General features: G+C 44.4%; 2 protein-coding genes across 3 annotated transcripts; both read left to right on the forward strand.

Annotated features, from left to right (window-relative positions):
• The first annotated feature begins 5,140 nt into the window (after positions 1 to 5,140).
• casc3 (CASC3 exon junction complex subunit) lies at positions 5,141 to 25,789 on the forward strand. Of its 2 annotated transcripts, none has more exons than XM_033035060.1 (13): positions 5,141 to 5,322; positions 9,224 to 9,251; positions 9,854 to 9,906; positions 11,059 to 11,211; positions 12,313 to 12,464; positions 13,961 to 14,137; positions 16,174 to 16,880; positions 17,103 to 17,164; positions 17,972 to 18,173; positions 18,350 to 18,448; positions 19,024 to 19,229; positions 20,783 to 20,905; positions 23,850 to 25,789. In XM_033035060.1, the coding sequence occupies exons 1-13, from the start codon at positions 5,176 to 5,178 to the stop codon at positions 23,889 to 23,891; spliced, it is 2,151 nt and encodes a 716-aa protein (XP_032890951.1). In that variant the 5' UTR covers positions 5,141 to 5,175; the 3' UTR covers positions 23,892 to 25,789. The 2 variants fall into 2 exon arrangements, with proteins under 2 accessions (XP_032890951.1, XP_032890950.1); XM_033035059.1 differs by having other exon boundaries at positions 20,783 to 20,945; positions 23,850 to 25,769.
• Positions 25,790 to 43,149: 17,360 nt separating this feature from the next.
• On the forward strand, positions 43,150 to 119,638 carry LOC116981724 (collagen alpha-1(XVIII) chain-like). The gene is made up of 26 exons (XM_033034778.1): positions 43,150 to 45,142; positions 64,781 to 65,331; positions 74,298 to 74,411; positions 75,602 to 75,658; positions 78,330 to 78,417; positions 80,484 to 80,545; positions 81,593 to 81,646; positions 82,437 to 82,616; positions 85,771 to 85,830; positions 88,844 to 88,888; positions 90,600 to 90,635; positions 91,399 to 91,449; positions 92,689 to 92,724; positions 95,009 to 95,062; positions 97,127 to 97,234; positions 100,614 to 100,661; positions 103,256 to 103,336; positions 103,427 to 103,468; positions 106,040 to 106,085; positions 107,565 to 107,614; positions 109,234 to 109,362; positions 111,205 to 111,246; positions 112,885 to 112,947; positions 115,661 to 115,858; positions 117,483 to 117,598; positions 119,082 to 119,638. The coding sequence occupies exons 1-26, from the start codon at positions 43,471 to 43,473 to the stop codon at positions 119,305 to 119,307; spliced, it is 4,209 nt and encodes a 1,402-aa protein (XP_032890669.1). The 5' UTR covers positions 43,150 to 43,470; the 3' UTR covers positions 119,308 to 119,638.
• The last annotated feature ends 7,198 nt before the right edge of the window (positions 119,639 to 126,836 follow it).

Raw genomic sequence — 126,836 nt, forward strand, 5'->3', positions numbered from 1 at the left:
AACCCTCCCTTCATTATCCAGCCAAGCTGTTCATCATGGCCGGGGAAGGAAAGAGGCGACGACTAACATCTCCCGAGGACGCTCAGGATTTCATCTCATCTTACCGTTGACGCAGACCGGGACCCACAGCCGACTGACTTAGCTCGGTACGTCTATATCCGAGTGGCACAGGGGTCCGGTTAATCTACGGTTACACTATGGACTAACTTTAGCTTGACTGCTCTTAGCAACTAGCCATTGCTAGCGCTTGGCCTTGCTGATTATACTAGACCCCTGTCTTGAAATGCATGAGGCTGGTAAGAATTCACCACGATTCGTGACTATCTTATACCAACTTTTCCTTATAATGTTTATGTGTAATCATACTTGAAAGGTTCTTCACCTGCACATGCTACAAAATTGGGCTTAAGGGGCCCACTTTGTGGTTCGTGATCTGGTCTCTGCCTTCTTGTTTTTAGCAGCTGGCTGCTAACGCTGCCAGCATTCGGCTAGTTTGTTTACACTAGTCTTCCTAGCGGACTGTCTGGGCTGATAAGAGCTCATTACAGCCAAGGCTGTGTTATACCAATCTGCTCCTACAGCGTTTTTGTTTAACAATACTTAATTGATGTTCTTTTGCCCTGCGCTTTAATCCAAGAGCCCAGTTTGCAACTTGCTAACTTCTCTAACGCTAACTCTTTCTTTATACCTTGTCGATTTTAAGATATACTATGTAATACCAAAGGAAGCTATTCTTGCTCCACTTATACTTTGGCTTGCTTGTTCAGTATCAACATTTTGCTTTGTCTTATTATTACTATCATCATTACTATCATTACCATTAGTGTTAGCAATTAGGGAGATAGTAGCCCACGACAAGGTGGGCGGTAGGCGACGATGTAAAGTTAGCAATGACATTGGCAGTGCAACTATTATGGCAATAATTTCAACTTTGTATTTATTTATTTATGTTTATTTTACTTTATTTCTACTTTCTATTTTTCAAATTATTATTATCATTGTTATTATTATTATTACTACACTTATTTCATTTTATGTTACTTTACTGACATTGAGCGATTTTGTTGCTTTGGGAGGTGGAAATATTGGGAGTTAAGATCGGATATCTCCATGCGGGTGCGAGGACAACGCACCTTGGTGCAATGGGCACTCAAGGTTCAGTTGGGACATGGGGGATCTCAGGTCCGGGGACTCAGGTTTGAAAGATGGTTAAGTGATATGTGTCCCACTTGTTTGTTGTGTGTATACGTGTGTATGTATCTTCTTTTTTTTTTTTTAATCACTCCTTCTCCCCCCCCCACCCCACATCCCCACTCTCGGCAGCTGGCTTCGATGCGCTCTTCCGTCTCGACTTGCAGTACTACAGCGCTCTGCCCACTCGCTTGGATATAGCTAAGTATGGCCAACACAAACGACACTCTTAGATTTGTCTCGTGGAACGTGAGTGGGGTGGGAAGTCCTACCAAGACTGACAGGATCTTGGCCCACTTGCAACAGCTCAAAGGCGATATATTTTTTATTCAAGAGACCCACCTTCGCAACAGAGAGGTAACACGGCTTAAGAGAGGCTGGATTAGCCACTTATTTCACTCGAAATTTAATGATAGGGCTAGGGGTACTGCTATCCTCATTCGTAAGAACGTCATATTCGAACCACAGAAAACTGTGGAGGATCCTGCTGGCCGCTTTGTCATGGTGTCTGGCAAACTGCAAGACACACCTGTCATATTGGCCAGCATTTACGGTCCCAACTGGGATGACAGCTCATTTGTAACCAAATTTTTTACATCTCTCCCAAATATTGAAAATCACCACGTCATTGTGGGTGGAGATTTTAATCTGGTCCAAGACCCTATACTGGACAGATCTTCGAACAAAGCCTCTACTTTAACTAAATCAGGTAAGACTCTGCATGCTTTTGCCAAACAACTTGGGCTCACTGACCCATGGAGATTTACATTCCCCACGACTAAATTATTTTCATTTTTTTCCCACGTGCACCGTACCTATACCCGTATAGACTTCTTTCTCTTAGATAACAGACTGCTCTCCAAAATCAAATCCAGCGAGTATCATAGCATCGTAATATCAGATCACGCTGCAACCTCCCTCGAACTCCACTTTCCTAAACAAACTAACCCCTTTAAACAGTGGAGGTTCAACTCCTCATTATTAGCAGAGGCTCACTACATGCAATTCTTGCACTCCCAAATCACCTTGTATTTTGAGCTGAATGACTCGCCGGATATAGAAAGAGGTATACTCTGGGAAGCTTCAAAAGCCTATATTAGGGGCCAACTTATCTCTTTTGTCTCCAATCTGAAAAGAACCGAGACGTCCCAAACGGCAGACCTGTTACAAAAAATAAAGTACATTGATGACAAATATGCATCTGACCCAGACACTAACCTTTATAGAGAACGCCTTAGGTTACAAACAGACTTTGACCTCACGTCTACTAATAAAGCCAAGCTACGACTGCTTAAATCTAGGCAACACTTTTTTGAATCTGGGGATAAAGCTGGGAAGCTTTTGGCCCATCAGGCCAGAACTGAGGCGACTTCACGGCTAATTCCAGCCATTAGATCCAGCTTAGGGGGGATTCATACTGATCCTCTTAGAATTAATGAAGCATTTGCTAAATTCTACGCTGAACTATACGCTTCCGATTGTCCTCCCACTGCAGGTGACATGCTCAGTAGTATGACGTTTCCCCGAATTGACGATGAAGCCACGAGAGACTTGGGTGGTCTCATAACTGTTGCTGAGGTCCAAGCAGCCATCACAACGCTGCAAAGCGGAAAGTCACCCGGCCCTGACGGCTTCACTGTAGAATATTACAAAGCTTTCTCTGCTCTCCTCGCACCAGTCCTGAGAGATATGTACAATGAGGCGTTTTTACATCGTCGCCTACCGCCCACCTTGTCGTGGGCTACTATCTCCCTAATTCTTAAAAAAGAGAAAGATCCCCTGCTTTGTAGTAGCTATAGACCAATTTCACTCCTGAATGTGGACCTCAAAATCCTCTCTAAAGCCCTTGCGCTCCGTCTTCAACGAGTGATGCCCTCTATTATTTCACTTCTGAGCCTCAGTAAGGCACAGGTTGCCAATTTCTGCCATTCTCAATGAAAACCTCTTATCTTTGCTATCTGGTTTAAGGTCTTTAGGCAGCTAACTGTCCAATCTGCATTTCTTTGTGTAGGAAAGAACTTCAGATGCTGGTTTAAATCAAAGATAGACACAAAATGCTTGGGTAACAGGCAGCATCTCTGAAGAGAAGGAATGGGTGACGTTTCGGGCCGAGACCCCTCTCCAGGCTGCAATTCTTTCATGTCTTGCAAGCTCTAACCTTAGTCAATAATCCATTGTATGTAGAAGGCTTTTGGGGTATCGGGTATATTATATAATCCACATTCCACTCTCTCTGCAGAACTCAATGAGACTGTTCAGGCAACACTTTCCCTTTTGAAATCCTCATTGGCTCTTCTGTACTATGTTTTTTGGTTTCTAAATGTAGTCTCCACTGTAGGATCGGTCCACGAGTTAATTAAAAAAAATGTTAAATGTCGAGTACTACATTCATTTAGAAGAATCTATATGGGTTCCTATAAATTATGCACATACAAATTATCAATGTCCTCGAGCAGAAGATGTGCTAAAATTATGAACTAAATTGGCACTGAAAATACAGAAGAGAATTGGCTTGTATAAAGATCAAATAAAATATAAACAATCACTGAGATCTATACTTAATAGAAAGCAATGGGAATGTTGTGAAAGAAATGCACGTATTTTTCCATTAAATAGCAGATGTAATATTGAAAATAAAGTTTGTAACATGAAAAAATCCAAAATGTACTAAAGTTACACACTAACTATTAAGTTGTTTATACAATGACATCCAATGTCCAACATTTCTTCAGCTGTGTGTTATTTCAGAAACTTAAGTACTTTAGGAAGCCTGGAGCTGAGTTGACACAGGACTCTGCTGGTCATTTCTTCAAGATTGTGCTCCAGGAATTATAGAATTAATATATGACTGTAAGCAAAACTGGAGAAAAACGAATAGATTTTTGCCTTATCATTGTCTTTGTGGAGTTTGCAGGTTCTCCCTGCGACTGAGTGGGGTTTCTCCAGGAGCTCGTTTCCTCCCACATCCCAAAGTCGTGCGTGTTTGGAGGTTGATTGGCCTCTGTAAAATTGCCTCAAATGTGTAGGGAGTGGATGAGAAGGTGGGATAACATGGAACTAATGTGAACAGGTGATTGATGGTTTACCCACTCTCCACCCTCTTTGTTCTTTATTATTACTTATACTCTCTGATGATTTAGGTTTATTATTGTCCTATGTACCGCTGAGTTGCAGTGAAACATTTTATTTTGCATGTAATCAAATCAGATAATATACTGGCGAAACTCAGCGGGTGCAGCAGCATCTATGGAGCGAAGGAAATGGGCAACGTTTCGGGCCGAAACCCTTCTTCAGGCCCGAAATGTTGCCTATTTCCTTCGCTCCATAGATGCTGCTGCACCTGCCGAGTTTCTCCAGCATTTTTGTGTACCTTCGATTTTCCAGCATCTGCAGTTCCTTCTTAAACAATATTATTCTGGTGTTACATTGCACTAAACATTATTCCCGTATCATGGGCCAATACACTGTAAATGACTCGATTGTAATCATATATTGTCTTTCTGCTGACTGGATAGCACGCAACAAAAGCTTTTCACTGTACCTCGGTACACGTGACAATAATAAACTAAACATATACAATCAAGCCAAACTCAAGTACAATAGATGCAAGAGAGTACAATTTTGTTCGAAAAAATTGAAGAACGACCTCATGTCAGCAATCAAGAACAGGTCTCATTTGAAGTAAAAGCCTTGCAGTTTGATTGCCAGTTGTATCCAAGATCTTTGGTTGTATCCACAACCAAAGATCATAGAGGAGCTCCTCTATGATCTTTGTCCACAACCAGAAGAGCCCCTGGCTGAGGATTGTGGGAGTTGTAGTCTCCCTGGCTCCCGGGCTCGTATTCCGATGACTCCCATTGTGCTTTGCGACATGACGTTCGGCCGCTCGTTGTCTGCCGGGAAATGCAGTTCCCTTTACTCGCTCTTGGGTATTGTGCCTACAGCTCCCAGCGTGCATCGCTCTGGTTGCCTCAGCGGGCCAAGATGGCGGACAGGCGGCGGAGACGTGCTTCTCAAGACACCGACGAGGAGGACGAGGAAGCGCCCCGCAGGGAGGTGGAAGTCGTTCCCACCGTCCCTTGCATCTTAGACTTGTCCGGGGTCCAGGCTCGCGGAGCGGAATCGGAATGTGTGAGTGTGGCCGGTGGGGGAGAGGGAAGGGAACGGGGCCTGTGGATCCTAACAGGGCCTGGCGGCACCGGGATGTACAACCGGCCACCTGTCTGTACAACCTCCCCGGCTGGGCATTCCATGGACTAGTGCGAATCTTTCTGCTCATTTATCATTATTATTTGGTTTCGAGTGTTTGGAAGCCTAATCCAGAGCGTGGTCTGCAGTGTAAAGCAGAAATAATAATAATAATAATAATATCTTCTATTGTCATTGCACATCAGTGCAACGAGATTTAGTATGCAGCTTCCAACCGATGTAAAGAAAAGTAAAATAAATAAATAATCTGTGTGACGTGACCATCCGAGGGAGACAGTCCAGGGGGGATGGGGGGCACTCAGCAGGGCCGGTTCAGAGCCACTGGGAATAAAGCTGTTTCTGAGTCTGGAGGTTCGGGCGTAGAAGGCCTTGTAACGTCTGCCGGAGGGAAGTAGTTCGAACAGTCCGTTACAAGGGTGTGAGGAGTCTCTATGGATGCTGACGGCCTTCCTGAGGCACCGTGTGTGGTAGGTATCCTTGTTTCCTGTGATCATGGTGCAATAGGTGCAGGAGTAGGCTATTCGGCCCTTCGAGCCATTCAATGTGATCATGGCTGATCATCCACAATCAGTCCCCCGTTCCTGCCTTCTCTCCATGTCCCTTAACTCCGCTATCCCTAAGAGCCATATCTAACTCTCTTGAAAGCATCCAGAGAACCAACCTCCACCACCCTCCGAGGCAGAGAATTCCACACACTCACAACTCTGTTTGAAAATGATATAGATCAAATCTGATTTCATTCAGGCTGCATCTCTGAGGCTCACCTGGTAGACTGCAATCTGCTACATGAGCCTCAGCAAAATAGGGCTGGGATGCACTTATGTTAATATATGACCTATAATATATAAATCAAATCTGATCTCATGAAGGCTGCATCGTTGCTGAGGCGAACTGGGTGATTGCAATCTACTACATTAGCCTCAGCAACGATGCAGTCCTAGGGAAGTAGCCATGTTCATTACTTCCTAAGCGAACTAGAAAATAGATTTTTAGATCAAATTGTTGCCTGATGTACGCAAGCCTTTTCCCCATATTGTAATTTGCTGATTTCTTTTTTGATAAGTCATTTTTTCAAGTCTTGTGGGCAAGGAATCTGAAATGTCGCCTATAGGGGGGTTGCACGAAAGGTCGCTGGGTCATAGGGCTCGACGCACGGAGCCGCTAAATCCAACTGGAAGACACCCGTCACTTCCGGTATATGTTATTAATGCTAGAAACGCGTACTTTCCTACCTGTTAAAAAACGCCAAAATGTTGAATTTTTGCGTTGAAAAAAATTGTGGGAGTCGGGGTAAGTGTGAGAGACATGTACCCAACTTCAGAATTCCAAACGTGAAGCGAAATGAAGGTATAGAGAAGCGAGAACTGAAGGGACTACAGCAGCTAAAGTGCTTGGTAAACATTGAAAATATTGGGAATTATCGCGTTTGCTCACTGCATTTCATCAAGTAAGGCATTATTTGTGTTTTTTCTTGATTCCTTTGGTATCTAAAAATTCTCAGAAGTGATAAATCTGGCTGTAAATTTTTCTTCAGATGCGTTTTCATTTTGTATGTAAAAACCCACGAGAACCATGGGCGATTTAAAAAATTACAGCCAGATTTATCACTTCTGAAACTTTTTAGATGCCAAAGGAATCAAGAAAAAACACAAATAATGTCTTACTGTTGATGAAATGCAGTGTGCAAACGGCCAATGTTCGCCAAGCACTCTGGCTGTTGTTGTCCCTTCAGCTCTTGTTTTTATCTACCGTCATTTCTCCTCACTTTTGGAATTCTGAAGTATGCTAAATGTCTCACACGCTTATCCCGATTTCCATAATTATTTACAGCGCAAAAATTGACAATTTCAGCGGGTTTTAACGGGCCCGCTACGCTGGAAACAATGGTAAATGCCTACCTACAGTTCATCGCATTTGGAGTAGCGTAGCAACAGTACGGGTCATGGGTCGTGACCTGACTGCCGTGAAACCTCCCTATTCCTTCTCTCCATAGTTGTTGCCTCACCCGCTGAGTTTCTCCAGTATTTTTTGTCTACATTAGAAATGTCAAACTCTCTTAGTTCACAACTGCAACATCAAGTTCAAGTAAGAGAATTGAAACTTTGCAAAATCAATGGGTTTATGTTAATATATGTCGATGACAATACTTATTACTGACTAACTAAAGTTGCTGGAATGCACGTATTAAAATTGTGAAAAGCATGTATTTTAGAGGTGGTAAAAGTTTGAAATAAAATTACTGATGTCCAGTGTGTTTTGCTTATCTGGGTTGGTTTAATTGTTTGATAATGTTATTAAAAAATTGGATATAAATAAATTCTAGATCACCTCAGACTTGCTTATTTCTGGTAATCTTACTGGACATTTTTTAGATTTGGATGAGGGATCCATAAACTTTATTTTTATCAATAGTAAAAGGCTTAGTTTCTATTTCCAAAACATGTTATTTCAACATTTAGCTCCATGGGTTGATTTAGTAGATGGGCTGTAGGCTCAATAAAGCAGGAGTCTTCAAAAGTTATGACGTTACCAAAATAGCTTAAGTTGTCACTATGCAACCTCCTAGTTTTGATTGACAGAAGCTTTCCTTAGACTTAACTAATTCACTGTAATATATTATAATAGCAACTGATTCTCTATCTCTGAAGTCCTTTGAAACAAGTCTTTACTTTTTCAGCAATTTCCAAATACCATATAGCGATAATTTAAAAAAAACTGTTATCCTGGCTTTGATGCCACTTTCTATGTTTTGGGCTGAACTAGTTCATTTTTGTTTTTTGGGCTTTCTGGTCATTTTTATAACACTTAAAATTTATCTTAGAATCATTAATGGACAACGCATGATTGTACTGAGGTGACACAGCTGGTTGAGCTGTTACCTCACAACTCCAGCAACCTGGCTCAATCCTGATCTCTGGTATTCTTGTGTGGAGTTTGCATGTTCTCCCTGTGACCATTAGAGTTTCCTTCCATATCCCAAAAATGTGCTGGTTGGTAGGTAATTGGCCTCTGTAAATAGAACCTCCCTCCATCTATTATATAAATGAAGGGCAGAATCTGGGGCTGGGGTAGTTGATTGCAGCATGGGATGATAAAATATAGGTTAGGATTGGATTTGTATAAGAATGGGTGTTTGAAGGTTAGTGTTGACTCGATGGGCCAAAGGGCCTATTTCCATGCTGAATTACTCTGACTCCATGAGTGAAGCATTTTGTAACTTAAACTCATCAGCCAATTCTTGATTAGAAAAAAGGTTATTAATTGTTTCACGTTTTCAATTGAGATTAGTCTGGTTTTGTCTAGGTTTCTACCCACTCAATTCATACCTTATAGTGGACTGCAGACAGTATAATCACATTGAAAGGCATTTGTTCTGATGGTGTTCCATATTGTTGGAACCTTTAACTACTCTAAACTCTGATAATCTGCCATGCGATTGTTTTGAAATCCATATAATTCAGCGTCTAGTTCATTCATTAGTTTAGAATATGATCTGAGTTCCCAGAACGTGGCCATGGCTGGGGTCCAGATTGTGGGCTGAGACTGTGGCTGCGATCAGGGTCTGGAACACCAGGGTTGTCAGGAACGGGTACGTTTGGAGCTGGGCACAATTGTACTTATATATTTCCCTCTCCCTTTCAATTCACCTGGTTCACTGGAAAACACAGTGCCCTCCATAATGTTTGGGACAAAGATCCATCATTTATTTATTTGCCTCTGTATTCCGCAATTTGAGCAAGAGTAGAATATATTACATCTGATGTTAAATATCAGCTGCACTAAAAAGACAAAACCAATATTAAGAAAATTATTTCTTTTTCAGGAGAGCGAGGATGGCATAGAAGGTGATGGTAAGTACATGACTACACACAAGCTTTATGTGAGAAAACATTAAGATGTAATATTAATATGTTTTTAACACTCCTGTTTGTTTGACCTTTATTGAATTTGAACAATGAATGTAAGTGAGCTCAGATTGTGTGTAATATATGAGGAAAGGAATGATTTATTCTTCCTGCCCAAATGTGCTAACATAGACTTTGTGATGTTCATAACACTTTGCAGGAGGAATCATTGCACAGTTATCAGCAGTGCCTACCTGTTCCACACATCGTAACCTATACGTGTACACCAACATATGCTGCATCATAAAATTCAATGCTGCTGTGTTGTACCCACTCCTTCCCTAAGCCATAACACATTGCTGAGACTGCAGTATAGCTAGGGATTAAATCAAACATTGTTATTGCCACATCGGATGGAGCATTTATACATTGAGCCATGTAAATTTATCACAATCTCTCCAATTATGTTTTCGTGGCAACTTGAAGTTGATAAATACTCTGGTTTGAAATAAACTTGTTCCATGTTCATTTGGTGGGTTCAGTTGGGATATTTTGCAGTGATTTTACTTCCTTTCAGCATTTGCTAATCTTTTATTCTTTATTTTCAGCTGTTGTACTTTCAGACTATGAAAGTGCTGAAGAGAATGGTTCTCAAAAATCTGTAAGTGCAGAAATGAAGTTATGTGATGAGGATAACTTTATTACATCCTTGTCGTAGGCAGATGATAAACCATGAATACTGTACTTGGACTGCTGCTGGTATTATTATTATGATGAGGAAGGTACAGTTCTGTATCTTTACACCTGACAAGTAATCAATTTTGCTTTGGTTCTCGGAGTGATACCAAGTAATGCTGGTTTACTGTTGGTTCTTACTATTTTTGCATGTGTAAAAGGTTAGGGAATCCTGTGGTAGATTTTTTTCTTTATAGCCTCCCACCACTTAGTTGCTCCTTTCTGGCTGTACCCTGTGCTCCTTGGGGATTCTGGAGGAATTAACCTGAGTAACATGGCAGCCTGATCTTTCTAATTGTGGGACATGATCTAGGATGTTGCCTCTGAAAATTTCACACCAGATTCTGTATTTAAAATCAACTTGCATCTTGCCCAGTCCAAGTTCTATGGACTCAATTTATCTAGTTGAGTTTCTTGTCATTTGCTTAAGTACAGTGAGGTACAGGTACAATATCAATCTTGCTTGCAGCACGCCAAATATTCAGAATTGGGAGCAGGAAGGAAAAGTGCTGATTTTCTGTAATGCAAAGTAATAAAACAATGAGCTGTGTCTTAATTGAGAATTTTACAACTATATGTAGATGTTTGGTGCTATTGTTTATTAATATCTATAACTTTTAAAATCTTAAATTCTGACGTACCATGCAATTCATGTTTGCCTTAATATGAATCTGTTTGTGTTGATGTTTCCAAATGAACTAATTCCAGATTGAGTTGTAACACAGTTCTCGCATAAGGTGACTTTTTTTTTATCCACTGTCACGACAATGATTTTTTGTAGCAAATGTGTGGCTTGTACTCTGCTTCAAAAAGTGGTTATCCTCGCTTTTATTGTTCACCCACAAACAATGGGCTGGTGCCAGGGAGCTGATAACATTGGTAGAATACAGTTGAAGTCACTGTACTGCAAAGATTGTGCATGTTTTCTCTCTTAGTGCTTGAGAGAAGCTGCAGGGACATTTTGATCATCGTGTGGAAGAGAAAGAGCTTGTTAAATATAGTGCTTTGAATTAAAAAAATCTGTTTATAATCATTACAAGATCTTTTTACAAATACTAAATCAAATGTTTGTCTGCAGGAAGAAAATGGTGGAGAATACAGTGAAGAGGAAACCCCAAAACTGGAAACAAAAAAAACAAGCAATGAAGGGAATGATGATGGAGCAGCAAAGGAAGTAAAGCCTGAAGAGAAAGGGGAGATTACTGGGGAGAGACAGAGTGGGGATGGACAGGTAACATAACATTAGACTTGTTTAGCTTTGGCATGAAGGGGAGACTTTATTTTTCCCATAAGCCTAACAGAGTAATTTACTATTGGTAACATGTACAGGATAATTCATTGATTGCAGGTGTCCAGAGAGAAGAGTAATAAAACACATGGATTTTTTTCCTTTTGTAGCATTCCATTACTTTAGGAAACATCTCAAAATATGTCATGATCGGTGAATGATGCACAATGTGGCATCGATTTAAGCATTTTTATAACGTTGGTTAACGTTTTGGGAGATCTCCATTTTAAATAGAGACACGCAGTCTTTGCTCATTCGCAACAAATAGAGTCATAGAGTGATACAGTTTGGAAACAGGCCCTTCGACTCAACTTGCCCACACCGGCCAACATGTCCCAGCTACATTAGTCCCACCTGCCTGCGTTTGGTCCATATCCCTCCAAACCTGTCCTATCCATGTATCTGTCTAACTGCTTCTTAAACGTTGTGATAGTCGCAACCTCAACAACCTCCTCTGGCAGGTTGTTCCATACACCCACCACCCTTTGTGTGAAAAAGTTAATCCTCAAATTCCCATTAAATCCTTTCCCCTTCACCTTAAACCTATGTCATCTAGTCCTCGATTCAGAAGAGATTCTGGGCATCTACCTGATATATTCCTCTCATGATTTTATACACATCTATAAGATCACCCCTCATTGTCCTGCACTCCAGGGAATCCCAGCCTACTCAACCTCTCCTTATAGCTCATACCCTCTAGTCCTGGCAGCATCCTCATAAATCTTCTATATACCCTTTCCAGCTTGACAACATCTTTCCTATAACATGGTGCCAAGAACTGAACACAATACTCTAAATGGAGTCTCACCAAGGTCTTATACGACTGCAACATGACCTCCCAACCTCTACACTCAATACTCTTGACTGATGAAGAGTCAGACTAGGTTCTCAGACTAGAATACTCTGACTAGATTCTTCCAAAAGAGCAACTCTCCACATCCATCCTGTCAAGACCCCAGGCTATTAAGTGTATTCAGAGTTATAATGTGGCAAAGTGACAGATGTGAAAGATTGTTGGTTTTGTACAACTTTTTCTCCCTGTAGGAAAGCATAGAACCTGTTGAAAATAAAATAGGTACAAAGAGCAGGCGGCAATTGGACGATGATGAGGATCGGAAAAACCCTGCCTATATTCCACGGAAGGGACTCTTCTTTGAACATGATCTCAGAGGACACACGGAACCTGAGGAAGTGAGGTTTGTGAGTGACCCATTCTATTGTATTAAATTTAATCCCATGCTCCAAAAAGGACGGGGAAAAATATGAAATCTTAAACTGTTATGACATAGATGTCAACCTTTTATTGTTATAATATCAGGAGCTAAGATCTACCCTCAATGTTGGATAACATAACGTCCATTGGAGGGAAATTCATACCCCTTGTAATTAATATATAATCATTCTTGTTTGAAGAAAGGATGTATATAAGACTGAATTTTGTTAAATACCCATCTAATTCAAAGGTTGGCAAAAAGATTAAGCCACTTCCAATAAAGTTTTAGATTATACAAATAGCAACAATTACTTGAATCTATAAGGTGTAATAATATTGAAAGTTAATTGAAGATGCTTCATAAGGAATATTTTGAGAAAAACAAGGGATGTTACAGTTCCGTCCAAAATCCAATTGTTAAGGTTGGATTATAGATTTTTTTTATGGGGAAGAGAAACATTGGAGAGGACCAGTGTGAGAATTGTAGGGCATGAACCCAACTAGTTGAAGCACAACCCCCAGATGATAGATCTAAAGTAAGAGTGATACACAAGAAACAGCGCAGTAGAGTTGCAGGATGCGCAGCTGGATGAGATTGTGAACTTTGGCGCTGTCTGTGTGGAATTTTCACAGTTCTCCCTTTGACTATGTGGATTCCATCAAGGTGCATTGGTTTTCTCCCATATCCCAAAGATGTGGTAGTTGGGTTATTTGGCAATTGTAGATTGGCCCTAGTATGGGTGCATAGTAGAACAATCAAAGAGGGAGTCAATGGGCATGTGTAAGATAATAAATTACAGAGAATGGATCGCTCTGTGAATTGGTATGGACCTCATAGACCAATTAGTATCTTACTATGACATTAGGAAACATGGTAGTCATTCGGGTGGCTGGGTTGCTGAAAGCAAGTGATGTTCAGAAATGAAGTGGTGTTTGTGCTGAGGATACAGATGGGAAACTTATCTCCACAGGGTGCAAATAGATTTGGGGCATGATCTGATTCAATAAGAAACAAAAGGTCAGTGGATGGGATTGGTGATAAGGGCATGAGGTTTGTGGCATTGTCCAAAAGTGATTGCTGTAATTCTCCTCGAACCAACTGAGGCTTAATGAAGAATCTTCAATTAATATTGTTGAAGATGCACGGAATGAGAACTGTTGTGAGAAGTGGCAGATAGAATATTGTTCGAATTAATATTGTTTGCTTTCATGTTTGGATTTTGAGGTTTTATGAGTTTTTACAGATAATGAACCGAGCTGCGGTCTTGTTAGAATGCGACTGGACTAATGCAGAATTAAAAATCAAGTAATGTAGTGTTTTGCCTTCAGATGAAGACCAGAAATACAATATAATTTCTTCCCTTTCGCCCACCCTCCCTGAATATATTCACTCTGGTCTGATCAATCTTCAATGGTGCCGGACAGCTTTTGCAAACCATGAATTGGTCAGTAACACTTTTTCATTTTTTTTCTTTCCAGGCCAAAAGTCCGACAGCGCAAGCTCTGGAAAGATGAAGGTCGATGGGTACATGATAAGTTCCAAGAAGACGAACAAGCCCCGAAATCCCGAGATGAACTTATTTCGATGTATGGTTATGATATTCGATCAGACAGAAACCCTGATGAAATCAGGCCGCGAAGGATGAGGAAGCCAAGGTATGAGGAATTTCAGGAATTTGAGCTTTGAGAACCTTTAGGGAATGTATAGAGAATGTGTAGTTACGGAAATACTCATGAAGTTGTGTAGAATTTTACACTGATGAAGAGGGTTTTTGTTTCATATCATCCCTGCTTGGCCTCCTTTCAAAAGGAATTGAATAAATACCTGGAAAAAAAATAATTTGTAGGTTTATTGGGAAGGAGTGGTATTGCAGTTAGTGAAGATGGTTAATAAAAATTGCAGCAGGATCTTGATCAGTAGGGTGAGTGGGGCTGATGGATGACTAATGGAGTTTATTGCAGATAAGTGTGAGGTGTTGCACTTTGGGAAGCCAAGCCAGCGCAGGAGCTTCACAATGAATGGCAGTGCCCTGGGGAGTGTTGTAGAGCAGAGGGATCTGGGAGTGCAGCTAGATAGTTCCTTGAAAGTCGTGTCACAGGTACCTAGGGTGGTCAAGAAGGCTTTCGGCACATTGGCCTTCATCAGTTACGGTATTGAGTAGAAGTTGGAATGTTATGTGCCAGTTGTACAAGACATTGGTCAGGCTGCATTTGGAGTATTGTGTTATTTTATGGTCACCCTGCTATTTGGAAGATCATAATCATACTTTATTAGGCAAGTATGTTTTGCAACATATACGAGGAATTTGATTTGCCATACAATCGTACCAATAAAAAGCAACAAAACACACAAAATACATTTTAACATAAACAGCTACCACAGTGACTCTTCCACATTCCTCACTGTGATGGAAGGTGAATAAAAAGTTCAATCTCTTCCCTTCTTTGTTCTCTCCTGTGGTTAAAGTGCACATTGTCAGATTTTAATAAAGGCCATTTCTATACATTTTGGTTTCACCATGTAGAAATTACATCAGTGTTTATACAGAGTCCCCCCATTTCAGGGCGCCCTAATGTTTGGGACACAGCAATGTCATGTAAATGAAAGTAGTTACGTTTAGTATTTTGTTGCATATCCTTTGCATGCATTGACTGCTTGAAGTCTTCGATTCATGGACATCACCAGTTGCTGGGTGTCTTCTCTGGTGATGCTCTGACAGGCCTGTATAAGTGAGTTCGGTATTCCGAAAAACGCAAGGAATCATGGGATTTGTCAAAGGTCACAAGTGATAAAAACTCTCGGCAGCCGTGCTGCAGCATGGACACAGTCCAGGCAGGGCTGGTAGGTTAACCCAGCGAGACAGGCATAGTTGAGCTGGATTTATCGCTGCTTCTCCACGCAGGCTGCGGGCCTGGGGATGCCGCCGACGTCTCAGACGAGAGCGGCACCCCCAGGCCTACAGCCAGCATGGAGATGCAGCGCTATCATTATGGTGCCCTGAAATGGGGGGCCTATGTATAAACACAGCTGTAATTTCTACATAGTGATAACAAAATGTATCATAATACCCTTTAATAAAATCTGACAATGTGCACTTTAACCACATGTGATTTGTTTAATTACAAATTTCAAATTGTGGAGTACAGAGGCAAATAAATAAACGATGGGTCTTTGTCCCAAACATTATGGAGGGCACTGTACATGGATAGGAAAGGTTTGGAGGAATGTGGGCTAAACATGGGCAGGTGGGACTAATGTAGATGGGGCATCTTGGTCAGCATGGGCAAGTTGGTCCGAAGGGCCTGTTTCCGTGCTCTGACATTATGAGTGGCAGAAGGGAACTTAAAGCTTGGGTGCAGGCATTGGTTTGATGGCCAAACTCGTGCTCCATCATTCTATGAAGTTGAGACAAGTTTAGATGAGCAAAGCTTGTGTGGCAGAAAGCAAGCATAAAATGTGTACCCAATTTTATATTTGTAGTTGTCACATAAAAACTTTGATATTTTTTGTCAGCTTATTCATTTCACTGCACATCTCGTATGTGTATGTGACGAATAAACTTGTCTTGACTTGACTAATGCGAGTCCTCAGTGATAACTAAAAATTGATATCAATGTTTATATAAAATGTTGATTTGCTGTCGACTTGATGTTTCGGTGTATAATTCCTATTTTTTGAAATTTTATGAAAGGTTTAGAAGTCCTCCAAATCGAGACCCTGATTGGATGGATGAACCGCCACCAAGGCCTTACTTACGCAAAACTACTAATAGCATACCTACTGCAAGAACTTTTAACCGAAGGATGGGTGAACCAGAACGGAGATCTCCAGCAAGGAGCTACTCTAAAAATGTTTGTTATAACGAAGATCGTGAGAATATGAGGCCGGTTGAAATCTATAGCTCAAGAAGATACCACTCTTCGGGGGAACTGTCCAACGGTGAAAATAAAATGGACGGCAGAAACATTGAGCAGAGTTACGCGAGAGAGAGTGTGATTGTAACAGACGGTTTGCAGTCAGTGAAGAGTAATGGTGTGGCAAGAGAAGATGGCTCCAAACAAAATCAGTCCCTCCCTGCTGAGAATGTGCCACAGGTACAGGAAAAAACGATAGAAAAGAAATCCTATTCCCGTATCCGAAGGACCAGGAACAAAGTCATCGAGGTGGAGAAACCACAGCCCGCGGAGGACACCCCTGTCCCAGATTTGGTTGCTCCAGCTCAGCAGACACCTGATCAACCTGTCTCCCCACCAGCATCAAAGGCTGGCTCCTGGGACACCCCACCCGTAGACTCAGCTGTGACTGCGCTAGAACAAGAGATGACCCAAATTAGCTTATCGGGGAAAAACTGGACTCCAAATAGTCAACCGCAATATGTACAACCAAGAGAACTCCGGGGTAAGTGCGAGTACAGCTCCAATCTTTGCCTGAGCACTTTGAGATCACTTATCATAACTATTCATAATAGTTGGAGTGTGCTCCAGTTGTTCTCTAACACAATGTTATGTTGAACGGTGATGTTTTATTTTGCTGTTAATGAAACTATCTGATGACTTGGCTCTGTCAGCACTATCGTTCAATAATTGTTGCATAGGTTATAAACTGCTGTGCTTCTTCCAGGAATTCCTAATTCACCACACATTAATGCTTCAACTGCTCAATATAACAGAGTGGAAGAAATGGTAAGATAAAATTTACTGTTATTATATTTAAACTGATGTGTAGTTCAGTGGAACCGCAGACAATGATTGATCAGATATAATATGGTTGATGGTACTCTATCAATTAATTTTGGAGCATAGTTTTTCCCAAGCATTTGTGTTGGCATTATTTGATTATATTGATAGTGTTTCTGCTGTTCACATTTTATTGGGAAGCGTTTAAAGGAGTCATGTAGCCTTTGACAACTGTTAAGCCTGGCCTTTTGAGTGTGTGTTTATTATGTGGTACGCCATTATGCAGGCAAAGCCAGCAGCTGGTAGTTTGGTTAGATGTTAAACAAAGGAGATAAAATATTCACGGATATTGTGCAGGACACCAGACTATATCTCTTGCCTATAATGCACGAGTGAACACTTCTGGAGAACAAACCCTATATAGTTCTGAGTCAAGTTTATTTTTAAAACACGTTGGTTTGGTAGACTCTGATAGACCATATTTACAAATGGGGTTGTAGAAATTTTTATTTTTATTTAGATTTGGCATCAGTTTGCTAAAAAATAAACACATTTCAAATGTAACTGAGGCACAACGTTAATTGTTGCTACATATGTCCGTTTTAGGCTTTGAGAATCACTTGAACATATGGTTAACTGAGTAAGCAAAGTGACCCGTCTAGTGATAGAGATGCAGGAGGGATAAACACAGAAAGACACAATGAGAAAAAGAGGGAGATTATTTTTTATTTTGTTATATTACAAAGTGGCAATATTGCAAAGCGTCTGTTGGTATGCAGATTAAATAGCATTCCATCGTTGATTGTCTTCCAGGGCAGCCAAACAAGACGGGCAAAGCGTTACTCATCTCAAAGACAACGGCCAGTACCCGAGGCACTCCCGCCACCACCACCTCCACCACCACCACCACCACCACCCCCCCCTCCAGCACCTACACCAGCTCTAGGGCCGGGCCCAGCTCCTGGGCCTGCTCCCATGCACATTGGCCTCATGGAAGGACACTATTATGATACATGTAAGCAGGGTTGTGTGACCTTTTATCCTAGCACATAGCAAGTTGAATTTCAAAGTATGTACTTTGTCAAATAAAATACCAGAGGCAATAGAAAATTATATTAACCAGCTTTAAAATGCTCTGTTTCTGATGCAGTGATCTGTCAGCATAATCAAAGCTATGTTTTCTGTTTGCAGTACAATTTCAAGGACCAATTTATAGCCACAATGAAAGCCCGGCCCCTCTGCCTCCCCAGGGCCTGATTGTCCAGCCAGATATGCACCTTCCTCATCCAGGTATTCGGCTCTTTTGAACCACAAAAGGAAAATTGAATATCACAACAACTGAAACACGATGCTTTATGAACTTCTGTTGGGTGGTGATAGAAGAGTGTAAAAGACTAAAGACAGGGCACCTGGAAACCTGGGCTCAACCTTGTAGCTGAGCAAAGGTGTTCTGTGAAGTGGTCGCCAAATCTACAATTGGTTTATTCTATGTAGAAGCTCGAGACCGCTCACAATTTATTGTGAATGTAGCCAGCAGGGAAAGGAGATTTTAGGTCCTTAAACTTGAGAACACAATGAATAATCATCGTCTCTTCATTTTTGGTGTTTATTTTGGAACCAGGCTGTTGCTCTTGTGTTGATTGAGCACCTGAAAAACTATGCTGATAATTATTTTTCAGAAGCATGCAAGTCAAAAGGAGATGTTATTGCACCTGCTCCATGTTTGTTTGTCAGTCCTTTTTTTTAACTCTCATGGAATCCCATAGCAAGTGTTTGCCTTGTGATGATATTCATCATGGTTCCTTGAAAGCTGTAAATGTTGTTCTGCTTATTCCTCCGCTCACTCAGCCTGTGTTCATTATCAGTTCCAGGTTTTAATCATCACCAGTCACCTGGCCACCTAACCAACACTGGTCTTTATGCTCCACAAGTCCCATTGCCAGCTGGTCAACCACCCCCACCCCAAGTGCTACCGCCTCCTTTCTTCACACCTGGAATGATGAACTATGGAAATCCCAGTTACCCGTACCCAACTGGAGGACTCCCACCTCACATTTATCCAACTGCTCAGGTGAGTTAAGAATGGTTACGAAGCAACAGTTCATAGATACAAATGTAATTTTATTGTGGTTAATATGGAAATATTTACCATAAGAACAAATCATTCCGTATGTGTTTGGTGCTAATGGAAATCTATATTACTAAAAGTCTGATCTTGACCGCTTTTGGCCCACTGTGCTGTGATTTCCGAGAGAACGCCGCCACCTACGGCCGTCATTTTTAGCCACCTCGCTCAGAGCTCCCCTCCCCCTTCCGTGACCGGCGGATTTTTTCCATCGATGAAAAATCAGAGAGATATTAATGTTTTTTAAAAATTCGCCATTCTCTCTGCTGCCCCCGCTGGCGGCGGGGGGAGGGACTATAAAACCCAGAAGTGTCGTCCCTCACTCAATTTCTGCCAGAGAGGGTCACGGCTCTCTGATCTGCGAATAAAACTGAACGCACGTCTACTCCACGACGAGAACCCTCGATGCGGCTGTAAAGTGGCTGCTGCCCAATTGTTTGCCTCGCTTTTTAAAAAAGTTTGTATTCACAAAATTATTTTTGGTTAGGTGGCTGCTGCCCAATTGTTTGCCTCTCCTTTTTTAAAAGTTTGTGTTCACAAAATGTATTTTGGGTGTCGGGTGGCTGCAGCCCAATTGTTTGCCTCGCCTTTTTAAAAAGTTTGTGTTCACAAAATGAATTTTGGTTGTCGGGTGGCTGCAGCCAAATTGTTTGCCTTGGCTTGGCTTTTAAAACAGTTGGCTGCAAGCCCAAGAATCCATTCGGCCCACAATGTCTATACTAGCCCTCTGGAAATCAGCACCTTCAGCCCGCAACACCCATACTAGCGCAACAGAAAGCCCCCCCCCCACACTGGCGAGCAATATTGGAATTGGTGGAGAGGTGGAATATTGCGTTGGTGACCAGCCCTCTCGTGTGATGCTGGGATCCAACGGGTCCCACATAGTCTAGTAATATATATTTTTTCCCTGGTCTTTTGCACTGGAAACCTTTTTTTGAGTGCAAATGTCAGAACTTTTAAGGAAACGGAGAGCAAATCAGATCATGGGGTATGTTATCTTTAGCATCATATATTAACGCCTAATTATTTTTTTTAAAAAGTGGATTTCAGTTATTTCAAGGCATCCTGTAAGAAACAACAATATGCAAGTATTATGCAAAACACAAGGTGCTGCAGAAACTCAGCGGGTCAGGCAACATCTGTGGAGGAAATGGACATTTGGGTCAGGACCGTTATTCAGACTGCAATGTTATAGTTCACAGCAATTCTAGGCCTCCGTGAGCTAAGATGGCATTATTGGCACTGACAAACCTGCCACATGATCATTAATACAAGTATTTAGGGGTTGTGTGAACAAAATGTCAATTTTAAGGTTTTTACAGTAAGTCGTAATTTATTATTAAGCTTTGTTTCACCCACGACAAAAAAAAAAGTGACTCCACTGAGGAATGAGCCGCTGCTTAAAAGTATACGGGTTTTATTGTCTGATCTTGCACATCCTGTTTGTTACTGAAAATAAGAAATTTCTGAGACATTAACCATGTGTTGTGTGTTGTCAGGCCCAGTCTCAGGTCTTTGGCGGAGTCACTTACTACAACACTGTTCAGCAACAGGCTCTGCCAAAGCCATCACCTCCAAGACGACAATCGCAGCCTGTTACTGTTAAACCTCCGCCACCCGAGGTACTTGATACATCCATCATCTGGTTTCCACGCAGCTTAGGTACAACATCATCTGAAGCTGCTAAATATCGTGTACTTATGAAGATTAATGCTATGCCTGGTTAATATTTCCCCCTCCTTTCTTCTCCCCTCCTACTGCTCGTTTCTTTCACCCTCTCCCCTTCATCTCACCCTGCACACCAAAGATTCATTCTGTTTTCTTCACTGTAGCCTCCCAACCTGCCTGCCCTGTACTTGAGCTAAGTGATGGGTCCCTCCCATTAGTTCCTTTCCTCTCCTCATGGCTTGCCCTCCCTCCATCTTTTCTTTTTGTTTTTAATAAATGTGAAATATGTATAATTTGTTTATAAATTCTATTTTTTAATCATTTTGTACTAAGAGCTTATGATGAGAATACCATTTAAAGTGAAGTTTGAGGGATTTTCACGTGACTACTAACTACTGTGATTCTGAAATGTGCAATCTTGAAAGTTAAAAATTTATTTTGATAACCAGTGAGGCCACTGAGGTCAGTGTTTTGAATCTCTCAAATAAGCTACCCTTTTGTGTTGTTTTTCCCTTGCAATGAATGTCTTGTGCACCCTTTTTACCTGAAGATTGGACACTTGCAGAATTCCCTACCTGACAGGACTATAGGCGCTCATTGTCCAGAATATTAATAGCTCTTTGGACAGTAAAGAATTGGAAGATATGAGAATTGACTGGAGAAATCGTCAGCCATCCCAAAATGAGCTTGGGTTTAGTGATTATTTAAATAATTATTTGGTTAATTAACATCAAATCAATACTTTTTTTACCTGACATGAGCAGTTAGCACAAACTTTCAGAAGGCTTTCGACAAGGTCCCTCATAAGAGATTAGTATACAAACTTAAAGCACACGGTATTGGGGGTTCAGTATTGATGTGGATAGAGAACTGGCTGGCAGACAGGAAGCAAAGAGTAGGAGTAAACGGGTCCTTTTCACAATGGCAGGCAGTGACTAGTGGGGTACCGCAAGGCTCAGTTATGGGACCACAGCTATTTACAATATATATTAATGATTTGGACGAGGGAATTGAATGCAACATCTCCAAGTTTGCGGATGACACGAAGCTGGGGGGCAGTGTTAGCTGTGAGGAGGATGCTAGGAGGCTGTAAGGTGACTTGGATACGCTGGGTGAGTGGGCAAATGCATGGCAGATGCAGTATAATGTGGATAAATGTGAGGATATCCACTTTGGTGGCAAAAACAGGAAAGTAGACTATTATCTGAATGGTGGCCGATTAGGAAAAGGGGAGATGCAACGAGACCTGGGTGTCATGGTACACCAGTCATTGAAAGTAGGCAGCAGGTGCAGCAGGCAGTGAAGAAAGCGAATGGTATGTTAGCATTCATAGCAAAAGGATTTGAGTATAGGAACAGGGAGGTTCTACTGCAGTTGTACAGGGTCTTGGTGAGACCACACCTGGAGTATTGCGTACAGTTTTGGTCTCCTAATCTGAGGAAAGACATTCTTGCCATAGGGGGAGTACAGAGAAGGTTCACCAGAATGATTCCTGGGATGTCAGGACTTTCATATGAAGAAAGACTGGATAGACTCGGCTTGTACTCGCTAGAATTTAGAAGATTGAGGGGGGATCTTATAGAAACTTACAAAATTCTTAAGGGGTTGGACAGGCTAGATGCAGGAAGATTGTTCCCGGTATTCGGGAAGTCCAGAACAAGGGGTCACAGTTTAAGGATAAGGGGGAAATCTTTTAGGACCGAGATGAGTAAAACATTTTTCACACAGAGAGTGGTGAATCTCTGGAATTATCTGCCACAGAAGGTAGTTGAGGCCAGTTCATTGGCTATATTTAAGAGGGAGTTAGATGTGGCCCTTGTGGCTAAAGGGATCGGGGTATGGAGAGAAGGCAGGTACAGGATACTGAGTTGGATGATCAGCCATGATCATATTGAATGGCGATGCAGGCTCAAAGGGCCGAATGGCCTACTCCTGCACCTATTTTCTATGTTTCTATGTTTCTAAACTCTGCTGTATATTGCTTTCTTAAGCATTACACAGATAGCCGACTATTAGCAACAGAAGATATAGTGGATGTGGCAAGGATGTTTCTAGTAGTGGGAGAATCTTGGGCCAGATGGCACAACCTCAAAATAAAAGGGTGTACCTTTCGAAGGGAGATGAGAAGGAATTTGTGTAAGAAAGAACTGCAGATGCTGGTTTATATCAAAGGTCGACACGAAATGCTGGAGTAACTCAGCGGGACAGGCAGCATCTCTGGAGAGAAGAAATGGGTGACCTTTCGGATCAAGACCCTTCTTCAGACTCTTCAAGGAAGTTCTTCAAGAGAAGGAATTTCTTATGTCAGAGTGGTTAATTGGCTGTGTCATTGAGTGTTTTTAAAGTGGAGATAGATAGGTTCTTGATTAAGGGTTTCTGAAGTTGCGGGGAGAATTAGTTTGAGAGGGAAAAATAGACCACCCATGATTGAATGGCAGAGCAGACTCGATGGGCCAAATGGCCTAATTCTGCTCCTATGTCTTATGATCGGGCTAATGTCATGTAGTCTGCGAAGCAGGGTTTAAATGGTGAGTTACCACAGAGAGAATTGAGAATTCCATACAACTCGCTAAGGAAAAGGTTTATGACAGCCAGCATATCTGTCTTTTTCTAAACACTTGCTATTTCCCAATTTTTTTTTGTTGCAAAAGTTGCCTTTCTTTCCATAAGGCAGTAGGATCTTTTTTTTAATGTATGCATTTTCCATGATTATTGGTTATTGCTTCCTACCCAAGATATACGATTAAGTTGTGTTGCTCGTGCAGATTGTAATTAATTGGCTTTTATCAGAATTTTAAACGGATGCAATTGCAGCTATTCTTAAAATCATAAGTAGACATTTGTTCCAAATTATTACGATCTGAAATGCTCCCATCTTTTTTTTTTTTGTTCTCCTAGGGCAGCCAAAATGAGAAGCTGAAAGAAAGGAATGAAGCTTAACTACCAGGGAAGTCTGTCTGTGAATTTAAACAGAAATGAATTTGTGTGGATAATCGGTCCTCTGTTCCTGTGTTGGACACCCTGCTGACTTGACGATGCTACTAATGTTGCTAATATTTGCAGCCGTCGTTTAATTCTGGCTGCAGGACTTGCCAGCCGGTCTTTTAACAATGCACAGCAACAAGCAGAATTGACTCCACGCGGTTTGTACTGTGCCACTTGACAAGTTGTGGTTGTTGAGCAGCTTTCCATTACTGTGTGAATGGTAACATTGTGGAAATCCAGCCGTCAAGGTTTGATTTAAAATTTTGAGTCCCATGTGATCAAGTGCAAATGAACAGTTTCAAAATAAATAAAGCAATAACCCCCCCCCCCACGACCACTGAGCCTTCATGTTGAGTGAGACCTGTTGTTTCCTCTGCAGCTTAGTTTGCTCTAGCCTTGTCTTGCCTCAACTTTCAGTATACATTCATTAATATTTAATTCAAAAGTGTCTCAAGATGACTACTTTTGCCTAGTGGACAATCCCGTATGCAATATGGAGACAATATAACGCCATATGTTAACTGGTGCCCTCTATATAGAGCGAGTGAACAGGAATATCAAAATACAGTCTAGTTTAAAGCCTAGCATTTATGTTCTTGCAGGCAGAGTATTGGTTCAAAAATTATCTCCATTGTTTCTCAATTCATTTTACTTAAAAAATTAAAATCCCTCAAGTCAATTGTAAATTCTACTTTACCATATCACACATCTTGATGGAAGTAGAGTATGTCGTATGGCAGTTGCATTCAACAAAAAGAGCAATTAAATCAAAATTTTGATGCCAGCCATTGAAGTAAGGTTTTTTTATATTGCATTAACTTCAGAAATGATAAATTATTCTCCTTGGAAACAAAAAAAAAGGAGGCAGGTGAAAGCTGGTGAAATGCACTTAGCTTGTGCTGTTTAAGTTTGGGTTGTGTGTAATACAGCTGAGGGAAGCAGGACTCAAGGATGTTTTTTTACTCCTGTGGTGATTATAATATCAACTGAAAGTCCTGATCCAAACTGTAATACACTGTATTAAGACGGAGAACAGACAATCCAGTCAAGATGTCTCTGTTCCAGATGGTAGTCTTCATCTTTTATAAGAGCACTTTACTTGGGTACATCCTTGACGTGTTGATTTGTGGCAGTGTGACCATTGATACAATAAATAGATATATATGAGCAAAGTAACATTACGATAGAAGGTCCCGGTGTTGAAAGTTTTGTTGATCAATTATTTTCCAACCTTCTGTTTTAGGTCAAAATTAAAAATTATTGAAATGATTCGTGAATGATTGAGGATTATGAGTAGTGAATTGTTGTGTTACATTATCCATTCTGCCACAGAGCTTGTATGCATTTATATGGCATTGCTTACCAGGGGTTTTTCTTTGGTGGCAACAAATAGGTATTGTCTCACTGCATTTACCAGGCCACAGGCCTGTATGTTTCCTTGTTTACAGACCAGAGCATTGATGCTGTTAACTTGGATTAATGTGTCTACTACTCCTGGGGTCTGTCTAGCCCGTATCTGTTAGGCCGCTTAAGACAGCTTGTTTATATGTTGAATGCTGAATGTGTAATTATTCCTTTGCAAAATACTTTTTCTAGTTTAAAAGAAATGTCAAAATACTGCAGAGTGTAAACTTTTATAAATGTTAAATTTAAATGTAATTACGTTTTTTTTCCCATTATTTTGCCTTAAGATTTAATTGTATTTGTCAATTCCACATATCAGCTGTGTGACTAATCTAGACCCCAGAACACTGTGATGGCTAGTTTTTAAGCATCTTGGAAATGGAGATTTGTAATCAATATTTTTGTTGCCATTTGGTGGACACAATTTAATAAAGTGTGGAAAAAAGAAATCCTTTCACAGAAGCTTCCTTTACCAAAATGAACGTTCTGTCTTTCAGGTTCTTGGGTCGGTTCTCTGGTTTTACTTATTTTCTTTCTTCCTATCTTTTGATTTTCAATACATCGGCTGTTGAGACAGAGAAAGTCTTTGCTCTTGAGCAAGATGCCAGTAGTGGGACTTGTGGGCGAACAGGCGTACAATCGTGCCTGTGAGCATGTGAGGAAACAATGGAACTGGCAAGTCAAGGCGCCATCTCGTGATTGCGTCCGAAGAAGGGTTCCCACCCAACGCACTTCCCTAGAAGAGAGCAGCTCGAAAAGCTCTTCTCAAAAATTAAAAAATGGACACCATCTAGAACAAGGCAGCCCTTGTGATTGGGACCCCATACACCATCCTAAACGATCTCCTCACCCCAGTACAAAGTGCCTGAATTATGTGACATCTATAAAATGACCCGCATTTACTTGACTTGGCTGCTCCAGTATCATCTCCCAAGCATGTAGCCCCTACCATAGAATCATAGAATCATAGAAAGTAGGTGCGAGAGTAGACCACCAGGTCCGTCGAGCCCGCACCGCCATTCACTCATGGCTGAACACCAAACAGACACACTTACCCACAAACAGTAGACACAAGACACAGAACACAAGACACTACCCTCCCCTTTATACCGCTATCACCCCTCTCCACCCCAAGAACCGCGTGATCTCCTGGGGGAGGCAAAAAACCGGATAAAAACCCAGGTCCAATTCGGGGAAAAAATCCGGGAAATTCCTCTCCGACCCCAATCCAGGCGATCGACACTTGTCCAGGAGATCACTCAGGTCTACTATACCAACCATACCTAGGTCCATATCCCTGCCCTCTCCCCGTAGCCCCTTATCCCCTTGGCAGCTAAAAAACCATCTATTTTTGACTTAAATATATTTAACGTTTCTGCTTCCACTGCTCCCTGGGGCAGTGAATTCCACAAACTAACCACTCTCTGGGTGAAGAAGTTCTTCCTCATCTCAGTTTTAAAAGAGCCCCCCCTCACTCTGCAACTATGTCCCCTAGTTCTAGCCTCCCCGATCATTGGGAACATCCTCGGTGCATCCACCCGATCAAGGCCCCTCACGATCTTATACGTTTCAATGAGATCGCCTCTCATTCTTCTAAACTCCAAAGAGTAGAGTCCCAGCTTACTTAACCTTTCCTCATATGTCAATCCCCTCATTGCAGGAATTAATCTTGTAAACCTTCGCTGCACTGCCTCCAGGGCTAGTACATCCTTTCTTAAGTATGGACCCCAGAACTGTACACAGTATTCCAAATGTGGTCTCACCAATACCGTGTACAGCTGCAGCAAGACCTCCGTGTTTTTATACTCAATCCCCCTAGCAATAAAGGCCAAAACTCCATTGGCCTTCCTGATTGCTTGCTGCACCTGCATACTGACTTTTAGTGATTCATGTACTAATACCCCTAGATCCCTTTGCGTTGCATTACAACGCAGCTCCTCCTCATTTAGAAAATAACTTGCCCTATCATTTTTTTCCCCAAAGTGAATGACTTCACATTTATTAGTATTAAATTTCATCTGCCAAGTTGTTGCCCACTCACCTAGCTTATCTATATCCTTTTGCAGACTCTTCCTATCCTCCACATCCCCTACTTTCCCTCCCATTTTCGTATCGTCCGCAAATTTTGATATATTACACTTGGTTCCCTCCTCCAAATCATTTATATAAATTGTGAACAACTGGGGTCCCAGCACCGACCCTTGCGGAACCCCGCTAGTTACCGGTTGCCATCCCGAGTATGAACCATTTATCCCCACTCTCTGCTTCCTATTCGTTAGCCAATCCTCTACCCATGCTAATATATTACCCCCAATCCCATAATTTTTCATTTTTAGCAATAGTCTCTTATGTGGCACCTTGTCAAAAGCCTTTTGGAAGTCCAAGTATACCACATCCACCGGTTCCCCTTTATCCACCCGAGTTGTTACTTCCTCAAAGAATTCGAGCAGATTCGTTAAACACGATTTCCCCTTCACAAAACCATGCTGGTTCTGTCTGATGAAGTCATGTTTATCCAAGTGGCCCGTTAGTGTTTCTTTAATAATTGTCTCCAACATTTTACCCACCACCGATGTTAGACTAACCGGTCTATAGTTACCCGCCTTCTGTTTACTTCCTTTTTTAAATATAGGTGTTACATTGGCTATTTTCCAATCCACTGGGACCGTTCCTGCCTCCAGGGAGTTTTGGAAAATTATCACCAATGCATCCACAATCCCCACTGCTATCTCCCTCAAGACCCTTGGATGTAATCCATCAGGCCCAGGGGATTTATCCTCCTTCAGTCTCATTAATTTCCCTAATACCACCTCCTTGGTGATCTTAATAGTATTTAGCTCCTCCATTCCTACCGCCTCCTGTTTATCCAGCGTTGGAATATTTTTTGTGTCTTCTATGGTGAAGACTGATACAAAATACTCGTTTAATGCCTTTGCCATTTCCATGTTCCCCACCAACAACTCTCCAGTCTCACCCTCCAATGGACCAACGTTCACCTTAGCCACCCTTTTTCTTCTTATATAGCTATAAAAACTCTTACTATTAGTTTTTATGTTGTTCGCTAAATTCCTTTCATAGCCTATTTTCCCCGTCTTAATTAATCTCTTAGTTACTTTTTGCTGACCTTTAAATGCTTCCCAATCCTCTACCCTCCCACTACCTCTGGCTACCTTGTATGCCCTTGCCTTCAGCCGAATACTATCCTTTATAGTTTTACTGAGCCATGGCTGACTGTTCTTACCCTTACCCCTTTTTTTCTTCATAGGAATAAATTTTTCTTGAAGGTTATACAGTAGATCCTTAAACGTACACCACTGCTCATGTACCGTCTTATTCTTGAGTCTGCTATCCCAGTCAACTTTGATCAGCTCAGTCCTCATACCTTCATAATCCCCCTTATTTAGACTAAGCACCCTAGCCTGAGTTTCAACCTGCTCCCCTTCTATTTGAATATGGAATTCGACCATATTGTGGTCACTTGTTCCCAACGAGTCCCTAACTATGACATTTTTAATTAATCCTGCTTCATTACACATCAAGAAGGACAGACTGCAGGCACATGAAATTCCACCACCTGCATGTATGCTTCTTGAGTTGCACACCACCCAAGCTTAGAAGTATTTCCTCAACATTTTGGGTTTAAATCCTGTAACTTGCTCCTTGACAACAGGTGGTGCAGCGGTCGAGTTGCTGCCTTACAGCTCCAGAGTCCCAGGTTCGATCCTGACTACTGGTTCTGTCTGTACAGAGTTTGTAAGTTCTCCCCGTGACCTGCGTGGGTTGGTAAAATTGTAAATTGTTCCCAGTGTTGTAGAATAGGGTTAATGTGCGGGGAACGCTGGTCGGCGCAGACTCGGTGGGCTGAAGGGCCTGTTTCCGCGCTGTATCTCGCAACTAAAATGTACAGGTGTATCTCCAGCAGAGCTCATCAATCAGCTTAGTAACTTTCTCTGTCAGCTACAACCATGTCCTGAAGAAACAAATTCAAAGAAGTTATTAATTCCCTAAACGGTGATTTGCCAGATCATTTCAGGGCACAGTTAATAATAATAATAATATCTTTTATTGTCATTGCACATCAGTGCAACGAGATTTGGTATGCAGCTTCCAACCGATGTCAAAAAAATAAAAAATAAATAAACTGTGCGACGTGACCATCTGAGGGAGACAGTCCAGGTGGGATGGGGGGGACTCAGCAGGGCCGGTTCAGAGCAGCTATAGCTCTGGGAATGAAGCTGTTTCTGAGTCTGGAGGTTCGGGCATAGAAGGCCTTGTAACGTCTGCCGGAGGGAAGTAGTTCGAACAGTCCATTACGAGGAGTCTTTATGGATGCTGACGGCCTTCCTGAGGCACCGTGTGTGGTAGATGCCCTCCAAGGCTGGTAGCTGTGTCCCAATAATCCTCTGCGCTTTGTGGACGACGCGCTGAAGTGCTCTCCTCTCCGCCTCTGTGCAGCTGAGATACCACACAGAGATGCCATAGGTTAATATGCTCTCTGTGGTGCAGCGGTAGAAGGTTGTCAGCAGCTGTTGGGGCAGACCAGTCTTTTTTTAATGTCCTCAGGAAGAACAGTCGTTGCTGTGCCTTCATGACCAGCGCAGCGGTGTTGGTGGACCATGTGAGGTCCTCTGAAATGTGAGTGCACGGAAACCTTCTGCTCTGGATCTGAGGTTGCTGGTAGACATATCCAAATTGATAGACGGTTTCCACAGTGAAGGACTTTTGCGAACCAACGGAATTTTTACAAGAAGCCAGATGTCTATTCACAATTACCAGTGCTAGCTTCCTAAATTCCAGATTTGAACTTGAAGTCTCTGAACCTGCAATCAGCCCTCCGTATTCCTAGTCTGGAAACATAACTGAGGCATTATCTAACCAGGGAGTAGAACTACAGTGCCCTCCATAATGTTTGGGCCAAGGACCCATCATTTATTTATTTGCCTCTCTACTCCACAATTTTGAGATTAGTAATAGAAAAAAATCTCTTAAGATTTTAATAAAGGCCATTTTTGTATATTTTGGTTTCACCATGTAGAAATGACATCAGTGTTTATACATAGTTCCCCCCATTTCAGGGCATCATAATGTTTGGGACACAGCAATGCCATGTAAATGAAAGTAGTCATGTTTAGTATTTTGTTGCATATCCTTTGCATGCAATGACTGCTTGAAGTCAGTGAGTCATGGACATCACCAGTTGCTGGGTGTCTTCTCTGATGATGCTCTGCCAGGCCTGTATTACAGTCATCCTTAGCTTATGCTTGTTTTGGGGGCTAGTCCCCTTCAGTTTCTCTTCAGCATCTGTCGGACAGGTGTTTGGGGATTTTTCTTTATTATAGAGAGAATTCTTCTGTCATCAGCTGTGGAGGTCTTCCTCGGCCTGCCAGTCCCTTTGCGATTAGTAAGCTCACCAGTGTTCTCGTTCTTCTTAATGATGTTCCAAACAGTTGATTTTGGTAAGCCTAAGGTTTGTCTGATGTCTCTAACAGTTTTATTCTTGTTACTCAGTCTCATAATGGCTTCTTTGACTTTCATTGGCACAACTTTGGTCCTCATGTTGGTAAACAGCAATAAAAGTTTCCAACGGTAATGGAAAGACTGGAGGAAAGTCTAGGTGCTGAGAGCTCTCTTATACCTTGCATTAAGGAGGCAATTAAACACAATTTACTGACCAATTACAAATGCCTGTGAAGTCATGTGTCCCAAACATTATGGTGCCCTGAAATGGGTGAAACGAAACATATAATAATGGCCTTTCAAGTTCAAGTTACATTTATTGTCACATGCACCAATTGGCACAGTGAGATTTGAGTTGCAATACAAATAAAAGAACACAATACGGAATTGGATTTAACGTAAAAATACCCCACAGCGGAATCAACATTTCCCACTGTGAGGGAAGGCAATAATGTTCAGTCATCTGACAATGTGCACTTTAACCACATGTGATTCTTTCTATTACAAAACTCAAACTGTGGAGTACAGAGACAAATAAATAAATGGTGGGCCTTTGACCCAAACATTACGGAGGGCACTGTAGTTTAGAAGGTGACCTGCTTTTGGTGGCTCACATTGCCCCCTGCTGGAAGCACATCTAAAAATCAGCATCCACTGGCTTATGGAGCGCTGAATAGCAGACCAGTCTTGGAAGAGGAGCAAGTTTACACCATTCTCTTAAACGGTTGTCACCATTTCACTGCTCACGATCCATATCCCCGATCGTTACCGAATCAAGATCTGTTGATCAAAGCCTTGAATTTAAATTAATTTTGGATCCACAAGATTTCCCTCTATTTGCACAAAGCAATGCGATCTTATTTTACTCCTCAATGGCCAATCTCAAACAATAAAAATATTGTCCCTTGCTCTGTATACTCCGCCAGAAGAAATAACTTCAGTGTTAACCCAAAGTCGACTCGTTGGGCCAAATGGCCTAATACTGCTCCTGTGCCTTATAATCTTTTGGATCTCATTAACATTTCAAACACTTCAATGAATTAATGTATTCTAAAAAGCTAACTGCTGGAGGAACTTATCGGGCCAGACAGCATCCATGGAGGCAAGTGGACAGTTGATATTTTGGCTGGCAGTGAAATCCAAATCTTATCCATCCTTCAGTAGAAACAAGGAACTGCAGGAGCTGGTCTGCACGAAATGGACACAAAATGCTGGAGCAACTCAGTGGGTCAGGCGGCATCTCCGGAGAACATGGATAGATGAAGTTTCCAGTCAGGAAGGGGCCAGATCCGAAACGTGACTCATCCATGTTCTCCAGAGATGCTGCCTGACCAGCTGAGTTACTCCAACATTTTGTGTCCTATCCATTGGCGCTTTTGCCATTCTTTCTTGGGCAGCCTCCGGATCTGAGGAATGACTGGCATCTAATCTATGTTTCTGACTCTTGAATCCCTTGCAGGATCCACTGAATCTGCCACAGGAGGGAGGAGTGTGTGGTGTTTGACAGTGTCAGTGCTAATGGTGTGCCATCCCCTCCTTGCCCTTTCCATGAGATTTTGCCACAGAGACATTCATTGTGCTTGCTTCCTGCATGAATGCTTCTCTACCGATCTGAGCAGCCTTGGAGTAGGGATTCCCACCATTGGTGAGAATGTTGCATTTTTGTCATGGTTTTGAGGATACCCTGAAGTCGTTTCTCTGTCCAAGGAATTGTTTGCGTGACGGAGCTCAGAGTAGGGGGTTTGCTGTGGCACTGTAATGCCAAGCATACCTAGCCATGGGAACTGGTTGAATGTGACCAGCATTTTGACGGGATTGAAGTTGTGCAGGGCACCACTGTGCTGCCTGAACAGGCTGATAAACCACAGTGTTCTTCCCCCCCTCTCCCACTGTCCGTGCTTAAGTTCATGAGATTTTTGATGGACCTCATCTCCAGCATCATTGAACGCTGATGGTATTTCTAATCCACGAATACCTTGCTCTTAGAAGGAATTGGAAGCTGTTACACAACTGCTGAAGCTGTGTGCGGTTACTCAACATGCTTTGATGCAGTTTGCTTCAATTTCTTTGCTTTTCTGCAAATGAATTACCCAATACAAACATCCATCCAGAAAATGGAATGAGACAACACAGCCAATAATCCCTGCTATCAGCCTGTGGGGGAACTGCCTCATACGATACGACTGAAGTTGAAAGCTTATCATAAATGACATGTATACCTCGTGTAGGAAGTCTGAAGAAGGGTCTCGACCTGAAACATCACCTATTCCTTTTCTCCAGAGATGCTGACCTGCTGAGTTACTCCAGCTTTCTGTGTCATTCTATGAAGCACCATGCTGACATTTGACTAGAACTGGTTTCGGGGCCATGAATGTGAACCAAAGATGGTTGAAGGCCATCTCCACATTAAAAAATGCCCGGCTAATGGACATTCCTACGTGTGATTGGGTTCATATAATGTATTACTAAATGCAAAAATCCAGCTTGCATATGTTAGTTCGTTCCTACAAGCAGCAGAACTTGTTTCCTATCTCCAGAGGGAAACGGTTGAGGCATTTCAAAGACATTTGGACAGGTACATGGATTGGTCATAAGTTCTAGGAGCAGAACTAGACCATTCGGCCCATCAAGTCTACGCTACCATTCAATTACGGCTGATCTATCCCTCTCAACCCTGTTCTCCTGCCTTCTTCCATAACCCCTGATACCCTTACCCTTAATTAAGAATCTGTCAATTTCCACATTAAAATATCCATTGACGTGGCCTCCACAACTGTGTGCGACAATGAATTCCACAGATTCACCACCCTCTGACTAAAGAAACTTCTCCTCAACTCCTTTCTAAGGGTAGGTCCTTTTATTCTGAAGCTATGACCTCTGGTCCTTGGAAGGGATATGGGTCAAACCAGGCCAATGGGACTAATATGGATGAGGCCTCTTGCTTGGCATGAATGAGTTGGGCTGAAGGGCCTGTTTCTGAGCTGTATGACTCTCCACTGTTAGTAATTGTTCTTTTTTATTCGGTTTTATAAGCTTTTGATTTCATTCATTACAATATTACGGAGGTGCGGTTCCCATATTGAACAATGTTATTTTTCCATTTTCTGACTTGTGGACAAAACCGACCTGCGGACATCTGTAAAAACAGCAGCAGCTTATTACCCAGGGTCCCACTTTCCCGCATGGGACGTTTGGATCGGCCCTCTAGCTTATTTTTGTTAATTGAGAAAGAAATGTGCGTGTGGAAATTTCAGCGATGATGAGGCTAAACTATTATTACTCCCAGACCTAATGTAAAAAAAAATGTGTCTGGTCGGATCTACACGTGATTCTTATGTGTTCCGTGTAAATATTCAGAGATCTATATTCAGATACCAGCTCCTGAGTCTTGATTTCAGATTTTCTAATCTACTCAAGGAATTCAGGGCGGCACGGTGGCACAGCGGTAGAGCTGCTATCTTACAGTAGCAGAGACCTGGGTTCGATCCTGACTACGGTGCTTGTCTGTACGGAGTTTGTACTTTCTCTCCGTGACCCGCGTGGGTTTTCTCCGAGATCTTCCACACCTTTGTTCCCACACTCCAAAGACGTACAGGTTTAGGTTAATTGGCTGGGTATATTGTCCCTAGTGTGTGTGTGTGTGGGATAGTGTTAAGGGCCTGTCCCACTTTCCCGAGTTATTCACGAATTCTCCCGAGTTTTCAAACTCGCATAATAATGGATGGGATTTATATAGCGCCTTTCTAATACTCAAGGCGCTTTACATCGCATTATTCATTCACTCCTCAGTCACACTCGGTGGTGGTAAGCTACTTCTGTAGCCACAGCTGCCCTGGGGCAGACTGACGGAAGCGTGGCTGCCAATCTGCGCCTACGGCCCCTCCGACCACCACCAATCACTCACACACATTCACACACAGGCAAAGGTGGGTGAAGTGTCTTGCCCAAGGACACAACGACAGTATGCACTCCAAGCGGGATTCGAACCGGCTACCTTCCGGTCGCCAGCCGAACACTTAGCCTATTGTGCCATCTGTCGTCCCTATATGTCGTAACGAGGCCGTAGGAGTCAGTGAATATATCGTAGCGGCTCGTTATGCCAGCCGTAGGTACTCGGGGCACCAGGTAAGTCGGGACGTTTTTTCGGCCTGATGAAAAATGTCCACGAGTTAAAAAATAGCCCCGAGTACCTGCGGCTGGCAGAACGAGCCGCTACGATATATCCACGGACTCCTACGGCCTCCTATGGACTAGTTACGAACATTCTGCGAGTTTGAAAACTCGGGAGAATTCGTGAATAACGCGGGGAAAGTGGGAAAGGCCCTTTATTGTGTGGAGGATCGCTGGTAGGCACGGACTCTGTGGGCCGAAGGGCCTGTTTCCACGCTGTATCTCTAAACTAAACTATTGGTGCCTAGCTCTTCTTAATAGACTTAAATCTTTGGTACAATGGAGAGGAAACATTATTTGGACAAGAACTCTACTCATCTTTTGTGAAAACAATTTTCAGACCAAGCCAATACTGGAAGTGGGCAGAAGGTGGGTCAAACAATGAGTGGGAAGAGAAGAAGAGTCAATATTTCAGGTCAAGAGCCCTTCACATTGTGCTTTGCCTGAAAGCAAAATGCTTTGAAATTAATTCTGTGTTTCTGCCTTTAATGTAGATTGCTTGTGTCTACTTACAAGTATAAATCTTCAAAACAGGTTAATGCAGTGTTGATCCGTCAGTCTGATGAAGAGTCTCGACCTGAAACGTCACCTATGCTTTTTCTCCAGAGATGCTGCCTGACACGCTGAATTACTTCAGCGTTTTGCATCTAGCTAAGTTCTCTTATTTTGGGACACCTCTTACAATTGAAGCCTATTTGGTGAATTATTTGTAGAAAGCCATCTTTTTCACTGTCTCTGGAATCTGGGTTCACTGTTTTGTTGATGTGCTTGGCCTCTATCTGTCCCGCTAGACAATATAATTCACAATTGGTTGTTGCCCCAGTGTGTAGTGTTGTTCTGACCAACATATTCAAAGCATGTTTTGCAGATGTCCTGTTGGTTACTGTAGCTTGTCGTTTGGAAAGCTTGAATGACAATAGACAATAGACAATAGGTGCAGGAGTAGGCCATTTGGCCCTTCGAGCCAGCACCGCCATTCAATGTGATCATGGCTGATCATCCCCAATCAGTATCCCGTTCCTGCCTTTTCCCCATATCCCCTGACTCCGCTATTTATAAGAGCCCTATCTAGCTCTCTCTTGAAAGCATCCAGAGAACCTGCCTCCACCACCCTCTGAGGCAGAGAATTCCACAGACTCACCACTCTCTGTGAGAAAAATTGTTTCCTCGTCTCGTTCTAAATGGCGTACTCCTTATTCTTAAACTGTGGCCCCTGGTTCTGGACTCCCCCAACATCGGGAACATGTTTCCCGCCTCTAGCGTGTCCAAGCCCTTAACAATCTTATGCATGTTCATCTTCTGTCATCTGCACCTCTCTGCCTGGTGATTTGGAGTTTAGACATTACCAGAGCGGAATCAGGCCCGGCGAGTCCGCGCCGACCACCGATCACCACGTACACTAACTTAACTATTGAGTCTGAAGAAGGATCTCGACCCAAAACGTCACACATTCCTCCTCTCCAGGGCGTCTTCATTTGTTTTAATCTATTGCTAATTAATCATTCTGCTTGACAAGTTTGTTTGCCTCAGTAACACTTGCATGGCACTGCAAATAAATATCAGGAGAGAAATGGTGAAATCAAAATGGAACAGACTGTTCCAAAACATTACAAGGCTGTGGTGCCCAAAAGACTGTAAGCAATTCAGTGTCTAGCCAATGCTTAGTGATAAATGCTATCACCTCATGTTGAAAGCTCTCACTTGCGTGGTTCCGCATCGCAGATATCGTGAGATGTTTTACAAAAGGAAGAGACAAGACTTTCCAAGGCGAGGCTAATCCAGCGCATACGTTAGTGCAGGAAGGAACTGCAGATGCTGGTTTAAACCGAAGATAGACACAAAATACCGGAGTAACTCATCGGGACAGGCAGCATCTCTGGAGAGATGGAATGGGTGACGTTTCGGGTCGAGACCCTTCTTCAAAGTAGCCCTTGCAGTATCAAACCATTTGTTGTGTCCCTTCAACAGAGTTAAATGATGCATGGACGGGCACCTCGTAATCAAACCTAATTTAGTCTTTAAACCAACCGAATATGGTGAGGAATAAATACATCTTCTTCAGTGCCTGTAATTATCTCTGTTCTTGGATCACTGGTTTCATGCCTCTCCAAGGCGATGGTCTGATACTGAGCAAACTGTCATGGTGACATCTTTAACCATGAATTGAAGTTTCATGTCACCACAATCACTACTTAGTCACACCTCCATACCTGGAGCTGCCTGATTTCCCAGTTGCCACACACTTTAATTCCCCTTCCCATTCCCACATTGACCTTTCCGCCCTAGGCCTCCCCCACTATCAGAGTGAGGCTAAACGCAAATTGGAAGAACAGCATCTCATATTTTGCTTGGGCAGCTTACAGCCCAGTGGTATTAATATTGATTTCTCCAAATTCAAGTAAGACCTGCATTCCCTCTCTCTCCATCCCTCCCCCACCCAAGTCGCACCAGCTTCTCATTCTCACCCAACAAACAGCTAACAATGGCCTGCTTCCTTTATCATTGTTACGTTTTGGCGTATCTTTCATTCATTGTTCTATATCTCTCTACATCACCGTCTATATCTCTCGTTTCTCTTTCCCGTGACTTTCAGTCTGAAGAAGCATCTCGACCCGAAACATCACCCATTCCTTCTCTCCAGAGATGCTCCCTGTCCCGCTGAGTTACTCCAGCTTTTCATGTCTATCTTCGGTTTAAAACCACCTCCAGTTTAAATTCCATTTGGAATATTTTGGAGGACCAAGAAACCAAGAATCTGCAGTTCCTTCCGACACAACTCCGTAATATCATCTGACTCTGCTCTGCCTTTCACTCGCATGTTGCCAGAACTTGTCTCCATGGTTTTCCACGATGTAGAAATCTAATATACTAACTGATGGAGTAACTCAACAGGTCAACATGGATAGGCAACATTTTGTGTTGGGATCCTTCTTCAGACTGTCTGAAGAAGGGTCCCAACAACAAATGTCACCTATCCATGTTCTCCAAAGATGCTCTCCGTGACTCTGTTAATCCAGCACTTTGTGTCTTTTTTTGGAAGCCAGCATCTGAAGTTCCTTGTGTCTAAATCTAATACTCTTCCATCTCGACCATTTTTTAATCTCTAAGACTGAAGTAATCCAAAACTCTGCCTCTCCCCATTCCTAACATACCATCTTCTTCACCCATCAGCACTGTAGGTTGCCTCCAAATTAAACAGGGCCTTAATTTTTACCATTCTTATCTTTGTTTTCAAATCCTCCTATGGACCCGCCTCTCCCTACCTCTATACGTCTTATAGCCCACTAGATTCTGGCATCTCGTTCTTTCATGAGTTTAATCATTCCTGCTTTGCAACGGTCATATTCAAGAATTTCCTGCCTAAATCCTCCCCACCTCTCCACCTTTCTCTGTTCCTCTAGACTCTCCTTCAGAACTAGTCCCCAACTCAACCTTTGATTGCTATCTGAATGCAAGGTTTGACATCCTGCGACATGTTTGCCAAATAACTGATTCCTTATTAAAGATAGACACAAAATGCTGGAGTAAATCAGCGGGTCAGGCAGCATCTCCGGAGAAAAGGAATAGGTGACCATGCGGGACATAGAATGATGGAAAATAGGTGCAGGAGTAGGCCATTCGGCCCTTTGAGCCAGCATCGCCATTCAATATGATCATGGCTGATCATCCAGAATCTATATCCCATTGCTGTTTTTTCCCCGTGTCCTTTGAATCCCTTAGCCCTAAGTGCTGTATCTAACTCTCTCTTGAATACATCCAGTGAATTGGCTGCCACTGCCCTCTGTGGCATAGTATTCCACAGATTCGCAACTCTCTGGGTGAAATTATTTTTCCTCATTTCAGTCCTAAATGGCCTACCACTTATTCTTAAACTGTTGACCCCTGGTTCTGGACTCTCCCAACATCGGGGGGAAATTTCCTGCATCTAGCCTGTCCAATCCCTTAAGAATTTTATATGTTTCTATAAGATGCCCTCTCATCCTTTCAAAATTCCAGTGAATATGTCGACCTTTCTTCAGACCCGTCACCTATTCTTTTTCTCCAGAGAGGCTGCCTGATCCTCTGAGTGACTTCATCATTTTGTGTCCATCTGCAGTGTAAACCAGCATCTGTAGTTCCCTCCGACACACATCATCCCTTATTAATGCAGTTTTACATCAAAGATCTGCAGATGCCGGGAATCTGAAATAAAAACAAAAAGAGACAACACACTGAAATTGCTCAGCTGGTCAGGCAGCATCTGTTGAGAGAGATATGTGAGTTAACATGTGCAGACATTGGACTGTGTCAATGGAACTGGGAACTATATTATGCACTCCGTATCTTGCTCTTTGCTCTCTGTAATTAACTTGACTATATTCATTAATAGTATATTTGATCTGAAGAGAGACACAAAGTGCTGGAGCAACCCAGCGGGTCAGGCAACATCTCCGGAGAATCGGCACCCTTCTTCATTTGTATATTTGATCTGTTTGGATAGCATGCATAACAAAGTTTTTCACTGCACCTCAGTACACATGACGATAATAAACCTAAACTTAAAGGCCAATTAGTCTTTGTCAGAACGGGAAAATTAAGAAAACAAGTGAGTTTTAAGTTGCATAAAGGAGGAAGAAACCTATTTCAATTTACTCTAACCAATCCTCTCAGCAGTCTCGATCTGAAATGTCACCTATCCATGTTCCCCAGAGATGCTGCTTGACCTGCTGAGCTACTTCAGCATTGTATTCTTTTGTGTATTAACCAACATCTGTAGTTCATTTTTACACAGAGAGTGTACAAAGAGAATCATTTTTTACACAAGAGAGTGGTGAATCTGTAGAATTCTCTGCCACAGAAGGTAGTTGAGGCCAGTTCATTGGCTATATTTAAGAGGGAGTTAGATGTGGCCCTTGTGGCTAAAGGGATCAGGGGGTATGGAGAGAAGGCAGGTATGGGATACTGAGTTGGATGATCAGCCATGATCATATTGAATGGCGGTGCAGGCTCGAAGGGCCGAATGGCCTACTCCTGCACCTATTTTCTATGTTGCTACATAAAGGAGGGTTGGAAGAACAAAGGAATGCCGGCGATCGCCTGCGGACCGCGTTTGTCCAAGTGTTTGTTGGAGCCGATAGAGGAGATGGATAGAGAGAGAATATAAATTAATGTAAGTTGTGGTCAATGTTCTCCAGGGTAACTGATGACCTCGATGATTGTCTCAGCACACAACATCGCTGAATGTTCCACTTATCCACCGGGTATGTGGGTATTTTTAAATGAGCTGAATGTACGATATGCCTCAATGCCAGACCCAGTTGGTGACGTGCACTCTATTCCCACTGCAATCATCAGGAGCAGAAAATTGAGCTGCACAAAGAAAACAAAAAAATCATCGTTAAAGAGGAGATCGGAAACAAAAAATAGAAAATACTGAACACATGAAGCAGTTCTGCCTCTGTTCAAGGAGGGACGAGGGACTGCAGATGCTGGAAGGTGTGGAGCAACAAACTATCTTCTGGAGGTAGACAAAAATGCTGGAGAAACTCAGCGGGTGAGGCAGCGTCTACGGAGCGAAGGAAATAGGCAACGTTTCGACCCGAAACGTTGCCTATTTCCTTCGCTCCGTAGACGCTGCCTCACCCGCTGAGTTTCTCCAGCATTTTTGTCTACCTTCGATTTTCCAGCATCTGCAGTTCCTTCTTAAACAACCTTCTGGAGGAATTCAGCGTGTGCAGCAGCATCTGTTGAGGGGGAGAAGGAACTCTGGGACCCAGGATCGAACCTGACCTCGGCTGCTGTCTGCGCAGAGTTTGTACGTTCTCCCTGTGGCCATGTGGGTTTTCTCAGGGTGCTCTGGTTTCCTCCCACATTCCAAAGGCGTGCAGGTTTGTAGGCTCATTGGCTTCTGTGAATTGCCCTCAGCGTATAGGGTGCGAAAGTGGGATAACATAGAACTGGCTGATGGGTGATTGATGGCTGGCGTGGACTCGGGCCAGGGGGGCCTGCTTCCACGCTGTATCTCCACAAGTAAAATTAAAATCATATCTCAATAGCAATGACAATTCCAATGAGGGGGGATCTTATAGAAACGTACAAAATTCTTAAGGGGTTGGACAGGCTAGATGCAGGAAGATTGTTCCCGATGTTGGGGAAGTCCAGAACAAGGGGTCACAGTTTAAGGATAAGGGGGAAATCTTTTAGGACCGAGATGAGAAAAACATTTTTCACACAGAGAGTGGTGAATCTCTGGAATTCTCTGCCACAGAAGATAGTTGAGGCCAGTTCATTGGCTATATTTAAGAGGGAGTTAGATGTGGTCCTTGTGGCTAAAGGGATCAGGGGGTATGGAGAGAAGGCAGGTACAGGATACTGAGTTGGATGATCAGCCATGATCATATTGAATGGTGGTGCAGGCTCAAAGGGCCGAATGGCCTACTCCTGCACCTATTTTCTATGTTTCTATGTTTAATACCGATACTAATACAGATAGAAAGATAAGAAAGTCGGCATATCCTTTAGCTGATCTCTGCCTTTCTTCTGTTCTTTCCATTCTTGGAGTCGTGCAAGTCCGGTTCCTCTCTATGTTGGAGGGTTCATGTCTTAAACAGTTCATGATTGATGATGATTGAAAAATTGTAGGGAGCACATAGTGAATTCAGAAATCCTGATCAGTTTTTGGATTTGAATTTTATTAGCTGTCAGGTGGTGGGAGAAGTCAAGTTTATTTGTCACATACACATACGAGATGTGCAGTGAAATGAAAGTGGCAATGCTCGCGGACTTTTGTGCAAAAGACAAACAACCCAACAACCAAACAAACTATAAACACAATCATAACACACATATTCTTTTCCATAATAAATAATGGAAGGAAAAATGTTCAGTAGAGTTAGTCCCTGGTGAGATAGGCGTTTACAGTCCGAATGGCCTCTGGGAAGAAACTCCTTCTCAACCTCTCCGTTCTCACCATATGGCAACGGAGGCGTTTGCCTGACCGTAGCAGCTGGAACAGTCCATTGCAGGGGTGGAAGGGGTCTCTCATGATATTGTTGGCTCTGGAGTTGCACCTCCTGATGTATAGTTCCTGCAGGGGGGCAAGCGGAGTTCCCATAGTGCGTTCGGCCGAACGCACTACTCTCTGCAGAACCTTCTTGTCCTTGGCAGAGCAATTCCCAAACCAGATGGTAATGTTCCCGGACAAGATGCTTTCCACCGCCGCTGCGTAGAAGCACTGGAGGATCCTCGGAGACACTCTGAATTTCCTCAATTACCTGAGGTGGTAAAGGCGCTGCCTTGCCTTACGAGTGCTGAGGCGTGTGATGCCCATGTCATATCCTCGGAGATGTGGACTCCCAGATATTTAAAACAGTTCACCCTATCCACAGGATCCCCATTTCTCAATGGAGTGTACGTCCTCGGATGATGTGCCCTCCTAAAGTCCATGATCAGCTCCTTCATATTTTTTGATGTTCAAGAGGAGGCTGTTATCCTGGCACCAGAGTGCTAGACCAGCCACCTCCTCCCGGTAGGCCTTCTCGTCGTTGTCTGAGATCAGGCCCACCAGTAGTAAGAAGGAACTGCAGATGCTGGTTTATCAAAGATAAGACACAAAGTGCTGGAGTAACTCGGCGCGTCTGGCAGCATCCCTGGAGAAGATGGATAGACTGCGAAGATAAGACACAAAAAGCTGGAGCAACTCAGCGGGACAGACAGCAACTGTAGACAGAGGAAATGGGTGGCGTTTCGGGTCGAGACCCATCTTCAGACTTCTTCAGTCCGAAGAAGGGTCTCGACCTGAAACGTCACCCATTCCTTTACTCCAGAGATGCTGCCCGCCCCGCTGAGTTACTCCAGCACTTTGTGCCCATCTCCGGTGTAAACCAGCATCTGCAGTTCCTTCCTATTCATGGATAGGCAGCCCTTCGGGTCGCGATCCTTCTGCAGACATTCTGCAATCTACATTGTAAATATTGTTCTTGTAATATTTCCAGAACCACTAGCACGAACATTTGGTTTAGGTCACGATGAGCAACTTCATGAGTTACTAACAATCGGAGTGTAACAGTTCATTACTGTTATGTTTGTATTTCTGCAGAATGCCCGTACATGTAGGTGGCCAATAAACAAACTCTATGAACCATTTGGTGATGAATGTGAGCCGTGTATGTTCAACCCTAAATTGCAGTCATGGATTTTCCTGTTTGCCACAACCAATTGAAACTGAGATTTCTGTCGACTGAGATTTCTGTCATTGGTGCATGTAAATAACAGCTAATCTGTTTATGGGCACAGAACTGGGTGGGTCGAAATATTTAGTTTTCAGGTACCAAAGGTTAATCTATCTGCAGCCTAAAGACTCGGGCTGAATGAATACTGACAGATCAGAAGTCTCATAAGGTCTCTGGTGATTTTTTTCCTTCTGTAAGTAATGGATATCACTGTATGGATGTGAATTGGAATTTTTTTTTGTTAGCTTGAAACAGTATTTTCTATCTCTTTATCATTGTCTTGCAATTATAAAATGGCTTTGAGGTTCTCGAACACCTTGAGTTTCATCGTGCTGTGTGCCTTGCTGACTCCTGGAGTTTCTCAGTGGTGGCCGTGGGGAAAACCCGCAACTCTTGCCCCACCAGAGATTGTAACAACTCAGCCCCCAGAAACTGCTGCAACCCCTCAAACCCTAGAAATCGCAACAGAGCACCCAATTGCGCCTATGAAACCTCAATCTCCAGGAACTGCGACAAAGCACCCTATTAGGTCTGTGACAACTCGAGCCACAGAAACGGCAACAATGCAACCTACTGCGACTGAGACAACTCGATCCCCATCAACTGCAACAATGCAGCCTATTGCGACTGAGATAACTCAATCACCAGCAATAATGCAACCTACTGAGATGGAGACAACTCAATCCCCATCAACTGCAACAATGCAACCTGCTACGACTGAGACAATTGAGCAGCTACCAACTGCAACAATGCAGCCTATTGCGACAGAGATAACTCAATCCCCAGCAACAATGCAACCTACTGAGATGGAGACAACTCAATCCCCATCAACTGCAACAATGCAACCTGCTACGACTGAGACAATTGAGCAGCTACCAACTGCAACAATGCAGCCTATTGCGACAGAGATAACTCAATCCCCAGCAACAATGCAGCCTACTGAGATGGAGACAACTCAATCCCCACCAACTGCAACAATGCAGCCTATTGCGACTGAGATAACTCAATCCCCAGCAATAATGCAACCTACTGAGATGGAGACAACTCAATCCCCATCAACTGCAACAATGCAACCTGCTACGACTGAGACAATTGAGCACCTACCGACTGCAACAATGCAGCCTATTGCGACAGAGAAAACTCAATCCCCAGCAACAATGCAGCCTACTGAGATGGAGACAACTCAATCCTCACCAACTGCAACAATGCAGCCTACTGAGATGGAGACAACTCAATCCCCACCAACTGCAACAATGCAGCCTATTGCGACAGAGAAAACTCAATCCCCAGCAACAATGCAGCCTACTGAGATGGAGACAGCTCAATCCCCACCAACTGCAACAATGCAGCCTATTGCGACTGAGATAATTCAATCACCAGCAACAATGCAACCTACTGAGATGGAGACAACACAATCCCCACTACCTGCTACAATGCAACCTATTGAGGTTACAACAGATCAACCCACAGCAGATGCATCAACGCAACCTGATGAGGCTACGTTATCTCAACCCACAGAAATTGCAACAATGCAGCCCATCGGAACAACTCAACCTGCAGACATTGCGACAACGCAACCCATCAACGCCATTGCAGCTCCAACTACTGAAATTACGACAATGCAACCCACTGAGTCTGAAGCAACCCAACCTGCAAACATGACAGCAGTGCAAGCTGCAGCAACTCCAGGAACGCAACCCACAGAGGCTGCTGCAACACTGGGAAAAGTTAGCAACGTTACTGAATCTTCTGCACCCTCAACCAGCCTTGTGGCCACAAGCATCCAGCATGTCCCTGGGACCACCGAGACCCCCGTGTACACCACACCCGACCTCAGCAAAGAAGGCACCAGTCATGCATGGGGAACTGAAGGGCAGGATATGTCTCCGTTTCCCAGCTCTGCTTCAACATTAATTGGAAAAGTCACAACTCCAGCACCAGAGGATGAAGCACCAACTACTCCAGGTTAGTGCAAGCACTCCGTTCATTCCCCCTTCGTTCTTGCTCACTCTCCTTATTCCTAGCTTGCAACACTGTTTTGCTTCAGTGCCAGTCTGAACTGAACCAGTCATTGAAGTATTCGCAGGATGGTGCAGAATAGGGACTGTAAAGGCTTGATGTTTGACAGATGCTGACCAATATTCTTCATCTACCACAGTTTCGCTTCTCTCTTTCCTCTACTTTTTCAGAATGCGTTCTCATGGAGAACTCTCATGAAGACACAGGGGTTGTGTTTCTCTTTTTAGTTTGGGTGAGGGAAGAAGCTTGGAAGTTGATCCTTCGGCCCACCGAGTCTATGTTATCCCTCTTTCTCATCCACTGCCCATTCACTGGGGGAAATTTACAGACCAACTGACCCAAAAACCCACCTGGAGAAGGGTCCGACCCGAATCGTCGCCTGCCCGTGTTCCCCAGAGATGCTGCCTGACCTGCTGTAGTTACTCCAGCACTTTGTGTACTTTTGTGTATTAACTATCATCTGTGGTTCCGTGTATCTCCAACCCTCAAACCGGCTTGACTTTGTGATGAGGGGTGGGGGTGGGGGGGGGGGGGGAACTGGGGCAGAAATATGAGGTGCTGCTCCTCCAATTTGCGATGGCACTCACTCTGGCCATGGAGGAGGCCCAGGACAAAAAGGTTGGATGGGAGGGGGAGTTGAAGGGCTGAGCAGCCGGGAGATCAGGTTGGTTATTTCGTCTGATGGTCTCCATCCATGTTTTCAACTGAACCCACACAATCTAATCCTCAGACCTCATGAGGTTAGTGTAGCTACCTATAAGAGCAGTTATGGACATGGTGGGCTGAAGGGACATTTTCTATGCTGTACCCTCTATGGTTCCATGATAGGGGAATCTTCTGGAGAGAAGGAATGGGTGACGTTTCAGGTCAAGACCCTTCTTCTCAACCCGAAACGTCACCCATTCCTTCTCTACAGAGATGCTGCCTGTCCTGCTGAGTTACTCCAACTTTTTGTGTGTATCATCGGTTTAAACCAGCATCTGCAGTTCCTTCCTACACAATCTTCTCTTCTGGTTTACTCTTAACTTCTGGGTCAGTTGGACATCAATGACAGGGAATGATATCCATATCCCGTGGACAAACAATTAACTAGAATTTAGTCTCAACTTCGTCACCCCCCCCCCCCCCCCCCCCCCCCCATCCCAGAGAGAAGGACCTTTCAAGGCACTGAATGTCCCAGAGCAATGCCATGAGATCTTTTACACCACCCAGACATGCACGCTTGTCTCTAACTCAGAATAATTCGAGACAAGCTTGAGTGGCACGGTGGCGTAGCGGTAGAGTTACTGCCTTACAGCGCCAGAAACCCGGTTTCGATCCTGACTACGGGTGCTTGTCTGTATGGAGTTTGCACGTTCTCCCCATGGGATTTCTCCGATCTCTTCGGTTTCCAAAGACCTCCAGGTTTGTAGATTGATCGGTTTGGTAGATATGTAAATTGTCCATAGTGTGCGTAGGGTAGTGTTGATGTGCGGGGATTGCTGGTTGGTGCGGACTCGGTGGGCGAAGGCTATCTCTAAACCAAAAACTGAACACGCTCTTGATTTGACTTCTTATCAAACCCGCTGCGTATCTGACAATGGAACTCCTCCCTCAGATGCAAGTATTCCCCTTGAACTCAAAGGTTTGGCTTCGGAGCAAGAAGTACTCACAACTTAATCACGGACAATAGAGAAGGTGAGGTGGTCATACGTTCAAAGAGAAGAAGGGGTCTCTTTGAGAAGCCATGTTGACATTTGGAATTAGTATGATTCAAGGTGGGAGGCCATGTGGTGACATCAGAATCACTCCCTTCATGAGGTGAGGACAGAGCTGTATGAGTCTGTAAGCATATAATACTGAACTACCTTTGGCAGGCAGTAAGAGTTTCAGGTAAGTGGATCAAATTAATGTCACAGACTAGATTGCATTGTATTCACGCATCCCAAAGATGGTCAATTAGCCTCTATAACTTGCCCCTAATATGTAAGAACGGGAAAGTGGGATAACATAGAACTTGTGTGAATGGGTGGTACACAAAAAAGCTGGAGAAACTCAGCGGGTGCAGCAGCATCTATGGAGCGAAGGAAATAGGCAACGTCTCGGGCCGAAACCCCTTCTTCAGTGTGTAAATGGGTGATGGATGGACTCGGTGGGCCGAAGGGCCCATTTCCATTCTGTGTCCTCAAACTAAACCAAACTGAAGCAAAGGAACTTGCGTGTGTGTGTGTTTGTGTGCGAGCTGGTGACCCACCATTATCTCTGTGTTATTGAACTGTTTCTTGTGTGCACAGTTGCAGCATTGATGGCCAGTGTTTTATTTCAATGGGTTTCTTTGAAGTGTGTTCAAATGAAATGTGCTGCCAGAATAGATGAGAGTTGAACTAACAGAACAGATGCAGATTATACTTTAGCCCCCCCCCCCCCCCCCCCCCCATTGGGACTCACAAACCATCCCACAAACCCACGCATCTCTCTGTGGATTAGAAAGGTGGTAAAACTGCTCGTCTTGGGATATGAAAGCAGAGGGCGGCAAGATGGCGCAGCGGTAAGGTCGCTGCCTTACAGCGCCAGAGACCCAGGTTCGATCCTGACCACGGGTGCTGTCTGTATGGAGTTTGTACGTCCTTCCCCTGTGACTGTGTGGGTTTTTTACGAATACCTTGTACCTTCCGAAGAGTCCACCAGGGACTCTATACTGGAAGTTGGACAATTTTATACATTTATCCCTAAGCCAATCAACCTACAAACCTGTGCGTCTTTGGGATGTGGGAGGAAACCGAAGATCTCGGAAAAACCCACGCAGGTCACGGGGAGAACGTACAAACGCCGTACAGACAGCGCCCGTAGTCGGGATCGAACCCGGGTCTCTGGCGCTGCATTTTGCTGTAAACTCTGGTTTCCTATTAAATTAAATTAAATGTCTTTATTTATATAGCACATTTTTAGTCAACTTGCATTGACCCCAAAGTGCTTCACATAATTACATCCACACACACAGGCAAAGGTGGGTGAAGTGTCTTGCCCAAGGACACACACAGGCAAAGGTGGGTGAAGTGTCTTGCCCAAGGACACAACGACAGTATGCACTCCAAGAGGGATTCGAACCAGCTACCTTCCGGTTGCCAGCCGAACACTTAGCCCATTGTGCCATCTGTCGTTCTAATCCACTAATCTAACGCAGGTTTGTAGGTCAATTGGCCGCTGTAATTTGTCCTAGTGTGTTGGATAAGACCAGTGTACGGGGTGATCATTTGGTCGGCATGGACTCGCTGGGCCGAAGGGCCTGTTTCCACGCTGTATCTCTAAACTAAACTAAACGTGTGAGCATCTGAACCACTCAGCCCCACAATGGGACACCACAACATGAAGAATAGAAGCTGTAGCTGATATTCCATTCCCTTCATCATATCTTTCAGTGCGTTTGCTGAATATTTATTAGTAGGTAAGAGATTGTAGGAACAAGAGTTTGGTTACCTAATCCCACAGTTCTGTTCTATCATTCAACAATTCCAGAGCTCAACTCTGACTTCCAATACTTGAATGCTCTCCCGATTACTTTATGGCTTTTGGCTTACAGAACTCAAAGAATTTTTACTTGCATTATCGGCATTGGTTTATTTTCATTCTTGTCACACAGCCATCCAGACAAAAGAAACATTGAGCAATTCAAACCATCAACTAGGCTTTAGCAAATGAAATTGTAACATTTCTATCCTCTCATGATAACCACCTGACATCAGGAAGATGAGACTGGAGGAGGGTCTCGAAACAAAACGTCACCCGTTCCTTCTCTCCAGAGACGCTGCCTGACCCGTTGAGTTACTCCAGCATTTTGTCTCTATCTTCAGTGTAAACCAGCATCTGCAGTTCCATCCTGCACGTCAGGAAGACGTGGATCGACAGAGAGACTAGATTAGTTTGTCACGTGCAGAGTGGACATTGTGGGCTGAAGAGGCAGTCCATATGCTGTGTCGTTCTGTGATCTATATTCTAACAAACTTTTAACCTTTGGAAAGCAAAATGAATTTAAATGGCCATATACTATTGAAGCATAAATGAACATCTTTTAATAAAGTAGAATTTAGATTTTGTCTTGGAATTAATATAAATTGAGTTCAATGTATATATGGACACAGAGAGAGGGTGAGGGGGAGGCTGAGGGTGAGAGGGAGGGGGAGGCAGTGAGGGGGAAGGGCGAGGCAGAGGGGTGGGGAAGGATGGGAGACAGGGGGGGAGGAGACAGAGGGGAAAAGGGAGAGAGGGAAAGAGAGAGAAAGACAGAGAGGGACAGAGAGAGACAGAGACAGAGAGACAGAGAGAGAAAGAGAGAAACACGCAGAGGGAGAGAGAGACAGAGACAGAGAGAGACAGAGACAGAGAGACAGAGAGAGAGGGGGAGAGAGAGAGAGGCAGAGAGAGAGAGAGAGGGAGAGAGAGAGAGAATGAATAGGACTGACCACAGCCTTGCTTTTTCTACAACGACACATTGGCAACAACCTTGTGAACACACAAACATATGCAATCTTGTTGGGCATGGGCCAGGCAGTCATCCTTGACGAGCTATCAGGACTTGAGGATGATAATGAAACGTTGACGAGGCCAAGTTGTGCTTGGGGCTGACCTCAGAGCACAGTGCCACCTGGAGCTGCAGCCAGCCAGCAGCAGCGCAGTGTGATGAGAACACTGCCGCCCTGCTATCTGTGCAGCCGCAGAGTAGAGTTTGCTTCTGGGTTGTGAGTCCTCCCTCTCTCGGGACCCTGGAAGCTGTGATGCATTCCCCAATCCTCGGCCCCAGGGTCTTGGTGCTGCTCTGTGCCCTCTGCCACCCAGCAAGGTCGTGGCTGTGGAGCGCCTCCGAAGAAGCCCCCGCCTCCACCACTCCATCGGCCGGAGAGCCCACGGTGACAGGAGCTTCCAGGGCCACCAGCGACGATGGCCTGGAGTTAATTGCTGATTCTGAGAACACGGTTGGAAGATTCGACGTACAAGGTACTGAGATTTGAGTATCTCTTTAACGGAGCTGAGAATTAACGTGGTAAATCACACAGAGGTCGGGGAAGCTGGGCGGTGCTGTGAGTAGATGAGGCAACTCTTTTTACTCTCTTCAGCATGGAGGGTGGGATGGTCGTGCTGCAGTTATTTCACAGGTGGTGAATCTTACAAAATGTCCTTTGACAACTTTGACCAATATCGGAATCAATCACCTGGTGACATCTTGACCGCCTGCAGTGGGGACTGGTGAGCTGTTGGTTCCATCAATAGATGCAGTTCGTGATTTACGTAGAAACATAGAAAATAGGTGCAGGAGTAGGCCATTCGGCCCTTCAAGCCTGCACCGCCATTCAATATGATCATGGCTGATCATCCAACTCAGTATCCTGTACCTGCCTTCTCTCCATACCCCCTGATCCCTTTAGCCACAAGGGCCACATCTAACTCCCTCTTAAGTATAGCCAATGAACTGGCCTCAACTATATTATGTGGCAGAGAATTCCAGAGATTCACCACTCTCTGTATGAAAAATGTTTTTCTCATCTCGGTCCTAAAAGATTTCCCCTTTATCCTTAAACGGTGGTCAACGTAGACTCGGTGGGTCGAAGGGCCTGTTTCCACGCTGTATCTCTAAACTACAAAACTCTGAACAATCAAGCTGGCCACTAGAATCACTTTTAGAAACTATTCAGAGCAAACTCTCATTAATTTGGTGCTGTTCAGTGACATCTGCCCTCGTTTGCACATTTGAGGTTGTGTTCAAACAAGGAGCAATGTATTGTTAACATTTAGTCTGGTCAGGTATAAAACTCTGCATAAAGTTATTCACACATGGTCCTTCCAATTATCTAGCTTGTGTTGGATGCAAACCAGAGCCTAAATTTAAAAGATTGAGGGGGGATCTTATAGAAACTTACAAAATTCTTAAGGGGTTGGACAGGTAAGATGCAGGAAGATTGTTCCCGATGTTGGGGAAGTCCAGAACTAGGCGTCGCAGTTCAAGGATAAGGGGGAAATCATTTAGGACCGAGATGAGGAAAACATTTTTCACACAGAGAGTGGTGAATCTGTGGAATTCTCTGCCACAGAAGGTAGTTGAGGCCAGTTGAGGCCAGGCTCGAAGGGCCGAATGGCATACTCCTGCACCTATTTTCTATGTTTCTATGTTTCTATGATCACCCGCACATTAGTTCTACGCTTGGTGTTTAAAAGTGCTGGTCATACAGCTTGAAAACAGGCCCCTTTGGGCCAACTTGCCCAGGCCGACCAACATGCCCCATCTACACCAGTCCCACCTGCCTGCATTTGGCCCATAACCCTCCATGTACCTGTCCGCTCTCTGATTGTTCTTGGGTAGACAAAAGTGCTGGAGAAACTCAGCGGGTGCAGCAGCATCTACGGAGCGAAGGAAAGAGGCAACGTTTCGTGCCGAAACGTTGCCTCTTTCCTTCGCTCCATAGATGCTGCTGCACCCGCTGAGTTTCTCCAGCACTTTTGTCTACCTTCGATTTTCCAGCATCTGCAGTTCCTTCTTAAACATCTGATTGTTCTCGGTTTTTTGTCATCTCGTTTCTTGGTAATTAGTATTAAAAATTGTTGGTTGCTGTCTTCACTCGCGAGCTTTCGTGCGAATTAGCGCGGCCTGTGAGAACTGGTGGAAGCAGGGCCGTGCATTGAACCAGATTTTGCTCCGCTTTAATTCTGATATGAATAGGCCGATACTTTTTGTTGCGTGCTTTTAACAGCGCCTTAGACACTTTGATCCCAGCTGGCATCAACATCCACTCAGACCACTGGTGAATGCAGGTTGAACATAGACCAGGCAGGGGGGGGATGAATAACATCAAAATAACCCCCTGGGACTTCAGGAAATCTGAAACAATAACCGCAATACATTATTAGACATTTAATTGGCCAAACTGTCTGGAGCAGAGGTTGCACACAATTGAGTCTGCAATTTACTCAAATCTTGATCTTTGATGAGGAGTTAAAGTCTGGGGGTTCCCGTGGAGCCTGGTTGGCAGAGGTTGGGTCCCTGTGTTTCTCCAGGTTCTTACAGATGTGCCGGAGTCCATACAAAACTTGTGTTTGCAGTTGGCTGGCCCTGAGTTAGGCCCGACAAGCAAGTGTGGACAGGTGGACGCACAGAGTCTCTTGCCCAGAGCAGGGGAATCGAGGACCAGAGGACATAGGTTTGCGGTGAGGGGGGGAAAGAGGAATCTAAAGGGCGACTTTTTCACACAAAGGTTGGTGGGTGTATGGAACGAGCTGCCAGGGGGGTAGTTGAGGCAGGGACTATTGTTACATTAGACAGGTACATGGATAGGACGGGTTTAGAGGGATAATGGCCAAACGCAGGCAGGTGGGACTAGTGTAGATGGGACATGTTGGTCGGAGTGTGCAAGTTGGGCCGAAGGGCCTGTTTCCACGCTGTATGGCTCTTAGTGAGATGAATGGCCAGTTAACTGCTCTGTACATTGACAAATAAAGACACAATGTGCTGGAGTAACTCAGCGGGTCATGCGGCATCTCTGGAATGACGTGGATTGGTCACACAATGGGTCAGGACCCATTTATAAAACTGCATCTGCACTTTCTAGTTTCCACTATTCTGTAGATTGAGAAGCCAATCTTGGCTAGAACACCAGCAGAAATCTTGACTCTGAGAAATGAATGGGACAGTAAGGAGGACATTCGGCCCATCGTGTCCATGCTGGATGGACACTAGCTGAGCAGCAGTTTGTTTGGTCTACATCACAGAGTTTGCTCATTCAACCACTTGTCCAATATGTCGAGGCTTTTGGCTTCTACCACCTTTTCAGGCAACTTGCTCCTGAACCCCTGCCACCCTCGGTATGAAAACGCTTCCCACACCTCCCCTTTAATTCTTCTGCCAACCTGTTTCAATTTACCCTAACCAAACCTCTCCGTTTTATTTGTGGAGCTCAAAGTGTTGGAGTAACTCAACGGGCTAGGCAGCATCTTTTGGGGACATGGATAAGCGATCTTTTGGGTCAGGACTCTTCTTCAGACAGAAGAAGGGTCCCAACCTGAGACATTGCCTATCCATATCCTCCACAGATGCTGCCTGACCCACCGAGTTACTGCAGCACTTTGATTTCTACGCAAGATCCCAGCATCTGTAGTTCCCTGTGTGTCTCAGCTTTATTTATTTCAGGCGAAAGGACAGGTAAAAGGCCCTTCGGCCCACAAAGCCTGTGCTGAACAGAATGCCAAGACCAACTCTCATCTGCCTGCACATAATCCGCACCCTTCAAATCCCTGCATATCCCTGTATCTTTCCAAAAGTCTCTTAAATGCCATTATCTGCCTCCACCACCACCCCAGCAGCTCATTCCAGGTACTCACCACCCTCTGGATAAAGAATTTGCCCCATACATCTCATTTAAACGTTGCCCCTCTCATCTTAGAGCTATGCCCCCTCTAGTGTTTGATATTTTCATCCTGGGAAATTTTCTGACCATCAACCCCATATATAGAAACATAGAAAATAGGTGCAGGAGTAGGCCATTTGGCCCTTCGAGCCTGCACCGCCATTCAATATGATCATGGCTGATCATCCAACTCAGTATCCTGTACCTGCCTTCTCTCCATACCCCCTGATCCCTTTAGCCACAAGGGCCACATCTAACTCCCTCTTAAATATAGCCAATGAACTGTGGCCTCAACTACCTTCTGTGGCAGAGAGTTCCAGAGATTCACCACTCTCTGTGTGAAAAATGTTTTCCACATCTCGGTTCAAAAGGATTTCCCCTCTATCCTTAAGCTGTGACCCCTTGTTCTGGACTTCCCCAACATCGGGAACAATCTTCCTGCATATAGCCTGTCCAATCCCTTAAGAATTTTGTAAATTTCTATAAGATCCCCCCTCAATCTTCTAAATTCTAGCGAGTACAAGCCGAGTCTATCCAGTCTTTCTTCATTTGAAAGTCCTGACATCCCAGGAATCAGTCTGGTTATATGCCTCTCATAATTGTATATACTACTTATATTATATATTATTATACGCCTCAGTGTACTCCTCAGCCTCCCCTGTTCCAAAAGAAACAGCCCCAGATTCCTGCACAACGTCGTTGTGTATCTCTTCCGGGCTGGCAACGTCTCCACTGATCTCCTCTGCTCCCTCTCTGATGCCGTTGTGTCCTATGCCGTGCAGAGCCAAAATGTAAGCAGTGCTCCCCTTACACTCTCCAACTGAGCGACCGGATCTGACTCAGACAGAGCCACTGTTCAGCAGCCGGAGTCAAAGTTGGCATCAAATTCCCAGTTACAACCTGGATCGTGTGGGATAGACACAAAAAGCTGGAGTAACTCAGCGGGTCAGGCATCATCTCTGGAGAGAAGGAATAGGTGACATAGAAACATAGAAAATAGGTGCAGGAGTAGGCCATTCGGTTCTTCGAGCCTGCACCGCCATTCAATATGATCATGGCTGATCATCCAACTCAGTATCCTGTACCTGCTTTCTCTCCATACCCCCTGATCCCTTTAGCCACAAGGGCCACATCTAACTCCCTCTTAAATATAGCCAATGAACTGTGGCCTCAACTACCTTCTGTGGCAGAGAATTCCAGAGATTCACCACTCTCTGTGTAAAAAATGTTTTTCTCATCTCGGTCCTAAAAGACTTCCCCCTTATCCTTAAACTGTGACCCCCTAGTTCTGGACTTCCCCAACATTGGGAACAATCTTCCTGCATCTAGCCTGTCCAACCCCTTAAGAATGTTGTAAGTTTCTATAAGATCCCCCCCTCAATCTTCTAAATTCTAGCGAGTACAAGCCGAGTCTATCCAGTCTTTCTTCATATGAAAGTCCTGACATCCCAGCAATCAGTCTGGTGAACCTTCTCTGTACTCCCTCTATGTGACGTTTCGGGTCGAGACCCTTTCTTCCGACTGAGAGTCGGGAAAGGGGAAGGAGAGATATAGACGGTTATATAGAGAGATATAGGACTAATGAATGAAAGATATGCAAGAAAGTAACGATGATGAAGGAAACAATCCATTGGTAGCTGTGGTCTAGATGAACAGAGTTACAGACAATGAAACTCACCAGGGTGACAGTGAAACTCACCAGGGTGACAGTGAAACTCACCAAGGGTGACAGTGAAACTCACCAGGGTGACAGTGAAACTCACTAGGGTGACAGTGAAACTCACCAGGGTGACAGTGAAACTCACCAGGGTGACAGTGAAACTCACCAGGGTGACAGTGAAACTCACTAGGGTGATAGTGAAACTCACCAGGGTGACAGTGAAACTCACCAGGGTGACAGTGAAACTCACCAGGGTGACAGTGAAACTCACCAGGGTGACAGTGAAACTCACCAGGGTGACAGTGAAACTCACCAGGGTGACAGTGAAACTAGTAAAACGACTAGGATTATGCGAGGTTGACACAAAATACTGGAGTAACTCCGTGGGACAGGCAGCATCTCTGGAGAGAAGGAATGGGTGACATTTCGGGTCGAGACCCTTCTTCACCTTGATCTGAAACGTCTCCCATTCCTTCTGTCCAGAGATGCTGCCTGTCCCGCTGAGTTACTCCAGCTTTTTTAGTGTCTATCTTCGGTTTAAACCAGCATCTGCAGTTCCTTCCTGCATGCTATTCATTTTATCGTGTATCTGTACACTGCGGGCGGCTCAATTGTAACCACGTATTGTCTTTCCGCTGACTGGTTAGCATGCAACGAAAGCTTTTCGCTGTACCTCGGTACACGTGACAATAAACTCAACTCCAAGACGTTCAAAGGGGTGAGCACTGCAGGGAAGAAGCAAAGATGAACCTTGAAGGAAAATATTATTTTTACCTCATGAGTTGTCATTGCATTGGAAGATCACTGCACAATGGGAGGCTACATCCTGTGTCAGATCACACTGACACTGAAAACTTCCCAGAGCGTTCGAAGGAGGTGTTGTGCCTCTCTCTCAGCTGGAGATATGAGTATGTTTGGTGTCAATCCCTCCTGGCCCAGATGGCCATTCTATATTTGTTAACTACAACAATATGGAAAACTTCATCAGCAGTCTATTCTAAGTCCTCAGCTGATGCTAACCGCGAGTGGTTGACACTACCCAACATGATTAGCATTCAGCAGATCCGCTCCATCCAGCCGTACATGACATTGGCGAGAGCGGACTTGGACTTACTGTGTGCACTTCTAGTTACCCGGCAATAGGTTGGATGTCATCAAACTGGACAGGGTGTGCGGAAAGGATTCACATGAATATCACGGAGACTGGAGGGTTTGAGTTATCATGAGAGAGTGGATAGACTTCTTTTCCTGGAGTACAGGAGGCCGAGGGCTGACCTCATAGACGTATATAAAATCATGAAGGGCAGAGCCAAGGTGATAAGTCGCAGCCCTTTTCTCAGAATAAGGGAGAGTTTAAAACTAGAGGGCGTAGATTTAAAGTGAAAGGGGAAAACCCAAAGGGGACACGAGGGGCAACTTCTTCACAGAGAGGTTGGTGAGTACATGGAACAAGCTGGCACAGGAAGCTGTAGAGGTGGGTATAGTACGATGCATAAAGAACTATTGAACAGATCCATGGATTAAAAAGGTTTAGAGGGATATGAGCCGAATGCAACCAAATGGGACTAGCTCAGGTAGGCAATGGTCAGCATGGGCGAGTCGGGCTGAAGGGCCTGATTCGAGCTGCGGAACTCTTTACCTCTAATCAACAATATGGTCGTACATCAACAATGAATGCAGTTTTTACATCTGTACTATGTTCTGATCAGAATTGTTATACCTACAGATGTGTTATACCTTTAAACAGAATGCAGACACAAGCCTGAAAACTGGTGTACAGAATGATGGCAGACCACCAGACCAGGAGATGTGTTTAGCTCTTTAATGGCGACACCTGATAGAAAACCTTACAACATTGCATTTGTTAATAGTAGCTAAAGTGTCATTTTTTACCTTCCTCTGTTGTAGATTTATTTGACACATTTGATGCATCGAAGACCCATTTCTTCTCTCAACAACCTTATCCTCTCACTAATATAAAAACAGAAAATGCTGGAAGCACTCAGCAGGTCAGGCAGCATCTGCGGAAAGAGAAACAGAATGTTTCAGGTCAAAGACACTTCAGGAAAGATGGTCTCTGATCCGAAATATCATCTCTGTTTCTCCATCTAAATACGCTACCTGACCTGTGAGTGAAGTGGTAGAGTTGCTGCCTGACAGCGCCAGAGACCCGGGTTCGATCCTGTCTACGGAGTTTGTACGTTCTCCCCGTGACCACGTGGGTTTTCTCTGGGTACTCCGGTTTCCTCCCACACTCCAAAGACGTACAGGTTTGTTGGTTAATTTGGCTTCGGTAAAAATTGTAAATTGTCTCTACTATGTAGAATAGTACTAATGTACGGGGATCGCTGGTCAGCGCAGACTTGGCAGGCCGAAGGGCCTGTTTCCATGCTGTATTTCTAAACTCTAAACCCGTTAAAGTGGTTTGTGTCATTTTCTGCTTTTATTTCAGATTTTCTGCTTTTTTCATTTTTAAGCTCCTTTCATTATTTGTGTTTCCAAATCAAGTCCTTTCCTTTGAGGCTCTTCCACATTGTATTGAGGTTTCAAGGTCTTTTACGTGAGCCAGACTGGGTAGCAACATTCTCTCTCTAGTGCATTGGAGTCCAGGCCTCGTTGCCTGATTCAGGGCACGGCTCGGGATATGATACCGAGTTAAGCCAAATAAAATATTTCTTCACCCTCAGACAGTTAGTTTCATGATGATGAAATGTACCGTTTACATAGAAACATAGAAAAAAGGTGCAGGAGTAGGCCATTCGGCCGTTCGAGCCTGCACCGCCATTCAATATGATTATGGCTGATCATCCAACTCAGTATCCTGTACCTGCCTTCTCTCCATACCCCCTGATCCCTTTAGCCACAAGGGCCACATCCAACTCCCTCTTAAATATAGCCAATGAACTGGCCTCAACTACCTTCTGTGGCAGAGAATTCAACAGATTCACCACTCTCTGTGTGAAAAATGTTATTCTCATCTCAGTCCTAAAAGATTTCCCCTTTATCCTTAAACTGTGACCCCTTGTTCTGGACTTCCCCAACATCGGGAACAATCTTCCTGCATCTAGCCTGTCCAACCCCTTAAGAATTTTGTAAATTTCTATAAGTTCCACCCTCAATCTTCTAAATTCTAGCGAGTACTAGCCGTGTCTATCCAGTCTTTCTTCATATGAAAGTCCTGACATCCCAGGAATCAGTCTGGTGAACCTTCTCTGTACTCCCTCTATGGCAAGCATGTCTTTCCTCAGATTAGGAGACCAAAACTGTACGCAATACTCCAGGTGTGGTCTCACCAAGACCCTGTACAACTGCAGTAGAACCTCCCTGCTCCTATACTCAAATCCTTTTGCTATGAATGCTAACATACGATTCGCTTTCTTCACTGCCTAGGTGGTTTAGTTGGTGTTTGCCCAGTGAGTCTACAACCACTGGAGAAAGGTTGTTCAGGGGGTTATTTAAGTTTTGATAAGTTAAGCAGGATTTGAACTTTGTGATGGGAATGCTGCTGTATAATTTATGTAGTCTTACAGCACACAAACAGGCCTCACAACCCACCACTAACCTCTCTGGCCCCGAACCTCCCCCTTACCATAATTATACACTTATCCCATATTTCTATCCCTTTGTATCTTATGATCTTGGATGTTGGTTTTGGTTTCATCTTTCATATTGTATTTTCATTCCATTCCTTATCTCTTTGCTCAAACAAATCACATGGCAAACTTTTATTGCACTTTAAAAACCTGAGTTATTATTGTGACTCTCCCAAGGAATTTATTGTCGACGAATCTATCCTTATCATAATTTTTCCCCTTGAATTTGTCTTTAGTTTGCAATTTTCAGGCACTGTTGGCCCTTAGTAAAGTCTTGGCTGGGAGGCTGAAGAAAAATCATCTTGAACCAGGACATAAACAGCTTTCCGATGGAAGGCCACCTTGCAAATTTTAATACCAATGTCCATATAATCATTTGGGCAGAAAATGCAATGTTCACCTAAACATATATTGAATTCAAGTCATTGCATCTGTAATATTTTTTTTTTTGCTGATTTGATGTACTGTAGTGGCGCCCTGCTAGCGCACGCATATATCGAACCCGGCGTTCGGAAGCCGCGGTCACGTGACTCGGGAGGGGCTGATGTTTTTGCGCGGTTTTTCCCTTGCGGGCATTAGTTCAGCGCTGACCACCATTGTGGGCAGACGTATCTGATAAGCCTGCATGCTGCAACTTGAACTTTCGAATAAAGATCTGTTGAAAACTTCAGTAGTCGTTTCTCACACCACTGAAGTACAATTTAAAAATAACATAGCCAATTTAGCATCCTCCAAATTAAGAAAACCACGTCTCATAATTCTGTACACTACCTCTAGGGCACATGTTATATCTACATAAGATTATAAATTAATACCACATTTATCATGTATGATGTAACACATTACATGTACCTGTACCAGGTAACACAAAACATGTGGTATGGGGGTATTTGAACCAATTGTTTCTGAGGTTAAGTCCCTTCACTGTCTCGAGTTGGCAGTGGAGTTCAATGATTAATTTTCACCTCCAAACCAAGGGGAAAATGAATATTCCTCTGCACTATTGAGGAGCCAGGGAGGAATGAATGTATAACACCAGTGTCAGATAAGTGGCAGCCATTTGGTTAACACATAAAGAATAACCTAGTCTAAAGAGGCTCCCCGACTGGAAACATCACCTATCCATGTTCTCCAGGGATGCTGCCTGACCCGCTGAGTTACTGTAGAGGTTTGTGTCTCTTTTTGAAAAAGAATAACGGCGAGAACAGTGTAGGACACAGATGGAATTGTACTCAAAGCATCAAGAGAAGTGAAAAGAGTTAAAGTGCGAGTCAATGTGGTCCATTGAAACAACCTCACTTGGGGAAGTTGAACGTGATGGGGCAGAAGAACCTCCATGATCTGTGTCCATGTCTGAACAGGTTCGATGTCTGTGTGGTATCCGCCAGCATTCAAAAGATGTGTTTATTAATGCAGACTCACCAAATAAACTTAATTGTGGGCATTAGAATATACTCATTGAAGTAATAGTACTTGCTGCCACAAAGCACCAATAAATGCAATGGTAGATAGACACAAGATGCTGGAGTAACTCAGCGGGTCAGGCAGCATCTCTGGAGAAAAGGAATAGTTGACGTTTCAGGTCGGAACCCTTCTTCAGATTGTATTTACTGAGGCCAATTGACCAACAAACCCATCTGAAGACGGGTCGGACCCAATACGTCACTTATCTCTTTTCTCCAGAGCTGCTGCCTGTCCCTGCTGAGTTACCCCAGCATTTTGTGTCTATCTTCGATATAACCCAACATCTGCAGTTCCTTCCTACACAATAAATTCAATGGTCCTTTAACACTGAGTCGGATGTTCAAGGTGGCCGCTAATGGTAGCATGCGTGAGAGGAGAGGACAGTTTGTATAATATTACAATAAAATATCAAGGGCAAGGGAGGGAAGAGCGGATAAATGGATTGTCTCTAAAACCTGCTGCTCTAAGGGGAACGTGTTGCAACAGCTGGTTAATCCCACTCACGGGAGGAAGATGCATTGGATCATTAAGTCTGGGTACATTAGCAAGTAACTCGCTCAGGATGTTAAATATGCAGTTAGCAGCAAAGATCCTGTAGCGGAGCAAGATAGACCACTCCTTCTAAATGCAATGGGCTGACGTGTAGTACGCAACGGAGCGGAACGTGGGCCTTTTTTTCATCCATTTCCGTAACCCGACCCGACCCGGCCCGACTCGCAGTGTAATCAACGTTGCGGGGGAACAGTTTGTGTTAATAAATTATAATTCTGAAAATGAGGAGAAGATTTTTCCCAAATAACTTTTATTTTTACGAGGATGTTTCCGTAACCGGCTTCCGTCTCCGCACTAGTATCCTGCGGGATACTATATAAAAGTTTGCATGTCCTCCTCATGACCCATTAGCCAATGTACATAGATACATAGATACATTGGCAATAGGTGCAGGAGGAAGCCATTCGGCCCTTCGAGCCAGCATCACCATTCAATGTGATCACGGCTGATCATTCACAATCAGTACCCCGTTCCTTCCTTCTCCCCATATCCCCTGATTCCGCTAGGCCTAAGAGCTCTATCTAACTCTTTTTTGAATGCATCCAGCGAATCGGCCTCCACTGCTTTCTGAAGCAGAGAATTCCACAAATACACAACTCTCTGTGTGAAAAAGATTTTCCTCATCTCAGTTCTAAATGGCCCACGGCTTATTCTTAAACTGTGGCCCCTGGTTCTGGACTCCCCCAACATCGGGAACATGTTTCCTGCATCCAATTCCTGAATAATTTACATGTTTCTATAAGATGCCCTCTCATCCTTCTAAATTCCCTGAATTGTCCAGCAAACCAAGGGCTTGCTGTTTGGTGGATTAGTCGATTATGGCTGCTTGCATGAGTGAGTGTTAAGGGCCTGTCCCACTGTACGAGGTAATTCAAGAGTTCTCCCGAGTTCTCCCCTGATTCGAGCTCGTGTAATGTACGTAGCGGATACGTAGGAGCTCGCACGATTAAAAAGTAACAATTTTTTTCATCACAAGTATTTTTTTACTCGTGGGCATTCTTCACAGTGTTGAAAAAAGTCACGAGTTTACCGGATTTCCCGAGTACCTACCGTTACGCCTACGAGCCGCTACGTGACATCCACGAGCTCCTACGTACCCGCTACGTACATTACACGAGCTCGAATCAGGGGAGAACTCGGGAGAACTCTTGAATTACCTCGTACAGTGGGACAGGCCCTTAAGGAATATCCATGTGGAATTGATGGCCATGTGAGAGGGATGAAGGTACAGGGAGATAAGTGAGGGGATAGGATTGAAGGGAATACTCCGAGAGCTGTCATTAACTTGATGGCTAGATGCCTTAAGACATATAGATGTGTGGCAGGAGATGGAGGGATATGGATCATGTGCAGGAGGATGAGTTTAGATTATAGCATCATGCTTGGCATGGACATAGTGGGCTGAATGGCCTGTCCCTGTTCTGTTATTTGTCCTATGTTCTATGATATAATGATTGTGTTTATATTTATCTTTGTTCGCATTTCTTGCATTTCTCTTTGTATGTCAGAATAATCTTTGAGCGCACGGCGGCGCAGCGGTAGAGTTGATATCTCCCCGTGACCGCGTGGGTTCTCCCCGTGACCGCGTGGGTTTTCCCCGTGACCGCGTGGGTTTTCCCCGTGACCGCGTGGGTTCTCCCCGTGACCGCGTGGGTTTTCCCCGTGACCGCGTGGGTTTTCCCCGTGACCGCGTGGGTTTTCCCCGTGACCGCGTGGGTTTTCCCCGTGACCGCGTGGGTTTTCCCCGTGACCGCGTGGGTTTTCTCCGTGACCGCGTGGGTTTTCCCCGTGACCGCGTGGGTTCTCCCCGTGACCGCGTGGGTTTTCCCCGTGACCGCGTGGGTTTTCCCCGTGACCGCGTGGGTTTTCCCCGTGACCGCGTGGGTTTTCTCCGGGTGCTCCGGTTCCCTCTCACATCCCAATGACGTACAGGTTTGTAGGTTAATTGTCCCCAGTGTGCAGGACCCAACTACGGGTGATCACTAACGTTGGTCGGCGTGGATTCGATGGGCTGAAGGGCCTGTTTCCACACTGTATGATCTCTAAACTAAACTAAACTAAACTAAACTAAACTAAACTAAACTAAACTAAACTAAACTAAACTAAACTAAACTAAACTAAACTAAACTAAACGTTATCCTTAATGGTTAGTCAGACATTTCTGAAATAAAAGCAGCAAATGCTGGAACACTCTTCAAGGATTTGTCAACAGAACTTGGGAATCTTGGTCTGGCATCAGGTTAAATCTGGGATACAGATTAAAGTCATGATGATAGTGCTGGTGCAATGTTAAACCATTTTGTACCAGTGACCTTGTTTCCTACAGATACATGGTAATACGAGCACCACTGTACCTTAATTGGTACATGTGACAATAAAAGACCTTTGAATGTGTGTCATTCTTGCCACGAAAACCGGCAGATGTTCAGGGAATGGATTAGCAGTAAGCTTTCCAATCTGTTTCATCATTATTCTTCTAACTGTAGGGTCACAGGGTCATAATGTTGTCTGTCCGTTTCCTCCACAGATGCTGCCAATGCGACTGATATCTAATGAAGCAGCTTTCTCTTAATTAAGTTGTTGTTGTTGCCTGGTGTATACAACAGAAAGCCAAATATCAGAGTTATTACACCACATTGTTGCGTGTGTGTGTGTGGTGAGTGACATTACGTCCAGTCCACTCCAGAGTGTGTAACCCCTGACTGACTGAGTTTACAATAGAGACCGAGCATTTCACCTCCACTTTAACCGTGTGGGTTTTCGCAACGCACTCTGTATAAAGAAAGGCCCCGACCCGAAACCTCGCCTATCCACTCATTCCACAAATATTGCCAGGCCCCTCTGAGTTCCTCCAGCACTTTGCGTTTTTTGGCTCAGGATCGCAGCACCTCCAGTTTCTCCCTTGTATCTCTGTATTGGGAGAGCTACCTGTAATTACTGGAAGGAACTCAGTGGGTCAAGCAGCATCTGTGGAGGGAAATGGACAGACGACTTTTGGGTTGGGAACCTTCTTCAATCTGAAGCAGGCGCCGTCTGTCCATGGATGCTGCCTGGCCCTTTGAGTTCCTCCAGCACTTTGCTTTTTACGCAAGATTCCAGCATCCGCAGTTCCTTATGCCTTCACTTTATCTGTTCTGGGTCGGGTTCGTGGTCTGATTGCAATCCCACAGTGTAATGATTGGCTCAAGTGTATTCTGAACCAGCCTGGTAGGGGTCATCCATTTTCAGGAAGGGCAAAATATTGAACAGAAAAAAATAATACAGATGTTGGCAGCTGGCAAAGTCAACGCTAAATTGAGATCCTGTTGCCCCAGGACTCAGAGAGTTTGGGCAATGTATTTTCCTGTTGCAGTCAATGACAGCGAACATGTGTGTTTGCGATGCTTTGAAGATTTAATAAAAAATAGAAGAAAGAATCATTAATACAAAACCCACATCTATATAATGGTGGGATATTTATTCACGTAACAAACAGATAGTGTGTCCGAAGGGTCCCGATCTGAAACATCACCTCTCCATGTTCTGCCGAGATGCTGCCTGACCTGCTGAGCTACTCCAGCATTTTGTGTGTGTGTCTTTTTTTAGATGTTCAGCCACTTTCACCGAATATCATGATCGGAGCTAATTCACCTTACTGTGTCACCTTTCTGGCGTTTTGTCTAATACTATGTTGATTTACCAAGGCAGACGCAAACTGCTGGAGTAACTCAATGGGACAGGCAGGCAGCATCTCTGGAGAGAAGTCTGAAGAAGGGTCTCGACCCGAAACGTCACCCATTCCTTCTCTCCAGAGATGCTGCCTGTCCCGCTGAGTTACTCCATCCAGCATTTAGTGTCTACCTTGGATCTAAACCAGCATCTGCAGTTCTTTCCTGTGCATTGCCAAGGCGATGGGTACAAAACCGGCTTCACCGACCTCTCACCAAATGGCATGTTTGTCTTGCAGGCAATGGACTCCACCAGGAGATAAACCTGCTGCAACTCATCTCAGAAAGGACTCCGTACACGTCCAAGGTTGAGGGAGTGGACGGGGGATTTGGGATTGCCTTTGAGCCGGGTTTCACCCCAACGCCGGTCCCGGCCAGGACTCTCTTCCCAGAGCCGTTCTACCGTGACTTTTCCATCGCGGCCACGCTGCAGCAGAACGACAGGAGAGGCGGGGTGGTCTTTGCCGTGGTCGACCCCACCGAGACGGTCATCCACCTGGGGCTGAAGCTGTCGGCGGTGGAGGAAGGCCAGCAGGTCGTGGTGTTGTACTACACGCCGCCCGGCTCGTGGTGGTCCAACAAAGCAGCCTCCTTCGTGGTGTCGGCCCCACGCACTAAGCGGTGGAGCCGCCTCGGCATCAGCGTGGACGGGAACACGGTGACCCTCCACCAACAGTGTCAAAGACCACAGCGGCTGAAGCTCAAAAGGTCATCCGAGCCCCTGGAATTTGACCTAGGTTCCAAAATATTCATCGCTAATGCTAAACCACTGGACCCAGACAAGTACACCGTGAGTTATATTTCCTTCTAGCTTTCACACACACACACACACACACACACACACACACACACACACACACACACACACACACACACACACACACACACACACACACACACACACACACACACACACACATACACACACACACACACACACGCACACACGCACACGCACGCGCACACACACACTCACACACACACGCACACACACACGCACACACACACACACGCACGCACGCGCACACACACACACAGCTGCTGTGGATTGAAGGCAGGGATTAAAGATCCCCTAATCTCTGATTAATCTGTGCAGCCACACAATTCTTCCAAGTAATGCAGCTGGGTTCATAGTCCTGTTATAGACAGAAAGGCCCTGGAACTCAAATGCCTGCCGACTAAAAATCCTAGATTAAAATAATCAGGTCATTGTGATCTCTCAGTCCAGCTGTTAGGAGACACAATTCTACTTACCACAAAGCCTTAGATTTTAGTTAAAACATGATATTTAGGTGGCCTGTAAGGGGTTGAAGTTATAGGTGGAGAATGATCACAATACTTTTTTCTTTTGCCTGTTTGCAAATGTCAAAGATAAGAGGTATAGCTTTAAAGTGAGAGAGGGATAGTTTAAAGAAGGTAGGTGTGGCAAGTGTGTACAATGGAACGTGTTGTCAGGGGTGGTGGTGGAGGCAGGTACTGTATGATAGTGGCATTTAGGAGGCTTTTGGAACGGTACATGGATATGGATCTTGTATAGGCAGAAGAGATGAGTTTATCTTAGCAGCATCTTCAGCACAGACATCGCGAGCCAAAGGGCCTGTTCCTGTACCGATCTGCAGTTCATGTTCTAGCGACAGGATTGCCAACTCTTTCTATCTATAATTAACATCAATATAATATTGATGTCCCACGATACTCGCAAGGGCTTGGCATTGATTGATAAAGGGCCCGTCCCACTTTCACGACTTAATTCAAAACCTCTGTCGAGATTAAAGGACCTAAAAACAAAATCAAGATCATGATAATCTACGAACTCCTTCGACCTACCTACGGACTCGTTACGGACAATCTACCAACTATGTTCACGAACTCCTACGAACGCCTACGAATCTGTCTACAAATTCCCACGACTATTTCGATGCCCTCCTTAGGAGTAAAAAGTTGCAATTTCTTTCATCCCGACCAATTTTTTTAACTTGTGGACATTTTTTATCGGGCTGGAAAAAAACGTCCCGACTTACCTGATGCCACGAGTACCTACGGCTGGCATAACGAGCCGCTACGAAGTCCTACGACCTCCTACGGACTCGTTACGGACATTCTGCGAGTTTGAATCAAGGGGAAAAACTCGGGGGAATTTGTGAATTACCTCGTGAAAGTGGGACAGACCCTTAAAGGACAGATTGGGGCAGACGACTACAGACTAAGAAGGGAGACATAAATGCTGGAGAATTGAGAGATATGTGTATATTGAACTGAAGTGTTCTGTATTTTTGCTTGTGCTGCAGCAAGCAAGAATTTGTCCCCCTATCTGGGACACATGACAATAAACTCTCTTGACTTGATTTGAAACTCAGTGGGTGAGGCAGCATCTATGGAGCGAAGGAAATAAGCAACGTTTCGGGTCTTGACCCGAAACGTTGCCTATTTCCTTCGCTCCATAGATGCTGCCCCACACGCTGAGTTTCTCCAGCATTTTTGTCTACCTTCGATTTTCCAGCATCTGCAGTTCCTTCTTAAACATTTTGTCCACTATAAACTAAGATGTTAGGTGCGACGAAACATCTTCAACAGGAAGGTTTGGTGGGCCAGATTGCATCAGGATGAGGATTCTTGAGTTGAGGACCTTGGCATTAAATCATGGAGGGATTAAACTGAGAGATTGTGTCCATGGCCAGAATTGGAGGAGTTTAGATAATGGAGGATCGATCTTATGGTTGAAGGGGATTACGGTGATACAGGTAAGGGACACCATGGGGGAACGTCAAGGAACTTACTTAATTAGGAACCAATGGGAGAGAGCAAGCAGGAGGATTGCTGGCTAAATGGGACACGAGGCAGTAGGGAGAACATAGAACGTGGAAAGGTTCAGCGCTGGAGCAGGCCCTTTGGCCAACTGCAGAGTTTTGGATAAGGAGAGGTTGGGCAGGCTGGGACTTTATTCCTTGGAGTGCAGGAGGCTGAGAGGTGATCTTATAGAGGTGCCATGTCAGGAGATGACAGCGTGAATGCTCAGAGCCTTTTTCCAAGGGGAATGTAATCAGGAACTAGAGGGCAGAGGTTTAAAATGAGCGGGGAAAGATTTAATGGGAACCTGAGGACAATTTTTTCACACACAGAGTGGTGTGTATGGAACGAGCTTCCAGAGGAAGTAGTTGAGACATGTACTAAAACAACCTTTAAGAGACATTTGGACAGGTACATTGACAGGAAAGGGTTTGAGAGACATTGGCCAGACGTAAGTTAATGAGACTACTTGGATATCTTGGCTAGTGTGGAGGAGTTGGGCCAAAGGGCTTGTTTCAATGACACCATAAGTGCTCATTTAGATGTTTCTTAGTTGTTGTGGGCGCGCTTGCTTCCACCACCCCAGGTGTGTGTTCCGTGAGTAAACTCATTCTACCTGACACCTCATTAATTGTCTCAGCTTGGCAACAACAAAACTCATTACACTCCAGACTGTTGAATTGGCTGCGAAAAGGGCTCGCATCCGGATTCATGATAAGTGGCGGTGTTTATTGCGCCTTGACTGATTTCCGCATGCCCAGAGCGAGCAATGCCAGGAACTGTGGCATTGAATGGCACGGTGGCGCAGCGGTAGAGTTACTGCCTTACAGCACCAGAGACCCCAGTTCTATCGTGACTATGGGTGCTGGCTGTACGGAGTTTTACGTTCTCCCCTTGACCTGTGTGGCTTTAATCCGCGATCTCTGGTTTTCTCCCACACTCCAAAGACATACAGGTTTGTAGGCTAATTGGCTTGGTTAATAGTAAATTGTCCCTAGGGTGTGTTGGACAGTGTCAGTGTGCGGGGATCGCTGGTCGGCGCGGACTCGGTGGGCCGAAGGGCCTGTTTCCGCGCTGTATCTAAACTAAACTAAACTAAAACTAAACAAAACATACAGGTTGAGAACAATCTGATGACATCCAGATCTGTCAAATGGATTGGTTCCGTCCTAATTACAAAGTTTTACGAGGGAGCTTTCACTGTGGTTCATCAACTGCACCAATAGGCGAATGGCTCGCTTGTCCAAGGGATTAGATGTCAACGATGCTGGGATTTGGAATGATTGCATTAAGGGTTGCGGGATGACCAAGTGTCAGGTTATACTAGAACCTGCTTCATAAGTTGCCAGAGCAGAAGTAGGCCATTCGGCCCATCAAGTTTACTCCGCTATTCAATCAAGGTTTATCTATCCATCCCTCTCAATCCCATTCTTCTCATAACCTCTGACACCCATACTGATCAAGAACCTGTCAATCAGCTCCTTAAAAATATCCATTGGCTTGGCCTCCATAACATCCTGTGGCAATGAATTCCACGGATTCACCACCTTCTCACTAAAAAATTCCTCCTCATCTCCTTTCTAAAGCTATGTCCTTTTATTCTGAGGCTATGGCCTCTTGTGGTTCTGCTGGTAGACTGGACATTCGGATAAGAATGTAACGCCTGAAGTTGGTGGAGTGAAATAAGATTTGTAGGAAGGAACTGCAGGTTTAAACTGAGGATAGACACAAAATGCTGAAGTAACTCAACGGGACAGACAGCATGGGTGATGGGAATGGGTGATGTTTCGCGTCGAAAATCGAGCCGAAACGTCACCCATTTCTTCTATCCAGAGATGCTGCCTGGCCCGCTGTGTTACTTCAGCACTTTGTGTCTCTCTTTGGAGTGAAATAAGAGTCTAGCACTCTTCGACCCATTTTACTGTGTTTACTTAGCTCCGTAAACGCGGTTAACTGAGTGACTTTGCTCAATAAACTGTCTCTTCCAGTACATTTCAAAGGTTGACAAAGCAATTCAGTTTGCAACAAGTCCAGCCCACTCCTTTTTTTTGGGTTTGGACATTCTCGCGAACCTTTTGTTCTTTGCACAGCTTTGCAGACGGCATGGAGGCTTGGTTTTTGGAATCTGAAACATAGCCAAGGAGACAAAAACAAAAGTTATATCTCCGTGTTTAGACTTTGAGGAAATATTTAGGACACCTTGTATCTATGGTGTCATGGACTGGAAATGATTCAGGGCTTCAAGGCTGTGCAAAAGCTCGCATTAAATGTTGCATGTCTTTAAAAGACTTTTCCTTAAGTGAGAGGAATAGATCGGGTCGATGCACAAGTGTCTCTTGCCCAGAGTAGGTGAATCGAGGACCAGAGGACATAGGCTTACATTGAGAGAGGAAAAGGTTTAATAGGAATCTGAGGGGTAACTTTTTTTCGCAAAGGGTGGTGGGTGTATGGAACGAGCTGCCGGAGGTGGTAGTTGAGGCAGGGACTATCCCAACGTTTAAGAACATTGACAGATATATGGACAGGACAGGCTTGGAGAGATATGGGCCAAAAGCAGGCAGATGTGACTAGTGTAGCTGGGACATGTTGGCTGGTGTGGGCAAGTTGGGCTGACTCCATTGACTTAAAAAATGGAGAGTATTCAATCTGCTATCTGAATCAATACAGATTTAAATGTTAGCACACTAGTATGTAATTTTGTGGTTTTATGGAACCCAGGTGTCCCCGGCAGAGCTCTGAAGCACACAATATTTGGCAGATATTGGAGCCGTTAATATATAATGTTTTATCAGCTCTAGGAATCTACGTCACTAGCAAACAAGCTCATTACCAATGACATTCCTAATTGCCCTTACAAGGAGCCGCCTGTACATCATTTACACCATAGTACACTATTGAATTGTTTTATATTCATAGTTCAATACATTGTAAAATTAAATAGCATAATGTTACATAGATACATAGAAAATAGGTGCAGGAGTAGGCCATTCGGCCCTTCGAGCCAGCATCACCATTCAATATGATCATGGCTGATCATCGACAGTCAGTACTCCGTTCCTGCAATCTCCCCATATCCCTTGATTCCGCTAGGCCTTAGAGCTCTATCTAACTCTCTTTTGAATGCATTCAGTGAATCAATCTCTGCCTTCTGAGGCAGGGAATTCCACAAATTCACAACTCTCTGGGTTGGCAAAATAAAGCATTATATTTTCATAAAACCAGATATTATTATTTAACAATAAAGTTGGAACATAGAACACACTAAAATACCCAACTATCTATCTTATATCAATAACATTCATCGTGCATTAGGAACATAGAGCAGTACAGCAAATGAGCAGGCCCTTTGGCCCACAATGTCTGTGCTGGACATGATGCCAAGTTGAACTAAACTCATCTGCCTGCACATGATGCATATCTCGCCATTGCCTGCTATTTCTGCAAGGTAATTTCAAGTCAAGTCAGATTTATTCGTCAGGTGCACAATAAAGTGCAATGAAATGAATTTGCCAGCAGCGGTACAATAAAAAAAAGAACACACAATACACAATAAAAATTTAACACAAACATCCACCACAACATTCATCACTGTGGTGGAAGGCACTAAGTTTAGTCAGTACTCCTTCATTTTCCCGCGTGGTCGGGACCACAACCCTCCGCAGTCGCCGCTGCGGGCGGCCAGATGTGCAGACAAGGTAAGTCCTGAATTGGTGCTTCCCTACCGGAGACCGCGGCTTCAAGATGGTGTAGGCCGCAGGCCGGCGGTCAAAGATTTAAAGTCCCCGCCGTGCCACAGTTAGAAGCACCGCGGGCCGTCGGTCAGAGCTCTTCTCCACCAGGGTCCCCAATGAGGGATCCCGCTCCGGTTGGTAAGTCCCCGCCGCGCCCGCGGTTAGAAGTAGGCCGTGGGCCGTTGGTCCGAGCTCTTCTCCACCGGGGTCCCCAACGAGGGATCCCAGGCTCCGGACGCCGCGCCAGCTGGAGCTCCGTAGACCACAGATTCAGACTGCCGCGGACTAGCAAACGGAGCGCTCCCTTCCAGCGAACCCCCGGCGAGGGTGCGCCCGCTCCGCGATGAAAAAGTCTACGCTGCACCCACTGCTGAAGCCCCCCGCACGTCTCCGGGTAAGGCCGCACCGATCCTTTGTGTTAGGCCGCGAGGGAGGCGACATGGAAAAAGTCCTCTCTCCATGGAGGAGGCGACCGAAGCGGTTTCCCCCTTATCCCCCCCCCCCACACCACCCCCCACACAAGACACACCAAGAAACATTAAAAACACACATTGGGACATATTAAAAAAACAAAAAAAAGTTGAAAAAACGAACACGCTGCTGGCAGGGCAGCTGGCTCACAGCGCCCCCACCGACCGAATTCTCACCTTTTTTGTTATTAGAATGCATTCGTAGTCTTGCTTTGATCAGAATGGCATAAGGCCAGCAACCTCATTAGCATTCATTGGTCTGAACCAGTAGCTGGTCATTCATAACACTCAGTGTCCGCTGTCAGGCTTTTCTCCATCAGGGAATAACTAGCTTTCATTGTGGGCTCAGAACAAATAAACGGAAAGAAAGTTAATGGCGAGACGCAGCTCTGATTAGCAAGGTACGTAAGGATGGACACAAAATGCTGGAGTAACTCAGCGGGGCAGGCAACATCTCTGGAGAGAGGGAATGGGTGATGTTTTGAGTACAGTCCCTTCTTCAGACTGAAAGTCACGGGAAAGGGAAACGAGAGATATAGACAATGATGTAGAGAGATAAAGAACAATGAATGAAAGATACGCAAAAAAGTAAAGATGATAAAGGAAACAGGCCACTGTTAGCGGTTTGTTGGGTGACAACGAGAAGCTGGTGCGACTTGGGTGGGGGATGGACGGTGAGAGAGGGAGTGCAGGGGTTACTTGAACTTGGAGAAACCACATTTCGTCTGGATAGAGAAACAAAATTAATGTTTCAGTTAGAGTGGGAGTCGGGAGAGGGAGTTTAGAAATATGGACGGGTAAGGTGTGAAAACGACAGATCAAAGCAGACATCAATAAGGAAATGTAGAATGGTTCATTGTTAGCTGAGGGGGAGGTGACAAGGAGGCATCTCCCCTGACTCTCAGTCTGAAGAAAGGTCTCGACACAAAATGACACCCATTCCCTCTCTCCAGGGATGCTGCCTATCCCGCTGAGTTAATCCAGCATTTTGTGTCTATCTGGTGTATAACCAGCTCTGCAGTTCCTCCTACACAGGGAAGGAGGAACACAAGGCACAGATTTGAAGCAAAAGCAAAGCAAAATGTCGGGGAGATTGTGAGGAGGAAAGTGGCAGTGATGTTGGGCTGGTGAGAGGAGAGGCCATCAAGGTTCATGAGGAACTTGGACCCGTATTGCAAGGATGGAACCAAACAGCGTGCTGCACAAGGAGCTGGCATCCACTCGATGGGCCGAATGGTCCATGTAATGCCATGATCTAAAGACATTATTTGCTGTATTGCTTGATTTCTGCTGCCTCATTTCACAATCTATTTCATGTATTAAAAATTCCCCCACAGATCTGTTCCCTTTTCTCCAAGGGAATGATAAAATCTCTCCTCTAAATCCAGTTTAAAGGATCACAAATGCAAATCCCCTAAAGCCAAAAATAATAGTGCTAAACAACTGATTTGAACAACTGGATGGTAAACAGTGGTCATCTGCAGGAGACATTGATGGAGGTTTAATGGTCATCAAGGAATCAACGGGCCAAAGGACCTACTTCCGCGCAGTAGAGCTTCATACTTCACACCTGGAGTATTGCGTACAGTTTTGGTCTCCTAATCTGAGGAAAGACATTCTTGCCATAGAGGGAGTACAGAGAAGGTTCACCAGACTGATTCCTGGGATGTCAGGACTTTCATATGAAGAAAGACTGGATAGACTCGGTTTGTACTCGCTAGAATTTAGAAGATTGAGGGGGGGATCTTATAGAAACGTACAAAATTCTTAAGGGGTCGGACAGGCTAGAAGCAGGAAGATTGTTCCCGATGTTGGGGAAGTCCAGAACAAGGGGTCACAGTTTAAGGATAAAGGGGAAATCTTTTAGGACCGAGATGAGGAAAACATTTTTCACACAGAGAGTGGTGAATCTGTGGAATTCTCTCCCGCAGAAGGTAGTTGAGGCCAGTTCATTGGCTATATTTAAGAGGGAGTTAGATGTGGCCCTTGTGGCTAAAGGGATCAGGGGGTATGGAGAGAAGGCAGGTACAGGATACTGAGTTGGATGATCAGCCATGATCATATTGAATGGCGGTGCAGGCTCGAAGGGCCGAATGGCCTACTCCTGCACCTATTTTCTATGTTTCTATGTTTCTATACTCTTTGACTCTTTGAGAGAGTTACGATACGATACGATAGAACTTTATTTATCCCGGGAGGGAAATTAATTTGCCATTAGTCATCATAAAAAACACTAAGTACATGAAACATGAAATTAAAGTGACGAGTGGAAAGGCTTTGGGTATGTGAAAAGATTGAGGAGGTGGGGGGGGGGGGGGGAGTCAGTCTCAGTCTACCCCACGACAGAAGTGTGTGGGGGGGAGGGGAAGTGTTTCCTCCCACACTCCAAACCTTTCTACAAATAGAAATTGTCATTAGTGTGCGTTGGGTAGTGCTAATGTACGGGGATCGCCGGTCTTGTTCCTCCTTCTTGGTTTCTTGGTCCTCCAAAATATTCCAAATGGAATTTAAATTGGAGGTGGTGAAGGGAGGTGGTGAAGGTCGGCGCGGACTCAGTGGGCCGAAGGGCCTGTTACCGGGCTGTATCTCTCAACTAAACTAATCAGAGAGCTGTGGGGGATGGGACAGATGGGACCTTTGTCCAAGGAGACTCGTCTGACTTGATGACCTCCTTCCGTGTCATGCCAATTCTGTGCCATCGTGGCTCGACCAAACATTCTCTGCTCCTCCGACTGACTCCAAAGCCCCTTTGCCGGTTTGTGTTTCAGGGAGCCATTCAGCACTTGTCGATCACCCCGGACCCCAAGGACGCTGAGAACGTGAGGAACGTGGACTGTGATGACAGCGCGGTGGATGATGAGGACAATGAAGACGTGTTCACGGTACGGGGTTGGCCATGGGGTGGCGCTGGAGGTTGCACTCAATCCTTCAGGTGATTGTCGGCGCTGCAGGTCAGGACTGGACTCTTCCACGGCCCGGGAAAGGACACGTTTTAGAGCGACGTCAATTGACATCCAGCCTGGTCCAGGCGTATGACTTAAGAAATGGATGCTAAAATGGAATTAGGGCTGGATAATACTGTAGCACTAAAAGATCACATGAACAGGAGAAATGTCTTGACCTGAACATGTTGCTTTATATGAACAGCAGCTTGGTATTGAATCTAATACTGTGGTGCTATTATATAAAATGTGTTATTATTATTTAGTGTCCCTCAGATCCACATCAGCCGGTCTCCTCTCCATCCACAAGTCCAACCTCCGCAGTTTTGGGGACAGAGCCTTCTCCAGGGCAGCTCCCAGGCTCTGGAACTCCCTCCCCCAACTGATCCGCAATTCCTTGTCCCTCACCATCTTCCAGTCCCGCCTAAAGACCCATCTCGTCACCTCTGCCTATCCTTAGCCCCACGTCCCCCTCCCTTTTCATCTGTGCATTAATTGCCTCATATTGTGTTTTGTATTGAATTCTGTCTTTACTTTGTGTACTAGTCATGTCTCTACTATTTATTTCATTCCCCTTACATGTTTTTCCTCTACCTGCTAAATTTTTGTAAGGTGTCCTTGAGACTCTTGAAAGGCGCCCATAAATAAAATTTATTATTATTATTATTAACCCTTATCTCTAAACTCCCCCCATCCCAGTAAGCTTTCAAATGCCTTCTTAACAATTATGTACCTCTGACTGGAAGGTATTCAGAGATATCCTTCCATCTCCCTTTGTGGAAGAGTAAGTCTCACAAACCTCCGAGAGAAACTATTGGCCTTATTTCTGTCTTATTTGGACCCTTCAGCTTTAAACAGATGACCCTAGATCTAGATTCTACGCAGGAGGAAACATTATCTCCAGATGTACCGGGTGAGGTCCCCTCAGGATCTCGTATGTTTCAATCGAGACCTCCCTTATTCTTGTAAGCTCCGGTGGATACAAGTCCATCCTGTCCAACTTTTCCTCTTAAGACAACCCGCCCATTCCAGGAATCAGTGGAGTAGACCTCAACTCCGCTCTGATCAGGACCACCGTTGGCCTGTTTCTTTGTTCAGAGTTTGACTGATTGGAGCCCTTCTTTCCACAGGCCTCTGGACAATCGGAAATTACAGACCCAGACATCAAATTCACTCCATCACAGTCGGTAAGTGGGGAATGTTTAAACTGGCCAACACCTTGTTAAAGTTTCTTCTATTCATTGGTGGGCTTGTTTTTAATTTGTGGGGGTGGGTGTTGGTTTTAATTTATTCATTATTGTAAAATCTCTATTAAATATCCTGTAACCTTAATGTAAGCAGTGCTGAGATGTTATAACGTGGCCCTAAGTTTAACCTCTTGAGAGATCGTGCAAGCTTCTGGTAAACAGCAGTAAGGTATTGATACCAGATGAGGCGAACGTTACTGTCCAGGGATTGGGGGCTTTGGCAAGGTCTCCCTGGGGCTTGTACCTTCAGCAGTTCAATGAGGGCTTGGTATAAGATGAGAAAATAATGGGGCTGTCCCACTGTATGAGCTAATTCAAGAGTTCTCCCGAGTTTCCCCTGATTCGAACTCGGAGAATTACGGTAATAGCCGCTCGTAGGTACTCGGGGCTCTCGTGGACATTTTTCAACACGATGAAAAATCTTCACGAGTCTTCATGAGCTTACTGCGTTTCCCGAGTACCTGCCGTTAGCGTTACGAGCCGCTAAGAGACGTCCCGAGTTCCGACGTGCCCGCTACGTACATTCTACGTGCTTACCACGAGTTTGATACCACGAGCTCTTGAATTACCTCGTACAGTGGCACAGCCCCTTAAAGAGACGAGTTAAGTTGATCTCCGCACTGGTATTGGCGCTCCATTTGGGGGCGGGAGAGGGAAGGGTGTGTGCAGCAGGGCTTGAGTTATATGGCGAGGTTGGAGAGGCTGGGACCTTCTTCCCGAGAGCTTAGGTGAATGAGGGATGGCCTCAGGTAGGTATACAAAATCAGGAGCGCATAGAGTGCTCATGAGTGGTCTTCACACCGTCGAGGAATCCAGAACTAGAGAGCATGGGTTTAAAATGAGAGGGGAAAATTTAAAGAGACCAAAGGGGCATATTTTTCACACAGAGGTGATTCATATATACAAGAACAAGCTGCCAGAGGAAGTTGTAGAGCTGGGTATATTTAAAGGACATTTAAACAGGTACATGGATAGGCTTGCATAGGTTGGCCAGAATAGGCCTGGAATTAAGTGCATGGATAGACCAGAAATTGTCAAAGATAGAAAGGGATGAAGGGTTTTACTGTGGGGAGTGGTGTATGGCTGGGCGTTGTAGAACACCTATACATCAGTGACTCCAGTTCTGAAACTCAGTGTAAAGTATCCTGACCTTGGGTGCTGTGTCTGTGTGGAGTTTCCACGGTCTCCATGTGACTGTTTGGGTTTCCTCCGGGTGCTCCGGTTTCCTCCCACATTCCTCAAGATGTGTGGATTTGTAGGTGAATTGGCCTCTGTAAATTCCCCCTAGTTTGTAGGGAGTGGATGTGAATTTGTGACACATGGAACTCGTGTGAACGGGTGATCGATGGTCGGCATGGACGGTGAGCCGAAGGGTGTGTTTCCATGCTGTATCTTTTAATCAATTAATTAATTCAATCAATCAATCAATCAATCAATCAATCAATATCACACTGGATGTTAGGTCCTTTCTTACTTTCTCAGGCTGTAAAGGATTCTATATAAATACAAAGGTAGAACTGCAGATGCTGGAAAAATCGAAGGTAAACAAAAATGCTGGAGAAACTCAGCAGGTGAGGCAGCATCTGCAGAGCGAAGGAATAGGTGATGTTTCAGGTCGAGACCCCTTTTCCAGCATCTGCAGTTCTTTCTTAAACACTATATAAATATGTATTTTTTTTAATTTTAAATGTCATACCCATGTGAAACTTGGGCTAAAACCTAATGGATTGCATAATACAAGACACACACAAGATATCACAAAGTTGAAAATGGTTTTCTTTTGTAGGCACTAGATACATGATGTAGAATACTACTATGTTCGTTCCATGTAGTCAATTCAAAGGGTGATATGAAGTGAAATACACAAAGGCTTCATCTAAGGCAAATTGGAATGATTTGTGGAAAGAACTCAAGTACTTTTCACATGGTTATTTCAATCGTTCGTCAGTTTCACCGTGTGCCCACAGGACTGAGAGGGAGCCCTTGCACCAAATCGCATGCAATGAATGATTAAATGCAGCTATTTTGTGCACAGTTAGATCTCACTGGAAATGAGGAACTGATGCACCGATTAATCTGTTTGGCAGCAAATTTAATTTCTGGAAAACCAATTAAATAGAAACAGAAAAATCTGCAGTGTTGACCAAATGTCCACAGCAGGTTCCATTGGGGAGCGATTATGTGGACATTGACCTCACTTCTGAAGTCAATGAAAAAAACATCATTTTAACGTTAAAGCCAAGTCCAACGTGCAAACGTAACTACATCATGTCATCGTCATGGAGTCATACAGCATGGAAACAGATTCTTCGGCCCAACTTGCCCACACCAGCCAACAAGTCCCACCTACACCAGTCCCATCTGCCTGCGTTCGGCCCATATCCCTCCAAACCTGTCCTATCCATGTACCTGTCTAAATGCTTTGTGTATTATGAACTTTCATGAATATTTAAACGGAAACTATTCCACTGCCTCAATGCCTTGAGGGTCAAGCAGAAATTGTAGTCAGGATAAAGTTCCTTTATAGGTGAAGCTTTGATCCGAGATCAAAGAGTCCTCGGATTAGGTTGAAATCCCTGCTTGCTCTTACAGTTCTTGCATATTTTCACAGAGCACCTTCCGTTTATCAGAAGTGACACCCGATGAGACATTCATGGTGAGCTCAGGAGACGACATGACCACAAGCCTTCCCATCAAAGGTGAGATCAGAGCTCCATCGCATTTATGGGCAGTCACGATGGCGCAGCGGTAGAGTTGCAGTCTTTCAGCGAATGCGGCGCTGGAGACCCGGGTTCGATCCCGAGTACGGGTGCTGTCTGTACGGAGTTTGTACGTTCTCCCCGTGACCTGCGTGGGTTTTCTCCGAGATCTTCGGTTCCTTCCCACATTCCAAAGACGTACAGGTTTGTAAGTTAATTGGCTTGGTAAATGTAAAAATTGTCCCTAGTGGGTGTAGGATAGTGTTAATGTGCGGGGATCGCTGGTCGGCGCGGACCCAGTGGGCCAAAGGGCCTGTTTTCGTACTGTATCTCTAAACTAAAATCGAAACATTCAAAACCACTGGGTAGTCCTTACTGAAAGGATCTCTGAAGACCACAAACAACAGCATTGCGCGCAGGAGTGAGTGAATGTACAAACGATGACAGAACTGTGTAGGAGGAACTGCAGGTGCTGGTTTAAAGCGCAGATAGACACAAAAGAGCTGGAGTAACTCAGCAGGTCAGACAGCATCTCTGGAGAACAAGGAATCGGTGATGTTTTGTCTTTTTGAAGAAGGTCTCGACCCGAAACGTCACCTATTCATTTTCTTCAGAGATGCTGTCTGACCCGCTGAGTTACTCCAGCACGTTGTAATTGTGTTGTTTAACCCAGTGTAACCACTGTCAAGGTGATGGGGGAGTTTAGTGACAGATGAAACGAAAGCTCTATCAGCATAACTTTATTGTGTGTGTGTGTGTGTGTGTGTGTGTGTGTGTGTGTGTGTGTGTGTGTGTGTGTGTGTGTGCGTGCGTGTATGTGGGTGTGTGTCGCAATTTTTTTTTAAATCACCTCAGGGTTGTTTACACTGACATTTTTTTAATTGAAGTCAGAAGCCAAGTCAGAAACTATTTTAAACTGATGTATATACATCAGTGAATAAAATACCACGTTTAAAAATGTTAACATTTTCCTATTGATAAAACTTTTAAGTATCGCACCTTTTTATCTAAACTGGTTCTTGATTATTGTGGGTATCAGGGGTTATGGGGAGAAGGCAGGAGGATGGGGTTAGGAGGGAGAGATAGATCAGCCATGATTGAATGGCGGAGTGGACTTCATAGGCCGAATGGCCTAATTCTGCTCCTATCACTTATGACCTGATGGTCTTTCTCTAAAGCTGTAACACTATGTTCTTACATAGAAACATAGAAATTAGGTGCAGGAGTAGGCCATTCGGCCCTTCGAGCCTGCACCGCCATCCAATATGATCATGGCTGATCATCCAACTCAGTATCCCGTACCTGCCTTCTCTCCATACCCTCTGATCCCCTTAGCCACAAGGGCCACATCTAACTCCCTCTTAAATATAGCCAATGAACTGGCCTCGACTACCCTCTGTGGCAGGGAGTTCCAGAGATTCACCACTCTCTGTGTGAAAAAAGTTCTTCTCATCTCGGTTTTAAAGGATTTCCCCCTTATCCTTAAGCTGTGACCCCTTGTCCTGGACTTCCCCAACATCGGGAGCAATCTTCCTGCATCTAGCCTGTCCAACCCCTTAAGAATTTTGTAAGTTTCTATAAGATCCCCTCTCAATCTCCTAAATTCTAGAGAGTATAAACCAAGTCTATCCAGTCTTTCTTCATAAGACAGTCCTGACATCCCCTAGATTGGTATTTCTCCCCCCTTCCGTCTATTTGTTTCCTCATTTTGCACAACTTGTTGTGTGGCCATGGAGGCACACGGCACAGAAACAGGCCCTTTGGCCCAACCCGTGCATACCAACCACCATTCCCCATATACGCTAGTCCCACCTGCCTGAGTACATACCCGTTGCACCCGTGTATAGTATGATCTGCCTGGATAGTACGCAAAACGTCTCAGTACACATGATAATATTTAGCCAACACCAATAAGCACCATCATTGCCAATAACCCCACATCCAAGAAAGAATAGCTATAAGAATATCTAGGATATATTTAAAAATATATGGAAAGAAATGAGAGGAAGATGAGCAAGGATTGCAGGCAGAGTGAAATCATTGTTGGAAAATAATTTATTTGATAGATATAGAAGACACCACCGAACGGGAGACTGGAGACAAGGTGCCTGTGACGAAAGGAGACGAGGTGAAAGCAAATGGGGAATTGCTTTGAATGTCCAACAGTGGCAGAGCCTCTCGCTAGCCGCCAGCTTTAACATGTCAGGCAAGATCTGGATCAACCCGATCCCTCCTCCCAGCTTTATACTCTCCCTTCATCCCTGCGTCACTGTGCCATTGCCCCTGCTACAGGGGTCCCATTACGCGCGTTGATTTCCCCATCCCGTCTAACTGGATGAATGAGAAATCACACACATCTCCCCTCCCCAGGGTGGGAATGTGAATCGGACTCTCGAGTCGGAGTTCCCAATTCACATTCAGGTACGTGGAGGAGGGGGCCTGTACACATGCTGCTCTACAATGGCATTGCCTTGGGGGTAATGTTGCAAGTAAGCACCCCCTAGATTGGTATTTCTCCCCCTCTCCCCAGTTGAGGACAATCAATCTACTCCACAACGTTGACCTTTGCGGAGATTTGTAGGAAGGAACTGCAGATGCTGGTTTAAACCGAAAATAAGACACAAAAAGCTGGAGTAACTCAGCGGGACAGGCAGTATCCCTCCCTGGAGAGAAGGAATGGGTGACGTTTCGGGCCGTGACCCTTCTTCAGACTTCAGGCTTCTCTCCAGAGATGCTGCCTGTCCCGCTGAGTTACAATACTCCAGCTTTTTGTGTCTACCTTGCTGAGAATGATCTGCATGACACTTTCACCCATGCTTGGTCAACGACCAAGTCCGGTACAAGATACAGATACAAGACAGCTGGCTGGTTAGCAGGCAACAAAAGCTTTTCACTGTACCTCGATACACGTGACAATAAACTAAACTGAGCTTTCATACAGAATTGAACTTTCAGGAGCAGTGTGGCTAGTGTATTTGCATGGTCCGAGGGACTTGCACTAAACACTGTTTCATACAGATAAGTCTCTCATCGTAATGGAAGTGCCTACCGGTTGCAACTGATGGGTTGATTTGATTCATGTTGCACTACTATTGAGTCTGGATGCTTTTATTTTTTGCAAACAACTAGCAAAAGGATATAATCCAACACGATTCTAAACTGCATTGTCTTCCAGGGTGAAGTTATTCCGTGTACCTGTCCTGTGAGGCCGGGTCCTCCTGGGTCAAAGGTATGGAAAATGTTGCAAGATTTCGGGATGGTGGCGAAACTCTGTTCATCAGAAGTCAGTCCAACGAACCTACACATTACACTCAGCGAAAATCTATAACAGCATGTTGCAAACCCTAGTTCCCTGTAACCCATTCTGCCTCGCATTCACCTACTGCTCACTTACACCGGAGATAATTTCTAACCCAATAACTTACTGCGTGCCTTTATGATGTGGGAGGAAACTGAAAACCCTGGAGCAGCCCAGCCAGACACTGGGAAGTACCTGCAAGTTCCGTTGGAGGTCGAGATTGTTCCTCGCTAGGATTTAGAAGATTGAGGGGGGAACTTATAGAAACTTACAAAATTCTTAAGGGGTTGGACAGGCTAGATGCAGGAAGATTATTCCCGATGTTGGAGTAGTCCAGAACAAGGGGTCACAGTTTAAGGCTAAGTGGGAAGGCTTTTAGGACCGAGATGAGAAAATCATTTTTTACACAGTGGATCTGTGGAATTCTCTGCCACAGAAGGTAGTTGAGGCCAGTTCATTGGCTATATTTAAGAGGGAGTTAGATGTGGCCCTTGTGGCTAAAGGGATCAGGGGGTATGGAGAGAAGGCAGGTACAAGATACTGAGTTGGATGATCAGCCATGATCATATTGAATGGCGGTGCAGGCTCAAAGGGCCGAATGACCTACTCCTGCACCTATTTTCGATGTTTCAATGTTTCTAGGGCGCAAGAGACATGAGGCAGCAGTGATACTGCAGTTTTGCTCTACAGTTGATTTTTGTTTTAATTTATTTAACGGCAGGGCGATACTGGACCTCGGGGTCAACCTGGTCTGTCTGGAGAAGTTGGTCGGGCAGGTCCTCCTGGTCCTGTTGGCCCACCTGGAGAACCCGGTCTACCTGGAGAATCCGGTCTACCTGGACAGCCCGGACTACCCGGGCCACCGGGGTCCAAGAAAACGTCTGGCTGGTTTGGAGCCGCGGTGAGTGTCTGCCGTCACTCCGCTAACGTGGAGAGCCGAGTCATCGCACGAGGTTCAACACATTGTTCAGTTTACAATGCCATTGTTATCACACCGTGTTAGTAAATGTATGTGTGAACGGGGGGGGGGACGTACTCCCACCTGGTGTGGTGCCTGTAAATGGTTGTATGTCGCTGCTTGTACAAGCAAATCCCTTCAATCCAATCGAGGTTGAACAGGCATTGGTAAAATCACATCAACAGTGACAATAGACAATAGACAATAGGTGTAGGAGTAGGCCATTCTGCCCTTCGAGACAGCACCGCCATTCAATCTGATCATGGCTGATCATTCCCAATCAGTCCCCTGTTCCTGCCTTCTCCCCACATCCCCTGACTCTGCTATTTTTGAGAGAGTGTCCATTACAACAATGTATTACCATACCATACAATACAATCGATCTTAAGGATATTCCTACACTTGTAAACACCCCATGGCATGTTATCACATATAGGCTGTAGTGTATTCCACACACCGATGTTCTACATGGTGTGCCTGATCGCACACAGGCATCATCTGTTTATTGTAGTGGGCAGATCAGCTTAGTTTAGTTTATTGTCACTTGCACCGAGGTACAGTGAAATGCTTTAGTTGCGTGCTATCCAGTCAGCAGAAAGGCAAAACAGGATTTCAATCGAGCCGTTTGCATTGTGTAGGTGCATGATAAAGGAACAGCACTTAGTGCAAGGTAAAGCCAGCAAAGTCCGATCAAGGATAGTCCGCGGGTCACCAATGAGGTGGATCGGTAGGCAGCACAGTATAACAATGTAGGAATGATCAAGCACTTGGATGGTTCTTGAGGCAAGTTCATCAAGAGTAACCTTTGCAATTAGTGTCATGGTGCAATAAGCCAAACAGGCCAACTAAATGAAGAGTAAAACAAGCACAGCGTACTCTTCTCTCTCTGTTGGAAACATAGAAAATAGGTGCAGGAGTAGGCCATTCAGCCCCTCGAGCCAGCACCGCCATTCAATATGATCATGGCTGATCATCCAAAATCAGTACCCCGTTCCTGCTTATTCTCCATATCCCTTGATTCCTTTAGCCCTAAGAGCTAAATCTAACTCTCTCTCTTGAAAACATCCAGTGAATTGGCCCCCACTGCCTTCTGTGGCAGAGATGTCCACAGGTTCCCAATTCTCTTGGTGAAAAAGGTCTTCCTCATCCCGGTCCCAGATGGCCGACCGCTTATTCTTCCGCGTATGTTCTCCTAATACTTCAGCGCCTGCCTCCTGAGAGAAACTCTCGTGCAACGTGCAGTCAGCTACAACGATCAGTGTTGAGGTCTCTCTCAATCAAATCAAGATTGTGTCTTTACTCGTAGGAACTGCAGATGCCTGTTAATACACAAAGTGCTGGAGTAACTCAGTGGGTCAGGCAGCATCCTGGAGAACATGGATAGGTGATGTTTCGGGTCGATACTTGATTGGTAAGGGTGTCAAGGCTTATGGGAAGAAGGCAGGAGAATGGGGTTGAGAGGGAAAGATAGATCAACCATGATTGAATGGCGGAGTAGACTCGATGGGCCGAATACTGTACTTCTGCTCCTATGACGTATCAACTTATGAGACCCTCTTCAGAATCTGAAGAAGGGTCTTGACCCCAAACGTCCACCTATCCATGTTCTCCAGAGATGTTGCCTGACCCGCTGAGTTACTCCAGCAATTTGTATCCCTTTGTTGGCTTCACTTAACTGACCTGAGACAAAAATGAAAGGTGATCTCATTGAAACATACAAAATGTTTGCGGAGTTGGTGGGGGTCGGTGTCAGGTGATGCTCTCCTGCCTGAAACATCGGTCACATTCCCAAAGCAAAGGAAGCATCATTCCAGAGGAAGAAGGAAGGAATTCCTTCATCGAGAGGATGGTGAATCTTTGGAAGGCTGTACCCGAAAGGGCAGTGGAAGCTCAGCCAGTATAGTCAAGCCCAGCATTGTTAGGTATTTGAGGTTAGCGCAGGGAAGTGGAATGAGATTTAAAAAGATCAGCCAAGACCACATTGAATGGTAGAGCAGACATGGAAGTCTACATTGATGTTATTATTTGCTTATATAGTAGTCAAGAGTGTTTTATTGTCATATGTCCCAGATAGAACAATGAAATTCTTACTTACTGCAGCACAACAGAACATGTAAACATAATACACAACAGGAGAAAAAAATAAGTTCAATGTGTATATATACACATTCACACATACTCAATAATTAAACAAATATAGTGCAATAATAATAATAATCTGTTATAGTTCAGAGCTTATTTGCTGTCGTTTTAATAGACTGACTGTAGGGAAGAAGCTGTTCCTGAACCTGGTCGTTACAGTTTTCAGGCTCCTGTATCTTCTTCCCGATGGCGACGGTGAAATGAGCTCTATTCCAATGCACCAGACTCTGATCAATGAGGGATGCAGCAGACCCACTGCGATGTAACGCAGCAGGCATAAATGCAGTACTGCAATGCAACATCCTAGTCATTGGTTCCATGCAGCAGACTCAAAGCCTGTACTGTAATGTGCCATTGATGTAAGGAAAAAAGGAATGGAAATGTTATTCAAACTAAAATTAAAGTCATGCTTGAAATAGACAATTGAAACTTTAGGAATCTCTGTCAAACTGTGTTGCTCATAGCTTTGAGCAACATTTCTGCCCCTTTCTTGAGATCCCTCTTGATTAGTACTGGTGTCAGAGGTTGTGGGGAGAAGGCAGGAGAATGGGGTTAGGAGGGAGAGATAAATCAGCCACGGTTGAATGGCAGAGAAGACTTGCTGGGCCGAATGGCCTAATTCTACTCCTATCCCTTATGACCTCATGACCTGCGAGCTGTGCAAGAGATAAACCTTATCTCTGAAAGGTAAATGTTGAGAAATTCCTGGAGTATCTTCAACAAAGAATATGGAAAAAGAAAGAGGAATTATTTTGAAGAGTAAGAGTCAAAATGAAACTTAAATGTGATCTGAGGATAAGATGGCATTTCCACAGTTGAGGTTCAGGGATGAGACCTTGGCGTTGTTGGGTGTGAGGGTTAGGGTTAGGGTTAGGGTTAGGGTTAGGAGAGCAGGGACTAGGATGGTCATTCCGCGCCCGTATGCAGTTAGTTCCATTGATTTTTTATTTTTCAGGATGAAGAAGAGCTCGGAATTCCCGGTCTACCGGGCTTAGATGGAAATCCAGGCCAACAGGTAAGTGACCGAATGTAGAAACAATGAACCGCAGATGCTGGTTTATACCAAAGATAGACACACAAAGTGCTATTGAAAGTAGTGTAACTCAGCGGGTCAGGCAGCATCTCTGGCAAAAACGGATGGGTGACGTTTCAGGTCGGGAACCTTCTTCAGACTCAAGAACTTCAGACTCGGTCTGAAGAAGGTTCCTGACCCGAAACGTCACCCATCCTTTTCCTCCAGAGATGCTGCCTGACCCACTGAGGTACACCAGCACTTTGTGTGTCTCTTCAGTGTACACTGCCCTGTTCTGGTGATCCTGATCAATAATGCAATATTATTTGCAACAACACTTTGTGTCTATCTTCAGTAAGAGACATAGCTCGGTGCCGCTTGATGTGAAACTCTATATTCATATATAAGAAAGATTTATGAATTTATGAAACATGTTTTACATGTGTTGGGTCAGCGGCGGACTGGCCAGGGTGTCAGCTTGCCCGATGGCAAGTGGGCCCCTGATGAAGGTGGCCCCCTTTGTCTCCTGGCAACCAATATTTTACTTGTTAATTTTAATCCTGCAGAACTTTTCTGGATCCAATGTAGGCAGAGACAGAGGGGGAAAATAGTCGACTTGTTTGGAACCACGCAGGATCTCGCAGTTAGAACATGTTTCAAGGGTGAAGTGGCCTTGTCATGATGCTGTGGCACCAAGCACTATACAATCCTCGTGGAGGTTCTCAAATGCCTCACACGCAGTGAATTAAATCTGGAAGTTAGTCACTGTTCTGATGGCTAAAGAAACATTAATTTATGCACAGACCGATCCTGCCAAGATCAATTATATCAATGGTCAAGATAATCTGTGTTGGTTAACTGATTGGAGCGGACACGGTGGGCTGAAGGTAGTTTGGACATTCTCCCTGTGACCGTGTGGGTTTTCTCCGGGTGCTCCAGTTTCCTCCCACATTCCAAGACACACAGGTTTTATGCGAATTGACTTTATTTAAAATAGTTAATGGTCCCAAGTGTGTGTAGGATAGTGCTGGTGTACATCGGCGAGGACTCGGTGGGCCGAAGGGCCTGTTTCCGCGCAGTATCTCTAAACTGAACTAAACTAAACTAAACTAAAGTTTAACTTTTACCTTTGATTCTGTTTTAAAAATAAACAAACTCTGAACAAGATTTGCCCTCTCGTGCTGTGAACTCCGATTCCAGGAAATTCTGATGTGTGTACACCAGCTCAGGAACAAACAGTTGTGTTGTCATTTGGTGCCATCTACTGTACCTGTTGTTACTCAGGGCTGCTCCGTACCACACCACGGTTCCTGGATCCACTTTGACTCGCCACTTTAGTGTGTCCTCTTTTGAAACCCGTGTTCCTGAAATTACACCTCAGACATTAATTTAGAAAACCTAAATATGAAAAAAAACCCACGCAGGTTGGCAATGTTAATTCACCTTAAGCCCCTGTCCCACTTAGGAAACCTCTGGAGACTTTGCGCCCCACCCAAGGTTTCCGTGCAGTTCCCGGAGGTTGCAGGTGGTTGCTGGAGGTTGCCGGTAGTGGAAGCAGGTAGGGAGACTGACAAAAACCTCCGGGAACCGCACGGAAACCTGGGGTGGGGCGCAAAGTCTCCAGAGGTTTCCGTTCAGGTTTCCTAAGTGGGACAGGGGCATTAGTGTGCAGTCGGTTCGTAGAATCTGAAGAAAATCTATGAAAATGTGGGGAGAATAAATAAAATGGGATTCATTTAGTGGAAGGAACTTCAGATGCTGGTTTATACTGAAGATAGACACAAGATGCTGGAGTAACTCAGCGGGTCAGACAGCATTTCTGGAGTAAAGAGTCTTCTCTCCAGAGATGTTGCATGATCCATTGAGTTACTCCAGCATTTTGTGTCTATCTTTGGGATGAATGTAGGATTAGTGTGAACAGTCGGTTAATGGTCAGCATGGCCAGGGGTTTGTTAGTTTATGAGTGTGAGTTTAGTTTATTGTCACGTGTACCGAGGTACAGTGAAAAGCTTTCGTTGCGCGCTAACCAGTCAGCGGAAAGACAATACATGATTACAACCGAGCTATCCACAATGTACAGATACATAATAAAGGGATAATGTGAATAACATTTGTTGCAAGATAAAGTCCAGTAAAGTCCAATCAAAGATGGTCAGAGGGTCTCCAATGAGGTTGATAATCACTCAGAACTGCTCTCTGGTTGTGGTAGGATGGTTCCGTTGCCTGATAACAGCCGGGAAGAAACTGTCCCTGAATCTGGAGGTGTGCGTGTTCACATTTCTATGCCTTTTGCCTGATGGGAGAGGGGAGAAGAGGGAGTGGCCAAGGTGCGACTCAATAGACAATAGACAATAGGTGCAGGAGTAGGCCATTCGGCCCTTCGAGCCAACACCGCCATTCAATGTGATCATGGCTGATCATCCCCAATCAGTACCCCGTTCCTGTCTTCTCCCCATATCTCCTGACTCCGCTATTTTTAAGAGCCCTATCTAGCTCTCTCTGGACAAATAGACTCGTCCTTGATTATGCTGCTGGCCTTGCTGAGGCAGTGTGAGGTGTAAATGGAGTCAATGGAAGGAAGGTGGGTTTGTGTGGCGTGATGGTCTGGGCTGCGTCCAAAATTCTCTGCACTTTCATGCGGTCTTGGATGGAGCAGTTCCCAAACCATGATATGATGCTTCCCGATAAAATGCTTTCTGTAGCGCATCTGCAGAAGTTGCCGAGCGTTACTGGGGACACTGCCGAATTTCCTAAGCATTCTAGGGAAGGAGGTTCAGCATGTCCACAACAACTCTGGGGCAAGGATGGGCTGAAGGGCCTGTTTCCATGCTGTATCTGTTTCTCAGAACGTGAAGCTCCCATCTGGCATACCTGAGTGCAGGCATTGACCAGATTGGACACTTCTCTGCCTCTTGAATTCAAATCCAGCCAATATATTTTTTCCTGCTGACTGACTGCGTTGTTTTGTGTCAAATGATGTTGAGCGTTTCATGTTTCCCTCTCCCTCTCTACCCAGGGGTTGCCAGGATATCCGGGATCACGAGGATCACCAGGACCTATGGTCAGTATTGGGAGATATGACATGGATGGCGTCACTGATATCGACATGGCAGTTCCCCCTCACTTCGCATCGGTGACGTTCATGAGATCCCCTCCCTCTCACTAGTTACAGATCACGCTGCATCCCAAAGCAACGTCCAATGTGTTGATGTGTTCACATACACTTGAATCAAACCGCTCCCGCCCCACACGTATCCACCTATCACTTGCCAGGCTCTGTCCCAGCCCTCCCCTGTTTTCCAGCTTTTCCCACCACTACTACTAACAAGGTGGCATGGTGGCACAGCAGTAGATTTGCTGCCAAACAGAGCCAGAGATCCACGTTCTCCGGTTGCTGTCCGTGCGGAGTTTGCACGTTCTTCCGGTGATCACATGGGTTTTTTCTCCGGCTGCTCTAGTTTCCTCCCACACTCCAAACACGTACAGGTTAATTGGCTTCTGTAACGTGGAAATTGTCCCCCAGTGTGTAGGCTAGTGCTAGTGTATGAGGTGATTGCGTTTGGCACGGACTCAGTATTTCCACTCTGTATCTCCAAAGTCTACTATCAAATTGAAGAAAGATCCTGACCCGAAATGTCACCGATCCATACCCGCCACAGATGCTGTCTGACCCGCTGAATTATTCCAGCACTAAATGTTTTGCTCAAGATTCCACCATCTGCAATTCCTTACATCTGCATTATTTCACTTCTCTCATCTCTTTTGTGACTTTGAATGAACCAGACAGAACCTAAATCCGTAGCTGTAACTGGTCTTCATTCCACGCAGGCAGACACTCTGATTGCTGCAAGCTCAAAGGCATTGAGTTTTTATACCCTTTTGGTACAAAGATAACGTCAAGAGTCAAGAGTGCTTAACTGTCGTATGCAGTGTGTCTGGAACAATTACATTTTTAATTACTCCAGCTTTACAGGCACATTAATGTAAAAACATAATCAATAATTAAAGACACGAGGAACTGTAGACGTTTGTTTACAAACAAAGGCACAAAGCGCTGGATTAACTCAGCGGATCAGGTTGCATCTCTGGGGAACGTGGATAGGTGATGTTTTGGGTCGGAACGGGGGAAGACAAAAATGCTGGAGAAACTCAGCGGGCGCGGCAGCATCTATGAAGCGAAGGAAATAGGCAGCGTTTCGGGCCGAAACCCTTCTTTAGACTGATTGTAATAGTCTGCAGTCTGCTTGAAGATCCAGTCTGAAAAAAGGTCTCGACCAGAAACGCCATCAGTCTGAAGAAGGGCGTTGACCCACAACATCACCTATCCATGTTCTCCAGAGATGCTACCTGACCTGTTGAGCTGATCTGTGGCTGGTCCTGTCTTGTTTTAGTACACGAGTGTTTAGTTTTTAGTTTCATTTAGAAATATAGCGAGGAAACAGGCAGTTTGGCCCACCGAGTCCGTACCGACCAGCGATCCCCGCTTATTAACACTACCCTACACACACTAGGGGCAATTTTTACATTTAAACCAAGCCAATTAACCTACATACCTGTACGTCTTTGGAGTGTGGGAGGAAACCGAAGATCTCGAAGAAAACCCACGCAGGTTACGGGGAGAACGTGCAAACGCAGCACAGACAAGCACCCGTAGTCGGGAACGAACCCGGGTCTCCTGTGCTACATTCGCTGTAAGGCAGCAACTCTACCGCTGCGCCACCGTGACTGTGTTTCCGATTGTGCCAATTGATACACGTTTGGTATTTTTACAGGGGCCGAAAGGGGATCCCGGGGAGCCTGGACCCAGGGTGAGTCGACATTCAATCAGAGATTTAAACCTTGCACTTAGAGAATGGACATAAGGTCCTGAAGCAACGAGAGAAACTCTCGTTGAACATTCCCTTTGGGGCGCGGGATATAAGCAAGTAGTTAATAAATGAAATATGGATTGTTGAACTGGATTGTTGTGGCCTTGAGCCAAAATGCCAACGTGGCATGTACATGCTACATGTTATTCTGCTCCCATCCTCACAGCCACCCACCCACCCACCCACCCACCCACTCACCCACCATCTACAGTATTTTTTTGATTATTACGGAGTTTACAATGAGCCATGTTTACATATGTGTTGTGCTGCTGCAAGTAAGTATTTCATTGTTTAAGAAGGAACTGCAGATGCTGGAAAACCGAAGTAAGACAAAAATGCTGGAGAAAATCAGCGGGTGAGGCAGCATCTATGGAGCGAAGGAAATAGGCAACGTTTCGGGGCGAAACCCTTCTTCAGTCTGAAGAAAGATTTCGCCCCGAAACGTTGCCTATTTCCATTGCTCCATAAATCCTGCCTCACCTGTTGAGTTTCTCCAGCATTTTTGTCTACGTATTTCATTGTTCTGTTTTGGAACATATAACAATGGGACACTTTGAACTCTATGTATGGTGTGGTCCTCTACCTCAGTAGTGCAGTGCCTAGTACAATAGCCCTCAATAATGTCTCTATACAACACTTTGAGTGCCCAATGGTTGCCACAACATACTTGATAATAACGTAACTGTTGTTTCCATTTGTCTAGGGTGAAGCAGGATATCAAGGATACCCAGGAGTTGGAGTTCCCGGAGATAAGGTATCGTTGAATATCGGTATGCATGGCAGTAACGGAATTATTGTAACATTTTTCTACAGTGCAGCATCTTCACTGCATTTAGTGTCATTCCCTCTGTTATCAAACGACTGAAAGGTTCACCCAAAACCCAGGGTGGAGTCCCAATCTTCCAACCTACCTCGTTGCGTACATTAGACTTTTCTCTGGAACTGTAATGTTACAGCGCTACAAAAGTATATTCTGCACTCTGATATTTTTCTCTTTGTACTACCCATTGCACTTGTGTATGGTTTGATTGTACTCACATACAGTATTTCCTGATTTGATTGAATAGCATCCAAACAAATGGGTACAGAGAAGATTTACGACAATGTTGCCAGGACTAGAGGGTCTGAGCTATAGGGAGAGGTTGAGTAGACTGGGACTCTATTCCTTGGAGTGCAGTGGTGATCGTATTGAGGTGTGTAAAATCAGGAGTGGAATATATCCGGTAGATGCACAGAGTCTCTTGCCCAGAGAAGGTGAATCGAGGACCAGAGGACGTAAGTTTAAGGTGAAGGGGAAAAGATTTAATAGGGAGATTTACTCGGATAACTTTTTCACACAAAGGGTGGTGGGTGTATGGAACAAGCAGCCAGAGGAGGCAGGGACAAGGGACATTGAGATCTTCGGTTTCCTCCCACAATCCAAAGACGTACAGGTTTGTAGGTTAATTGGTGTAAATGAAAATTGCCCCTAGTGTGTGCAGGATAGTATTAGTGTGCGGGGATTGCTGGTCGATGCGGACTTGGTGGGCCGCAGGGCCTGTATTTCTAAACTAAAACTAAAAATTCACTCTTTGTGATGCCAATTCAGGGCCTCATCGGCACTGGCCTGCACAATACTCCCCTGTAAAGTAACTGTAGCACCCAGAACCAGCTCAGCACCTCACTGGCCTTTATCACCATAAGAAGTCAGATTCTTTTGCTCAATGCGTTAGGACAGTCTGAACAGGATTGTGTATGGTCAGTGCCAACTTGGCACCATGGAGGCCTCTACAAAGTAAATCATTAGATTTGTCCTCGCTGGCTATCTTGGAGGTCAATGGCAGCAATGGGATTGGCACTACACTGGAGATAATGGTGCCCACTACAGATACGGTAACTAGAGGACACCTTTTGAGATGAATTCCTGGTTCCAAGCAAGAAATTAGAAGGAGCAGAGGTCTCAAATATTCTGTCATGAATGACTTTCTAATTGTATCTTAATGTTTGGTTAAAGGGTGGAAAAGGTGACCTTGGTCTTCGAGGTGAACAGGTAAATGTTATGTTTTTATTCTCCGGATTTTCGCTTCTTCCTTTAACAGATGGGTATTTGTTGGTTGGCGTGGACTCGGTGGGCCAAAGGGCCTGTTTCCAAACTGTATCTCTGAACTAAACCAAACCAAACTAAACTAAATGAGCGGCACGGTGGCACAGCGGTAGAGTTGCTGCCTTACAGCACCAGTTCGATCTCGACCGCGTGAATTCTCTCCGAGATCTTCGGTTTGCTCCCACACTACAAAGAAGTAGAGGTTTGTAGGTTAATTGCAAAGCAAGAATTTCATTGTCCTATACAGGGACACATGACAATAAACTCACTTGAACTTGAACTTGAATTGACTTGTTACAGATGGAAAATTGTCCCTCGTGTGCGTAGGATAGCGTGAATGTGCGGGGATTGTTGATCGGTGCGGACTCGGTGGGCCGAAGGGCCTGTTTCCGCGCTGTATCTCTAAACTAAACTAAACAGGCACGTATCCTCTGTCTCACTGAGTGAACATTAAACATGAATTTTTTTTAAAATTGTAAGTACAGCAGAAATCTCACATCCTTGGCAAGTATTATTTATGTTAGACCTTCACATCCCTGGATTGTTTTGCATTGGTGCCCCTTTGATGAATGACTAATGAAATGTAGTCACAGTTTTGTCACACATGCAAACCAACCATCACCGGTATTTGTCCACAGGCAGCACAATCGTGCAGCTGGTAGAGTTGTGGTCTGACAGCTCCACTGACCCAGACTTGATTTTGAAGTCAGGAGCTTTCAGTGTGGAGTATGCAAGTCCTTGTGACCGTGTGGATTTTCCCGGGTGCTCTGGTTTCCTTCCACATCCCAAAAACATGAAGATTGGTCGGGGTTATCTGGCCTCTGCCAATTGCCCTTAGTGCAGAGGGGAGTTAATAGGAGTGTGGAGGGAATGTCATTCATTCATTCATCATCGTTGAAAAACATTAGCGACGCAATGGTGCTGGTTTCCACCCTCTGTCCTCCAGTTCTGTCTCTGTCCTCCAGTTCTGTCTCTGTCCTCCAGTTCCTGTGGACTTCCGCCACTGGAAGTACAGGATTTTGGTGTGTGCTTTATCATCAATCCTTACGATGCTATGTACGACAGTGATCGCAACTTCTATGTAACGTAATGGGATTAGTATAAATGCTAAATTAGTAATAACCATTTATTGTTTGATAGCCAGCAGAGACTGTTTCCATGTAGAAACGAGGAACTGCAGATGCTGGTTTACAAAATCAGACAGAAAGTGCTGGAGTAATTCAGCGGGTCAGGCAGTATCTCTGGAGAACACGGATAGCTTCTCCATAGCTCTGTCTAAAGTAGGATTGGGACCCGCAACGTCACCTATGCATGTTCTGCAGAGGTGCTGCTTGACCCGCTGAGTTACTCCAGCACCTTGTGTCTTTCTCAGACTGCTTCCATGTTGCATGGCTCAATGGCATTAGTTGGGAGATAAACATTCACTTGGTTATCTGGCCTTGGTTTAGTGTTTCATGAAAGGCACCTTCAACACGACCAAACTCCCTCAAAAGCCATTGAATGAGCAGCCTGGATTGCGTGCTCAGATCCTGGAGTATGGTGGCTTAAACTTGTGTTGTCTAACTTAGATATAGGACTAACACTCTGAACTAAATTACACTTGACAACAAATACAAGTATCATCTTAATATGGAAATAACTTGAAAGGGTTCACCCTCTGGTCCAGGAATAAGAATAGATAATTCAACCACTTAGATTTGTTCTGTTCTATGAAATCTGTGTCCTAACGTCCCACAGATGTCTTGCACACAATATCTCTTAATCCCGATTGTTAACAAAAATCCAGCAACCTCAAATTTAAAATAGGGAATTGGCCATGGATCAGTGGTTGATTTTGGAAGAGAGTTTCAAACATCTGCAATTATTAGAATTATTTGAAAAGATTCAAAAGTTCCGTCCTAAAACCCTGGCTCTAATTTTTTAAACATTGCACTCTCAGTTGTCAATAACACAAACACTAAAATAGCTTCTCCGTGTCTCCCCAGTCAGTCTCCCTTCATATCTGTGGAATGTCAGCCAAGTGCCCCCAGTTTTCTGAATCCCTGGAAATCACCTCCAGTTTATGTCGTGCCTGATGATTCATAAGCTGAAGAAGGGTCTGGACCCGAAACATCACCCATTCCTTCTCTCCAGAGATGCTGCCTGTTCTACAAAGTGGTATTTTTGAGTTATTCCAATTTTTTGTGTGTCTATCATCGATTGATAACCTTGCTTTGTCTCTCACGTTCAGGGATACTCCGGTTCTCCGGGTTTTCCAGGCATAACAGGACCCCCGGGGGAGCCGGTCAGTATAACCAAGTTACAAATAATTGTTCATTCAACTTTGTTGCTTTCATTTATGGGCTAATCTAACGATATGTGTTCAAAACTAACTCAGTGAAAAACCGGTGAGGTCTTGGCTTGTGCCATGATTTACAACACTGGAACAACTCGGGGGGGGGGGGGGGGGGAGTGGCACGGTGGCGCAGCGGCACGGTGGCGCAGCGGTAGAATTGCTGCCTCACAGCGCCAGAAACCCGGGTTCGATCCTGACTACGGGTTGCTGTATGTACGGAGTTGATACGTTCTCCCTGTGACTGCGTGGGTTTTCTCCAGGTGCTCCGGTTTCCTCCCACACTCCAACTTTCTATCTGACTAAATTTATAGGCTTGAAAGGCATTCCTGACCAATTGTAAAATACTTCAACATGAACTGATGGAAGTCCGTCTGGAGAATGTTTTTGCGGGCATTGTTGGTTTAGTGCAGTGGTTGTCAAAGTGGGCTGCACTGCCCCCTGGGGGGCTGATAAATTACCTAGGGGGGCACTAAGAAGGTGGCGGGGGGATTGGGCTAGGGAGATGTCAGTACATACTTGGCATGACTATGGGGCATTCATTGACTGCCGTGCACTCCACTGACCCTCTCTCTAAAAACGTGCTATTTTGCTGAGTAATCATAGAAACATAGAAAATAGGTGCAGGAGTAGGCTATTCGGCCCTTCGAGCCAGCACCGCCATTCAATATGATCTTGGCTGCTCATCCAAAATCAGTACCCGATTTTTTTTCCCCCATATCCCTTGATTCCTTTAGCCCTAAGAGTTAAATCTAACTCTCCCTTGAAAACATCCAGTGAATGGGCCTCCACTGCCTTCTGTGGCAGAGAATTCCACAGGTTCACAACTCTCTGGGTGAAAATGTTTTTCCTCATCTCAGTCCTAAATGGTCTATCCCTTATTCTTAAACTGTGACTCCTGGTTCTGGTCTGCCCCAACATCGGGAACATTTTTCCTGCATCTACGCTGTCCAATCCTTTAAGAATTTTACATGTTTCTATAAGGTACCCTCTCATCCTTTGGGACGACAGATGGCACAATGGGCTAAGTGTTCGGCTGGCAACCGGAAGGTAGCCGGTTCGAATCCCGCTTGGAGTGCATACTGTCGTTGTGTCCTTGGGCAAGACACTTCACCCACCTTTGCCTGTGTGTGATTTGTGTGTGAGTGATTGGTGGTGGTCGGAGGGGCCGTAGGCGCAGATTGGCAGCCACGCTTCCGTCAGTCTGCCCCAGGGCAGCTGTGGCTACAGAAGTAGCTTACCACCACCGAGTGTGACTGAGGAGTGAATGAATAATGCGATGTAAAGCGCCTTGAGTATTAGAAAGGCGCTATATAAATCCCATCCATTATTATTATTATTATCCTTCTAAATTCCAGTGAATACAAGCCCAGTCGACCCATTCTTTCATCATACGTCAGTTTCGCCATCCCGGGAATTAACCTGGTGAACCTGCGCTGCAATCCCACAATAGCAATAATGTCCTTCCTCAAATAAGGAGTATTATTTCAAAGTGGTATTTCTTGGAACTTTCCAGAGTTATTACTTGCATATTATTTAATGCTTCATTCATCATTATTGAGGTACGAGTCTAAGCAGTGTTGTTATTAAAGTCACCACCGCTGATCTTAGTGGGACGTGCCAACGCTATTCTGAACAATGGTTCTTATGGTGTAGGAAGGAACTGCAGATGCTGGTTTACCCCGAAGGTAGACACAAAATGCTGGAGTAACTCAGAGGGGAAACTCCCCAGAGAGAAACTCCCCAGAGCTTCCCCTCTCCCCTGACTCTCAGTCTGATGAAGGGTCTCGACTGGAAACGTCACCTATTCCTTTTCTCCACGATGCTGCCTGACCCGCTGAGTTACTCCATGTCTGTTTGTGTCTATCACTGGGTTTTATACGGTGGGCCCTATAGAGGAGCACTGGGAATGGGTTTATGGAGCTATGGGACTGGCTACCCATCAGAGTTTGTGGAGCGCTGGTCTGGTGTTCATTCCGTGCTGTGACTGTTCCTGTGTTCCATATTTTGATGCAGGGCATCTGTGAGCAGGATTGTGAGTGTCCGTCTGGACCCCAAGGCCCCGCCGGACCCCCTGGTCCACCCGGCCCAACTCACCAGAGTTTCATCCCTTCCTACGACCAGGTAAATGTCAGCAGTGGGAGCATTCACCTCCAGGACCACCGCCTCTCTGTGTTCAGGAGTTCATAAGCTATAGGAGCAGAATTAGGCCATTCAGCCTATCAAGTCTACTCCACCATTCAATCATCTCTGATATATCTCTCCGCCTCAAACTTATTCTGCTGCCTTTTCCCCATAACCCCTGACACCCGTACTAATCAAGAATCTATCAATCTCTGCCTTAGAAATATCCATTGACTTGGCCTCCACAGCCGTCTGTGGCAATGATTCCACAGTTTCACCGCCCTCCGACTGAAGATATTCCTCCTCATCTCCTTCCACGAGGAACGTCCTTTTATCCTGAGGCTGTGGCCTCTGGTTCTAGACTCTCCCACTAGTGGAAACATCCCCTCCACATACAATCTCTCCAGTCTTTTCACTATTCGGTAATTTTCAATGAAATCCCCCTCATCCTTCTAAACTCCAGCGAGTAGAAGCCCAGTGGCGTCAAAGGCTCACCAATTCAAATCCAGCCTGACTGATGGCAAGAAAGTCTGCTCAACTTTTGTAAAGTTTTATCCGTTTAGGCGGCATGCAATGAGCATGGGTGAGAGCTTTCTCTAACTGGCCTCTCTTCCAGTCCGAAAGACCTTGGATGGGTTGTGCAGAATGCAATATTATGTGGTGGGCACAGACAGATAGGAAGGGTGATCAGTACGGGTGTCAGTGGTTATAGGGAGAAGGCAGGAGAATGGGGTTTGGAGGGAGAGATAGATCAGCCATGATTGAACGACAGAGTAGACTTAATGGGCCGAATGGCCCAATCCTGCTCCTATCACTTATTACCTTATGAGATAGAAGTGAAATTTATCCTGTATCCAACTCCTTTATACTTAATGTGTAGGAAGAAACTGTCTGAAGAACAGTCTCGACCTGAAACATGATTTACTCTAGCACTTTGTATCTATTCTTTATACGTACACTGAAGTGGTTTGGGTAACAGCATCATCATTCGTTATGGTGTATCATAATCATAATTGTTAGGATCATCACAGTATCATTATTAGTATCCTATCCTGGAGTACAAATAAACAAATAAAGTGCAGACAAATCCAGCCTAGATTAGTCCGGGTGTCAAGGGTTATGGGGAGAAGGCAGGAGAATGAGGTTAGGGGGAGAGATAGATCAGCCGTGTTTAAATGACAGAGTAGACTTGATGGGTCGAATGGCTTAATTCTGCTCCTATCACTTATGACTTTATGACCTTATGAGATATACTTCATACTTATTGGATAAGACAGGATATTTTCTTTATTAAGATCCTCTGTGTAGAAAAACGTGCCCCGCACCTCACCTTTAAACTGCCCCCCTCACTTTAAAGCCATGCCCTCTAGTCCTTGACATTTCTACCCTGGGTCATAGAGTTATAGAGAGTCATAGAGCGATACAGTGTGGAAACAGGCCCTTAGGCCGAACTTGCCCACAAAGGCCAACAATGTCCCAACTACACTGGTCTCACTTGCCTGCTCTTTGTCCATATCCCTCCACGCCTGTCCTATCCATGTACCTGTCCAACTGTTTCTTAAACGATGGGATAGTCTCAGCCTCAACTAACTTCTCTGCCAGCTTGTTCCATACACCCACCACCTTCTGTGTGAAAATGTTACCCCTTGGATTCCTATTAATTTTTTTCCCCTTCACCTTGAACCCGGTCCTCGATTCCCCTACTCAGGGCACGGGACTCTGTGCATCTACCCGATCTATTCCTGGGTTAAAAGGTTCTGACTGTCTACCCCCTCAACCTCTGATGCTCCAGAGAAAACAATTGGTCAATCCAACCTCTCCTTATCTGTAATACTCTCCAAAGCAGGCAGCATTCTGGTAAACCTCTTCTGCACCCTCTCCAAAGCCTCCGCATCCTTCCTATAATGGGGCGACCAGAACTGCACACAGTACAACTGCACAAATGTGGCCAGGCCAACGTCCTATAAAGCTGAAGGGATGCCTTCCTGAAACTTACAATTATGAGAAGATGATGTTAAACAGTAAGCAGAGAGACACAGAGTGGAAAGATATAGAATGTAAAATATTATTTATCGTGACTGGCCTTGAACACTCAAGTCAGGTATCAGAGAATTACATTTCTGATCGCTACGGCATGCCGTAAGTGAAAGTATCTATGTTGTCCCACTCATTACCTGAGGCCAACAGAGGAGGCTACAGGTAGCGACAGGTGCACACATAACATGCAGAGACAAAACTAGAAGTGTGAAAACGCACACCTCCAGATGTCGGGACAGTTTATTCCCAGCTGTTATCAGGCAACTGATTCATCCTACCACAACCAGAGAGCAGTGCTGAACTACTATCTCCCTCTTTGATGATCCTCGGATTATCCTTGATCGCATTTGGCTGGCTTTACCTTGTACTAACCATTATTCCCTTATCATGTGCCTGTACACTGTAAATGGATCGATTGTAATCATGCATTGTATTTCTGATAACTGGTTAGCACGCAATCATAAGCTTTTCATTGTACCTCGGTACACGTGACAATAAACTGAACTGTTCCCTGTAACTCTCTTGGCAACCCATATGACATATGACATATAAGGCCAAAAATGATCCCGGAAGGAGTCTTGACCCTGGACGTTCTATAAATATAAATCAGCACTCATTAAGATGCTCATGGCACAGAAACATCATTCACGAGCAGCTTTAATAGGATGGAGGTAAAATTAATGGATTTGTAAAATATTAATAATACTTTCCCTTTAGCTTTTGGCGCAGATCCTGAATACACTGAAGGGAGAAATTAGCGATCCTGGAAGATCAGTAAAAGATCCATCAACATACAATTGATTTCACCTCTGTCATTTTTTCATTCCTTTGCAAAACCTTAAATCTCTTCAATCAGTCAACTTGCTACTTTCTTTGGCAATATTATAAGACATTTTTTTTTTTTTGCTTTAAGAGTAGCTTTAACTTTTATCAATAGCCATTAGCCTTGGCTGGTCCACTTTTACTTATGGACTTTATTCCTTAAAAGCCGATGGACTGCCCCTTTCAAACACATGGACTGGCCACAATGGGCAGAATGGCCTTGTTCTGTGATTCTGGGCAAACTACGGAATGCTTTGAGTTCATTTGGGGTTAAAAAACAAGCAGCCAAGTTTTGCTTTGGAAGACCTTGTCTGTGGGTTCATTCGAGTCACATTCATTTCCTCCCAATAAATATATGGCCACAAGAATTTAAAAGCATTGGAGGAGTTAAAATGGTGGTGATGTTTTTTCCGAATGAAAAATTGTGAGGTATTGAAAGGAGGAATGATAATTCAAAAGTTGTTATTGGTTGAATTCCAAGATGTGTTCAAAATGTGGTTGTTTCTTTTTGTACAAACAGGGCGCTCCAGGACTGAAGGGGGAGAAGGGAGATCCTTGTGATAACTCTGTAAGTTAAATCATAAAAATACAATGAGAACATATTGAATTAAATTGAATTGAACTGAATACATTTTATGAGCCAAGTATGTATACATACAAGGAATTTGCCTTGGTGCTTTGCTCGCAAGGATAACAACACCATATACAGTAGACAATTAAAAATAAAACATTATAATTCAAACATGTGAAGAATAAAATAAAATACCAGAGCATGAGATGGCTGGCCCCCTGCTGTACTCACTCTATACTTATGACTGCGTAGCCAGTCACAGTGCGAACTCCATCATCAAGTTCGCTGACGACACCACTGTTGTGGGACGTATCACTGATGGGGATGAGTCAGAGTATAGAAGAGAGATCGAGCAACTGTCCACATGGTGCCAGCGCAATAACCTGGCCCTCAACACCAGCAAAACCAAGGAACTGATTGTGGACTTTGGAAGGAGGATGAGGGGAACCCACAGCCCCATTTATATCAACGGGTCGATGGTTGAAAAGGTCAAGAGCTTCAAATTCCTGGGCGTGCACATCTCTGAAGATCTTTCCTGGTCCGAGAACACTAATGCAATTATCAAGAAAGCTCACCAGCGCTTCTACTTCCTGAGAAGATTACGGAGAGTCGGTTTGTCAAGGAAGACTCTCTCTAACTTCTACAAGTGCACAGTAGAGAGCATGCTGACCGATTGCATCGTGGCTTGGTTCGGCAATTTGAGCGCCCTGGAGAGGAAAAGACTACAAAAAGTAGTAAACACTGCCCGGTCCATCATCGGCTCTGACCTTCCTTCCATCGAGGGGATTTATCACAGTCGCTGCCTCAAAAAGGCTGGCAGTATCATCAAAGACCCACACCATCCTGGCCACACACTCATCTCCCTGCCACCTTCAGGTAGAAGGTACAGGAGCCTGAAGACTGCAACAACCAGGTTCAGGAATAGCTACTTCCCCACAGCCATCAGGCTATTAAACCTGGCTCGGACAAAACTCTGATTATTATGAACCCATTTTCTGTTATTTGCACTTTATCTGTTTATTCATGTGTGTATATGTTTATATTATGGTATATGGACACACTTATCTGTGTTGTAGTAAATGCCTACTATGTTCTGTGTGCTTAAGCAAAGCAAGAATTCCATTGTCCTATACAGGGACACATGACAATAAACTCACTTGAACTTGAACTTGAGATTGAGTAATTGGATCATATTGATTGCGAATAATTTTAGTTTTGTTTAGAGAGACAGTGCGGAAACAGGCCCTTCAGCCCACCGAGTCCGCGCCGACCAGCAGTTCCCACGCATTAATATTATCATACACACACTAGGGACAATTTACAAATTTACCAAAGCCAATTAGCCTGCAAACCTGCACATCTTTGGAGCGTGGGAGGAAACTGGAGATCCCAGACAAAACACACGCAGGTCACGGGGAGAACGTACAAACTCCGTACAGATAGCACCCGTAGTCAGGATAGAACCCGAATCTCTGGCGCTGTGAGGGAACACCTCTACCACTGTGCCGCCTTTAACCTTCAACCTAAGCACATTCCAGGTAATTTTTACATTTCTTCTTTTCTCCAAATTCCAAGTCTTTCAATCGTGGCTTTGAAATGACTGAGGGAGATGATTCCTAAGATTCACTACCTTCGGAGTGAAAGATTTTCCTCCCGACCTTGATCTAAACGTACCTTGAGATCATGCTCCCTAGTTCCAGACTTTGCTGCTAAGGGAAACAATATCTCAGCACTCGCCCTGCTGAGTCTCCCCAGAGTACTGCACTTCAAACACACTAATACTCAATCTTCTAATTCCCAGAGGATACAGGAAATTCGGTGATAGGAAAGGAACTAAAGAATTTCAAAGCTGTGTTCAGAACTAAGACAAAATAATTCAGACTTTAAGGTCCAGGGGTATTGCATGCACAGGCATCTTGCACACATGCTCGTAGACTACACACGCACACAACGCAGAAAATACACAAGGGAAATGTTATGTCTTTGAAGCTATAGAATAAAACATTTTGTCATCTGTAGATAGACATTATATGCTGCAGTAACTCAGCGGGACAGGCAGCATCTGTGGAATGGGTGACGTTTCGGGTCGAGACCCTTCTTCAGACCCAAAAAGTCACCCATTCCTTCTCTCCAGAGGTGCTGCCTGTCCCGCTGAGTTATAAATGTTTGTCTCTATATATTGTAATCTCCAAAGATAGACACAAAATGCTGGAGTAACTCAGCGGACAGGCTGCATCTCTGGAGAGAATGAATGGGTGACGTTTGAAGTCCAGACCCTTCTACCGTAATCCCCATGTATCTATCATTACCAGTGACAGGTACATGGGCAGGGAAGGTTTAGAGGGATATTGGCCAAACGTGTGCAGGTGGGACTAGTGTAGTTGAGACAGCTTGGTCGGCATTGGCAAGTTGGGCTGAAAGGCCTGATATCATGTTGTATGACTATGACTCCATCTTGTACTCTTCATGTTCGAAGTTGCAGAAAATGTAGAGTCTTAACTTGGCCATAAAGGCACAATGTTAAACTTCAAAAATCAACCTTGTTTCATTCAACGCTCTAACACATCTTTTTCTTTCCATGTTTTGTTCAGGGTGTTCCAGGAACGCCGGGCATTCCTGGTATTCCAGGATCTCCGGGCCCGCCAGGAATGCCGGGACCAATTTACTACAATGTAGGTCCATTCAATCACCAAATAGTTTCCAAGCAGAGTTGTTTCGCTATTTCACTTAAAATTTGTTTGTTTTTTTGTTCTTTTTTGCAGAGAATTTTCCCGGTTCCACCAAGACCTCACTGTAAAATGCCAGTAAGTATCGTTTATTTGTAAAAAATCTTTATTTATCTCATGCTGGAGTAATTCAGCGGGACAGGCAGCATCTCTGGAGAGAAGGAATGGGTGACGTTTCGGGTCGGGACCCTTCTTCAGTCCCGACCCGAAACGTCACCCATTCCTGCTCTCCAGAGATGCTGCCTGACCCGCTGAGTTACTCCAGCATTTTGTGTCCATCTTCGGTTTAAACCAGGTTCTGCAGTTCCTTCCGACACTTTGTTTCGTTCTGGGCAATCTTTTCCTCCAGTGTACCTGCTTCTAAAACTCTCATCGTCATCTTTCATACTGGTCGATCTGCCTCATCTTCTCTCCATTTCCTGGTGGTTCATCAGCAATTGGTTTCTGATTTAGAACATAGAACCTAAAGCCCACAATGTCCCAAACGTGATTCCAAGTTAAACTGACTTGTTCTGCCTCTGCATGATCCATATATCCCTCTATTCCTTGCACTTCCAAGTGCCTATCTAAAATCCTCTTAAAAGCCACTATCGCATCTGCCTCCACCACCACCCCTGGCAATGTGTTCCAGTCCCCCACTACTCTGTGTAAAATAACTTGCCCCGCACATCTCCACTAAACCTTTCCCCTGCACACCCTATAGCTATGCCCTCTAGTGTTGGGCATTTCCACCCTGGGGAAAAGATCTGGTTGTCTACCCCAGTGGTTCCCAACCTTTTTTAGCCCCCTTGGGATCTTTTAATTTTTCTGTGGCCCCCCCTGACATTATTAGCGGAAATATAGTACTTCAATATTATAATAGTACCTTCCATAAAAATATCAGTGTCTATTAATTGCACATATATTCTCTTTTACAATACAATCAGTTTTATTCGTCACATTGCACATATAGTGCAAGTGAAATGAATTTATTCTATTCCACAAACATCAAAAATATTTCAACTACATAGATTTAAATTTATTAGAACTGAAATTTAGGAGGCAACAGGGTGGTAGCTCTGTGGCCCCCTTCATTGAACCTGTGGCCCCCTAAATCCCAAAAATCTTGTGGGCCCCCCCCCCCCCCCCCCTGAAATTTGCCATATGGCCCCAGGTTGGGAATCACTGGTCTACCCTATCTATGCCTCTCATAATTTTATATACTTCTACCAAGTCTCCCATCAACTTCCGACGTTCCAGAGAAAACAATCCAGGTCTATCCAACCTCTTCCTGTAGCTGAAACCCTCTAATCCAGGCGGCATTCTGGTAAACATCTTCTGCACCCTCTCCAAAGCCGCCACATCTTTCCTATAATGGGGTGGCCAGAACTGCACGCATCACTCCAAATGTGGCCTAACCAAAGTCCCATAGAGTTGCATCGCGAGAGTAAGTATGTGGACTAACTAGACCAACATCAGACGAATTAGACTCCTGAAATGAAGTTAACCATTTGGTGATGAACCATCAACGTCAACAAGAGCTAGAGAGATGAGGTGAATCAACACACGTCCTCGCACAATCCCAATGTTCCTTTTAATCCCAGATTACTTATAGAAACATAAAAACATAGGAAATTAGTGCAGGAGTAGGCCATTCGGCCCTTCGAGCCAGCACCGCCATTCAATATGATCACGGCTGATCATCCAGAATCAGTACCCTGTTCCTCCCTTCTCCCCATATCCCTTGATTCCGTTAGCCCTAAGAGCTCTATCTAACTCTCTTTTAAAAACATCCTGTGAATTGGCCTCCACTGCCTTCTGTTCACAACTAGAGCTTTTCCCAAACCAAGGATCACAGCTTGGTTTGGGATAGCTCTGCCCAAGGCTGCAGGAAATTGCAGAGTTTTAAATGTAGCCCAGTCCATCACACAGATTGACTTCCAACCTATGACTCCATCTACACTTCACAATGCCTCAGAAAAGTAGCCAATATAATCAAAGACTTGTCCCGACCTAGTCATTCCTTCTTCTCTCTGCTCCCGTCCGGCAGAGGATACAGAAGCTTCAAAGTGCGCACCACCAGACTCAGGAACAGCTTCTTCCACCACTGTTATCAGGCTTCTGAATGGTCCTTCCATAAGCTAGAGTACTGTCAGAATCACCTCTACCTCAATGCGGATATTGGGCTTTGTCTATGGTACTGATGCACTACAATGCTGAGAACTATATTCTGCACTCTTCCCCTTCCCCTTTGCTCTACCTATTAGACAATAGACAATAGGTGCAGGAGTAGGAACATTCGGCCCTTCGAGCCAGCACCGCGTATTGTACTTGAGTTTGACTTGATTACATGTATGCATGGTATATCTGACCTGATTGGATAGCATACAAAACTATGCTTTTCACTGTACCTCGGTACACGTGACAATAATACGCCTAAACCTGAGATCCCAATAAAGGCTTGATATCTTCAGCACTGACATGTGCATGACTATATATCCATCAGAACCAGGGCCAAGGATGGATTAACAATACAGAAATCTCAGTGATTCAAGGCCTAAGGAGATTACTCTGTACTTTCTTCCTCATGGTGTATATTTCACTATCCATCGTCATTGTGTCACTCATGTTATTGTCACCTTTAATAATCTGATGTGTTCCTTCCACCAGGTGAATTACGAAAAAGAAATTGACTTTCCAAGCATCGGGAGCCCAGGTACTTTTTCCTGTTGTAACCAAAGCCCCCAAAATAAATCAGGTTACAGCTTTTATATGCTAAGTACATTTTATCCCCAAGAGGTTCACCATAGTTTAACCTACAATTTTAGTACCTTCAATAAACCAGACTTATTTCCAATTTGAATCCAGGCAACATCCTCGCAAATCTTCTCAGCCCACTTTCCAGCTTAACAGCATCTTTCCTACAACAGGGTGACCAAAACTGAACATAATACTCCATAGATAGACACAAAATGCTGGAGTGCCTCAGCGGGACAGGCAGCATCTCTGGAGAGAAGGAACGGGTGTTTCGGGTCGAGATCCTTCTTCAGACCTTTCTTCATTCCTTCTCTGAGTTACTCCAGCATTTTGTGTCTATCCTCGGTTTAAATCTGCATCTGCAGTTAATTCCTACATAATACTCCTTAGCGCTATGCAGCACAACTGTAACATAACATCCCAACTTCTATACTCAATAGCCTGACTGATGAAGATCAAGGTACCATGAACCTTCTTAACCACTCGATCTTCCCGTGATATCACTTTCAAGGAACAATTACCTGCGTTCTTGGATTGCTCAGCTCTACAACACGCCCCAAGCCTCTGCCATTCACTGCGTAGATCCTGCCCTGGTTTGACCTCCCACTTATCTGTAATAAACTCAATTAACCACTCCTCAGCCCACTTGCCCAACTGATCAAGATCGTGCCGAAACTTTTGATAACCATCTCCGCTATCTACAAGCCCGCCCACTTTAGTGCCATCTGCAAATTTGCACCGCTAGTCACAGCAGTCCAGACCGAAAAACAACCTTCCACCATCACCTTCTGCATCCTTCCATGAAGCCAATCTCTACCCAGTCAGCCAGCTCTCCCTGAACCCTATGCCATCTAATCTTCCAGAGAAGCTTACCGTAAATAACAAACACATAACGTTTGAATGCTAGCAAGTGCCATCGGAAAGGAATAGGCACAGCAGTGAAAAATTCACTTTTACGGCCATATTTCCGATGTGGCCGGTGGAAATATTCATGTATTGATAACTTTAAATATGGTGGTAAAAATCGTTCTTAACGAAATATGATGGATGTTTATGTAAACTGTGTTAAGTGTGGGTCTTGGGTTTTTTTGTAATGTAAAAAACTGTAAATGTAATTTTGTTCAAACCTAGGTTTGAATGACAATAAATAGCATTCCATTCCATTCCATTCAGTTTTTGATGTCTTCCTAGTCAATGAACATCTTGGTGAAAGACTAAGTTGTTAGAGTGTGATGACTCTCAGATAGATATGTTCCATGTTCCATGTAAGGTTACATGAATAATATATAACAGTAAAATAATTCCCACTGAAATTTTATACCGTAATATTCCCTGAAACAATTCCTGCATGGAATGCTAACTCTTAATGGAACTGGGCACGACAACCCTTTTTATGATTCCCAATTATATAATTAGACATTTGTGTGTTTCATTATAGATTCCCAAGGTCCCAAAATCAATAATAATCCATTTGACAGCAGCTTAAAGGTAAGTCAGCAAAAACAGTCGCTATCTACAGTAGGTTCAGGTCATCTTCAATATACAATCATAAATAAAAAGGAACTCAGCCAGATTCCTGCCATCACAAAAGAGAAATGCACCAAGCAATGAGGTGTTTCTTAACTGCAGAAATGTTGGAAAACGCAACAAATTAGTGGGAGAGTCGAGAACTATGGACCCATAGCCTCAGAATTAAAGGACGTTCTTTTGGGAAGGAGATGACGAGAAATGTCTTTAGTCAGAAGGTGGTGAATCTGTGGAATTCTTTGCCACAGAAGGCTGTAGCGGCCAAGGCAGAGAGAGATAGATTCTTGACTAGTACAGGTGTCAGAGGTTATGGGGAGAAGGCAAGAGAATGGGGTCAGGAGGGAGATAGATCAGCCACGATTGGATGGCGGAGTAGACTTGATGGGCCGAATGGCCTAATTCTACTCCTATTCCTTATGATCTTGAATACTCCACCCGCTGCACCATTGCATAGTGGCTGCAGGCACCTGGGTTCGATCCTGACCTCGGCTGCTGTCTGTGTGGAGTTTACACATTCTCCCTGAGACTGCGTTGTATTCCTCCGTTCTCGGGTTTCCACCCATACCCCAAAGACGTGTGGGTTTGTAGTTTAATTGGTCTCTGTAAATTATCTGTAAAAGTGTACGGGGAGTGAACGCAAAGTATGAATGTTAACTGGGATGGTTGCCATGGAAACGGTGGGCCGATGGGCCTATTTGCATGATGTCCCTTTCATAAATTCATGTTTATAGGTTATAGGAGCAGAATTAGGCCATTCGGCCCAGCAGGTCTATTTAATGCTTATTTAATTTATCAATGCAACGTTATTCTGATACTTCCATGATACAAAGTGCTGGAGTAACTCAGCGGGTCAGGCAGCATCTCTGGAGAAAAAAGATGGCTGACGTTTCGGGTCGGGACCCTTCTCCTGTCTTGTTGAGTTGATGGGTTTGAGCAGGATGGGGGAGTAATGTCGGAGTAGTCTAGGTCCAATGCACTTTGTGAATGCACAGACTGTGGCAGGCGGTGGGTTGCTGGAATGTGCATGCAGTTGGATTACAAACTCATTAGGCTGCTTTACTCTGATAGTTTTCATTATTCTAAGCCACCACTGTTAGAGGTGTAGCAAGCAGGTACGTTGAGAGTATGCCATTGTGCTCCTGAGTCCTGACATGTGTCCTCTGGATGGTGGGAAGGCTTCGGAGACTCAGAATGTATGTCGATCACCTTCGGAGCTTGCTGCTTTCTGAAGCTGTCCATTCTGGTGGCATTTTGACAAGCCCTGCTGGATGAGACGGAGAGTTGACACTGTCATAGACCAGGCATAGTTGATGTCCCCCAAGTCACAGCATCCATTCACTGTCAAGCATTATTACTGGAGAATAGGTCACTTGGCCAAGCTCTTGGAGAGTGCCAGCCATCCACAGATGTGTGGGCACTGGCAGGAGTCAATACCTTCAGGAGAAGAGGGAATATTGGCAAGCAACGGAAATTCTACCATCCTCAAAGCAAAAAGTCACTTGTAATTAATCTTTCTGTAATGTTGACAGCTCTGCCTGCAATGTTCTATGGTCACCCTAACGTGTTCTTTGCTGTAACAGAGCCATGCATTTAAAAATGTGGAACTCATGCTGAATGCTGCTCCCGTGATACCAGAGGGATCCCTGGTCTATGTAACAGAAGGAAGTAAAGTCTTCATTCGATTGCCGAATGGCTGGAGCAAGCTTTGTGTGAGTACCTTTATGTCCACAGAAACTAAGCCAAGAGCAGGTAGAGCTGCATTTGTATTGCAACATCTGGGCTTTAATCGTAACATTGGCACTCATAATCAGAACTCATAGTCGGGTGGCACAGCGGTAGAGTTGCTGCCTTACAGCACCAGAGACCCGGGTTCCATCCTGACTACGGGCGCTGTCTGTGCAAAATTTGTACGTTCTCCCCGTGACCGCGTGGGTTTTCTCTGAGATCTTCGGCTTCCTCCCACACTCCAAAGATGTACAGGTTTGTATGTTAATTGGCTTGGTTTAGATGTAAATTGTCCCTAGTGTGTGTAGGATAGTGTTAATGTGTTGGGATTGCTGGTCGGCGTGGACTTGGTGGGCCGAAGGGCCTGTTTCCATCCTGTATCTCTAAACTAGACCAGTTGCCAGATTAGTCATCTCACTATGGTTCAAAGTTTGTATAATTATCTTTGTTATCAACATTCTTATAAAAGATTGAGGGAATATTTTATTAAACCATTAAAATGCAATAAAATTAAAATGACACATTTTTTATATATGAACATATTTATGATATACTGCATAGCACAATTCCACAAATACTAATGAAGAAAGAATGGACATAAATACCATCAAGGACTACTCAAGTAAATAATGGCTGCATCATGGAAAATAATTGTTTCTAGAATGATATAATGAATATATTGAAAGTAGTTTCACTGACAGGAGGGACAGGAAATCAAAGACAAAATTACTGGGATATTAATAAAAAGATGAAATATTTTCATTGCACGTTATTCTACCCTGGAAGCTAATGGTAGAAAGGGTGTGGAATATGATTCAATGGTTAATTGAAAAAATATTCAGTTTATAGGAAATGTAACGTTTGTGGCGGCACATACATGCACCTTTGCCTGTGTGTGAATGTGTGTGAATGTGTGTGAGTGATTGGTGGTGGTCGGAGGGGCCGTAGGCGCAGAATGGCAGCCACGCTTCCGTCAGTCTGCCCCAGGGCAGCTGTGGCTACAGAAGTAGCTTACCACCACCGAGTGTGACTGAGGAGTGAATGAATAATGCGATGTAAAGCGCCTTGAGTATTAGAAAGGTGCTATATAAATCCCATCCAGTATTATTATTATTATTAATTGGCTTCTTAAATTGTCCCTGGTGTGCAGGATAGAACTAGCTGTTTAAGAAAGAACTGCGGATGCTGGAAAAATCGAAGGTAGACAAAAATGCTGGAGAAACTCAGCGGGTGAGGCAGCATCTATGGAACGTGGATTTGGATCTATGGATCTGTAGATGCTGCCTCACCTGCTGAGTTTCTCCAGGATGGAACTAGTGATCGTTGGTCATTGCGGACTCGGTGGGCTGAAGGGCTTGTTTCCACGCTGTATCTCTAAACTAAACTAAACTAGACTAAAATATGGTGCAGATAAAAAAGGTGTAAGGTGCACAACAAGGTAGAATGAGGGGTTGGGAATACATCCCATTGCTCGTGGAATGTTCTAGGGTTGGATAACAGTGGGGAGAAACTGTCCTTGAATCTAGTGGTACATGTTCTCAATCTTCTGTATATTCTACCTTATGGAAGAGGGGAGACGAGGGGTTGACTAGAGTGTGGGTGGTCATTGATTACATTGACTACTTTCCCGGGGCAGCGTGAAGGGTAGATGGAGACGTCATGGGGAGAGATTGATTAACATGATGTGTTGGGTTGTGTCCATGTGATCCGGTGATATAACAAATGCACTCACAATGACTTGCAATTGTGCAGTGAAAAGAAATCAGCTAAGTCTTGTCACTGTATTTGAACACATTTCTTTCATATATTTCTGGTCTCTCTGATAGCTTGAAGACTTCTTTCCTGGCATAGCTTCTGATGACCCTGCAGTAAGTATGCTACACTCCAGCTAAAGATAGCACTGGTCGTTCTATAAATGTCCGTATAACCATCTGACTTTTAAGCAGTAAATGAGTCGGGTAAGCTATATTTTTCCACAAGTAAAATCTGTTAGTGTCCACTTGTTTTATTTCCCCACTGTATGTGGCAGTTAAAAGTAAAAGCCAATAGGCAACCGAATAGTCAACCTCAAACACTAACCTCGACTACTACAACACTAACCTCGACGTGAACTATGGACTCCAAGGAGAGTTTGGGATTTTTGGGATTGCATTTGGGATTTTTTTGCACTAGGATTGGGGTTATTAATTTATTGAATTTGATGAACACAGAATTACCTAATTCTCAATCACAAGTATGAACGAGATGTCACAGTGGCACATCACGCAATTGCAGTTCTCTGTACAAAAAAAAAGACACAAAGTGCTGGAGTAATTCAACGGGTCAGACAGCATCTCTGGAGGACATGGATAGGTGATGTTTCAGTTCGAGACCCTTCTTCAGAATCAGTCCTGACCCAAAGTTCCACCTCTCTATGTTCTCCAGAGATGCCGCCGGATCCGTTAAAGTACTCCAGCACTTTATACCTTTTTTTTTTGTAACCCACCACACTTTATTCCCTGCATCCTGTGTCTGTACACAGTGGACGGCTTGAATGTAATCATGTTTCGTCTTTCCGCTGACTGGAATCCACGCAACAGAAGCTTTTCACTGTAACTCGGTACACGTGGCAATAAATGATACTAAACGTAACAAAATATTACATTGTGCTGTTGTGGTGGCGCAGCGGTAGAGTTGCTGCCTTACAGCGAATGCAGCGCCGGAGTCGCGGGTTCAATCCCGACTACCGGTGCTGTCTGTACGGAGTTTGTACGTTCTCCCCGTGACCTGCGTGGATTTTCTCCAGGATCTTCGGTTTCCTCCCACACTCCAAAGACATACAGGTTTGTAGGTTAATTGGCTTGGTAAATGTAAAAATTGTCCCTAGTGTGTGTGCAGGGTAGTGTTAATGTGCGGGGATCGCTGGTCGGCGCGGACGAGGTGGGCCTGAAGGGACTGTTGGGGCACAATGCAGTACAACAGCTACCAAAGTTCAACAGCTTCTATTGTGTGTTTTATAAGTCAATGTGCTTGTGATGCTGCTACAAGTAAGATTTTCATTGCATCTATATCTTGCTATATGTGTGCATTGGCAATAAACTCGACTTGACCTAAGTTAAAGTTGCCGTAAGAAGGTTCTATTCTACTATCTACTTCACTGTTGACCCACGGACTATACTTTTTATCTTATGGTCCCAGTAATCCCTCACTCATTCCAACCTTGCGATTCTGAAAAACTAGTCTTTCATCTTATGTCTCTTTTCTTTCTAAGTAGATATCTTCATTAAATTGCCAGTGACGTGGGATATGTTTAAAATTACACCCGCCTTCTGTGAAGTGATGATGTAACTTTTTTCACCCCTCTCTATTGTTTATACTGCTTTATATAATTGTGACTTTTTGTGTGATTGTTCTAAAAATTCTTGAACGAGATCCTTGGGAGGGTGCAATGCAGGAAAAGTCTGGTTCCTTATTTTCAGCAAGGGGCCCTACTCAGTCACATGCATGTTTTTCTTTCCTGTAACTAGGTAGAAGTGGCTGATATCGCCCCCAGTCCAGTACCAAGTAACATCATCCACCAAGGGTCAGTGGTAAGTTGTTTCTCCCTCAGCTGAGTTACAACCTCTTCTCCCCTCTTCTCCTCTCTCCCATCAGGCAAAAGGTATAGAAGTGTGAAAACGCACACCTCCAGATTCAGAGACAGTTTCTTCCCAGCTGTTATCAGGCGACTGCATCATCCTACCACATCTGGAGAGCAGTGCTGAACTACTATCTACTTCACTGTTGACCCACGGACTATACTTGATCGGACTTTGCTGGCTTTACCTTGCACTAAACGTTATTCCCTTTTTGTGTATCTGTACACTGTAAATTGATCAATTGTATTGTCTTTCTGCTGACTGGATAGCACGCAACAAAAGCTTTCCACTGTACCTTGGTACACGTGACTATAAACTAAACCAAACTGAACTGAACATGTCTTGAACATGGATGACATTAGATTAAAGATCTGCAGCTGCTGATTTATCAAGGAAAATGCTGGAATAACTCAGTGGGCCAGGCAGCATCCCAGAGATACTATTTGACATGTTGAGTTACTGCAACATTTTGTGTCTTTCCTTGGTAAGGCAGCATCTGCAGTTCTTTGTTTCGACCTTTTGACTGCTCCACTGCGAAACCTCCTCAGGTTATGCCTACTTTGAAGAGGTTCTCCTCCACACTCTGAACTAGGGTCCCAATCCAAAACATCACCTATCCATGTTCTTCAGGGATGTTGGCTGACCCACTGAGTTACTCCACCATTTGATGTCTTTCCTCTGACATTAAATTAAAATGATTACGAATGAATGTAGTGATTTAGTGAGCGCCTTTTAAGCATTTATTTCACAAGTCTCCTTCAAGCGTCATAAACGCTTCTGAAATCATTCACAATTTTAATTGAAGCAAATAAACACATTGATATGAAACTTCTTCAACTTCTCACGGTATAAACAATGCTATTGATAGCGTTTGTTACTAAATGTATTGTTAACTCCTTCCCATTTCCCAGAATTGTTGTTAGATTAATAGCCAAGCTGTTTTTGTTCTCTGAGTGATTTTGTTTGATTAGATATTTTTAGAAATGAATTACACAGAGATTGGTAGGGCCCCGACGAGTGTTGTAGAACAGAGGGATCTAGGAAAGCCGGTACACCGTTTCTTGATAGTGCCAGAACATGGATATAGGGTAGTAAATAAGGTATTTGGTATATTAATAATAATAATAATAATGGATGGGATTTATATAGCGCCTTTCTAATACTCAAGGCGCTTTACATCGCATTATTCATTCACTCCTCAGTCACACTCGGTGGTGGTAAGCTACTTCTGTAGCCACAGCTGCCCTGGGGCAGACTGACGGAAGCGTGGCTGCCATTCTGCGCCTACGGCCCCTCCGACCACCACCAATCACTCACACACATTCACACACATTCACACACAGGCAAAGGTGGGTGAAGTGTCTTGCCCAAGGACACGACGACAGTATGCACTTCAAGCGGGATTCGAACCGGCCACCTTCAGGTTGCCAGCCGAACACTTAGCCCATTGTGCCATCTGTCGTCCCGATTGACCTTCATCAGTCAGTGAATTGACTGTAGAATACAGACACAAAGTGCTGGACTAACTCAGAAGGTCAAGCAGCATCTCTGGAGGAAAAAGGATGGGTGACGCTATCGATGTGGACCCTTCTTCAGACTGGTCTGAAGAAGGATCCCGACCCAAACATCACCCATTCTTTCTCCACAGAGATATTGCTTGACCCGCTGAGTTACTCCAGCACATTGTGTCTGGTACATACCAGCATCTGCGGTTCCTTTCTACACATTTTGGGCATGTTATGTGACAGTACTATAAGACATTGGTGATGCTGCACTTGGAGTATTGTATTCAGATCTGGTCACTCTTCTATAGGAAGGATGTCATTAAGCTACAAAGGATGCAGAGATTTAGGAGGATGTTGCCAGGACTTGAGGGCTGGAGCTATGGGGAGAGGTTGGGGAGGCTAGTGTTTAATTCCTTGGATCGCAGGAGGCTAAGAGGTGATCTTATAGAATTGTACATGATCTCATATAGGGTGAATGCACAGAGTATATTACCCAGAATCATGAAACAGAGGACATAGGTTTATGGTGAGAGGGGAAACATTTAAACGGTACCTGAGGGGAAATCTTTTCACAGAGGGTTGTGGTTTATGGAATGAGCTGCCAGAGGACGTAGTTGAGGCAGGTGCAAGAACAACCTTTGAAATATATTTGGACAGGTTCATGGATAGGAAATGTTAAGAGGGATATGGTACAAATGCAGGCAAATAGGGATTTGCTTAGATGAGGCATCTTGGCTGATATGGACCAGCTGTGGTGAAGGACCTGATTCCATATTGTATGACTCTACGAAGCTTGGGTTTTGGTTTAGCAAGTAGCAATGATTTGGAATGGATTGCAAGGAAGGATGATGGAGACACATTCAATAGTAATTTTCAAAACTTTCGGGTACCTGCATAAAAAACAAAGTTTTGGGAGGGGGGGGGGGGGGGGGGGGGGAGTGTTTGTAAAAAAAACAAAAGTTGGGAAAAAAACAGAGGAGTGGGACAAGTTGAGCCAGCATTAGCTCGATGGGCCGATTGGCTACCGTTTGCACTAGATCCTCCTATCTTAGGAGATCTTACCTTTGTGAAAATGCACCATTTAGAAATCACAGTAAAAAGACCTGACCTGGGGATTCAGATCCGGTTGGATGCACTTCTTATTTGTGATGTACTTTCAGCTTCATCTGGTGGCTCTCAACACTCCTGTCACGGGTGGAATAGACGGCATACGTGGAGTCGATCTCCAGTGTTTCCAGCAGGCTCAGGAGGCCGGACTGCAGGGGACTTTCCGAGCTTTCCTCACCTCAAGAACCCAGGACTTGATTTCCATTGTGAAGCGATCAGAGAGAGCATCCATGCCAGTGGCAAACCTCAAGGCAAGTGCTTGTGACATGAGAGATGTGGATACTGATTTTAACATGCGGCACCAACGTGATTCCACCGTTGCCATTTACACCAACTCTGGACCCAAGAGACTGCAGATGCTGGAATCTGTAGCAAAGACCAAACCTCCCTATTCCTTTTCTCCAGAGATGCTGCCTGACCCGCTGAGTTACTCCAGCATTTTGTGTCTATCTTTGCTGAAGGAACTCAGCAGGTCAGACAGCATCTGAGGAGGGTGTGACTGGCTCAGTTCCTCCAGCAGTTATTTGCTTCTCCAGACCCATCTTTACTTGTTCCATTCCCATTCCCCTGTTGTCTGCTCTTATACCTTCTAACAATCCTGCTTTATACCATCCTTTCCCCTTCATCACTTCTCTTCCCCATTTATCCTTGCATCTTAACAGTTGTAGGAGTGGGCGCTTCCCACGAGTCTCTTGAACTAAACACAAAACATGGAGGCGGCATCATGTTGAGCCTCATTTCTAACATTCATTTCTCTTGACTGCTGTGAAACTGAATGTCAGAAGGCAAAGCAGAATTGTGTCAATATTGCACGGTTCAACCAAGTTACCACAAATACCAGTTTATTTATTCATGTGTGTATATATTTATATTATGGTATATGGACACACTGATCTGTTTTGTAGTAAATGCCCACTATGTTATGTGTGCTGAAGCAAAGCAAGAATTTCATTGTCCTACCAGGGAGACATGACAATAAACTCACTTGAACTTGAACACCTTTATATTCTATTATAGATCCAAGATTTTCGAATTCTAATTTAAAATGATCAAATTAAAGGGTTTCTTTGGTTCTCCACAGATGCAACCTGACTTGCTGAGTATTTCCAATAGTTTCCATTTTACCTACATGCCATTAGAAAACAGATCCAATAGCTGTAAATTCTACATTCTCTGGACGCTTTCAAGAGAGAGCTAGATAGGGCTCTTAAAAATTGCGGAGTTAGGGGATATGGGGAGAAGGCAGGAACGGGGTACTGATTGGGGATGATCAGCCATGATCACGTTGAATGGCGGTGCTGGCTCGAAGGGCCGAATGGCCTACTCCTGCACCTATTGTCTATTGTCTACATTAATGCAATTTGTCTCTATTGTAGATGAGGAGTTAATCAGTGCAGCACAGCGGTAGAGTTGTTGCCTTACAGCACCAGAGACCCAGGTTCGATCCTGTCTGTACGGAGTTTATACGTTCACCCCATGTCTGCGTGGGTTTTCTCTGGGTGCTCTGGTTTCCTCCCACACTCCAAACAAGGACCATACCCCTCTAAACCTTTTCTACCGAAAGGTAGACACAAAGTACTCGTGTAACTCAGCGGGTCAGGCGGCATCTCTAGAGAAACAGGATGGGTGATGTTTCGGGTCGGGGCCCTTCTTCAGACTGACCAGCATCTACAATTCCTTTCTACACAGTTTGTCTACCCAATGGGAGTTTGGTAGTTCCATTATTATAGTGGGGGTTTTGTGTCCTGTGTGTCTAACTTCGGGTAGTTTATTTCTTCTTTGCATTCTCTTCTTCTGCCTTTCTCATTAAAATATCATTTGTGTTTATCCCAATACTGTTGTAACATGATGTTGTGAACCTCCCCTCTCTTACAGGGTGAAGTACTCTTTTACAACTGGAACAGTCTCTTCACTGGCTCTGGAGCACGTTTCAACCCCAAAGTACCGATTTATTCATTCCGAGGTCAGAATGTCATGACCGATGCTTCATGGTGAGTACAGAACGCTTCAGTTCCCTCCACTGCGACGACACAGTGGATGCTGTCTGTACTTTCTGGCACTTTATCTGTCACATGTACCGAAGTACAGTGATATTTATTTTTGTATACAGTTCAGTACAAGTATCACGGAACATAGGCATGTAGATACATCTTAGATATGCATCTCAGGTACAGTAAAAGTGCCCAGCAGTAGTACACTGAGTCAAGGTTTCAAGGTTTGTTTATTGTCACATGTACCAATTAAGGTACAGTGAAATTCAGATTGCCATACAGTCATACTAATAAAGAGCAACAAGACAGCCAAATAAATGTTTAACATGAACATCCACCACAGCGACTCCCACGTTCCTCACTGTGATGGAAGGCAAAAAAAGTTCAATCTTCGTCTCTTCTTTGTTCTCCCGCAGTCGAGGCACACGGACCTTCCGTTGTCGGAGCGATCTTGGCTCCCGCAACCGGTGGTCGAGCCCTCCGCATCGGGGCGATCAAGCTCCTGCATCGGGGGGATCTCAGCTCCCCGTGCCGGGCGATCGGACTCCCGAGTCGGGGCTGGTCGAACCTCCTGCGGCTTGGACCTTCCCGACTTCAGTCTCTACCCGAGACTGCGAGCTCCTCGATGTTGAAGTCCACAGGCCGCGGTTGGAGCGTCGATCCCAGGCAAGGGATCGCAGGCTCCGATGGTAAGTCCACGGCCCTTTGGTGGGGCTCAAAGTCAGTCTCGAGCAAGGCCGCCAGCTCCATGATGTTAGGCCGCAGAGCGACCGGAGATACGATCCAGAAAATAATCGTATCTCCGGCAAGGTAAGAGATTGGGGAAAAAATGTTCCCCCAAGACCCTCCCCCCCCCCCACATAAAACAAACAAGAAAACACTAAAACATACTCTTTAACACGTACTTAAAATAACAAAGCCGAAGACTGAAGAAGGTCACGACTTGAAACATCACCCATTACTTCTGTCTAGAGATGCTGCCCAAGTTATTCCAGCATGTTGTGTCTACCCCAAGTTTATAGGTTAATTGGCTTGGTTAAAAAAAAACCCTGTTAGTTGTCCCTGGTATGTAGTGCTAGTGTGGTTGGTGCAGACTAGGTAGGCCAAACGGCCTGTTTCCATGCTATTTCTCTAAAATCTAAAGCCTAAATAAGATGATTTTTGTCAGAGTGCATCTGTAAGTGGTAAATTCATAAGATTTGACACAGCTGAACAGGGCGAAATGTCTGCATTGCAGAGCACAGACAGGTAAGGTGCAGTTCATTCAGCCTGACCAATCTGTCAACATCAGTACAGATGGATCGTCTCAGACCTGCTACGTAACCGCTGCTGCCTGACCTGCTGTGTATTTCCAACGTGTTCCGATTTTATCTCAGGTTTCCGGCATCTGCGGTATTGCCCATTTCTGTCAATGTTTCTGATATGCCCAAGTCTTTCTAATTCCACAAGCCAATTCAATATTCGCTTTGATTTGTGTTACCAGGCCTCGTAAATTAGTCTGGCACGGATCGAACACCCGGGGAATACGAGCTGCAGACAACTATTGCAACGAGTGGCGAGGGGGATACGGTGCAAAGGGACTGGCGACCTCACTCTTAAACGGAAAACTACTGGAGCAACACTCGTACAGCTGCATCAGCTCCTTTATTGTGCTTTGCATTGAAAACAGCGTCCCACACACAGGCGTGGCAAAAATAAATAGTTATTAGAATCTGGCATTCGTTTTTTGCTTTTACACAAGGTCAAGTGATAAAGATACCCATCTCGTACTACGACACCAATGAGATTCCCGCAAAGCATTTTAAGACTTCCTGAAAGGGACGTAAAAGTCGCTATGTAAATGCAAGCCTTTCATATTTTTTTGGTACTTTTTGTGAGAAAATGGGACAATGATATTGGAAATATTTCTCTTTTCAACATCTTTTAGATCTGTGCCCAAATGTTGTCATCTGTAACGTTTCCCAGAGGCATGTGCATTTCAAGTGTATAGCTGCAGTTTTCCACATGAAATATTCTAATAAATAAAATCCTGATGTCAACCCTTGTGCAAGTAGAACATGCATCATCAATTTGCATCTTGAATTATTTAAATGGAGGCAGTCTGGCATGTGTTATTAGCTGTTCAAAAGGGAACTGCAGATGCTGGAATATCGAAGGTACACAAAATTGCTGGGGAAACTCAGCGGGTGCACCCGCTGAGTTTCCCCAGCAATTTTGTGTACCATATGTTATTAGCTTGTCCGCTCACGCCGGCACCACAGGTTTGGTTTCATCCCAGAGAGAATTAAAATCCCCTCTCTGCAACGCTAGTGTGTAGAAAGGACTGCAGGTGCTGGTGTTTACTGAAGATAGACACAAAGTGCTGGAGTAATGCAGTGGGTCAGGCAGCATCTCTGGAGAAAAAGGATGGTTGACATTTCGGGACGGGACCCTTCAGACTGGAGTAGGGTCCCGACCCAAAACATCACCCATCCTTTTTCTCCAGAGATGTTGCCTGACCCGTTGTGTTACTCTAGCACGTTGTGTCTCTCTCCAAAGCAAAATGAGCTTACACTCATTTTACAGTTTGAAGAAAGGTTCTGACCCTTAATGTCATCTATTCCTTTTCACCAAAGATACTGCCTGACCCGCTGAGATACTCCAGCTTTATGTGTCTATCTTGAGTTTACACTGCCCTGTTTCCGATGATCCTGATCCATAATGCAATACTATTTGCAACAATGTTACCTTGATCGTCTCTCTCAAAGAAATAAGTAATGAGAAAAGGGATTGTTTTACCAGTGACATTGTGAATGCTCTCCTGAAATTGGCAGAGGGTTGTATTAAACACTCCCCACTTACAAAGTAAGCTCCTTGTCCTGATTTTCCCGATTAAGCCCGACCCGTCAATGAGTTGCCTGCTGCTCACGCTCTAGTTATTAGACTGATTCTGCAGACAGCGTTTCATTCTCCATAACGCACGGCCCTTTGCAGCAGCCAAAATAAACGATTCTATACATGCACCCTTCAGACACACCAAAACAAACTCTGGCAAGATCTAACTGGCTACACACGTCGTCAAATCTAAGATGACGTGGACTTGTTATTGAAAAGGCCCAGTCACCTACATTTCAAAAAAGACACACAAACAAGATAAAAAATATAAGATTTTTTTCTGATATTTACTCTTTGTGTAAAGTATGCCATGACAAGTTTCACTATTGAAAAACATGAACCATCTAATCGTCATTTGAAATTATGTTAGCTTGGATTCAAGTGGCTTCGTTCTTCGGAGGTTAGCTACTTATTCTGCTAAAATTGTTTGCTTTGTGAAGCTAATTTCTACTTGAATCATTTCATATTTTCACATTTCCAGGGGGGGTCAGGGTGGCGCAGCAGTCGAGTTGCTGCCTTACAGCGAATGCAGCGCCGAAGACCCGGGTTCAATGCCGACTACGGGTGCTGTCTGTACGGAGTTTGTACATGCTCCCCGTGACCAGCGTGGGTTTTCTCCGAGATCTTTGGTTTCCTCCCACACTCCAAAGACGTACAGGTTTGTAGGTTAATTGGCATGGTAAATGTAAAAAAAATTGTCCCTAATGGATGTAGGATAGTGTTAATGTGCGGGGATCGCTGGGCCGAAGGGCCTGTTTCCATGCTGTATCTCTAAACTAAACACAGAAGGAGGCCGATTGAGTCTGTGCTGGCTGTTGGAGCACACCCTCAGTCCCACCCAAACACATACCCCCCTTTAATCTACCATACACCTGTCAATTCCTTCTCCATCTCCTGCCATCCACCTGCACTGAGGGATATTTCCAGTGGCCAATTAACCTGCCGGTTCACCTTTGGAATACAGCAAACCCGTTGTAGTCACAGGAGAACGTGCAAACTCCACACTGACAGTCAGGGTGGTCAGGGTCAAATGCAGGTCACTGGAGCCATGAAGCAACTGCATTAATCACAGTGCACCGAAGCCAACGAACTGCACTGATTAGCACGCAACAAAAGCACCAAGACACTAAACTCAATAAACTAACCTCTGTGCCACATTACTGGACCATGTCATGTTTATATCACCCTTCTCCCTGAATCTTCGGGTTTACTCTTTTGTGTACTCTGGTCGAAGTGTCAGATCACAATATGGTCATGTACAAAAGCAGAAATGTTATGAGACAATATTCCAGCAATATCTGTGATGGAAAACGACACAAGATGCTGGATAATCTCAGCTGGTTAGGCAGCATCTCTGGAGGACTTGGATAGGTGACGTCTGAGGTCAGGAGTCTTCTTCAGTCTAAGGAAGGATCCCTACCCAAAATGTCATCTATCCATTTCCATCAGTGCTGGCTTGAAGGGCCGAATGGCCTATTCCTGCAACTATTTTCTATATTTCTATGTTTCAGAGATGCTGCCTCACTCGCGTTGGATTCTTCTCCCTTTAGAAGGACACATTCAGGAACACTTTAACTGCATAAATTAATGTTCTTCAACCAATAAACATTATAAAATGAATGTAAAGCAGTGAAGATAATATTTCAGCATATAACATTTTCAAACTAAGCCAAGTGATGTTACAATTTCTGTCACTGTGGGAAATTTAATACATTTCCTCGTGCTATTAATGGTGTCATATTTCACCGAGGTTGCTTAATTTTTCAAGAACTGCATGCAGTGAGACTGTTAACAGGATATATAGCATTCTCGTGCCATTCTGGAGACCCAAAACATCGCCTATCTACAGAATGTTCTTCAGAGATGCCGTCTGACCTGCTGCTTGTGGTTTTTAAAAAATATCTGCAGTTCCTTTAAAACTGTTCCCATAAAAGTGCAGTTTTTTAAATTAATTTGTGCTGTGTGGGCAGCTCTGGCAGGCTAGCATTTATTGTCCAAACATGGCTCTTTTTGAGAAGGTGGACACAAAATGCTGGAGTAACTCAGCAGGTCAGGCAGCCATCTCTGGAGAAAAATAATAGGTGACATTTCGGCTTGAGACCCTTCTTCAGACTGAAAGTCAAGGGAGAGGTATGAAAAGCTTAAGGATAAGGGGGAAATCCTTTAAAACCGAGATGAGAAGAACTTTTTTCACACAGAGAGTGGTGAATCTCTGGAATTCTCTGCCACAGAGGGTAGTCGAGGCCAGTTCATTGGCTATATTTAAGAGGGAGTTAGATGTGGCCCTTGTGGCTAAGGGGATCAGAGGGTATGGAGAGAAGGCAGGTACGGGATACTGAGTTGGATGATCAGCCATGATCATATTGAATGGCGGTGCAGGCTCGAAGGGCCGAATGGCCTACTGCACCTAATTTCTATGTTTCTATGTTTCTATGTCTAGGACCAGTTAATTACCTATATAAGATGGGCGGTCAGGAGATGTGCCAATACTGCGAGATGTGGGAATTTGTCGACACCATTGATGTAGAAGATCCCTACAGCTGCAGTAAGTGTTTGAGGCTAGAGGAACTCCAGCTCCGCATTGATGAGCTGGAGACCCAACTTCATACGCTGCGGTACATCAGGGAGGGGGAGTATTACCTGGATGTTTTGTGCCAGGGGATGGTCACACCGACCAGTTTAACTAATTCAGTAGGCAGTGAGCAAGGAAAGGAAGGTGTGGCCATAAGCGAGGCAGGTAGGGGGAACCAGGAGGAGATGCGGCAGGAGCCACAGCCCTTGTCCCTGACGAGCATGACCGAGGCTCTTACTCAATGTAAGGACGGGATCAGGGGCTGTGGGAGGGATGAGCAACCTGGCTGCAGCACCGTGGATCAGGAGGCCATTCAAGAGGGGGGAGTTAGAAGAAATGCCGTAGTGATAGGGGATAGTATTATTCGGGGGGTAGATAAGGTTCTCTGCGGCCAGCAGAACATGTCCCGAAGGCTGTGTTGCCTACCCGGTGCTAGGGTTAAGGATATCTCTGCGATGCTGGAGAGAAATTTGCAGAGGGAGGGGGAGGATCCAGTGGTCGTGGTCCATGTGGGGACCAATGACATAGGAAGGACGAGGAAGGAGGATCTGCTGAAGGAGTTTGAGCACTTAGGGAATAAATTAAAAAGCAGAACCTCGAGGGTACTGATCTCCGGATTGCTACCTGAGCCACGGGCCAAATCGGCGAGGGTACGTAAAATTAAAAAGCTAAATGCGTGGCTCAAAGACTGGTGTGGGAATAATGGGTTTGGTTTCTTGGGCCACTGGCACCAGTACTGGGACAGGGGGGATCTGTTCTGTAAGGACGGACTTCACCTGAACGGTGCTGGGACTGGGGTACTGGCAAATCATATAACTAGGGCAGTAGAGAGGTCTTTAAACTAAGTAGCGGGGGGGAGGTATCAAGGGGGGTAATAACGGCAGGGGTAGAGGAAATAGAGCAGGGTATCAGTGGGGAAGCGGAAATTCAAAATGTGACAGGAGACAGAATTTGTGAAGATAAAGATCTAGATGTAAAAGGGGCAAAAACGGAAAGGAAGGGTAGTAAAAATCATCTGAAAGTGCTTTATCTAAATGCACGGAGTATTCGTAATAAGATAAATGAATTAACGGTGCAATTAAGTATATATAGTTATGATATCGTGGCCATTACGGAGACATGGCTGCAAGGAGATCAGGACTGGGAGTTAAATATAGAGGGGTACTCGACAATTAGGAAAGATAGACAGGAAAGAAAGGGAGGAGGGGTGGCCCTTTTAATAAGGGAGGGAATAACGGTAATAGAGAGGAAGGATATTGCGTTGAAGGATCAGGATAGTGAAACAGCTTGGGTACAGATAGAGAATAATAAGGGGAAAAAAACACTAGTGGGTGTAATTTATAGACCTCCAAATAGCTGTGACGCTGTTAGTCAGAACATAAATCTGCAAATAGTTGACGCATGTAAAAAGGGAACTGCTGTAATCATGGGGGACTTCAATTTTCATATTAATTGGGCAAACCAAACTGGGCAGGGTAGACTAGAGGAAGAGTTTATAGAATGTATTAGAGACGGGTTCCTAGAACAGTATGTCACCGAACCGACAAGGGGGGAGGCAATCTTGGATCTGGTCCTGTGTAATGAAGCAGGATTAATTAAAAATGTCATAGTTAGGGACTCGTTGGGAACAAGTGACCACAATATGGTCGAATTCCATATTCAAATAGAAGGGGAGCAGGTTGAAACTCAGGCTAGGGTGCTTAGTCTAAATAAGGGGGATTATGAAGGTATGAGGACTGAGCTGATCAAAGTTGACTGGGATAGCAGACTCAAGAATAAGACGGTACATGAGCAGTGGTGTACGTTTAAGGGTATACTGTATAACCTTCAAGAAAAATTTATTCCTATGAAGAAAAAAAGGGGTAAGGGTCAGCCATGGCTCAGTAAAACTATAAAGGATAGTATTCGGCTGAAGGCAAGGGCATATAAGGTAGCCAGAGATAGTGGGAGGGTAGAGGATTGGGAAGCATTTAAAGGTCAGCAAAAAATAACTAAGAGATTAATTAAGACGGGGAAAATAGACTATGAAAGGAATTTAGCGAACAACATAAAAACTAATAGTAAGAGTTTTTATAGCTATATAAAAAGAAAAAGGGTGGCTAAGGTGAACGTTGGTCCATTGGAGGGTGAGACTGGAGAGTTGTTGGTGGGGAACATGGAAATGGCAAAGGCATTAAACGAGTATTTTGTATCAGTCTTCACCATAGAAGACACAAAAAATATTCCAACGCTGGATAAACAGGGGGCGGTAGGAATGGAGGAGCTAAATACTATTAAGATCACCAAGGAGGTGGTATTAGGGAAATTAATGAGACTGAAGGAGGATAAATCCCCTGGGCCTGATGGATTACATCCAAGGGTCTTGAGGGAGATAGCGGTGGGGATTGTGGATGCATTGGTGATAATTTTCCAAAACTCCCTGGAGGCAGGAACGGTCCCAGTGGATTGGAAAATGGCCAATGTAACACCTATATTTAAAAAAGGAAGTAAACAGAAGGCGGGTAACTATAGACCGGTTAGTCTAACATCGGTGGTGGGTAAAATGTTAGAGACAATTATTAAAGAAACACTAACGGGGCACTTGGATAAACATGACTTCATCGGACAGAACCAGCATGGTTTTGTGAAGGGGAAGTCCTGTTTAACGAATCTGCTCGAATTCTTTGAGGAAGTAACAACCCGGGTGGATAAAGGGGAACCGGTGGATGTGGTATACTTGGACTTCCAAAAGGCTTTTGACAAGGTGCCACATAAGAGACTATTGCTAAAAATAAAAAATTATGGGATTGGGGGTAATATATTAGCATGGGTAGAGGATTGGCTAACAAATAGGAAGCAGAGAGTGGGGATAAATGGTTCATACTCGGGATGGCAACCGGTAACTAGCGGGGTTCCGCAAGGGTCGGTGCTGGGACCCCAGTTGTTCACAATTTATATAAATGATTTGGAGGAGGGAACCAAGTGTAATATATCAAAATTTGCGGACGATACAAAAATGGGAGGAAAAGTAGGGGATGAGGAGGATAGGAAGAGTCTGCAAAAGGATATAGATAAGCTAGGTGAGTGGGCAACAACTTGGCAGATGAAATTTAATACTAATAAATGTGAAGTCATTCACTTTGGGAAAAAAAATGATAGGGCAAGTTATTTTCTAAATGAGGAGGAGCTGCGTTGTAATGCAACGCAAAGGGATCTAGGGGTATTAGTACATGAATCACTAAAAGTTAGTATGCAGGTGCAGCAAGCAATCAGGAAGGCCAATGGAGTTTTGGCCTTTATTGCTAGGGGGATTGAGTATAAAAACACGGAGGTCTTGCTGCAGCTGTACACAGTATTAGTGAGACCACATTTGGAATACTGTGTACAGTTCTGGGGTCCATACTTAAGAAAGGATGTACTAGCCCTGGAGGCAGTGCAGCGAAGGTTTACAAGATTAATTCCTGCAATGAGGGGATTGACATATGAGGAAAGGTTAAGTAGGCTGGAACTCTACTCTTTGGAGTTTAGAAGAATGAGAGGCGATCTCATTGAAACATATAAGATCGTGAGGGGCCTTGATCGGGTGGATGCACCGAGGATGTTCCCAATGATCGGGGAAACTAGAACTAGGGGACATAGTTGCAGAATAAGGGGGGGCTCTTTTAAAACTGAGATGAGGAAGAACTTCTTCACCCAGAGGGTGGTTAATTTATGGAATTCACTGCCCCAGGGAGCAGTGGAAGCAGAAACTTTAAATATATTTAAGACTAAAATAGATGGTTTTTTAGCTGCCAAGGGGATAAGGGGCTACGG

The sequence above is a fragment of the Amblyraja radiata genome, chromosome 16 (genome assembly GCF_010909765.2).
Source record: "Amblyraja radiata isolate CabotCenter1 chromosome 16, sAmbRad1.1.pri, whole genome shotgun sequence".
Taxonomy (NCBI): domain Eukaryota; kingdom Metazoa; phylum Chordata; class Chondrichthyes; order Rajiformes; family Rajidae; genus Amblyraja; species Amblyraja radiata.

What these genes read in the sequence shown, in the direction of transcription:
- casc3 (XM_033035059.1), top strand. Translation starts at nt 5,176, where the DNA reads ATGGCGGACAGGCGGCGGAGACGTGCTTCTCAAGACACCGACGAGGAG. An exon ending in CGAAGGATGAGGAAGCCAAG is followed by an intron (nt 14,138 to 16,173) that starts GTATGAGGAATT and finishes ATTTTATGAAAG; the next exon opens with GTTTAGAAGTCCTCCAAATC. An exon ending in AGGACACTATTATGATACAT is followed by an intron (nt 18,174 to 18,349) that starts GTAAGCAGGGTT and finishes TTCTGTTTGCAG; the next exon opens with TACAATTTCAAGGACCAATT.
- LOC116981724 (XM_033034778.1), top strand. Translation starts at nt 43,471, where the DNA reads ATGGCTTTGAGGTTCTCGAACACCTTGAGTTTCATCGTGCTGTGTGCC. An exon ending in GAGGATCACCAGGACCTATG is followed by an intron (nt 88,889 to 90,599) that starts GTCAGTATTGGG and finishes GTATTTTTACAG; the next exon opens with GGGCCGAAAGGGGATCCCGG. An exon ending in TCCAAGCATCGGGAGCCCAG is followed by an intron (nt 106,086 to 107,564) that starts GTACTTTTTCCT and finishes GTTTCATTATAG; the next exon opens with ATTCCCAAGGTCCCAAAATC.